Genomic DNA, 144,179 nt, shown 5'->3' on the forward strand with positions numbered 1-144,179 from the left:
TTGTTGTTGTTTCACAACTGCTCTGCTCAAATGAGGCGATGATATCCAGATGTCCTTCTGAATTCCAAATAACATTCCAAATACAAAGCAGTTCACAACTGAAGATTTTGGAGGAAATATTGAAAGACTTTGCGGTAGCCCTCGCTTGTCAAATTCTTCTCGGGAAAAAAAAAGACGTACGTCAGACATGCTAAAGTCAGAAAATTCGGATTGGAGAGTGATTGGCACCTCAACAGCTGGTTGCATGTAGAGCACAATGGAGCCAACGAGGGTGTGGAAGGAGATCTCATACTATCACTCACTTTTTGAGGAGCCATTATAAGAAGGGGGGTTGGGGTCATGAAACTGGAGGAGAACAAAGAAGTCAGCTGCTCCTGACAAGCCAGAAGAAAAAACACATGCCCTTTGCATGCATCAATTTCTTATTACCATGCATAACTTCACTTTTGTTGTTGCGGTTCCTGTTGTTAAAGATTTTTAACTGGAAGTATTTTTTTTCACCTGTTAGAGAGTCAAAGAGAACAACAATCCAGTCAGATAAAAGTAAACAACAGTGAGTCTGTTTCCATTTCAACTACTGAATGCTAATTAGTAGAGGCCATTAAAACAATATTTGTTTTGCGTAAACATAAGCACAGTGTGTGAGAAAGACATGTTGTTTTTGTGCAATTGCTTTTGCCGAGATGTTTTTCCAGAACCACATAAAATAAACATTTAAATGTTAATGAATTGAAACAAATAAATGCCATGTAATTGGAGAAAATATATTCAAATTTGGTTGCAAATTTTCTACCTTGTAACACATTGAGATCTTTTTTTTCATCATGACATGTTTTTGAATAGTGAATAAAGTAAAATACAGAACAACTCATGAATAAAATACAGACAAAGACAAAACTTTAATTGCTTTTATTTTTCTCCCTTGTAGCACAGATTTGTTGCAGATGTTTGTACAGTGTAGCACATTACATGTATATATTTTCGTAAGACCTGCTGGGTGACTACAACGAATCCATCCATTTTCATCCTGTGAAGATGAAAAATGGTGTCTAACAAAAGGTGAACCGGAGAAGTTAAACTAATGCACTTTGGGCTCACAAATGCTCTTTGTGATACTGTTCCTCAGCTGGGTGTGCTGACACATAACGCTCGTCTTTTCCTTCAGGCATTCAGGCTGTGAGTCGTGTGCTCAGCTGAATATACTCACTGATTGTATCATTGTATGTATGCCCCTTTTAAACTGCTATCAATGCCTGCTGTCTGGCTGTTTTGAGGGGTGGAGGAGGGGTTGCTTTTCTCCACATTGCTCTGTACAGTATCTCATTTAAAAAAAAAAACAGTTGGTGAATTGTCACAGATTTGATTCCCTTGACAAAGTTGTAACCCATTTGATGAATGCACGGTTCATTCAGACCTTCCGCGCAAGGTCATATTCACTCTTTCCATCAAGCGATTTGCTTTTTTGTCATAACTGAAGCTCGATGTCGTGAAACAGGAGGAAGCTGACTCACCCAACCAACCTGCTTCTGCAAAAGAAAAAAAAACTCCTCATGTAACTGTGAAAAAGTTGGAGGTAGCCCCTCCCCCACCCCCACATGGTGCCTTAAGAAGTAAAAAAAAAAAAAGAGGAAGAGGAGCAACAGCGCTTCAAAAGGTAGCTTACAACATTCTTAAATGGAGTTATTAACGCATGCTTTGGCATTTAAACACCTCGTTTAGAATTACTACAAAAACGCCACATTTGACTGCATGGGGAGGCGATTGGGGGGGGGATACTTGAGCAGATGATTAGACGCTCGTTCGCAGCTGATGAATGTCTTGACGTCGACATGGCAACGAGCACTAGGTAACAAAATTTTACGTTTCCCAAACACACAATACACTGCCTTTTACAAATCAGTTGCAGTTAGCAGTTTTACTTTCATCTCAGCTGTTAGTCGCGACCACGTGACATCACTCTTCTTCAGAGGGAGGACGCGCGTGCGCGTGAGGTGAAGTTAGGTTCGGAAAGGAGGAGGAAGAAGGGGGGTGGGGGGTCGTCGTCACGCACGCGCCTCATCTTCTTCCCAACGGCTGACTAAAATGATTGAATAATTTGTTGGGGGCGGAAGGTGAGCCGAGCCGAGCAGGACAGGCGGCATCAAAGTGAACTTTGAATAGATCACTCCAACAAAAACGGCAAAGATTTAAAAAAAAAGAGACCAAAGAAGTCGGTGTTATCATACCGGAAACGGGAGAGGAGGGTGGTTCGGTTATTGTTTCTTCCTTCTTAAAACAAAAAAACTTGTTGACGGTTAAGTCGTTGTTTGGACCCTGAACGCACCACAGACACGTTCAAAGTAAGTACACGTACTGCAAAAAAAGTTTGTCTTTCTACTCTGTGTGAGATGCATTTGATTCAGGACACATTTCAACATGGTGTACACAAGAGACAGATAATAGAAAGGTAATAGGACGTTTCTTAACAAACGTTTATTCTCGGGCCGAATAAAACGTAGCAATGAAGATTTTTTTTTGCCAGATTCCTTGTTTAGAAGGTGTCTATAAAGCAAAGATGTACGTGGCAGTAAAAGTGTTGATCACTTTGGACGTGCATTAACAATAAGAATTATTTGCTCCTACTTGGCCAGTTTTCGTGTGGAGGGAGGAGGAGTGCGGGTTATTGCGGAGCACATGCCTGTAATGTTTGAATTGTGAGGATGCCCAATAACTCTTGTCGCTTGTGAACGTTTATTGACTGACTTTTTGCCAACATTCTGTGACGTCACCGTTAATTGAAAAATTACTTTGGGCAAGTGGCACTTTGAAATAACTTCTCTTTCCCCCCAGCAGTCATCAAAGGTAGCTCACGTTCATTTTCTCTACAATGGTAGAAAAAGTACATATTCTTCTGTGTGTGTCTGTGTGTTTGTGTGTGTGTGTAAAAAAAAAAATTGAATACCGATTACATATCAGAAGCTGTGGGTGTCAGACTAGTTCTTAATTATAAGTTGCCATTTTAGGTGCTGCTTTATCTTTGATTAGCTCCTGGAAATGGAAAAACAGACAGATGCACATGTGACAATAAATACATAAATAAGTTTTATTCTAATGTGAACAGTGGGCGACTTAGTATTCTAATGTGTACAGTGTTTTCATTAGTCCATCTCTGGGCCAGTCACACTCAAGGCATCTGGCAGATTGAAATCAAATTAAGATCAATGAGTGCAGAAACCGGGTTGGGATAGTGGCCAACTGGTTAGCACATCTACCTCACAGTGCAGAAGTGCAGGGTTCGATTCCAGCCTTCCGGTGTGGAGTTTGCACATTCTCCCTGTGACTGCGTGGGTTTTCTCCGGGTATTCCGGTTTCTTCCCACAATCCAAAAACGTGTGGCAGGTTAATGGAACACTCTAAATTGTCCCTAGCTGTGAGTTGATGTTCATTCAGCCGTGTGTGTGCCCTGCAAGTGGCTGGCAAGCAGTTCAGGCTGTACCCCTCCTACTGCCCAAAGACAGCTGGGATAGGCTACAGCACGTCTGCGACCCTCGTGAAGACAAGCGGATTAGCAAATGGATGGATGAATGGATGGATGGAGTGTAGACACCTAGCAAATTTATACTGTCTGCTTTGATACAAGGCTGGCTTTTATCTGTATTTCGGGGGTCGGTGTGGTACTTGAATACAAGCAGTTTTCATATCATCACCTTGATACAAGGGTGCCTAAGTCCAGTCCCGAGGGTTCCTATCCAGCCTGTTTTAGATGCCTCTGTCTTCCAACACACCTGTCTCAAATGATCAGATCAGCAACAAGCTCAGAGAAGCTTGATAACAACCCTCAGCATTAGAATCGTGTGTTGGAGGAGGGAGACATCTAAAACAGGTAGGATGGGGGCTCTCGAGGACCGGATTTGGGCACCCTTGCCTTAAAACCCCCCCAAAAAATCTAAAGTTATATTTTGAAGAAACTTTTTTTTTTTTTTGCCTTTCATGATGCTGGCCACTTCTGCTAAAATAAGATAAGATAAAAACTTTATTTGTCTCACAATGGAAAAATGACCAATTTACAGCAGCAGAAGTAGAAGAACAAAAAGTGTATGTATGTATGTATGTATATATATATATATATATAATTAATAAATATAACCAATGGTTGTTCTGTTCATATTTTCATGTCAAATTTCACAACCATGTTTTCCAGGCAGTCTCAAACTAGAGGTTCTGTCTGACCTTGGCATCTATAAAACTTCGTTTCCTGTTTCATTAAATTTGATGGCAATTTTCCACGAATAGAATGTTTTGTGGTATGTTTTACCAAAGCCTTAGGAGACTGTGTTCTTTATGCTTGCAGATTCCCAATAATCTTCATTGCACTGTTGCTCTAACCCACAATGCCAACTCAGGCTCTGCTGACGTTTGTGGAGAGCCCGGAGGGACTCACCCAAGACAGTTTGAGTAGCAAAAGCGCCAACATCCCGGAATCTGGCTCAAGCATGACTCCTCACGCCACCTACCCCTCAAAGACTGTGGCACAGTGCGGAGCGAATGATTCGCCGTCTTGCATGTTCTGCGACGAGACGTTCAGTCACCAGGAGGAGGTGGGGCATCACGTTCTTACACAACACCCCACCACTTTCTTTGAGCCGGCCGTGCTTAGAATTGAAGCAGAATTTCGGATCCCGGGGCAGAGAACCCGGTCCAAACCAAGCAGCTCGGCGCTGGACAAAGAGGAGGTCCACACTTGTATTGTGTGTGGCCTGGTGTCGCAGAACGCCAGCGAGCTGGAGACCCATCTGAGGAAGCACAAGGACTACTTCACCTATTGCTGTAATGTGTGTGGGCGGCGGTTCAGAGAGCCCTGGTTCCTCAAGAACCACATGAAGATGCACGGTAAGTCGGGAGCCAAGAGCAAGGCCCTGCAAGACCAGGAGGGCCCCGTCACTGTCAACGGTGTGGTCCAAGAGCCCGTATCAGAGCCTGTGGTCACCGCCTACAAAATGTGCATGGTGTGTGGGTTTTTCTTCCCAGACCACAGCAGCTTGGTTCAACATAGTAAAGTGCACAATCGAGAGGTGAGCCCTGATAAAGACGGAGACTCTGAATCAAAGGGCACTGCGACTGAATCTATGACCCAACAGAGTTTTTTTCAAAGTCTCAGTCTCAAGCCTTGTCTCACAGGCAGATCTTTGCAGCCTGAAAGAACATCAAAATGGATTCCTCAACTGGATCCTTATAACACATTTCAGGCCTGGCAGTTGGCCACAAGGGGCAAGATTGCAGTCGGTCCTATTGCTATGAAAGAGATGGGCCCGGAGGCCAGCACGGACAATGAGGACTGCAGCTCTGATAAGGAGCAGATGAGCTCTTCCTGGTCTGATGGCCAAGGAGACAAGAATACCAAAGAGGTTCTCGGCAGAGAGCTCAGATCTCAGCAGCAGGCCGTGGCAGCGATCCTGGAACCGCAACTACCACAGCGGAGGTCCCTGATGCAGAAGAACAAAGAGATTGAGAGGCCTACCACTTGTAATGAATGCCAGCGAAGCTTTAAGACCTACCACCAGTTAGTACTTCACTCCAGGGTACACAAGCGGGAGGGAGGTGGAGAGGAGCGCCCCACCATGCCCGCTGAGGGAACCTTGTCTAGAGCAGCTTCAGCAGCTGACATGGAGAATGGGGCTGAAGAAGGCTTTGAAACAGGTACCAGTATGCGTTTGTGTGCAAGATTTTAAATACAAGTAAATATTGATGCATGAAGAATATGGTCATCCCAAACTTTTAGGTTCTCAAACTTTTTTAAGACCATAACTGTAAAAATATTGCTACCATATGTTTCCTGTCTCCTGCCGTGTTTCTCCCTTGTACAGTACATGTCGTTGAGCGAGGAAGGACGACCCCACCCACATCTGGCATTTTTGTGTCGTCTGTGTGGAGCTTTAAGATCTTTGAATACTGTTACTGAATATTTCTCGTCCCATGTTCTTTTGTTAAAAGGTGAGGACAGCTTCTACCACTATAAAGAGCGATCGAAACACTGCAGCTTCTGTGGCAAATCATTTCGCTCAAGCTATTACCTAACAGTGCACCTCAGAACTCACACAGGTATGTTCAGCGCACTCGTATTTTTACAGTGGAAATGTCAACGATTTTCTCATAGGAAATAAGCTGTTCCAGGGACATGTCATTATCATTACATATTTAACGGAACGGGGAACATTTTAAGTACTTGTAAAATATAAATAAACAACTTTTAATGGTAAAACATAAAAACAAAAGTCAAGTACAACTTTATTGTCAAATGTGCTGTATGTGCAACATCAGTCAACAAGAAAGATGACTGATCACTTTTGCTTGGTAAATTACTTGCGCAAGCTCCCTTTACGGTAGAATTTACAGTCAAAATGGAGTCATATCGAACTAATCATCCAGTACAGAGTTGTGCATACCACTTTCTGGGCTGGAAATAACTTGAATTTCTGGTTCTGCTGTTATCATCCCAATTTTCTTCTGTGCTATCACAAAAAGCACAAAGAAAAAGCAAAACGTGCTCCTAGGATTTTAGCCAAGTTTCACGCGACGATGTGCCATCTGTTTCCATCTCTGGATATTTGAGTTCAAGTTTCCTTCTGAATCACCTGACTTAAGAGCTTTCTCTGCATACAATTCATCTTCGTGATATTTTGCTCTGTTCGGTTCTTGTTACCCTCTCTGCGTATTAGGTGAAAAACCGTACAAGTGCGTTTATTGCGACTATGCTGCCGCCCAGAGGACATCACTGAAATATCACCTGGAACGTCGTCACAAGGACAAACCTTATGTAGAGATCCCAAGCAAACCCGACATGCCCTTGCCCTCCCCGAGTGACAGGAAAGGAAATTCATTGATGAAAAGATCCAAACTTTGGCTTCCTGTGGCCAAGGGAGAACTACAGGACAAATCGCAAAGCCGTGGCGGCGAGCTTGACAAAGCGGCTGCGCAAAACGATGGCGAGCATGAAAAAGTAATTGCTAATGGAGCTTTCAACGGAACTGAGAATGTGACCATAAAGTCCCCTGTAGCTGTTAATCTGAAGGTGGAAAAGGAGGAGATAAAAGATGAGAATTGCGAGGCTCCAATAAATCTGTCCCGAAAAGTATGTCTCTCCGTCCCTGCCAGCGCCCAACCCAGAAACGCATCAATTCCGTCTGTGTGTTCATTCTGCACGTATAAAACCATCTACCCGGAGGTTTTGATTATGCACAAAAGACTGACTCACAAAGACAAGTGTGGTGGGGCAAGAAAGAATACTTACGGCGAGCAGAGACGCCTCACTGGCTGCCCACCCGCGCTCCTTGGAAAAGACGTCATCCCGCTTCCGATGATTGACAGGCGCCAACCCCGCCGAACCAAGTCGCCACCACCGCAGCCGACAAAACCCAAAGAAATGATGCCTGCCAACCTACCTCATGCGACGAAGGCGATCCATACACCTCTTTACGTTGGTCCCCATGAGAGAAAGCGTTTCAGGCACAACGGGGAGTCACCGTTTGACCAGGAGTCTGCTCACTTAATTGGGCAGGTGAGGAAATCCAGCGTGGCCGGCATGTACCAGACTAAACAACCGACCACGTTCACCAAAGTGGCAGCGGCTGAGAGAAGTGCAGCCATGTGGCAATCTGACGCTGCACACTTGCTCCTGTCCAGCCAGTTTGGGAGCCTGCCCCAGATTGGCGAGCCATCCAGCAAGAGGTTAAAGCAAATTCTACCAATAAGGGGCGTGGACATTGGGTTCAGAGGACCACCGCCGAGCGACGGACGCATCAGGCTGCGTCTCCAAGGGAGTGGTGTTCAAGGTATGTCCGAAGGGTCGCATCCACCTGCGGACATCTTGGCTCCGTTAAAGAGTACGGCCATTGGAGGAGGTTTGGATGCGGACTGGAACATGATGAATCTCCTGCGTGCCTGTACGCCCAACAACCTGGCATCTCTTTACCATGGCGACCCGGCAAACCAAAACCACGTGGGGCTGGCTCACCCAAGAGCAGGTACGTAGGATAGCTGCTACAGGGCGGGCTTCGGGGCATTCATCTTTGGCGATTTCATACCCACAATTGTACTTTTGTAGTCTCAGTCAGTTGAGGATTTGTAAACTTGGGCCATTTCACACCTTTTGTTTCTTGTCACGAGACAAAATACATCACTACAGTCCATGTGACCTCTGTCGTTTACTCTTATATTGTACTGATTGGGTATCTGCCAGTTAGATCAAGTTCTGATTGTTTTCTCATCAGAGTTCATAAGATAACAGTTAATTAATATCCGCACAACATCTGTTTGAGTACTGTGGTCACACCTGATCAATTGAACCATGCCAAGGGGGAAACCAGTTGTGTTAGATTCACAGGCTACAGACTAAGTGAAAGCATCGTAGGCAACTGTTTGGTCACATGTCGTGGATCTAACATGGCACATGTCTTCCTCAGGGGCCAGGAGTGTGCTGTTCCAGCACTTACCCACTCTGCCCATCCGACCCAGGAGAGAGTCCCCAGCCCCTGTCTCTGAGCAACACTCGGGGACCTCTGATAATACAACGTAATATGTCAAAGCACATTGAAGGACCTGCAAAATCTTTCTTCACCTACAGCCTGACATAAATGGGTCCTTTGGAAAATGTGAAATTATTTTCACATGCTGCTACCTTATTTTTGAGACTGTTGGATGTTGTTTTGTTTCTGTTGCAGTTTTTTTTCTTTCTCACGGCTGAAAAAAAAACCCACTCAAATATTTGTTGGCCCAGAAGCTTCCATTCCAATCTGACCCACACTAATGTTTACCATATAACATTTGTGTGTCTTTCCAGCACATAAAAATCATATCCAGTAAACCTTTTCTTGTGCAAAATGTTGCTGCTATGTTCATCAGTGGAGCCCCTCTCCCGAAGCACTCACGGACTGGTGTGTTCCTGTTGTCAAACCTTTGACGCACAATGTGAAAATTTTGAGTTGGTGTAGAACTACATGGTACGCCGAGTTTCTGTTCCTGTGTTTGGGTGGTACTGTTTTTCAAATGGTCCTCAGATGTGGTGGTTAATATTAGTGCTGCACATTGTTGTTCTATGGCATATTTTCAGTCAGGTTGCTACGTTTTAAAGACTCTTTAGTTTAAAGTATTTTATTTCATACAAAAGTAGTTCATCCCGGCATGTTAACTTTAAGGGGGACTAGATTCTCAGGGCCGCACAAATAAACAATCAGCCATAACGACTAGCAGAATTGATTTGTCAATGTGAATAAAATATCTCAGGCAAAGTCAGATTTACCAACTTGTGCCACCTCGAAGATTTAAGATTAAGTTATATTTTTTTGTTTGACAATTTATGTAAAATGAAATATATTATTTGAGATTTGTATTGTACATTTAAATAAAATTTAAAAAAGAGAGCCAAAGAGGTGTATGTTAATTATTGGTCACCTTGAAGTTATTGGTCATAGTGACTAACTTGTCTAATCGGAACACCGTTTTGACAGCCACAGTACAGGTCCATTTAATCGACACCCTTTGAATCTTTAATCCTAAAAACATTTGTCTGATATTGTGAAACAATACCGTGCAGTGATTGCGTCATGTACAGACTTATCATTTAGGGTTGTATTACACTGTATTTTATTGACCTCAACAAAGGCTTCAGAAATCTGCCGCTAGAGGGCAATATTTACAAAGTACTGTTTTACTTTGCTGGGCCGGCGGGTTAACGCCATTTAGGACTCCGTTGTCGCTCGGGAGTATGGTACAAACGATTGTTTTTGTTTTGTTTGCATTAATACAAATAAATTGTTCCATATTTTAGTCTCTGCCTACAACAGGGCGTTTCAGGCGTGGGTCCTCCGAAATAGTTGTCATCACAAGTTGTCCCATCAGGTTTCAAACGCTGCCTGCGCATTGCTGTCAGACTGGAGGACGTTTCACCATAACGTCAGTCGTTCTGGGGGGTAAAAGGCGAAACGTTTGCCCGCGGCACGACCAGTGAACAAATATTTGAATTTGAATGTTATTTGACCAAGGCTGAGCGATTTAGAGACCAGGCTAAATGGCTTCAATAGTGATTTTAGCCGCCTACTGTGTGAAGTAATCCAGGGGCGGGGCTACGTGGTGGCCAGGCAGAGAGCTACCACCACATCTCGAGCAAGATTTTGACAACTGACTTTACTGCCATTTTCACACGGGTGCAATGTGCTTAGTTCCATTTATTCTCTGTCACAACACATTTACATTGATTGCATATTTTAAGAATACAATTACAATTGATCCGTATGCAAACTCGAATCAAAATCTAAAAAAAAAAATCTGTCTTGGGGTGAAGAACGTTTGACTCTTACAGTCACTGTCTTCGGTCGAAACTTGGTCAGGGTAGACCTAGACTGTCTACGACATTCATAAGTGTTCTTCAATGGACACAAAAATACTGGGGAACTTGTATTCTTTTGGAGGGTAGCCCAAACGAACTTTTTATTCACATCTGTAAGGAAACGGCTTCGTTGCACACAGTACATGTGTCCTGTGTGTGTGTGTTTTTTTCCTACGCCCTAAATAATCAGAATTTCATCATGAAAACTGCTGTAGATATGGTATGGCAGGCGATCTTACTACTGGTTTACCTTTTTTTCCCCAGGTTAGAACAAATAGGCGGGTTTGAGAGTCACAAAGGGCCATAGATGGCGTCATACAAGATGAAGATCGACGTGTTAATTTATTTTTTTTCCCAGAAGACCGAGAGCGAATAGTGATAGAATCCTTATGAGTTACCGCAAAACAAGTAAATTACCAGTATAATTACTTTACAAATAATTCAAATTGAACTCCGCTTTTCTGGGGCTGATAAGAGAAATGAACTGCTCTGCGGAAGGGACCGACACAGTTGGGTGTGCCAGCCAAAAATAAGAAAAATACCTTCTCTGCTCAGACCATTATTTTCAATCTTTCTCAAAATGAATTTGGGGAAATCTGTTCAAAGGACTTGACTGCGGGACGCCCCAGTCCTGACAGCAGCTTTGTCTGGTAAAAATGGGCGTTGAGCCTCCAAGAATCACAAGACGCCCTTCATGAAATGGCTGCAATAATAGTTGCTGCCTTGATAGGTGGACAAACGGAAAAAAAAAAAAAAAATTAATACTGCTGGAAAGCATCACACAGGTGGGTTATGTGGTGCTTGAGGGAAAATCGAACAGAATGTCATAACTATAAACTAACTCCTATGCCCCGTCTATTGATTTATATTCATTGTTTCTTATCTACATCAAAGCGAATGAGGGAGAATAAACCTACATCACAAAGATAGGAGTTGTCCTTTGGTTTCCAACCATCTTAGTTACGCACTTTCTCTGCCCATATTTTGCTTCTCTTGGCGCCACGGGGAAATCTATGGAGCTTCGCACCTCTGCCACTTAATGTGTGACATCCTACAGCCACGCCTGTGTCCAGTTTGGCGGTATTTGTTGCAAAAATGATAAAAGAGTCACGAAAAGACACTGAATTTCATGCGATGAGCTGCAAGAGGGCACCAGGAAAATCATATCACTGCTTACAGCGAATCAGCGTCTGGAGTGACGGAAAGAGCTTAAGTTGGCCAGACTCTGTATATACAGCGCTGCTACAAGTAGTATGTGGTTTCCCGCCGATGGTATGTGAAAGAATCACTGGATTAAATATTAACGCTGTGCATAATTTTACAGTGATTTAAACAACAACAAAAAAAAGTCCAATTCGTTCTTTTTAACATTTGTTGCTAAACCGAAGTAGTTTCAGCAAAACTCTTGAAGTCCAAGTAAACAAGTCAGCACACACCTGTGAGGGTGTGCCTTCGAGTGCAAATGATTGACACCTTGTCAGTCACGCATGTCTCATTTTTTTACTAATGTACTGTTATTTGATTAATACTGTTGTTTTTTTTTTTAACAATTATGACAAAATATGCTTATTTGGAAAACTACAAACTTCCCATTTTCATATTCGCTTATCCGCACAAGGGTCGTGGGCATGCTGGAGCCTGTCCCAGCTGGCACACATAGACGAACAACCATGAACGCACACAACCACACCTCGGGACAGTTTAGAGTGTTCCATTAACTAGCCACTCATGTTTTTGGAATGTCGGAGGAAACCGGAATACCTAGAGAAAACCCACGCAGGCACGGAGAGAACATGCAAACTCAACACAGGAAGGATGGGGCCCAGAATCGAATGGTGTACCTCCGCACTGTGAAGCGGACGTGCTAACCAGTCAAGTACTGTGCCACCCTCCTTTAATTATGAAAATACTAAAATATATATTTATACTTAGACTAAAAGCACAAAAAAGGACGATTGACTTGTTGCGGACAAAACGACTTATTCAATCAAGACTGAGTATCGTGTAAACAAAAAAGACAGTGGACAATCTTCAGCACAGTGAATACTTAATTGAACTTTGGGCTTTTTTTGAACCCCCCACCCCACTTCCCTTTGAGTAGACCACATCTGTTTGCTGTCTGCTCCCCTGGGCCAGCACTGTGTAATCTATTGCATTAGCTCACATTAGCGCATATTGCCCATGGGCCTCTCTAATCACAAACGCAAAATGAGCATTTCACTTAGCATCACCCTCATATTTCCCCCGCACTGCGCAAACACGCGGCGTTCGTCGCAAGTCGACAACAGCTTATGACATCGTCCGCTGACTGTCTCTGGGTCCGCCAAGGTGTGTGTGTGTGTGTGTGTGGGTTATTTTTTGAATGAAGGATGAGACTATAAGCAGGCAAAGATCTGAATGTTGCCCAAGTTGATTTGCTGGCGTATTGAAACATCAGGAAACAGATTGTGCCGTGGCAGATGTTTACCTCCATCTTAAGACCCAACATAACAACAAGATGACAGGCCCTCCTTTCACGATCATCATAATCATAAAACTTAATTACCGTATTTCTGCAAATAGTGGGTTTATATTGACTGAACTGGGGGCCTTTATTTATCCAAACGAATGTTTGAAATATTGAACAATGCTATTTCTATATCACACTGCATATCAAGTGAAAAAAGGAGACTAATAAAAATGGCTGTTATTAAAAAAAACAACAAAAAAAAAACAAGCAGCGCACTGGCAATAATCAAGGCATGCAGCTTTCTGGAACATAACATCATGTTGTGATCATGTCAGAGACAACTGGAACATCCGAAGAAATCATCTTTAATATTTTGCACGGGATTCGGTTACAACATGTGGCAAGATTCCACAATTTAATTAATCTGAGAGAGCGCTTCTGTGCTTTGGTGTGTGCTGTTGTTTTTATTAGCAGCTGAGTTCAAAGGAGCTGAGCAGTTAACTGTTTAATCTTTGTGTGTGAATGGATAAAGATCATTTACACTTTTTCCCCTGACAGAAAAAACAGGTGTCAATTTGAGGGAGGGTGCATTTTTCTTAAGTAGATGGAGCATCCAGTGACTAAGTAATTAGGTCACAGCATCAATTACAGAGACGACCGCACTTTTAAGAAACTCAACACAACAAAATTAAAAAAAACAAAATAATTCATCAACTGCAATGGCACATTCGAGCCAGCTGTGTTTTCAGAGTGAATCCAATGTCATCGCTTGGGTTGGAAGCACCTGAGGTCTTCGCAGCTCCTTCTCAAGTCTCTTTGGTCATATGGGAGTGCACCAATCCAAAGACAAATGGCGTTTCATGCTCGTGTGAGCATCCACTCGTCCATTCGGCGTGTGAGGCCTCAGCCGAGGTATGTACACGAGCTGAAGGCCGAGGAAGTGTTCTGTCTTCTTCCTCTCAACTCTTGTGATCATCAAAGCGCTGCTTTCATCACTCCTAATTGTTGCCTCCAGATTGTCAACTTGCATGAATTAGCAATTGGGCCAACAAAAGCCAGTCGAGTCGATTGTTGCACATTCTGTCAGTATATCGAGGCGGAATCTGGGCTCTGGCTGTGATAACTCATCATCGTCAGCCGGCGCCGCTCCTCTGAGGAAGAGGAGCTATGTAGTGGTTCCCACAAAAACAGCCCCTGGCCTCAGGAAAGGGATTTGGGTGTCTGGAGACAACAGAGGCCATATGGAGGGAGCTGAGATAGCAGGGCACATGTACAGAATAATGGATGATGTGTCATGTTTCATGATGCCCAGAAGCCATCAAGAGACTCGGTTTGGGGAATTCAAAAGACTCATATACAGCAAAAGTGACTGTTAGACCATTAAGCTTTTTGGGCGCTTATTTTTTGTTGTTGTCAGAGTGCTGATCTTATAGCCCAGCACAATCGCTCATGCCTTTATATTCATTTGAAAACGATTTACTGGAGCTCTTCTTGCCGTCAAATATTTTCCTACTTTTTGACATGTTTTCATCTAACACCACCATTCACCCAAATAGACTCGTTACGATAGATTTAACAGGATTTGTAGCATAACAAAATTCAACTCAAGGACAGTCTCAGTTATGTTTGAGTCTTAACATTTTTTTTTTTGCAGCATCACGGTTGTTGTAAGGTGGCCAGGATCACAACACAGTTTACACGCTGGACATGTTTGTTAGCATTTTAGCACACCGGTGGACTTTTGAATTATTATCATCTTCATCGCCGTAACGGAAATAATGCCACAAAAGGTAAATGCAAACTTGTGCTTTCAAATAGTCATTGTATGACATCAGAATGCGAAGGGACACCACAAGGTCACTCACAGCAGCATCGACTTGGCATTCGAATCTGCTGTTCTCAAACACTCGTTTGTTGTGCATATTTTGTGATTGCACTCACAGTATTTTGGCTTCTGTGTTCACGTTGTGCAGTTCCCACATGTCAATTTTCCACAGTCAGGTTGGCAGGTTTATTCTGCTTTTCCCCAAATATGACATGTCCAGCGGACAGTTAACTGTTCTTCAAATGAGAGGCAGCGTGTTCTTGCTTCAAGCTGTTTGTTATAAATATTCATTCGTAGTACTTTAACCATAGCATCACTGCCATTATCATCAACCGAGCATACGTCCGCTAGCTTGATATCACTGACAAGCTAACAGGACCATCACGACTTACTCACCGTCGGGAGAGGTGGAGCAGCCATCTTACGTTGCCACTCGCTAAACCTGCCCAATTTGAATACATTGATTTGTCCGTGACGTATGCACATTACTTTCTGTCTCGACGGCGAAAATTCCACCATGGATGGCATACGGTTCTACCAATAAGATGCGCTAGATGCACATTTCATCGGTAAGATTTCAAGTATTCTTTGATAAAGTAGACCTCTGAGTGCTTACTCAAAGATTCATTTGCCTCATGTTTTCGGAACTGTCAACAATGAAATCAAAGTAAAGCACATCGGGAAATAATTCGCTGTGAAATGTACGTAAATCTAACCTCTGTGTGTGACAATGATCTGTATGATGAATCCAAACAGTGAAGTTGGTTCTTTAAGAGGCCCTCATCACTCTATACGGGGATCCTAGCATAAAACTGATAACAGTGTTTTCAGTGAAAAAAAAAAGACAAAAGTTGGCAAGGTAAAATGTCTCGCCATCGATCTGGCTTCAGCCGCGATGGGGGTTATTGATAGTCCATTCATATCCAGGTATATGTCCGTTTCCCGACTGTGGTCATTCTAACCCTTCAAACAACTTTTGCATTAGCATAACTATGGCAGTAAAACATACAAATCAAACATCGAACAACACTAATAGGTACAGTACATCTTTTTGTTTGCTTGTTGGAAACAAGTGGAACTTCTGACATTTAGCTTTAGTTTAGATTGAAAACTCATGTCATCATCCATCAACTCTTCCTGTGTCACAGTACTTTCACCATCAGACTCAGGCCTGTCACAAATGCAGCGACACCATCAAGCGTGACTGAACTGTTGTATCGTGTGCGAGGTTGTGCAAGTAGTTTTCAAGAGTGGCGGACTGTCACTATTTTTGCTTTCACTGGAAATTTGAACTGCGGGAGAACAGCCTTACAACTTTGCAGATGGAACAGCCACTCAAAAATGTTATGTTGTATGGCATGAAAGAAAGAGAAAGGGTTTCACGTCAACACACTGATTTCCAAATCGTTCCCTGTGATACATTTGATCAATTGATCCCATGAAGCGTTTCGGTTTGTGTCTCGTGTCATGTCGGGTGTTATAGATGCATACATACTTAGGCCCCCCTCACACCAGCGCACTCCATCTACCTGCATGTGGAATAAGCATGGCAGCTCACCTCTGTTTCCTGCCCGGCATCAGAACTACACTTAAGTGCTGTTTCCGATACCCATGAGTAAGCCCCATAAAAGCCGACCCGCCGCCGCTGCAGCGTTATTGTTTCTCTCGGATGATTGATTGATGGATGAGGGTTGACACGTCAATGAAGCCATTTCCACCGGCATCTCTATCTGATGATGTGCAGCGTATATTTTCCATCCACGCCTCATTGCTCGCCTGTGTCATTCCTGGAACTTCATTTACACCGCATTCCCTGAAGGACCTTTTTTAGCCCCATCTCCCTTTTACTCTCCCTGGCTGCTCTTTTTATCTCCTCCTTTTTTCCGTGCCATAAAGTAATGCTATTTCTCATCGACTCTGGAGAGGCCTGGGATAATTTTGTCAGGGAATGATAAAACCAAAGGCATGCAGGGGTTATTTACAAGAGTCCAAAGGCTTCCAGTTTAGATGCCAAGTGAGAAGGAATGGAGCGAGACAATGATGTACACCGTACATCTTTTCACATTCTCGCACACAAACGTTCACTGCTTATCTGCGGCAGCCAAATAGCACCTTCGCGTATCCAACCAAGATGTCGTCCAAACGCGGAGAGCATGTTTGGTGTGATAGTTCAATGACAGTGTGATTGAGGTGCCTTTTTGCTCATATGGGGAGCAGATGGTAAGCGGGCGTCAATGCGGCAGGATTTCTGGGATGACAGCCATGTGATTCCCCCTAAGGTGACATCGGCTCCTCCTTTAGAAGCAAATGTTGTTTTTCCTGACTCGCTGCGCTTAACAGTTTTCATTAGGACGCTCTCACAAACGTTTCTATCCAGAGAGTTAAAATGATGATGACCAATTGAAATATCTGAACATCTCAGAGAAAGCTTTTCCAAATGCTCTTTTGAAAAAAAAAAAAAACGACGTGCCATTTAAAAAAAAAAATTAGGCCAGGTGACCTTATCTTTTGTGATTGCGATTGTTTGGGGATTTTTAAAAAATGGTTGAAGCAGTGGTAATATAATTGGGAGCAAAGGTATTCCATTCAATTGAGATTGACATTCATTCTCACTCGCTGGAAACCCCTACTGGAAAAAATAATGGAACCTTATTGCCTATTTGAGAGGCTGTTGGAATAAGCTATTGATTTTAAAGGATTCATACAGCAAGTTCTAAAGCATGAATTCTCTATCTGAGAGCAGCTTGAAGTAAACAAACTATACGAGGGTACCTAACAGAGCGTTAATGTGATGTATCCACTGTAAAGATGCAACGCAAGATGAGACCACATAAAGCAAGAGTTGTGCACGTCTGCGTTTACTGTGCATGAGGGCGAAGTTGATCAAAAAATATGATTGGCTGAGACGCATGAAGACAAACTCTCACGGTTCCCCGCACCCCTAATGGTTTCCACTCCGTTTCTTTTATGGTCGCTCAATAGGTGAGGGAATAGTGTCCCGCCACAGTGTTTGTACATTAAGCAAGGTCTCCCTGTCCACAACGAGGAGGAGAAGTAATTGAACCAGTGGGTGATATTGCTCATGCCTACATTGGTGTGTCACACATAAACCACCTTTGGGAGGAGTGTTGCTCTTGATCAAGGGCGATTGACTTGTGTGCTGATGATGTTCGGTGGATTGTGGAGGGCAGGTACGATTTGTTACCTCAGCAACACAAAGGACTTGTTCAGGTCGGTACAGTAGCCTTAGCTGGGCTTAAGTTGCTTCAAATTGTTTCTATAATTTCCTACAGCAAAGGCTTAAACCAAACGTGTATGTCGGAACACGTAGTCTAACACTGACCTACATTAAGCGCCGTAGTCGAGTCATCATTACAGTAAAGATTTATGTGAAAAAATGCTTTGAGACCGTAAATATTGGGGAAACAAATTCTTATGACATAGTCCAGGCGATGAGTGGGTGCCGTCTGACGTTCATGCCAAAGATTTCAATCTTTGTCTCATCAGACCCAGCCTGTTGCCTGGTCGACCCGAAATCAGAAACATCACAAATGGTGCGGTTTGCATGTTGGAGCTAATATGTTTCATTTGTACTCATAAATGTCAGCACGAGACAGTGAAAGATTGTTAAAGGGGAAGTCAGTCAAATAATTTCCTTGATAATACATACCTGTCAACCTCGGCTAATAGCTGCCCTTGTAAATGATTACGATTCCCCTTACAAAGCAACAAAAACCCATACAACTGCTTACCGCGCATGCGCACATCATGCTTTATCAATCCGACCGTACGCAGCGATGAAAAAAAATATACGATTGAGGATTACTTTTGCTGGTTTGCCGTGACAATAGTAGCGATCGACGACGGCATTGTCGTTGGCTACCAGCAGGCGAGAAGATCTGGATTTGAGCCAAAATGGTCTTTGTGAGATCGGTTCACAATTGTTTTTTTTTCCCCGTATAAAAGTTGTAATACGCCGTACATGATTTGAAATGATTTAAAAAAAACCGTATAAAATACAGGGAAAACGTACAAGTTGACAGGTACGATAATATGTGCTATGAGCTCCCACTAGTCTCAGCATTCCAATTAGCATTGCGTTTGTAGAATATGAATTGAGCAATAAACCACTCGTTTTTATCCATGTCAGGGGACGGCCATTATGCCACTTTTACCCCTATCCCACTGCCGTAAAATCACGGGTAAACACGCATTTTTGGGCAGTGAGAAAGGAGTGTCGATCCGTGCCGATCCGTGTCCACCAGCACGCCATCGGAGGCGGGTTGTGATCGCCTCGGATCGCCTCCGCTTGCAGTGTGAAAGCCTAACACGGGACTTCCCGGTAATTACGTGATGACATAGGGCGGTACGTGATGAGTCATAACATCGCGCGCCATCGGCCTCGTATATAGCAGTCCCCCACAACAAAGCTAGGAGATTGCCCCTTAAGCTGTTGTCTCAGTAGCAGCAAAGAGTTGATCCCTTGCTGCTTTTCAACCATTTTGAGGACGGTAAAAAACATGATAAAAGAAAGAACAGTTGCTTCCATGTTGCTTTGTTTACCACCAAGAAATCTGTCGCACTATAATCTACGCAATCACAGCGTGGCGACGTAACCAGACGCAAAGTGGTGGAAGGGGGGCCGAGGTGCAGAATCGCCTTCTGTTGGTCAATGGGAAAGGGGCAATATGCCAATTGGTTGCATGTCATGTCGCCACGGATCACTACTACCCGCTAATTTCAGTGGGAAAGGGATATTACTGTTGACTCAAAATGACAGTTAACAATCAATCGCAGCTCACCAGTTCGCAAGCTGAGCCGTGATTGGTCCTTACCTGAGCCCTGAGCAACCGTGATGACATTTGAAGCAAGCGGTAAAATGTGGCCCCCGGAGATGGATAACAACGAGGGCATTTTGCTGGTTAATTCATATTCCACAAACGCATGAATAATCAGGATACCGCGTTTAAATTAGAGGGGCCGCACAGAGCACGTTATTGGAAAGAAAAGTTTTGACTTGACTTCAAGCACTAGCCAACCAGCCTCGTTACCAAGCTAGTAGCGCCACCACATATATGCCTGCGAAAAACTGCCTTCAAAAGTGAAGAATGGAAGAGTTTAAACATGTTTCACACTGCTTGAATCCTCCACTTAAATGCTTTGCTCAAAGCCATTATCTGATTGCAGAACATTTACATTTGATCGTTTGTTCCACCCTCTGCTCCAAAGGGGGTAGGGGGGGGGGGAAAAAAGCCAATGAGCTGCTACAAGTGGAGCAAGGAAGTTACACATCCATCCCGGAGAAAGCAATACCGACTGTCTGCTAATTCATCGTGACACTGAATACTACACGGCAAGAAACAAGTAACCTGAAATTGGGTTATTCTTCTTACCTGCCAGTAATCCACTTGATAAACACTATACATGTAGATTTCAGGGGAGCCGAGCAATCAGATTACTTCCATTCGACCTGGGATTTTCCGTCTAAATTGGCTGTTGTTCCCCGGGTCCCTCATTCTATCAGGATGAATGCGGGGAAACAAATGATTTGACTTTGCACCAGATAAACCGCCCGAGGCTCACGAGCCGAGTGAACACCGAGAACAGCACGTGTGTAGAAAAGTTACAAATGCGCAAAAAGGTTTGATGTTTCATGTAATGTCTCGGAGGACTCTTAATTTAGAGTCACCGCTTTAGAAGCATTCTACCTGCTGCAGATATAAGTGCCAGTAGGCGGGAAAACAAACTTTTCAATGTTTCTTGATTGAATAACAAAGACTAACAGTCGGCGAGTGAAGGCGGAGATTAATTCCTTTCCCGAAGCCGACTGGGGCTAATGAGATTCCGGCTCCTTGGTTTAACGGGACCAGTTTATGAGCACTCGGGAGAAAAAGCAGTGAGCTGAAGGCTAGCGTCAGCATTCTTGCACCCTGATATGCCTCGGGACAGCTGCAAAACAGGATGTAGCCAGAGTCGCTCAGCCATCGCAGGCTTTCCAGGTTCGATTCCCAGCTCCACCCCTAAACGAACCCTGTAGCGGTCCGGCACCTGGCATGGTTGATTTACTGCTCAGCGCCAGGTACAGAGAGTTATCAGGAACTGGTGATTTTGCACCAAGGCATGGGTGCCTTTTCCCATCACAGGCGTTTCCTTCAAATATAATTTATATTGGTCATTTCCATATAATTTGATGCACCTTGACTTCACAGCGCAGAGGTACCGGGTTCAATTCCAGCTCCGGCCTTCCTGTGTGGAGTTTGGTTGTTTGTTTCTTTGTGCCCTGCAATTGGCTGGCAACCGGTTCAGGGTGTCCCCCGCCTACTGCCCGAAGACAGCTGGGAAGGCTCCAGCAACCCTGGTGAGGATGAAGCAGTTCGGAAAATGAATGAATGAATTTTCATCTTATTTGATTCATAATTGTAGAGGCATTTGTCTTTTTTTTTTCTCCATTTATTTTGCATTTTTTTCTAATGGCGCCTTGGTTGTATGTATAAATTTCTCTTGTACTTTAAAAAAAAGTTATTGATGATTTCGAATTTGAGGCCATAATAGTAAAGACAATCAGGAGATACATACACAAATTTCATGGCAGTCCAGTGCAAATGTAATTTGAACTACAATATTTCTTAAACTGCCATTATAAGTCACAAACAATGATCATGACTTCACAATTTCAAGTCAAGTCAAGTCAGCTTTATTGTCAAATCTGCTCTATGTACAACATACAGTACAGATGAAATGTCTTTCCTCTCAACCACAGTGCAAAAATACAGTGCATTGAAAACATACAAGGCTAAAAATAAGGGCAGCAAAACTGACATAAAAAGACAAAGACATAAATATATCAATATAAACAAATAAAACAATAAATAGCAATCAACAGACACCCAAGGGCACTTGTGATTATTGCGGGTTAAAGTTAGTGCATTGTTTAAGTGCAATAATCGGATGTCAGATGCTGAGGGAGGGTCACTGTCTATGGCAGGAGGCAGGGGGAGTAGAGTGTTTGTGTGTGTGTGTGTGGGGGGGGGGGGCAGAACAGGGAGGGAGTTGAGTCTCCTGACCGCCTGGTAGAATAAAGTGGTCTTGAGCCTACTGGTTCTAGCACAGAGACATCGTAGTCTCCTCCCCGATGGCAGAGGCTGCGAGAAGGGTGCCACTGCTTTGTTGTTGACACAATAGATCACAGTATATTATTGAAAAAACTAGAAAGATATGGCATTAGAGGTGTAGCTTATAAATGGATAAAAAGTTATTTAGAAAACAGATATCAGTACGTGCAACTCAACAATAAAAAAACTAATCAACTAAAAATCACTCACGGAGTTCCTCAGGGGTCAGTGCTTGGTCCAAAACTATTCATCTTATATATAAATGATATCTGCAAGGTCTCAAAACAATTTAAATGTGTCCTATTTGCTGATGATACAACTTTCTACTGTTCTGGAATAAATCTGAAACAGCTCCTGACAACCGTAGAAAACGAATTAAACAAATTAAAAAACTGGTTCGACAGAAATAAATTGTCACTTAACCTGAAAAAATCGAAGTTAATTGTTTTTGGCACAAGACCAATCAAACACCAAGCTAAAATTATGGTAAACTCAATTGAGATAGAAAGAGCGTATGAAACCAAGTTTCTCGGATTAGTAATAGACTCAAAACTATGTTGGAAGCCACATATCGATAACGTAAAAAGAAAAATAGCCAAAACCGTAGGGATCCTCTACAAAACCAAGGAAGTGCTAAATAAGAGATCTTTGTACACATTGTACACCTCATTATTATTACCATATATGACCTACTGTGTGGAAATATGGGGAAATGCCTGCAAAACAAACACACTCCCTATTCTCAACCTACAAAAAAAAGCAATTCGAATTATTAATAGATCAAAATATACGGAACCCACAAATCCACTATTTATCAAATTAAATACGATGAAATTTTATGACCTGGTTGACTTTAAAATCGCCCAATTAATGTACAAAGCACACAATAACCTGCTCTGCCAAAACATTCAGAAGTTTTTCGAAATTCGAGAAAGCAGCTATGATTTAAGAGGTACCAACTTATTCAAAAAACTCAAAACAAGAACAAACATCAAGCAAAGAAGTGTATCTATCAAAGGTGTTAATCTGTGGAATAATCTCGAAACGGACCTGAAAATGAGTAAATCGCTTGCTGAGTTAAAAAACAAATTCAAAAAAATAGTACAAACAACCTACATCAATCAGAGTTAAAATGATAAATTCAAAACATTAAATATAATGATAAATCAGAACTAAGTTGATAAATAGAGAAAGGTATATAAATATCCATTATGAATTTAAGAGAAAATTGACACAAGAGTGTCAGGGTGTGTAAGTATATAATCCCGATACAAACCAAAAGTTGTAAAAATATCACGGTTAAGGGTAAAGTATGAGCCTTAATGGAGACTTCTTTCTTCTTACTTTTCTGATTGATATAAAAATGATTTATTAGATACAATCACATAACGGGGTAGGACTAGATAAGTTTTTTACTTCTTCCTACTCCCTTGAACATAATAACTGTGTTGAATGAAGATTGATTTCTTTCTTTTTACTTTTTTTATCTACCTTATTTTCTGTCAAATTATTACTGTATATATGTTTTATGTTCAATAAACAAACAAACAAACAAACAAACAAACAAACAAACCCGTTGACAGAGCAAATGGTGGTGGCCCAATTAAATTCACTTCTTGCAGAACGGTAAATATACAACCTAACCTGACCCTAATAATGGGTTGTGCCACCCTTGGCAGCAATAACTGAAATCAAGCGTTTGCGATAATTGGTGATAAGACTTTCATAGTGTGGCGTTTGTTCTCCACGTGCCTGCGTGGGTTTTCTCCGGGTACTCCGGTTTCCTGCCACATTCCATGTGAGGATAAAGCGGATCAGAAAATGGATAGATGGATGGATGTATGGACTTTCACATCGCTGTGGAAGAATTTTGACCCACTCTTCTTTGCAGAATTGCTTCAACACAGAAATCAGGAAGGGGGCAAATACTTTTTCCACAGCACTGTGCATTCAGAATAATGAAAAAGACTAAATTATTATTCCAACTTCATACATACCTCAGAAATAACGCCATCTATTTTGCTGTCTGCGTCCATTGATGCCAATGAAAATACACCTCTCTGTCCGCACCTTTATCTTGATGGAGATCTAATTGCTTCTTAAAGGCCCATGCTTCTACAGTTTTGTATGTTTCTATGCAATTCAGTTATCCACCGTTTCGCTACGATGACACAGACGGTGAAAATGGTCATTAAAACGACAAAGCTAGAGGTGGACTTTTGTCAAGTGCCATAAATAATATCGAATATAAAATGTAATGCTCGTCACAGAGACTTGTTCACGTTTGCTGCTGATCCACGAAAGCCAAACACGCATGTTACACTGATTTATGTCCTCGAAGCAGCATCGTGTTGCATTGCAAGTCAGCAAGCTCCCGTCTGCTTTTTTCCTATTTCCTAACATGGCACGCAAATCCCCTGGGGAGCCAGTTGGAATTAACCAGGTGCAGCTCTAATATTCTCCCAGTACCCAAACATTTCCTTTGAAAGTAACTGGCACACGAGGGCTTATAAATTAGGACCCAACGCCGCTCAAGATGTCTGGCTTCCAATAAGACTGTACCCAGAGCAATAAACTTTGACATTGCCGTTTGAAAAATGCCTGCCCTTTTTCATTGTCAAGTGTTACAAATTGATAAAATGAGTTCATCGATGTTCCCCGGTCATTATCCCTCCAGTGGCACTTTGTTTTACAGACAGTGGGAAAAGAGAGCGTGCAGATTAGAGGCCCGGGCACAGTTTATCAAACAAAATCTAATATCATCCATAAGAGAGGGAATCTGGAAATCAATACTTCATTACTAAATTGTTAGTGGGGGATGAAGAGTGATTGTGCAAGTTCAGAGATGTGTCTCGTCGGCGGGGGCATCGGAAGTTCAATGTCACCGGGGAAGTGATAAGTAAAGGCAATGATGGGAAGAAACATTTCTATAATGGGAGGGTGCAGGAGGAGGCCCGCGGCCCAAGCACAGAACACACAATAGACACCGCTTTGCCATTGATTGGTCCACCAATAAAGATAGAATGGCTTCAGGAGGGAGTTGAGGGGAGGGGGGGGGGCGGTGTCCGAGTGAGCATTGCTGAACCTTGATCGTACCCTTGTCCTGTCACCTGTTTTTGTGCATTGCATCAAGTCTTGGAAAATGAGAGTGATCAATCAGTGACTCCTCTAAAAGGCAGCCAATGATGACAGGATGACGATGATGCCATTTTCTGGTTTGTTTTTGAGATGACTTTCTCTCTTCATCTATACTTTATTGAAAATTGTATAGTTTTAGAAAAACAGATTGAGTTAAAATAAAACAACAACAACATGAGCAATTGACCCAACTGACCGTGGTCCCGAATTGGGATTTCATTTTGATCACAGTAAGTGGGATTTTATAGTTATGTTTTTTGGGTGGGGGGGTTTTTTTTTTGTTTTTTTTCTTTGCCAGCAAGCATAAATTTGAGATACAAAAAAAAAAAAAATGGATGGTGGCAGTGAACACAACTCACTTGACAACAGACAGCCTTTTGGCAACGAAAGAACAATTCATTCAAAAAGATGTTTACTGCCACTCCCGTTCTCGGTTTACTGTAAATTAAACAAAACAAAGAGAATTACTTTTGGGGTTATAAAAACAGACTCAAAACGTCAACTTTAAGTCCACTCGCTTCATGCTATGGCATAAACCATGGACGGGCTAACGAACAGTCACATTAAGTCAAACTAATTTGCATAGTCCTTAATCACAAAAGAGTCTCAAAGGGCTTCACAAACCCACAGTTGCCAAAGATTAGCGACATTAGCGGGGTGTGGTGCATGAGTCAAAGAAGCCACTATACTCTTCCCTGAAGCGGGGTACACAGATGAACTGGTATTTAAAATGTGAGAGACCCTACACGTGACAAGGATAAAATTGGCAAGTGTGTGCTGACTGCCCTTATATTACCGGTATATGGTGTGCTACAGATCAGGGGTCCCCAACCGCCGGTCCGCGGGGCATTTGGTAACGGGCCGCACAATAAGAACTTACATTAATTCTGTTGTAATGTTTTTGGAATACTAAAGATATTTTATTTTAAAAAATTACCCGATTCTCTGTTACATCCGTCTGTGCCACTCTTGACGCACGTCAAACCACGCTTCTCCGTCACGTGACTGATTACGCTAAAAACAAAATGCCGGAGCTTGCTAAATGAGTAAAATAAACTGCTGGAGATCGCAAATGACGGCGGCCTTAAAAGTACGTTCGAGACAACAACTCTGCCGGTTTTCTGGATTCAAGTTATGGCTGAATACTCTGAGATCCCCACAATAGCACTGTTGCTATTTCCGACATGTTACCTGTGTGAGGCGGAGGTTTTGTGCAGCAACGGCGATTAAAACAAAATTACGAAGTAGACTCGACATAAAGCACACACTTCAAGTGTCATTGTCTCTTATTACCCCGAGATGGGACCGCCCGGTTGCAGAAAATCAAGCTCGGGGCTCGCACTGATTCAGCATTGTGGTGAGTTGACATTTTCACGCACTTTGAATATGCGTTGTATCGTATTTTGAAGGCATTAAACATTTCCATAGCGATCAGAGTGTTGCGGCCAGATTAGACGCTCCTCGTGTTTATTATTATCTCTTGAAAACACCACAGTGTTCATGCAGCTCTTACCATATTATTTTGTAGTATTTATCCGCCACACCTTAAATGCCGGTCCCTAAAAATATTGTCTGACATAAACCGGTCCGTGGGGCAAAAAAGTTGGGGACCCCTGCTACAGATGACCAAAAACAACACACAGCACATAACGATATAGCCATATCTCCACTGAAAATCGTGCCTTGTCTCCACAAACCGGAGGTCTGTTGTAGTACCAAAACAGACCTGTGAGTGGCAGCATGGTGCCATAGGGCATCCAAACGGCTGGAAACTACAAAAATGAAGAAATGGATTAAGATAGGATGGTTGTTTATCTGATGAGCACGTTTGTTATCTTTAAACATTTACAGTTGTCAGATTTTCAGAGCAAATCAGGGATGAAAAATCACTCTAAACATCATATAAGAGAAAAATCACTCAGTTCAATCAATTAGAGCAGTCGTTCTAAAACTTTTTTACACCAAGTACTACTATAAAAAATACTTGGCTCTGTAAGTACCACCATAATGACCAATAATAAAATACAATAGTGTGGATGGTACTGTAAATAATTTAATTTAAAATATATATTCCATAGAAGTGCATTTGATATTATTATTCTGCATTGTAAAAGTATGCACAGTTTGAACAATTCTAGAAAAATGCACTTAAATAATGATTCACTAAAATTTAATTGGGCATAAAAGTACGAACAATAGTACCTGAATAAAAGACCTAAAGGTGTAAAAGATTAAGTTCGAATTTACTTCAAACGGAATTACAAATTAAATGTTCTTGGCAAATGTACAGTACTATAAAGGATAAGAATAAAAACTTAAGCCACCATAACTTTATGCAAATATGAAGATTTAATTCAGTAATTATTTTGTGAACCACCACAGGGATCCACAAGCGGTACCACTAGCACACTTTGAGAATCACCGTTGGTGCCATCACTACTTTTGACAATGTAAATGTATCATATGCAACGTGTTGTTTGTTGGCAACAAGTCTTTTAATATTTGGATTCTCCAGTTTGAACACTCAGCAAGTTCCTGTGTCTTCTGTAAGGAGCCAACTTCCTTCCGCTGCTGGAGATAAACATTCTTTATCGCACGCCTTTGACGTGGGTGAAGCGAAGTTGACAGGCCAGTAACGGGGGCCGCTTGCTAATGATTTTTGAGCAGCCCCCGACTGAGCCCTAAATGTCTGTGATATCCATAAACAACTCCATACCGTCCAATTAGGCGGACAGAGATGTACTGGGCTGTCAAACAGATTTGCATGGCTAAGCACCTGAGATCCAGAGGATGATGTGGGGGTGGCTGAGGGGGGAGGGTTCACTGGCCGGGGAGATAGGGAACGCGCACAATGGATGACTTTCATTACAACATTACTGCCTTATGTACACACTCGTCCAATTACTGGCTGGATTAATTGATCGTTCTACCTTATTTTCCCAGCCCTTATTGATACTCTTTTTCCCCCTCCTTCTACCTGTCCTGCATCTTCATAAAATAGTCTAAGGAGACGTTTTGAGAAGGAAGGTTTCGTTTGTTAGAGAAAGGCATCATGGGCCACCACTGTGAGGACGGCCATTTGCAGCATGGCATGCATTGGGAATAATTAGAATTTATGTGCGCTCGTCAATCCCGCCTTCATCGTCCCGGCCGTCGTCTTCAGACCTCTGGGTTGGTCTGGAGGGGAGATGGGGGGGTTCCATGGGGGAGGAGGGCGCAACGATGCATGACTCATCCCAGGGCGCGCTTGATCTGAATGAATTATGCCTTTTAGATTCATTATGGCACCTTATTTCTCCTCTATGTCCTCCCCCCTTGTCTGCTCAGCTTGCAGCAATGAAACGTACAAGACAGGCTACATATTTTATAGTATGCACACTGTCACGCACACACAACCTGGAAGCCAACGCTTGTGCTTACGCTGCAAAGCCAAAAATTACACCATTTTTGTAAAAAAGACCCTTCTGAAGTTGCACAAGACAAGAAATGGAGATCAGAGGAAGAAATCGTGAGCACTAGTGGTTGACTCAAAAAGTGCATTGATTCTTTTTTTGGGGGGTGGGGGGGAAGTTATGCAACTGTAAAGATGATCATGTCATCAAAACGTCTATGTGGAGAAAAGCTTTGCAAATATGTTTGTACTTGCTGCTCCGCACAAAATGGCTGACAATAAGTAAAAAAAATCGGCCCTTCTGAAGCAGCAAACATTTGCTGCTACTTGAACTCCAATAGAAGTCTGAATCTGAATTAACGTATTTTTCAGACTCGAATTTGAATCTTTGTCATAATTTGGCTTGTCCTGTGACTTATATTCAGGTGCAACTTGTATGTATTAAAATTAGAGCGCCGACTGGCACCCAAAATACGATTTCCTTCATTGTGCTGATTTTCTTTCGGTTGGCAAATGATTTTGCTGCATTACCACCGGCAGCTGTAAGGCACCTGAAACATTTGCCACTCACCAAAAGAGAGTAGACAAAGAAATGGGAGAAGAAGAAGAAGAAGAAGAACAACAACAAGAACAACAAGGCTGAATACCAATACCCACACCTCCGCCCTTGTGCTGCTCCATTTTGTGTTCCCGTCGAGGCTGTGAGTGGGTGTCCCAAATTCTCCAAAGTGCGCTGTGGCCCCACCCCACTTTGGCTGATCCATGAACCCTCAACAGAATTAAAATGTAACTAAAAATGCTACCTAAACAGCGTATATAGGCTTTATGATGGTGATCGTTTGCCTCTAGAACTGATTTAATGACATTTCAATTGTCTCCTGTAGAAAAACCTTCAAGCTTGAGGTCAACATCTACTGCTATCTCCTTATTTGGCCCCCCGCATGCCCGGTCCAGCATGGAGGAGGCCCACTGGAAGACTCACAATAAGGCGTTATGAAACCACTTCAATTTGACAAAAAATGTAATTGATCTCCCGCTGTTTAGTGTACGTGACTATGACAAGTGCTAATGGGATCGTTTAAGATGATTTAAAACACAAACGACTCCTGACTTTGCGCTCATTAATTACTGCTAATTATACAAAACAGCTCCAGCCTTGGAAGGGGGGGGGGGGGCATTTGGCTGTCTCCGAGTCGTGAACATCAGGTTTGAACTCGCGGATGAGCACATTTCCAGTCTGGATGAGTGACTGCTGATGCGTGGGATGAGAAGAGCAGCAGCCTGCTGAGGGAATGTGACCACTTCAGAGTGACAATTGTTCTTCTTTTGATTTTCCATTTGATACCTTCGCCAAGGCTGTTTTGCTTCCGTTATTGAGATTTGTTCGTTGTACTGTTTTGAAGATGCTTAGGTGGTGCCTGTTAAATTCTCGTGGCAATTAATATATTGATGACGTTACAAAACTCACCAAACTCTGTTTTTATATTTAAATCCTTACTTTTAGTGGTTTACCTATTTCAATCTCGGTGGAGGCTCTATGGTATAGGCTCTTGACTGCTACTGTATTCTTATTTTTTTATTGTACAAGGTACACAGCTGATTTTTTTTTTCAGGATCTGGTTTCAGATCAAACGTACAGTAGCTGCTTTAAAATTCGTGATGTGGCGGACATGATGTATTCGGTTGGCATCCTCTACTTGTTCATGCTACTTTATAGACAAAAGTTCAAAAGTTTGGGGTCACTTAAAATGTCCTTATTTTTTGAAGACAATTACTGTTTGTTTGTAATACATTAACAATGTCTACAATGTCTTTCCGATTAATTATATATTTAAAAAAAAGACATTTCTAAGTCACTCCAAATTTTTGAACGGTGGTGTATATCATTTGTGCATATCATATGGACATTTGCACAAATGATGTTTTTTCAACAACAAACGATCAAAATCAAAAGAATGAAATACATCAAGCCAATTTTTAATCGCATGTGGTATTTTATTTTATTTTAAATTGAACGTGGCCATCTATTGAAACTTTGCAAATGAATAAGATACCAGGGGTTGACTAAAACTGGAAGTGGCTGGCAACCATTCCAGGGTGTACCCCGCGTCTCGCCCAAAGTCAGCAGGGATAAATTGTAACTCATCCAAAAGCCTTATGAGGAGAATTCAACGTTGCAGGCCAGTTTTTGAAAGATCTCATATTTATGGCAAGCCGATTACATTAACTAATTTTTGTACCTGTAGTTTATTTTCTTCTTTTGACTCCTTTCCTATCATAACGAAAAAGATGACTCGCTCTGATGCATGCGAGCTGCGGGATTTGGGCCGAACATCAAGTCTTTTCTCTCTCAGAAGAGTGCAAAACGATATTGTTACCTTTCGTTCTTCATTTACGCGCGCTAACATTACCTATCTGTGCACGGGAACAAAAAAACAAAAAAAGGCAGTGATCAGCAATATAATTGCACCAGCAAGTGGTCAATCTTAACGCTTGTTTTCAGCCTCCATCAGTAATCAAGGGTTAATTTCACACCTCACTGGAGCGCTTGCCTTAATCTCTAGTCAGTGTAATTAAATCTGTCCAATAAAGGGAGCTATTTTCCTTTTTTGTCCTGCTCATCTCCTCATCTTCTTTTACTTTAAATTTTGTTTTACACCCATCACATCTCCTCGCCTGAACTAAGGCCCATCCAGCCCCTCTTGACAGGCGGAGTCTAAATCATAAAATTAAAACATTCCTGAGTGAGACTGGTAGGGGGTGCGTTTCAGCGACAGAAGAAATGCAAGCTGACACATCCAGCATCCATTGTCTCCTCTCTCCCCCTCTCCCTCCACGTTGCAGTAGAGATTTGACCCTGTCAATCAAGCCCTTTGACAAGTTTAATCACGGGTTGACAAGTTTAATCACGGTGCGCCTGCTGCAAAATCGCCGCTAACTGGGAATGCAAATAATACAGAGCGCCGGCGTCTTTTAAGAATGCTAATCAAGGTGACTAATCAACTGACAGCTCACTCAGAGTCAACCTTTTGTCCAAAGTCAGCTGGGATTGGCTGCGGGGCACCTGTGATCATATGAGGTGAAGAAATTGATGGATATTGTTGAACATAATCATGTTATATTGATGCGAAAAAGAAAAAAAAAACAAACATTTCATTGATTTATTTTTATGTATTATTTTTGTTTAAATAAATGTAGGTCTTGTTATGGAATCCAATAACTTTCCATGAATGAAAGATGGCATTTCTAAATATTTATTTATTCCCATAAAGAGTTGAAATCAATAGATGATTGGATGACTATTTAACTTTTGGAACTTTGGGATGTTTCAAAAAGTATAATAAAAACTGCAAGTTTCAAATGCGGTGAGTATTTTTCCCTTCAAGTTTCTGTACGTCTCAACAATGTAAATGAATCTGTGCCATCATGTGCCGCACAAGTCAAGGGCTCCGGGAAGACTTTGAAATGTTGATTCAGTAGACACTCCCTTTGCACTTTAAAAAAAAAAAATCAACTGATCTTAGTTTTATGCAGTCTTGAAAGTTGTGAAGGTTGCCTTTCGTCCCAATTGTCAAAGGTGTCAAGGCTACACAGGAAATTCCATCTTAGCATGAGAAAAAAAATGAGGGCATGGTTTTAAAGGCCATCAATCCCGCAAGTCTGCTTGGTTGGATCCATCTCATCTAAAAATCATCCTGAAAAATGAAGGAATCACTTTGAGCGTTATCTCTTTTTAAAAAAAATATCTTTCTGAAGTGGAACCTAAATTCCAAGTCAAATACTGCATTTACTTGATGATCTTGATTCTATTATTCATTCTTTTAGGGACAGAGTGAAGTGGATTTGCTTTGCCCTGAGTACACATGAATTGAGATGGCTTGAATTGGGAATTAAAAGGAAAGCGTTACGCGGTACGACACTTTAAAGAGTCGGAATTCCCTGTTTGCTTATTTTGGTTGACAGGTTCATTCTCACAGGGAAACGTTTCAACAAGAAGAGGCAAATTCCTTCATTGATGAATAGAAAAGTCAATGTTATTCTAATTTGGAATTTTTTTTTCCCATCAAATGTAAATGTCCTTTAATTGAGCGAGTCAACATTATTATTCATCCATCCACTCCGTTGAGCGTCAGTGCACCAGTGTGTCAGTCAGTCATAGGGCACATACTGTATAGACCAGGGGTCGGCAACCCAACATGTTGAAAGAGCCATATTGGACCCCCTCAAAAAAAACAAATATGTCTGGAGCCACAAAAAATAAGAGCCCTATGTAAGCCTGATAATGAAGGCAACACATGCTGTATGCATCAAAATTAGACGACTATCAAAATTACTAAGTTGGCAACAAATACACAATGAGCCTTGATAATTCAATGTTTTTTTCCCCCCTGCAGTGCATCCTGTAGAGCAGAGGTACCCAAACTTTTTGACCGAACATCTACTTTTCATTCAACCAACTTCCCGCGATCGACCCGTTGCCTCACCCGCGCACATACGCACGCACTTACACACGCATGCCATAATGAGCAACAGCCATAATGGCCCCTAAGGTGAACAAGGCATGGGACGCACTTTTGCAGCGTGTTAACTATCGTAGCTCACGTGTACCGTTTAAAAAAATTCCAGATTCCCATTTTTTGCCAGTACCCTTGGTGAATTGTACATGAAACTTTTTTTTTTTTTTTTTTTTTTTTACAACCGCCACCTGGCTGGCATCCCGCCCTGCTACTAGAAAATTGTGTCGCAGGCTTTGACGCAAATCTTTGTTGACAGAAATAATGAAATGTAACATTTTTGAAAAAGCTCCAGGGAGCCACTGGGGCGGCGTAAAGAGCCGCATGGGGCTCTCAACCCGCGGGTTGCCGACGCCCAGTATAGACAAAAAAGCACTTTTCCACTCACATTTACACCAACGGACAATTTAGAGCAATCAATGAAACTTAGCATGCATGTTTGCGGGATGCAGGCGAGGATTGCAGTCCGATTTGGCTTTATCTTGTCAATACGAGGCTGACTGTTACCCTCTAGACAACAAGCCCGCAACTCAAGATTGTGACTTCTTTCAGTGACAATCAACAGAATTTGGGAGGGCCACGTGAAAAAGTCTCCAAACAAAGCCTAGCATATATTTTCTTCCCGGCGCAATCGACTCAAAGGCCCAACTGTAAATCAACATTCCATCCCGTATCCATGTTTATCCGCCGGGACACATAACATGCATTTGGAACAATCTTATTTCTGATAACTCGCTGGTAGCAGCTCAAACTTTACAGAACCTGCAGAGGAAGATCAAATGTCCAGACAGTGGAGCAGCCCGGACCAGACATCATTAGGCTCCTTAGTGCCTCACAACGGCCAAGCAGACTGACAAGCAGCCAATTTAGCCATGCGCCAGCATGGCTGCTCGGGTTCTACAAACTCCCTGTGGAGTAATGATGCTCTAAACCTGTCCTGGCCCTTTATTGGCACCGAACAAATCAACTCTGAAGTCAGGATAAATGTACACTATCTTAAAACCGTGTTTACCTCTTCGAGCCCCATTGCAGATGTGATGCCTTACAATTGGGGTCGCCTGTCAGGCTAGGACAAAATGAGGTAAACAAATTTCTCATCAACAAAGTTGCTGATAAACCAAACGGCGAATTCCTCACAGAGCAAACATGCGGAGCAACGATGCCTTATGTTTATAGCATCCGGCTAACACGAACCGGGACATTGGCAGGCCCATCTAATGATGCTCTACAAAGTGGGTGAGGATGTCGACGAGGTGGACATCTTCCAAATGGGGGCTAATTCCTGTTGACAAGAGGGCCAAATAGCCCAGCAGTGAGCCCGTCGTTTGGACACCCCCACACCGTTGCATGTGACACTCTTTTGGTGGACAAATGATGGTCGTTCTGCCAAGGAATGTCAATCATCAACCCACTGTCACTTTGTTCACATACAGGGCTAAGGCTGCACTTGATAAGTTGATGAATCATTATGAGATATAATAAGATAGTCTTTTGGTGTTAGAGCAGCACACTGCAGAGTCTTTACAAAATGACTACAAATAGCATCCATCCATCCATCCATCTTCTACCGCTTATCCGGGGCCGGGTCGCGGGGGCAACAGCTTTAGCAGGGAAGCCCAGACTTCCCTCTCCCTAGCTACTTCTTCCAGCTCTCCCCGGGGGATCCCGAGGCGTTCCCAGGCCAGCTGGGTGACATAGTCACTCCAGCGTGTCCTGGGTCTTCCTCGGGGTCTCCTCCCGGTGGGACATGCCCGGAACACATCACCAGGGGGGCGTTCAGGAGGCATCCGAATCAGGTGCCCAAGCCACCTCATCTGGCTCCTCTCGGTGTGTACAAATAGCAATTAATACCATAAAAATACATACTACAAAAATAGTTTTGTACAGTGGCTTACAGGAACGGTATACAACAGCCATTAAGCACATAAATATGCAACGTGTCATCCAATGAATGTGAAAACACAGACACTCCATGAATGTAAAAATTTTAAAAATGGATAAAAATGGACGTACGGCGATTATAAATAAACTGCTAAAAAATAGTGAGTTACATTGTTGTTTAAGTATATACTGTATATACAGTATATATATAGATAGATAGAGAGAGAGAGAGAGAGAGCAAGAGATGTGCGGCTCGGTAGTCGAGTGATTAGCGCGTCGACCTCACAGTGCAGAGGTACCGGATTCAGTTCCAGCTTCGGCCTTCCTGTGTGGGGTTTGCATGTTCTCCCCGTGCCTGTGTGGGTGTTCTCCTTGTACTCCGGTTTCACCCCCACATTCCAAAAACATGCATGGCAGGTTGATTGAACACTCCAAAGTGTCCCTCGGTGTGAGTGTTAGTGCGGCTGATTGTTCGTCTCTGTGTGCCCTGCGATTGGCTGCCAACCGGTTCAGGGTGTCCCCCGTCTACTGCCTGAAGATGGCTGGGGTAGGTTCCAGCATGCCCCGTGACCTTTGTAAGGTAACTTGCAGGCGTTACGCTATCAGGGGTTTTGGGGTCGATCAGCAATCAGAAAATCTGGAAAAAACAATACTCCATTACCGATTTGATGGGAAAATGGAGCAATATATCTATTTTGAACAACTTGTCTATTTCCAACAATGTGTCTTTGTTTGAAAAGTGATCTATTCTCTATGGAAATAGCTGCAATTCCCGAATAATAAACGTCATATTTGCGCGAAAGGTCTTCACTTAAAACTGTCAACACTTGACTCATATGTTGCCGTTTGATGTATTTCAAATCCATCTTGGTAGTGCTTCGAGGCAAAACTTATAGAAACTGTCCCTGTACAAATACAAACTCCATATCCATATCTGTGCAGCGATAGCACATAAACAAAAGAAGCACTCTTACAGTCAGTCATGATGAAGCCACCCACAGCTGCCACTGGGACCTCCATTAAGCGCAGTGTTCCTGAGATGCTCTGGTCTTATCTGATCCATCAACAAGACGTTGGCTGGCATGATTTATCTATGCCACTTACTTGTTTTCATTTTGCCCGGGGGCTGCTGCCAGCATCCGGGGCTTCTTTTCCCCCCCCTTCTCCTGCACCCCTCCTTATTCTTTTTTTTTTTTTTTTTTTTTTTTAACTTGACAGCTCCATCTCAAGAGCAAAGATTCCCCGTGAAGAAAACAGTGCATCATAACAAATAAGGCCCAGGCCACTTAAGTGAAGTGGCTGCGTTCGGGACCCATTTTCACCACATGTCAAGCAAATGAGGCAGCAGCACGCACAAATTTGCATCGCTTCTGTGCTCTTTATGCATTTGTCTGCTTTTATGTAGGAGAATTAAAACAGCGGGAATGTTGTTGAATTTGGTAATTATCAACATTTACAGTAGCGCCTTCTTTTCTCTTTTAAGCAGTTACCTATGGCTTCATTTATCCAATTCTTTGGTGTCAATTTGTAATTTCTTGCAGTTATGTAAGATCTTTTGTGTCTTTTCTTCAAAATTTCAAGCAGATATACTTTGGTTTGGGCTTCGAGTCTCGAGAATCCAACCCTGCGCTCCACCATGTTTTGTTCTCGTTCATTTGTACCCCAGGCGGTGACTCCTACATTTCTGATACTACGCCATGATGCTACAAAATCTACCGATGAACTATTCCAGTCATAACCTAAAAACCAAACGACCAATTTAATACAGCCATACCTTGATTTATCAGTTAAACTGTTCCAAGACCAACTCAATTTACATATCAATTAATTTCCTCAGTAAGATGAAGTGGAATAAGACCATTCCACTCATCAAAAAAAGAACAGAAACTTGCATGATTTTTCAAATTGAATATAGCGTTATTTGGAAAATAAAAAACAGAAACTAAAATATAAAGAAATAAATACACACGTCGAGTTGGCGGTTAGATCTGCTCCTTGCAAGTGTTTTCATTTTGTATGTGTGCATTTGTCCCATTCAATAAATGACTGAAAGTGCATTGTGGCTGTGGCTTTTTGTTTATATACAGTATGTGTAACTTGCTCTGTCTTCAAATTTTAGCTTGCAACAACAAAAAAAGAAAAAAGAAATAATAGGCCACTCCTTAGGTACCACGATATTTTAATTCAATCAACCTAATGAAAGTCGATAAAATTGAGTTGAGACCTCAGAGCAAAAGACATTCTGTTAGTTTCGTTAATGATCTCTCTTGTTTTTACACTTCCGCCCACCCCCTCCCTTGTTCCGCAGCCTAAATCTACAGGCGACGGGACGCTTTGTGGTACATTAAATAAGAACTGTCACCCTGGGCGAGTTGCAGCGACGAAGCGTTTATTCTGCCTCACATTTCCTGGCACTTGGAATTATTTCCTTCATGCCTGATAACCAAATTACAATATGGCAGGTCTCCCCGGAGCCACGGGATTGTTAGTGCCAGCTCACGACATACTTTCAACCGATGTGGCATTTCATGTACAGCTGCCAATCAAAGGCAGCGGAAAGGAGAGATGTAAATGAGGGCGGGCTCGACGGTGTTCAATTACGCCTCTGAGCTCGACATAATCCCCCTTCCCGCTGACGGACTGATTGACAGCTCTGCGTTTCTCCTCAACGTCAACTTTTTCCCCTAATTTTGCCGCTTGGTTGTTGCCTTGTAGATAGAAAAGGGAATGGGAAGATTTACAGTATGTCGCTTCAATTTGGAATATATAGTCCAACAAGAAAATGGATAAAAGGTTGATGTGGATTCAGGTAAATCCCATTTAAGGCCTATGCTCATCACAAACCAAAATGTTTGCAGGGGAGGGGGGACAACAAAAAACACAACCTTCTCCAGGAAATCATGTTCTGCTTTTTAAGAGAATTTGGCAGCTTTTTTGCTGTCTATGGTTTCAACTTTTTGTTCAGATGCAGAATTAACAGGATCCGCGAACAGAGTTCATGTCGTTTACTCTTTGTATCATGCTGGTGTTTCACAATTTACACCCACTGGATTTAGAGGATGGGAATTTGATGAAATATGTAATCAATGATCGGTATATAAAAGACTACTTGTTCATGTTCTAGTCAAATTGTTGCCGTTAGCATGTACTGAAAAGGCTTGTTCTTCCACGGTGGCCAAAACCAAATTATCTGCTGCAATCATCGATCTCAACGTAGCACAAAGGTAATCATGCTACCTGAGGCTGAGAGCTTAACTCTTCAAGTCGCCGCCTAAGCAGCAAAACAAAGGCATGACTCCTTCGACAATTATGAGCAAGAGTGAAAAACAAAATTTTCAAAGCGCTAACATAACCAGCCTCGGGAACCTCAGTCTATTCACTTGACTGAACACTCTGTATCGAACATGTATAAAGTAAATGCTTTTTCAGTTCTTACAGCAAGCATTATTATTATTATTATTATTATTATTATTATGTTCGTTCAAAATGGTCCAACTCAAAAAACGGTTTAGCTAGCAAACTGGTTGGCTGTTCGTTGTGGCCAAAATGAATCTCCTTGATACAAACGTTTGATTAATTCCACACAGATAAACTTTTTTTACTTTTTATAAATTAATCCATTTATCTTGCCTATTTCTAATCACCATGCAAAGCTTGAACGTCACATGGCCCATCCCGTAGCTAGCTCTGTTTAAAACCATTTGAGAAATGCAGATTGTTTTTCCTCCACAGTTGTCTGACTTCCGTCGGTCTAAAAGTGGTACTTTTGTCGCCTTGTGAGGGGTTGATAAATCAATCCATCATAAAATTCTTCGCGGTGAAACTCAATCAAGAAAGGTCATGTCGGCGGGAAAAGAACAGATTAAATTAGCATTGAATTAGACATGGAAAGTGAGCTCTGTCAAAACCATCACTGTGCTCAGCACAATTAGAATATGTTAATTATGCATTTCATTAAGGGGCCTCGGCGCTCTTTGAATGTGAGATGAAATGTCACTGGTGTAGGCAGCCGAAAAATGGAAGATTGCCAGGCACAACTTTCTTTGTGCAATGTGTGACACCTTCATTAACATCAGGGATTGCTAGTCTGATTAGACTTTTTGTATTAAACCTTCGGGCTTTCAAATGCGGTGCTTTTCTTTCTCCGCTCTGATGTGCGGCCTCAGTTCCATCTCCATTTCCGAGCTGATCTTGTCTATTATTTCGTTCTTTGTTAAAATTCTCCCAACATTTCATTGTCCTTTGTGTCAACGACGGCATTTACCGCCTCTTTGTTTCTCATAATCTCGGGTCACTTTCAAATCATGTTGGATTGAAATGGACAAATTCCCGCACTTTGAGGCTCATATCCGCGATTTTGAGAGTCCCTAAGGTGTGAATGTGAGAAGGGGTTTTGCTTTCGAACACACACACACGCACACACGCACGCACGCACACACACACACACACACACACACACACACACACACACACACACACACACACACACACACACACACACACACACAAAAAACACATGGAAACTTTACATAGGAAGCCTGTGGCCTGGTGGTCCAGTGGTTAGCACGCCGACTTCACAGATCAGATGTTGTGGGTTTGATCCCTGCTCCGGCCTTCCTTTATGGAGTTTGCATGTTCTCTCCGTGCCTGCGTGGGTTTTCTCTGGGTACTTCGGTTTCCTCCCACATTCCAAAAAACATGCATGGCACGCTGATTGAACACTCTAAATCAGGGGTGTCAAACTCATTCTTTGTCGCGGGCCACTTCGGAGTTACGGCTTCCCTTGGAGGGCCGATGCAAAATCTCAATGTTATTTATTACCCGTGACAATTTGACATTTCGGTACAGATTTCAACAAGGATCATGAAAGTTGAAAGTTGACACATGATTTGCTCCCACAGGCCACATAAAATGTTGTGGCGGGCCGGATCTGGCCCCCGGGCCTTGACTTTGACACCCCTGCTCTAAATTGTCTCGAGGTGTGAGTGTGAGCGCGGATGGTTGTTTGTCTCTGTGTGCCCTGTGATTGGCTGGCAACCGGTTCAGGGTGTCCACCGCCTACTGCCCGAAGACAGCTGGAATACACTCCAGCACGCCCACAACCCTCGTGAGGATAAAGTGGATCAGAAAATGGATGGATGGATGGATGGATGACCCGGAGCCAACATTCAAACACAGAACCACTCGACTGCAAGACCGATGTGCTCACCACAAGGGCAACCTGCTGCCCTCTTTATAACCATCTTAAATGAAATATGACTTTTTTAGGTTGGTAAATAAAATGATCAAGTTACGTAGTTTGATGAATAGATGGATATAGAGACTGAGACTATATCATATTGCATCCAGTGACATTCATACCGAAGCGCTCCACCAACTTTAAAAACTTCATTAAAACAGAATGAAAGCACTTGGCGGCACACTCCCATTAAATCCAAACGCTTTGGGACGACATGATGAAAGCTGGAGGTGGGAGCTGTCTGACAATTTCACATACTTTGATGACAGGAGATGATTCTTTTGTGGCGAATGTGAATGGTAGCAATGATTGTCTCTCGGAGAGCTCATCGCGCAGATGTAATATAGATGTCGCCAATGACTGACTACCTGCTGCTCGCTTTGTCTTTGCACCTCCCACCTCGCTAGCTACACCACAAGATTGTCTTTTTATGCTAACCGCATAGGACGGAGATGCGCCCGAAGCGAGGGATCAATTACTTTATGTCTTTACGCTTTGCGGTATAACTGTCATTCTCGTAAAATCAATCCCGAGTTGGCTGTTATAATTTGATAACAAGATTTCCTTTCAGTAATGTACCGGTAATGCACAAGCCATCCTCTTTTTCTGTGGCAACACAATATATCAGTAGGTGACTTTTTTTTATTTCCTATGCATATTTTTAATTCCTATACATTTTGTATGGTAAAAAGCCATATTTGCTCACTTAAGTCGGCTTTAAAAAATTAACTCTGCATTCCAGTCGTCAGTCTTCAAGGTAATCAGTGAGCACAAAAAAAAATCATCCTTAGTGTTGAGACAAATGTATTTGGTTGCTCAAAGACGCTCAAAGGATGATCTCCTTTAAGGACTCTAAATTGTGTTCGATGAGAAAACACATATGATAGGTTCGGTCCCACGATCGTTTTAGATTTGGGCCTCTAATATGTGCAAGTGCTCAACCGGGTGAAATTGAGTCCCTGCTCAAGTTTACCACAGGTGTTGTCATTCCCCTCTCTCGTCTCGTCGTCGAGCGTTTGTCACATTAATACCTCGGGAGCTGTGACAGCTGCGCTCCTGCGAGAAGTGGGCTAATTAAAACGTATCAATCACTTGTTTGAGAACATGATTTTTACCTCCCCGCTTGATCCGGCCGACGTGGACGGCTGTAACAAAACGAACAATGAAAAGCTCCACGTCGCAAAATAATCCACTTTCAGGTGCACCACTGCAGGGAGGAACTCGATCAACAGAGAAAAATGGAAGCGGGTGTCCAAAGCCTAAATGTATTCCATGGCCAGAGAATGAACCTGCCGCCCCAGTGACACATGATTTACACAGGAAGAGGCCTGTGACTCTCTACAATGATAGATCTCCGTCCAAGTCTGCCTGGGCTCACTCTATGACACATCATCCTTCTCTTTTAGCCCGTAAGATAGAGATGGATAACAAAATGCTGTATTGATTTCCCTGTCCAACATGCGGCTGCCTTTTTAAGACTGCACGTCTGAATTTTGACCACAGTGACAAGTGCCTCGCCCGTCACCGTCGCCGTTGCTTACATTTGCATCATTAGATCCATTTTGGTTTCTTGACGTTTGCGGCGCGCTCTGCATTCTAATGTGCTTCTTGAGGAAAAACACAACTTTAAGGATTGGGAGACATTTCTTCCTGCTACTCAATTCTCATGCCGATTGATAAGTCTAAAGGAAAACATCATGCCCCTTTGTTAACTATATAGTTGGGCAGGTGCTTGGCTAGCTTCACGGAATTTACACTGCATCGTTCATGTGATATCATTTTGACTTATTTGCTCTCAAATGACATGATTAGGAAAAAAACCCCACCAAATTTAAGAACCTAAAATCAGAATCAAAGGTGACTTTTGCTGCCGTTTTGGAAAGCATTCATATTTGCAGTTACAAAAGGCATGTAAGGCATGAAAGCAAAACGCAAAAACAACACTTCTCTCATTGGTTCCCTTAAAATATGTTGTGCGCTAGCCTGCCCAAAACAGGCCTTAAGACACTATTTGAAGTTGTATGATTAGGCTTACTTTGAAGATGCTAATCCCAATACACATGTAGAAAATTTACCCTCACATTCACACCTATGAACAATTTAGAGCACGGTTCACCTTTTTGAAAGTGAGTGCTACTTCCTGTCTACTGATTAATGCAAAGGGCTACCAGTTTGATACACACTTCAAAAATAGGAAATTTGCTGCATTTTGTTACGTTGAACTATGTTGATATTAATCATTAATGATTTCCATCTATGTGAAAACACCGGTCATGTGACTCATTTTTTTAAAATAGGGAACCTACACAGCAAATGTAAATACAGAACACTGTTTCTAGAAATTTCTGAAAGTGTTTCCATTTGTGATAATTTCGACAACATTATTAGGAATTTATAATGTCCTACCCCTGTTGCGTATTTTTATTTTTTATTTTTTTTAGAACAGTTTTTTGTGGGCTATATGAGGCCCTTGGGGTATACTTGGTGCCCCTGGGCACCACATCGGTGATACCTGATTTAGACTTCAATAAACCGACCATGGGCGGCCCGGTAGTCCAGTGGTTAGCACGTCGGCTTCACAGTGCAGAGGTACCGGGTTCGATTCCAGCTCCGGCCTCCCTGTGTGAAGTTTGCATGTTCTCCCCGGGCCTGCGTGGGTTTTCTCCGGGTGCTCCGGTTTCCTCCCACATTCCAAAAACATGCATGGCAGGCTGATTGGACGCTCTAAATTGTCCCTAGGTGTGAGTGTGGGCGTGAATGGTTGTTCGTCTCTGTGTGCCCTGCGATTGGCTGGCAACTGATTCAGGGTGTCCCCGCCTACTGCCCGAAGACGGCTGGGATAGGCTCCGGCACCCCCCGCGACCCTAGTGAGGATCAAGCGGTTCGGAAAATGGATGGATGGATAAACCGACCATACATTTTACTGGAATGTGGGAGAGCATGGAGGGGAAAACCCACAATCGAAAAAGAGGAGCAAACATACTCGGCACAAGAAGGCCAGAGTCGTACTTCACACCCAGGATCTTCTTGACTGTGAATCAGATGTACTAACCACTAGCACGTCACGCTGCCAAACTGCGTGAAGCTCAAAATAAATAGAAGATACTGCGGAAATAGTGTGCGTTTTCATACAGCAACTTAGTTGTGTCGTAATGTCAGCACATATGATTTGAAGGCCGATAAACGCTTACAAAAGACAAATTCTCAGATTCGAATGCGGTCATAAGATTCAACACACTATGTCTTTTGAGACATCAGCGTTCAAACAAAGTTGGTGTTGTCACATGGCGCTGTGATAGGTCATCAAAATATGTGATGCCACTTTGATAGGAGGCTGAATTTCGGGCGTAGCAGCTGCACATCCTGTCACATTAGCTGCCTGTCATTTCACATTATAACCTAGCTGTTTCGCAAATAACCTGCAACAGCTTACTTTGGCTCTCATGTTTCACCAAAGTAGTTTTGGGGTGGGCGGGGCAACATCAGCATGGACTTTTATATCTGTGTCTGCCCGAGGCCTGTGGACCTGTGCGTGTGTTTACATGGCTTTAAATGTGGCAGCGTCAATGCTGATTCATGTCACATTGAGTGACAGCTGACCTGACAGCCGGCAGCCAGACACACAGACGGATTACAAGGCAGCTAAATGCACACAACCTCTGGCCTACTGTGAGGCAGCATGATGACAGCGTGGGAGGGGGCAGGCGGGGGGCTGGGGCCAAGAGGTGGCGACCCCCCCACTTCCATCCATCACCCATCGCCCTCCTGGCCACAATCACGCTGGCTGGCTGGTGGAAGAGGAAAACTACAGCTCACCATTGAAAAGTGTCACTTTTGGTTGGTAAAGTGAATGAGAACATGACTAGACAAAACATGACAAAAGCATGTCAGAGCCTGAAAATGACTTTCAATGTATACTATAAAAACAGTTAAGCCAAAAAACAAAAAAATTGGGTCAAAAAGAAACCGAGCCAACTTTTTGGTTTGTTAATTTAACAACCCCCCCCCACACACACACACATTTTCCAACTTTACATCATCCGCAGGTGGCCCGGTGGTCCAGTGGTCAGCGCGTCAACCTCACAGTGCAGAGGTACCGGGTTCAATTCCAGCTCCGGCCTCCCTGTGTGGAGTTTGCATGTTCTCCCCAGGCCTGCGTGGGTTTTCTCTGGGTACTCCGGTTTCCTCCCACATTCCAAAGACATGCATGGCAGGCTGATTGGACACTCCAAATTGTCCCTAGGCGTGAGTGTGAGCGCGGATGGTTGTTTGTCTGTGTGTGCCCTGAGATTGGCTGGCAACCAGTTCAGGGTGTCCCCCGCCAACTGCCCAAAGACGGCTGGGATAGGCTCCAGCACTCCCCGCGACCCTTGTGAGGATAAAGCTGAACAGTAAATGGATGGATGGATGGATGGATGGAACATCATCCGCAAGTGGAATTCTTACAGCTCCTCATAAATGTACTTCGTGCACATTGATCTCCTGCAAGGACTCGAGTGAGTCAGTTCTGCGTTCGCCATGTAGACGGTGCGTGCACCTCTCCTGAACTGAATTTAAAGGGGATGAGAAGAGCGGCGGCGGCACAATGGTCGACTGGTTAGCACGTCCACTTCACAGTGCAGAGACACCAGCCTTCCTGTTTTAAGTTTGCATGTTCTCCCTGTGCCTGTGTCAGTTATCTCTGGGTATTCCGGTTTTCCTCCCACATTACAAAAAACATGGATGGCAGTTTGATTGAACGCTCTATATTGTCCCTGGGTGTGAGTGTGAGCGCGAATGGTTGTTCGTCTTCACCGTGCGATTGGCTGCCAACCAGTTCAGGGTGTATCCCATCTATTGCCCAAAGGCGGCAGAGATGGGTTCCAGCATGCCCGCGACCTTCGTGCATGCATATATAGTCCATATGTGTGTGTGTGTGTGTGTGTGTGTTTCTTGAGATGATGTGCACTTGTGAATTGGTGTGATATAAATACAACTGACTCAACCGGTTTTGTTTATTTTCATAATATTTAGTAATTTTATTTATTAGCGTATCTATTTCATTTGATTTATTTTATTATTATGTTGTTTACTTCATTAAGTGGCCAGGGATGAACACAAAACGGTGAGAAGGGCAATGATTCAGCCTTGCCAGTACATAACGAAAGTAATCACGTGTCCTTGTCGGCTACGACCGAGCCAACAAACCAACAAATCTCTTGACACAATCTAAGGGGTCCAAATCCAATTGCCTCCAATTCTGCTAGTTAGTTCTCCGCAAGGACGACCTTGAACAGCTCTGGCAGTCTTTCCTGAAAACTTTCATAATTGTTAGACCACACGCAGCTTTTAAAATGTTTCCAGAATCCAACGTTTAAGAAAAATGGCCTACTTAAAATGTTTATTGCTAAAACAACATCCCCCCCCCCCCCCCCCACACACACAGAATGTCCCCCATCTTGGCCGTTCTACATCAGATGTCTCACTTTATTTTGGAATCAAATTTCCCTGTGGAGCAATGCATGTCATTTGAAATGTCAGAGAGCAGCCATGACTTGCAGCTCCTTCCAAGTTCTGTTGGAGTGAATGCATTCTTCTGTGATCGGCTGACTGATGTTGCGACACTCCTTAGACCCGTTACTGTAAGGTGGATTGTTTTTATTATTATTATTATTTTTTTTTTACATTTTCTGAGGTTCTTAAGGTAGCCTAGTTTAATGGTTGAACCGTTTTTTTCTTCCTTGTCTTCTCTCTACATCAACGTTTTCTAAATGCCGAATTTGTTAGCTATATAACTCCTACTGATTTTCAAACCTAGGCCAAATGTTGAACTCAGTTCGTATTGTCCGTCACCCCTTTTATAAATCATTCTGGACATACTTGTCAGAGCAAGAGTCCCATTAATTTTGGTACTGGACTACAGGATGCTTGTGGTATCCCCAGAATGTGTGCTCTGTGGCTGAATTTACACCTCATGTTATAATGACACTGTTGTGATTTTTTTTTTTTGCAATGAAGTAGAAAAAGTCAGAAATGTGTCATGCCATAAAATGGGCTGTAAAAAAATTCATGAAATCGAAGATCTTCAGATCAGAATCAGGCCCGGCATCAAGTACAGTATCTGCAAATCTGAGTGCAGCGTAAATGCACCGAATGGATAAACACGACGACGTGCAACTGACGTCCAGTGACTCGCACGCTCACACTAGCTAACAATTAGCCAGCTAACAACCAGCTGCTACCCTGAGCTCAAAACGGTCAATTGTTAACCCTTATTCGTTCATGACACTCACCAGGCCAGGTCCCGTACTTCCTTTTAGAGCCACACACATTCATCGTCACACATTTTACACTGAAGCATGTACGGATGTCAACCCAGAGTAAACAGAAATAATACCTGCACCTCACATGCATATTTTGTTTTTGTATTGTTGTTGAATAATGTGAAATCATTTTTGGTCTGATTACTCGAATAATCAATAGCCCTCTAAGTGAGAGGTGTGTCCGTCATGAAAGGGGAAGTCAAGTCCAAAATGTTCTTTTCAATAACATGTTCTTTGCATCCCCACTAGTCTAAACACAGTATTCTGATTCATAATATTGTGCTTGTGGATTATAAATGACAAAGCAAAATCCACCCGTTTTTTTTTGCATCTCGGGGAGCAATCATTTTGCCGCTTGAAAATGACATCACAGTTGCTCAGGGCTCAGGTAACGACCAATCGCGGCTCAGCTTGTGAATGTCCCATGAGCAAACTCCAAAATCATGAAGCAGCAGCTTTGCTGCTGTGTTCAATGGTCATCCGCAGTCACAGCAGAAGAGATCATCTGTAAACATGGAATGTGGCTGTTCATCAGAGCAAGAATGCTATTGATTGCAATGCCTGCAATGCAGGGTTAAATGTCATGTCAGTATCTGTTTTTAACAGTGCCCGTAAGAAATTATTCATCTCTCGACTCTCAGAGGGCAGTGTTTTAGCTGCACAGGATCCGTATCTTCTTCAATTTTTTTCACATTCTGTTTAATGACAGCCCTATTGATTTTGACATTTGAGGCAAGATACTTGTGGTTGCTGTGGTTACGGGTCAGATGATCTAACATGATTTCTTGATATTCTTCACTACTCTATGGCCATCGTTTGCTTCAATTCCACACTTGGTTTTTGTCCTTCTACTAACATCTCTTAAAGAAATAGAAAATGATCTAATAAGTCAAACCGGAACACACTGGTGTCAAACTCAAGGCCCGGGGGCCAGATCCGGCACAACAGGTCATTTTATGTGGCCCGCGAAAGCAAATCATGTGCGTCAACTTGCTAAAATCTGTACCGAAATGTCAAATTGTCATGTGTAATAAATAACATTGAGATTTTGCAATAATTTTGTTACCCTGTTTCCACTCACTTGAATAATAATTGAACAAACTATTATAATTGACTTGACTGATTTCAAAACTAGTAATCTATTAATTTGTTGTGTACAAGTAATAATTTTGTGGTTTCACTGTCATAACGGCCCTCCGATGTTATGTCTTAACTCCAAATTGGCCCACGTCTAAAAGGAGTTTGACACCCGTGCCGTAACACCTGCTGCAAAATATGATCGGAGTTAAGATGTTTTCACACTTATTCTCAATATTCGGCTCATGCGACTGAAGAAGGTACATTATCATTCTGCCATGCAGCATATCATGGCGTAAAAAGTCTGCTTATAGGCGCTTGTCTACTGTTGTGGCGCATCCAGTCGGCAAAAAAAAAATTGATCAGCGCAGCGTCTCTCATTTTGCTGACGTGTGCAGCGGGGGTGGGGGGCACAAATGTGTGTATGAAGCCCAATATTAATAATGAAAAAAAAAAGTGTGATTTGTTGCTTTCATACTTGGAGGGTGTCAGCTCCAATTTGAGCTAGCGCGCTGCCTTGGGGGACAAACATGAAGGATGAACTCATGAAGTGTTGGCAATCAAGTATTAACTCCCTTATGTTTTTACACTACGCTAATGCTATCATTCCAATTAGAATGACACTTATCAACTAACATCAAAAGTGAAACACTGGAGTCTGCTTTATGCTTCTCTCCTCCATTTGTTTGTCAAAGCCAGAGACCTTTTGGTATTTAAGGGGACATACTATGAGAAAGTACCTTAACCTTAAACTTAATGTCCAGTGTTGTCCGCATTAGCTTGTTGTAGTAATGTTTCAAAATGTTCTGCTGTTTTAGGCATCGGGGTGGGAAATATTTGTATTTTTAATTCATAAACTGGTATATCTGCGAGTAAGAATGCTTTCATTCCCTTTAAACCAGGAGTGTCAAACTCATTTCACATGGTGGGCCACGTACGGCCTCGGGAGATGTCAAGTGGGCCGGACCATTAAAATGATACCGCACTTTGCTATAAGTAACCAAAACAATATGTCTTTGTTTTGGTATAAAGAAGCACAAGAGCATTAGGAAAATGTTGAAATTTAATGAACATATCTTTTACAAAACATTTCATGAAGCACCTTGCAATTCCTTCGACAATTTACTTTTATCGTTCACGTACATGCATTGCAACTGATTGTACAAACTTTAACAAGTAATTGGTATTGGAAAATATAGTCATGCACTTGAAGATTAATCGAGATTTATAAAGAAAGGAAGTTTTAAACCATTTACACGTGCATATAAAATCGAAATGCAATCCCTGCCTACACCTTGCAAACTAAGGAGAGTGCTATTAAATGTGTAAATGTGAGAGTGCTATTGATAACGTCTGCTGCCATGGGTCTGTCTCAGTGACGGACTGAGGCTGCTGTTGTCTTCTTCTCTGATCAAAACCGTGTCCCCTAGCGGATACTCAATGAATTGCACCTTATTAAAAATATTAATTCATTGTTTTATGCTTTTTTTCCACTTTTAAATGATCCCGCGGGCCCGATTGAACCCCCTTGCGGGCCGGTTCCGGCCCGCGGGCCGTACGTTTGACACCCCCGCTTTAAACTAAGAGAACTGGATTTAGAAGCAAGCAACCGGCAACCACAAACACTCAGTTATCGCCAAGCGAGGCGTAGGAAGATAAAATCCGGGAGGAACGTGCCATGGTGATCCAGCCCGCTGGTTGTCACTCTTAATGAAAGCTTGACTTGCCATTGGCCCAGCAGATATCAGAAAGAACCGCCACTGAAATGACCTAATATCACCATGCTAGCAAAGAACCCGTTAAAATTAATATGACTATAATTGATCTCATATTTTGACAAAGGCATGTCACAAACTGTTTGAAATAAAAAAAGAAGCACAATATGTCTCCCTTTTGATTGTTGCCATCAGTCAGGGCTGGTTTTCATTTGTGTTAATGATTTAAAAAAAAAAATCAACAACAGCTTTTTATAAAGTTCCATGCTTTTGATTGAACCGCAATTTTGTGATCAGTAACAAAACTACAGGACGAAAGCCAATCCAACGATGATGTCAACAATTAGATGAAAAGACATCATCAAATGTAATCCGACTGTTAAATGCGCGAATGCTGCATGAAACATTACCCAGACTTGCATGGATTTAATCTGTCTTTCAAGTGCTCCATCAACCTTCAGCTATTTTTTTTTCTCCCCCCCCAGACGAGACAGTAGTTTCAGCGTGTATGATTAATAAGATACAAATGTGCAACGGATACTTGATAAATGACTGAGCTTTCATATTCATGATGCCCAATGAATATGCAGCACCGGCGGCTCGGGCCTATACTTGATTGATCAAATGTATTCCATTCATCACACATTTTGTGCTTAATTAGCATATTTGAGGCAACACCATTAAGAGTGCAGCACTATAGGCTATTTGGGAGATATGATGTATGTATGCAGATGAGCACACATCCCTCTTTGTCTAGTATGGCTCTCTATCGTCACAAGGAAGAAATCATTTCTGTCAGGCTGAGGAGAAATGTAAGAATAGAAAAAACCCCCCTCCTTGCTTGTGTTTTCAAAAGGACATTGTTACCCTCCTCTATGATATTGTTTTAATTGCCTTTTGTTGTTGCTGTTGTTGTAATTTGTTTTATTACTTATGAGTAATTCCAAGGTCCTGCCTCTTATTTGCCGAGATTTTTTCCAGATTCTCAAAATCATTTGATGATATGATGGACTGCAGATGCTGAAACGCCACATTGGATGCCATTGTACGTTGTAAAACGCTGTTCCTAATCTGTGAGACTACTTGCTCACGAAGTTGTTCACAAAGCGGTGAACCTCACCCCATCCTTTCTAGTGAACAACTGAGCCTTTCGGGGATACTCTTTTTGTACCCAATCATGACACGCACCTGCTTCTAATTAACCTGTCCACCTGTTGAATGTTCCAAAGAGGTGTTTTTGAGCATTTCGCAACTTTCCCAGTCTTTTGTTGCCGCCCCTGTCCCTGCTTTTTTTTTTTCCTTCGGCATTCTATTTAAAATTACAGAATATTTGTCTAAGAAAGAAAGAAAAAAAATTCACCAGTTTGAACATTAAATTCCTGTATGTTTTGGATTCTATTAAATATAGGTTGAACATGAGTTGAGGCGACACAGTGGGCGAGTGGTGAGTACGTCAACCTCACAGTGCAGAGGTTGTGGGTTCGATGCCGGCTCTGGCCTTTCTGTGTGGAGTTGGCATGTTCTCCCTGTGCCTGTGTGGGGTTTCTTTGGGTACTCTGGTTTCTTCCTACATTCCAAAAAACCTGCATGGAACACTCTAAATGATCCGGTCCTGGAGGGCCACCGTCCTACCTGTTTTCCAGCTCTCTCGGCTGCAACACACTTAATCCAGATGATCAGCTCATCAACCAGATTTGAAGCAGCATTAGAACGATCCTGATTATTTGAAGCAAAAACATTTTGGTAAAAACATTTTTGCACTTGTGTGACAATTTTGAATGATTAATGTTACTTTAAATATTTTTATGATTTTATGAGGGCGGCAGTCTGGAACTGATTATTTCTACTCCCAATATTTCCTGTGGGAGCATTTGTTTTGAAATGAGAAAAAAATTGGAGGTCACTCCGCATCTCGGAGTGGATGGCGTTCACCCTTTAATATTCTGCCGTACATTTGTCTGTTGTGGGTTTTATTTTTCAATGAGGTAAGGGCAAAATGAAATCATCTCCAAGAAAAGGAACGATGCGAGTCTCTCGGCGGGATATTTCTCGAAAAGGGATGTAATAACCTGCACGGGGGAGGATAAATTGGAGGAAGGGGAGTCAGGATGTGGGTCATTATGGCTGCAAGTTCTAAAGGCCTTCATTAAACACATGAGCTAGTCATTACGCTGCTGCAGACTTGATGAACATTCTCCATCCTCCTCACCCCCGCCCCCTTCCTCCTCTTCCTCGGCTTCACAGGCCCGATGATGCAGAGCGTCCGTGCTTGTGTGGCGCAGGGGGAGGGGGGGACAAAGTCACACGCGCACGCACACACAGACGTGCCAAATGTGTCTTGTCTGGCCGAGCCGTAGCATTTACATTGCTGTATTACTACACACTCGTAGTCATTTCCGAACTCCTCCATGGCCTGCATGACAACAAGAGTCTGCTTTTTGACTTCTAAACTACATTAACGGCAGCGGTGTTTTGAAATTTAAAAAAAAATGACAATGGTGGCGGACAGTAGACCCCTTGCAGATTCACCGTTTTGCATTTTCCCCCTCCAATATTTATTTATTTATTTATTGTGGTTTGGGAGCCAACATCCGTTCTTTTGTAGAAAATGCTTATTGGAGGTTTATCCTCAAGACTTTGTGAGGTAAAAAAAAATAAAAATAATTACCAACAGAAAATACACTGGAAAAAAATAGTAATCCACTGTACATGCATTCTTAATTTTTTTTTTTTTTCAAGCTGCCAGTCTTTGTCATGCATGCTCTGTCATTGGCATACTTTGCAAATTTAATTGAAATCAATGATGCATTTCACAATTTTCAACCCATTTTGCAGTAAGGCGCTTCGGAGTATAAGGCGCACCTTCAATGAATGGCCTATTTTAAAACCGTTTTCATACATCGGGCACACCGCATTATAAGGCGTATCGAATAGAAGCGGCAATAGTGACTGGGGTGGCGTTATGCATCCACTAGATGGAGCTACGCTAAAGGGAATACAAAACAGCTTGATTTATATGGAGCTTTCACAACCGCTGCAGCTGTAACAAAGCAATTTACAGAACATTTAAGATACTATGTCCAAAAAAATCTGAATATTGATCCGTACATAAGGTGCATTGAATTATAACTGTCGGCTTTTAGGTGCGAAAAATACGGTAAATATTTTGTTAGCTGGCTATTTCCGAAAATATATCTGCAGGCGAATAATTAATAAATGTGCATATTAAGATGTATGTGTTCCATTCTGCATCCTCAGAGTTATAACACATACTGGCAGTGGTCTGAAAAAAAGTGGTAACAAACATCCCTAACATCCCTGTTATATGTTCAGTGTGCTATATCTTTTTATCAATTACATATTTTTGACGAAAGGACGTCAACGACTTTTTATTAAACCGCTCGGAATCTCTTTTGAATTGTAAAATAATTTGAATAACTCTATTTGAAGAGGAGACTATGGTGAAACGCCACAACCAGGAAATAAAGAAACACGTATTCCGACAAAAATAAACTTTAATGAACTGATAATAAATGCTGACCGGAATGGTGTGCCCCACAGTCAAAATGATGTGGATTTATAGACAAAAACGAATTCTTTTTTAGTGCTGACATGCATTTTCTGTGTGTTTGATGCACCTCAGCGCCACCTATAGTTAATTAAGTGCTCCTGCCTTATATTTAAAGTTTTTTTGTCTTTTGCCTCTCTATTGGAACACATTTTTTTTTGTGTGTTTTTTTCTTCCTGTTCTGTGATAACACTGCTGGTGGCAGTCTTTGATTAGTCGACAGAGAAAAATGCTGAGTCTTTGAATGTGCTCGTGGCCCATTTATGCCCTGAATAATGATCGGTTGCGACCCGTAAAAGGAAATTTAAAAACTAATAATAGAATGCATATCCAGTAGAATGAACACAATCCATTTGGTAGACTTGCGAGTTGTTCTAATGTAGAAAAATAAATATGCCTCTTACTCATATTACTGCAGCTGAGTAAATAAACACTCCGAGCCACTGTATGTGGAAATACTACAGAGTACTGTTGCAACGTTGTTTTTCTTTTTGCGTCATTTCTTGTTGCTGCTGCTGATAAAAGCTATCTCTTGGAAAAAAAAATATTCAGGCATTGTCCTGGTGTCAAAAGTGCTTCAAAAGTTAATTACTGTCTTGGTATCACGGGATTGGTGACACATTTTGACAAGATGAGATGTTTTAATTCCCCTCTCCTATTACAAAACAGACTTGCGTTTTTTGTGCGCTAGTGCAACATTTTGTGTGAGTGCTGTATATACAGCCATCTAAAAAACACATTACAGTATTTTATTGTTGTTGTTGTTTATTTTTATTTTTTTTTACGCCAACTCTATTTATGGCAGAATTTAACCATAAAAAAGGGCATCTCAAGCCGGTCAACATATACGGTAAAGACATTTCTGGATTTTTGGCGTTGTTTCCTTCCAAAAGCGCATCCTTGGAGTGCCGCTTGCTCTCCACGTAATGGCCTCGCAGACGAATCAGGAAAAAAAGGGCTTTAAATAATTGATCGCTTTAATCTGCTCACTGAGGTGTGGGCTCTTTGACAGTAATTATAAATGCGTGCAGAAATTATAGCGGAATACTTTAACTGCATTAGGAGTCATCTGATGAACGAGGTGATTGCCGGCTCATTTCCAACAATGGGGGCCACGTCGGTGTCACGCGCATTCGAACGGCCGCCGCTTTCCCTCCCAAATGTCACCCGCCTGTTATAAAATTGAGATTTGATGGGTTGAGGTAATTGGGGGACTTGATTGCTGGGAGAAAAAGAGATGAATTGCATAAAATGTTTATGAATTTAGGAGGCAATTATTTTTTAATAGCCTTGAAATAATAGAGCTGGAGGAAATATGTTTAATTGTTATGATAGCATCTTGCAGAAAAGTAATAAAGGCCGACGTGAGAAAAGATCTTGGCGGTGCATCTCAACACCATTATGTGGAGATGAGGAAGTATTGTACAATACGACCTTGTTGCTGCTTACTCTGGGATTAAAATGTGCTCCCGTTTCCACAATTGAATAAGATGCATCCTGCAGCTCCATCATTTCCTAATAATGTCCTCAGAGCAAACGCGGTACTTGAAGTCCATGCCAATATTCATCACTATTAGCTGTTGTTTACACCCTCTCTGTTTGCCATCAGGGCCCCTTTTTTTTTCCACATTTGTGGAGGAGTGAAGGCCGAGCTGGGGAGGAGTCCATTTAATTCTGGGCTGGTTCCATTTAAAAGGACCTAAAAAAATGTCCTTTGTAGAAGACAACCATAAATACTGTCGTAGGGCTTTCTAATGTGAAACAACGAGTCAGCAAATTCGAAAGAGAACACATCCGACCAAGAAGAATGACAGTAGCTCATCCATAAGATGTCGAACGATCCTTGTCATCTTCATCCTGACTGCTGTCAGGGAGCCACTGAGCAAGGCACCTAACACCTGGTGACTGCGGCAAAAAATATACAGCGGAGTGTGAGATGAATTGCCCCCCGATGGGTTGTAATCAGTGTCATAAATTAAATTTGAAATACTTGATTCAAAAATTGAAATTCAAATACAGTTTCATTCAACGTGATTACACCCTCATTTCCACAGCAGGGGTCAAGAACCCCGGTTCCTCGACAGCCATATCCTGCCTGTTTTCGATCCCTCCCAATTCCAACACACCTGATTCGATTGTTCATGATCGTTTCAGGCCTCGACAGGCTAATGAGCTGATCATTTGAATCAGGTGTGTTGGAGTAGGGAGGGATTGAAAACAGGCCGGATATGGTTCTCAAGGAACTGCAGTTCCCTACCCCTGTTCTACGGTATGTTCAAACTAATACCGATTGATTTTTGTGTAATTTCTTCCAGTGGTGGATTTGGGGATTTTTATTAGCTGTAAACTATAATCATCAACATTTTGAAAAATATAACCCTGATTTATTTTACCATGTGAATGCGTCGTGAATCTACAGTCATATTAGTATTCATAGTTTATATATTTTTAAGCTGTGAATGGATTTTCACTAAATACAAAGCAATATATAGAATATTGCAGGGCTATGTGCTTGAAACAAACAATGAAATTAAGGAACTATAATTTTATAGAAGATGGGAGGTTCTTCATAAATGGATGCTACATTTGCTTGTTTACTTACTACTGTAGCTTGTAGCAGACCGCTTCAAACAATAAAGCATATGTCGAAATGGAGTCAAAGATTTTGTTGGTTTATTAAGTTGTTTGGGTGATTGTTAATGTTTTATCTCGGGCTCTGAAAGTGCTTTGTTACAGCTGCAGTTGTGAAAATTGAGTCTTATGACGAACTTCTTTAGTGAGACATTTCAAAATAAAATGATTGTTGCTGTTGCTACGCTGATATCATTTTGGGTATGTATGTGTATGTGTGTGACTGTTTCATACATAGTGATTATTTTCATTTTATTCTTAATTTTTCGTATAATTGTGTGCAAGGATGTTATCGTCTAAATCCTCTGTTGCAAATGTGTGTAAAATGATGTTAAAATACATTTTCAATTTTAAAAAACTGTGATATGCAAAGTAGCTCAATTTTCAGGGGCTGAACAGTATTTGAAGAAATTAAGATAAATATAAAAACAGAGCTCCAGACCCCCCCCCCCATCCCCCCTTGCTGGTGGCATTTTGCCCCTAAAATTTGAGACAGTGCGACAAAATGTTTATCCAAATGTATATATGTATCTATATGCGCACGTGCGACCAATAAATTTACATATTTTTAAAAAATTATTGAGTGTTTTTTTTTTTTTTTTTTAAATTGCTTACAACAACACTCTGAGTGGCCTCTTGATTAATTTTCCCAATTTTTGGTTTGGGAGGGATTGGTTCTCAACAGAATGGGTGCAAGAGATATCATCCCAAACTGACATATTTGGATAAAGCCAAGTCAAGATCTGTCACACTGCCCGACTCCCAACCAAAATGACAGAACGCTGTCACTACAAAGGCAATTGAAATGCATTAGAGTTTTCAGCTCCGCACACATATTCAAGGAGCTCTATCCATCCATCCATTTTCAACATCGTTTATCCTCATTAGTTGTGGGTGAGAGCGAGAGCCGATTGCAACTGACCTTGGGCAGGAGGCGGATACACCCTGAAATGGTTGACAGCCACTCGCAGGGCACATATAGACAAACTCACATTTATACTCACATTCACATCCATGGAAAGTTGAAGGAGGGGTCACTGACCTTTTTGAAACCGAGACCTGCTTCTTGGCTACTGATTAATGTGAAGGGCTATCAATTTGATCCGTGGTTCTGACTTAACAAATTTGCTGAAACTTTCTTCAATTGTAGGTTATGAATAATAATATTAATCTATGTGAAGGCACTTCATGATTTTACATAGTTATTATCAATAATTAGTAACACAAGGTAAGAAAGAGATACAGTATTACCATGCAGAATTTTATTTCTATAAATCTTTGAAATGATCACTTTTACAACATTGTAAGCTATTATTTTTGTCTTTTTTCACATGTAATATCATCTAGTATTTTCAGAGGCGTGGTCACATTCTCTATTCGCTTTATATGCCCCTTAACCCTGGAGAACCCAAGAAGCTTTTTCTTCTCTGGAAAATGATGAATTATACATTAAATGACTGCTATATGTTCACTGAACACCAAACTATATCCATCCATCCATCTTCCGAACCGCTTCATCCTCACTAGGGTCGCGGGGGTGCTGGAGCCTATCCCAGCCGTCTTCGGGCAGTAGGCGGGGGACACCCTGAATCGGTTGCCAGCCAATCGCAGGGCACACAGAGACGAACAACCATGCGCACTCACACTCACACCTCGGGACAATTTAGCGTGTTCAATCAGCCTGCCATGCATGTTTTTGGAACGTGGGAGGAAACCGGAGCACCCGGAGAAAACCCACGCAGGCCCGGGGAGAACATGCAAACTCCACACAGGGAGGCCGGAGCTGGAATTGAACCCGGTACCTCTGCACTGTGAAGTCGACGTGCTAACCACTGGACTACCGGGCCGCCTCACCAAAATATATGTTTTTTCAAATATTCAATGCTTTAATCCTAATTTAGGATTAGGGCCAAATCTGACCCTTTGGGATTTAAGGGCAGCATTTGAGTAGCAGAATTTATAGGGGCCAAAATTGACCCCGTGGGTTCTCCAGGGTTAAAGTTTGCAACTTCAATGTACACATGTTGAATTTTTACAGGATATAAAAAAAAAAAAAAAAAAAATCTCCGTTATTGATTTAAACATATCAACAGACAGAGAGGTGACAGTTAATGGAGTTATTTTTAAAGTAGGAAGGAAAAACAAATATAACTAAAATAGAATAGTTCTCCGCCTTACTGTCATATCGTCGCACGTTATATTTATCTTTTGATTTAAAAAAAAAATATGTCAGACGATTAACGCGCTGCCTCTGTCTCCTGTGATAACCGCTGAAGGTATCAAAGATGCAAATTCCGCCAGTGAGACATGCCCTTGTTAAGTCTTTAATTGTTACCAAGTTGTATGCATGACTATTTTGTACATAGTCAATTATTTGCAAAGAATAAAATAACAACACGTGCTGTTGTCAAATGTTAACTCTTTATTTGAATATGTAAAAAAAAAAAAAAAAAAGGTGCAGGTATTACAGGTATCATTTGTCTTGCAGCTTGTCCTCATTGCGTGTTTCTTTTTCATTTAAAACATCATTTACATGTGAAATACTTTTGCTTTTGAAATGCTCGATCCACTTTTGAGACTTGTACAGAATCCAAATTGATGATTAAAGATTAAAGTGCTTTCCCCCGACCCTCTCTCTCTCTCTTCTTCCATGGGACATGAAACAGCTTTCCATAGAAATCGACTGCACAGCGCTGCACATGTATTCAGGCGTTCTGTATCCCAAAAGTACAATTGTTATTTTTTTCAATATGTTGATTTCCAAATACAATTGAAACTTGGCATATCATACAAATAATAAATAGTAGTCATAGCCGTGGCTACGCATGCAAACATCAGCATTTTTTGTTTTCTTCAAGCAGTAATAGACTTCATTACTGGTGATGCATTGGCGCAGGGTGCAAACGTTTGTCTTAGTGTCTCCTAACGTTTTTCTAACCAGTGTGTCTTTTGCCACCGCTCCGTCAAATGTTGTACAGTACTACACATTGCTAACTGGGAAAAACAAATGTCCGACCCGTGTGTTGAAACAAAAACCGTGTCAATAAAACTATTCTTTGTCCATCTCCACATACTGCGAATGGTTGTCAGGGGATTTGCTGTGAGTTTTACTCAAATGGAGTTTGACGGCGTGATTACTGGCGAATGTCCGACAACACAGCTTACATTTAAACTTGGAGTCAATGTCCTCTTCGGGGACCAGAGGCTCTGAGGCTCGGACGCCGAGGACCTTTGGGAGCTCCGCCTCGTCCACCTTGATCTGATGCTCCATGGGCATCTTGTTCATGTCTTTGATTTGGAAGCCCAGATGGGATTCAAGGTGGGAAATGAAGGTGGTTGGTGACCTGAACTGGGAAGCGCAGTCATTGCAGTAGAAGACCGGATGACCCGTGTCCATGTTCTTCAGGAATTTGGTGCCTCCCGTTTTCCGCAACTGGTACTTCACGTTTGCTAACCAATGGCTTATGGTGGTCATGGAGAGTCCGGTGAATTTAGAGATGTGCATCCGCTCCTGAGGGCCGAGGTCAGAGAGAAGATACTTCCCCTCAGAGGTGAGGAAGAGGCTGGAGGCGAACTGAGCTTGCAGGATGAGAAGATGGCGAGGATTCCAGTTGGACTGGCGGCCTTTGCGCTTGTGGACGGAGTAGACCTCGGGGGATAAGTCCTCAAAGCGCCTGACGTCCGATTCCAGTTTCATCGCCGGTAGCCGAGATGCTACGGGTGGCTTTGGCGTGGTGGCTTTTGGAAGAACTTTAACCATGTCGGCGATGTCTGACAGAGCGTACTTCTGTGGCATTGGGGTGGCGGGCTGCAGCAGCGAAGCCCTTGGCTTGCTGTGTTTCGATTTAGTCAGGTCTATTGGTTGGTCATCCGTTGCAAAAAGAAATGTCTTTTTCGGCTTATTCCTTGCAGTGTTACCGAGCAAGGCCTTGTCACCGCAATTGTTAGCGTTAGCGAAAATGGACTGGATATGGGACGATAGTTGGTCTGCTCGTGAGTTTTTGGGCTTATTTGCTTTGCCCAAATGATTGTTCAGAACTGACTGCAGAGCACTAAGAGGGTTTACAGCAAGGATATCCAGAGTGTCTTTGAGAGGCTCTGTGGCGCTGGCAGAGGGGCTCGGAGTCTTGCCCCTGTCAAAAAAATCGGGGCTCAGCTTCCCTTTGATCGGCTCACTGCCGTCATTCCCACAGTCGGCATCTAGCTTTGAAGAGAAAGAGGAATCATCCTGACAATCGCTGTCATCCGTCTCCATCAGATCAAGCTTCACACTTTGACTTTCTTTCCCGTCATTAATCACAACCGTCTCCTGTTTGATGTCCGTGTTTTTATGCGTCCCCTGGGGACTCTCAACGCCCGTGGCACCGTACTTCCCCTTTGGGGCGAGCGCCCTCAGCTTTTGGTTGAACGTCTGCTTCAGCTGAGCAGGGGGCGACGCAGCCGTGACAGGGCTGCTTTTGATAATGCCAGAGATCTGATAGGCGGCGTGAATGCTCGGGTAAGCACTCCAGCTTGGCGTACCTGTTTGAGCTTTATTGATGGCCGAGGCCACTGTGTTGGCTAAAGATTTAAGAATGTCGCCCCCTCCACCAGAGTCCTGCTCCAGATCCTCCTCCCGAAGATAAGGGTACTTAAATTCCCCATTTCCCGCCTTTTGATCTTCATTCGCTTCCTTGTCATCTTTGACTTCGGTTTCTTCCATTTTGTCTGATGCACCCTCTCCTTGGCCATCCCTCTCGCTGCTTACAGGAGAAACATTCTTGGGGGACAACTTTTCTCCGTCCGGTTCACTGGCAGTGGGCTCGGCTAAACCCTGGATTTTCTCCACGGCCAGGGGGTCAAGCGCTAGCTGTTTACCCTTCTTGGAAGCGGAGTTGGTAACCTTGATGAAATGCCCGGTCACCATCATGTGCGTGGTGAGTTGCTGCAAAGTGTCGTGGGAGCTTCCGCACTCCATGCATTTCAAAATCTGAGACTTGCACGTCTCAAACTGCCACGTGTAACTCGCACCATTCTGATAGCCGTAGCGATTATTGTTTGCATTCGCACCAGCGCGTTGGATGTCGCCGTAGCCGGATGCACCAGTCGTAGAGTCAGGGGAGCACGGCCTGGCGGTTTCAAAGGCGCGCTTCTTTGCCGGTGGCAGTAGTTTGGTTGTGATTACTGGTATTGGCTCCTTCAAAGGCACTTTTTGGTAATGCTTGGTTTTGATCATATGGACACTCAGATCCTGGAGTGAGTCAAAAGAATGGCCACAGAACATGCACTTCAGAACTTTCTGGGCATCCTCCTTCCCTTCCAGATCCTGCATACTGCGTTTCTTCGATTTAGAGGACGATGCGGAGGAATTACTCTGTTTGCTGAGGTTGTTGTCCTGGTAGTGGCCACTCTTGTTCATGTGGACCGTCAGCTCCACTAGGGTGTCATAAGCAGCACTGCAGTCCTTACAGCGAAAGCGGCTTGCACCTGTGAAAACTGAACCGCAGGGTTTGCTGCTTTGCCGGTACAAGTGGACAGAACTGAAGAGATTGGGTTTAGACGTCGGCTTCTGCGAGACCGTCTGCTGCAGGGTCTTAGACAGAGCATCCTGGTGCCAGTCGAAGTCACTCTTGGAGCTTCCGTTGGTGCTGTCGCAGTTGGCTTTGCTGGTGTTTTTGCCCAATTTCAATTCTGTTCCGACTCCTGTCCAGTAGGAATCTGAAAGAAAGTTTGCATAAGCTGCCTTCATTTTCTGCAAACTGTTGCCCGTCTCCTCTTTGCGTTTACAGCTCTCAACATCCGGCTGTCCCTCGTGCGGTGAAGAGTTCTTGAAGTCAGACAGTCTGTCACAAGTCTCGCTGAGGTGCGACTCCAGATCTGCCTCTTGGTTCGACAGGAGACTGGAGGGAGAGTTCTGGTTGCTGTAACCGTTGCTGCTCTTGTTGTCCAGCTCGCGGTCCTCGGACACTTTGGGGCTCGTCTTCTCTGAGAATTCCTCTTCCGTCAGGGTATCATTCTCTCCATCTTCCTCGACGATGGCGTCGTGAGGAGCGGCGTCTTCATCATCAGGCACGTATACTAAAACGACAGATGAAAGACATTGAAAAATTAATGACATTCAATTTGTTTTGGGGGGTTATTTGGTTGTGTTGCAAAATGCGGCGGGTGGTCCTAACTGTTGGCTGAAAGAAGTGAAGATATAGTCATAACAATACTTCATCATAGCAAAAAAGAAATTTGGGGGGGGGGGGTGGGAACTCTACAATGCGAAGTGTTTTTTAAGGTGCTGGGTCTGACTTTTTATGCTCATAGTCACCAACAATCAGTAAGCCTAAGTGGATTGTTTTTTTGTTTTACCTTGTACGTTTAATGTGAACAAGTTTACGAACCTCCCTTGCGATACTGCAAACATTTGTCCGCTACTTTGTTTGTCGTCGTCTTTTTGGGTTTTACTAAAATGGTAATAGTTTATGGAAAAATAGCCTTTGTATTTTAATTAACATGAAAATTGTTGATATTGTGAGTAAAATCACGCATCTCGCCGCAACTTAAATGGTGAGGTCTGAGAGCATAATGCGCAGGGGAAGCTGTCGCACAGAAGTGCAGCTTGCATAATGGTTATTGTAAATGCAGTCCGAGACTCATGACTTGTGTGCAATTACTGTCATAAAGTAGTGAATACCATTCCAAGCGCTCATTCCTAATTCAAAATACAAACGACACATTTGAGCCATTTAAGCCAACATTTGTGCCAAGTGAGCCCAGCGCTGGACACAATGTCTTTACCAACAGACTGCTGCAGTCTGTGATTCACGACGGGCCATCGACTTAGTGCTGCGTCCAAGCCTTTTCCGGCCTCAACTTGATGTGTTTACAACAGTTATTGGCGACTGAGTGACAAAAGCAAATTGATTCTTCTGAGGCCTGTTAACTGTTATTGCAAATGACCTATTCCAGAGTGATTAAGGAGGCCGTGAAGTGCAGTGAAAATGCGAGCCTTGTGCTTCTCAGCGCTATCGTCGGCTCCCCCGAAGCCAACACAAAAATCTGACGTACTAATGTCGCGACAGGCGCGAGCGACAAATTACAAGTGCGATGGGGAAGCATGACTTCAGCAGATGGTCTGCGAGTGATTCGACATCAGGAAACTGATTTTGCTGACGGCAAAACAGAATTATGTTGCAAATGCGAACGATGATGAAGAGCAATGAAACTGCACATAAATAACAACTTTCGAGAGATTACGGGCAATCTGTCAGGTCTTTATATTCCCCCCGACAGCCTCATAAACAGTAATTAGATCTTTCATTATTCACCTGTTCCTTCTCCCAACTCATACTGCACAAACATTATTGCTTTCATTAACAGATAATTAAACATCACTATTGCTAATTGGCACGTTTCCCGTCACGCAATTAGAAGAAGTCTGACTCAGCACGGAGCGTTTTCACGTGGCTGCGGGAGCGCAGGCAAATGTCGTCTTTAAATGGCCGTCGACGATATCACGACTTTGCCATAAATGAAGTTTGTCAGCACAAATCTGAAATGTTTTCCACCTCGCAGTCATGCAGGGAAAATGTGCATTTTGGGAAAAAGACTTGGCAGATGTGCTCCCGTTTAAAAAATGTATGGGACATAACAGCCGTGTCCGGGTGCACTTATGCCTTTCACGTGGTTAATATTTCCCCTCTCCACAGAGCAGCATTCGCCGCTCCCACGCCGGCCGGCTCGAGGAATGCCTTCGCCTCTTTGCTTTCTGAAAATAAAACTTTTCCTTTTTTGAATCAATATTTCACAAGTGCCTCCAGAGAAAGCCTGGAGGTGAGCTGCTTGCCTGCTAATGGACACAAGATGAAGATGGGCTTTGGACTTTAGAAACAAATATAGAGAATGCGGCATCATGAACACACAAGAGCCCTCAACGTGCCGTGACCTTGATCCGCCGCAAGAGCGACGTTTTGATTGGCCGACCGACATCCGTGATGGCCTCTAAAACACACTGGATGCTGAGGGAGCGTGGAGCGATATTTTATTTAGAGTCTTATATATAGAAGGAGAACACCGGCGGCTCTGACAAGCTCAACTGGCAAGAACAAACGTCAAAGTGGAGCTATTAGTATTTCTGAGGCTGGAGGAAACCTGAACGCCGATGCTTGTAGTCAATTCCAAAATTTACTTTAACTTCACCCCTTTTTAGGAAAATAATTGTGCATTCCACAAGGGAGTCTCGACCCTTACTGTAATATCAATTTTAATATAAAGGTCCGTTTTATCGTGCTGGGAGGAATCGTGGGAGATTAACAGCTGCCCTTCGCGCTCTTCTACGCGGTCCTATCAGATGCCCCGAGTAGCAAACTTCCAGAGGCACCAATTAACCTTCTGGCAGGCAGTGGCGGAAAGTCCCACTCTTGCCTTTCACTCGACGTTTGGAACTCAAATGTTTCCTCACGGCCTTCGATACAAATTGAGATTTGAGAGTGTTCTCTTGAAATACAATGGTGGAGAATTACAGTAATGGCAATGTTATAAACCCCAGAGTCACATTTACTCAGTGGCAGATAGCACTGCGCATGTTTAGAGGGAAAGCTTTTTTCTTCTTTTGGAAGAGCACATCTTTTTGTTATATTTATTCCTATTACAATGTACATACTGTATGAAAATGAATATATTGAATCCAACACATTTACCTTTTACCAGTGTATTGCAATAATTCACCAGTATGATTCGTAATATTGCTAACCCTAACATTGAACGTAGCTTAAAACAATGCTTCCCGTTAAAAAAAAATGTCATGGCACACCACCCAAAAGAATATCACAAAAAGTGGATACACATCTTAATCGTCACTCCTGCAGTCTTGCAGAAGAGCATTTACTTGTTCTATCTGTAACAATACATCACTTGCGTTGATACAGTAGAAGAACACCGAAATGTATGAAAAAAAAAAAAGATCAAATTCATCAAGTGAAATTTTCCCGCGGCAGACTGAAATTCTCCTCACGACACAGTGTCTGAGAATTACGGGTTTAAGACATTATTTTCAGGCTATTTAAGCATATTACGCTAGTGAAAGGCAGACTCCTTTGGTTGAAAATGAATCTGAAAACAATTTGGGCCTTTTGAAATGCATCCTGGAAACAACGAGACATGTCCTAACAAGGTTAACCCATAGACGTGGTAGGACTGAGCCTCCATTAATTGCCACAGCAAGAGCTGAAAATCCCACCACAGAAGAGGAGACCGGTCGATCCTTTGTTCATACTGTCGACAAAAATACGACCATGGAGAAGGAAGAAGGTAACCTGACTACCTAGCTTGCAAAACAAGAAGCTGGCATAGTTTACAGGAGATTTAGCATGTCATAAACCACTGTTAAAGCCTCCAATCGGTGTCAACGCAAATTTATACCTTCAGACGGAGATATGCAAAGGTCAAAAAAGCCGAGGTGTCCGTCGTAAATCAACCGGCTGGAGTGTTTAGAACCTTTTATCCGTGAAAGCAGGCTCTTGGCATAGTGAGGCCTAGATTTACAGAGGCAGCCGCCTGTTTGTCAGCAAACACGCTCTTTTCCTCACATCTACAGAAAGCAGCTAAGTGCTACGGCCATAGTAGATTACTTTTACGGCTACCTACACTCCCCAGCAGCAAGTTGTCTTGGGCGTACATGACCAAATATTTAGTGCGACATTTGCAACTGCCTTGCCTGTTCGAGAGACGACTCTCAGGATGTGTCAATCGTTTGAGGAATTTCCTGTCTCAACATGCCAGCATGTTAGAATGTTTAACCCACAAAATGGTCAACACTTCATAGTAAAAATGCTCGTTACATCAATCAAGTTTAAGGATGGGTTGTGTTTTCAGCCATGTGGCTTACATTTCCCCTGTTCCCAGAGTAACATCAAAACGAAATATATGAGAAACTACCACGTGAGGCACACTCCCACCACCTGCAGGACTGGAGTGTACCGCAACTCAAGACTTTCCAATTTACAGTTCAAATTTACAACCAAACTCTCTATCAGATTGAGTTTATACAAACATTCTTGGCTGATTCCCGCTACATTTCTGTTTCTGCTGCCTGACAAAGCGAACCCGTGTGTGCGTTAAACACAAACACCAATCTATCATCCTTATCATAACATTATATCGAGAGATAAACGTGATATAGCCTTTATGTATTTGTACAATTTCATCCAACAAAGCAGTTAAGTTAGCGCTGATGCTAGCGCCAATACACTAAGAAAGTATTGACAACATTTAAACACATGAATAGAAAACTAAAAACGTTTAAAGGTAAAATGAATAAATAAAAGTAGGCTTCTAAACTGACTCAATTACCGAATGAACTAATAATTTCACAAAATACCTATAGGAATAAATACAATATGTTAATTTTATCATCGAAATCAAATAAATGGTAAATGCAGTGCACATATGTAGCGCTTTCTAAATCAACCAATACTTTAATTAGATAAATAAATTTAAAAATCATGAATACATTTGGATTAACAAGTTTTGACAAAATTAAGAACATTTATTACAAGTTCCTTAAAAGTACATTTTTAAAGCACCCTCGGCATAGATGCGCACGTTACTGGGAATTCTAATGAATTATTATTGCTCTAAGATGCAGAAACTAACATTTTAAAATGCTAAGTTTCTTAAAACGATGCACCGTTCCCTTCTTTTTCTTCACAGCACAAAGGAAAAAAAAAACGGCTGCAAGCAAAAAAAGTCACAAATTGGAAACAGTTGCTTTTTAGTGGGCTGCAAGCGCATACCTAAACCGATGCTAGCTAGCGTGGACACAATATGAAAGGTAGCCACAGCAATGACGGAAATGTCATCGTCGTTAAATCAATCTCTATGGAGCGTCCACATGATTCCCAACCTACTGGCTTCAGAGTACAATTACTGTATTACATATTGCTGCTTTCATGTAATAAACCATCGAGAAATCGCGACAGTAACAGAAGACCATCTTCTTTCGAATTCAAAGTTATCCGTGACATATCTGCATGACTGTCCTCACACCTCCTAATACTCAGCTACTTCCCCCAACACACAAACACACACGCACGCACACACACACACACACACACACAAATGCTCTCAGGCTGTCTCAGGCTTCACTTTTGCTGCCCGCCGATCGATATTTCTTTTTATTTCTCATTGATTGCTTAGCGGCGGGTGCGACCTAAGCAGGACTGTTATGACATTTCCAGATTTCCCGCTGTCCTTGCAACAATCAATTACATGTGCACGGCAATCAAAACCTCTTTGCAAAATGAACCTGCCCCGTGACATTTTCATCTTTGAGATTTATGCCACGTAAAGCACAAGAAAAATGGCATCAGTGAACATTCTGTGGGTTGCCGCGGTAACTATCACCCTCTCCCTCACATGAAAGTACCAATTAATGGTGCGTGTCAATTTCAAAACACTTACAATATGTGTGGAGGTGTCAGCCAAAAGACAAAAAGTTGGATTCCAAACAAAGTTGAGGTGCTCTTTTTGTGTCGAGAACAAGCGAAATAAAAGTCGTGTCCTCAGCGAGCTATGATTAGAAAGCGGCGCACACCCGCCACAAGGTGTAATATTTGACATCTTGATATCTGACAACGTGTGTGAGTCACGATCAAACGCCGACGCTGTCAGACATCCCGGTGACAGACTTGATGACATGCTTGACGTCTGAAGTTAATTCTGAACACAGTCACAAAAATAAAGGCAAAAAAATGGCAAAGTGTAAATTCCGAGCCCCGCAGCCATCTGTAAATATCTGCGAATGCTTTTCCTCGTCATCGCTTCCTGTCAGGAAACAGTCTCGGTGCATGCGAGGACGCAGACAGAACAATCAAGCTTGGGCGGCCTCCGTTTGACAAAATATGTCTGGAGGTTAATTGACATCATGGGATGAAATAGTATTTGATTTGCCTTTAAACAGGAGCGTGTCATTACCTCCCTTCTGACCCATTATTTCCTTGCAAGTCTTGAGTCAAGCGGCTCTGATGATGCCCTCGGGGGACTTCAACTACTCTGACATGCTACAACTGAGCATTTCAGGGATTTAGCTCGCAGGAGTGTATGGCACGCTGCGGCGGGATGAGCACATTGGGGATGGCAATTCCAACTCATTTCCTTGATGATTAAAAAGGGGGGGGGGGGGAAGAACCAATAGTTATGAAGTTCGTTTTAGACATTCAACTCATTCAGTACAAGCCAATTCGAGACCAAGTCTGAAAAGACGTTTAAAAACGTCTTTGGGAGTGAATGAGTTAAACAATGCTTAAACAAAAGCAAGAAAAAAAGCAAAATCAGTCTGAGACTATTAATGACTGCTGTGTCACTCAGAGATTATCCAAAGCAATTATCCTGTGGTATAGGATTTGTTCAATTTGGTCGGAAAACGGTTGGTGATTATCCCACGGATTGGATTGATAGGATCTTAAAAATAAAAAAATAAAAAAATCTAATTAAAGATCGTTCATGAACCGTCCTGTTTGAACAAAGCAACTGCATTCACAGTGCCAGTAAAAACACCTTCACAATCAAACAGTTAAGAGTAAAAATGATTTTTAGGGCCGCCGTACGCCCAGTAAAGTGGCTGAAAATGTCAGTGAACCATCACAAAAAATTACAGATGGAGAGTCTTCATCGTACACACACACGCACACACACACACACACACACACACACACACACACACACACACGAAACACGACCCTGCATGGGTTTTTGAGGCTCCACATACAATGAACTGCATTGTGATAGTTTTCATTCAACCACAAAAAATAGCTACACGGTCAAGGGAAAAAGTAGATGGTCGTAAAGGAAAGGAAAAGGGTGAGAATAAGCAGACAGTGTAGATATTTTGAGAGAATCTTGGCAATACTCAATCGCCCCAGTCACTCACTGCACCTGTGCATTTTGACAACAGAAATTCTCCATGCTTTGCCTTCTCGCCACGCATATTTATTCAATTATCAATATAGTTCGGTATTATTGTAAACCACAAGCTATTGTAATATATTGCCATAATACTGCTTGGTTAACTGCTTGAAACACAAAAAGACAGACGCACGACTGGAGTGAAGGCGGCCTGCAAATGCTCACTCGGCAGCGGCCAAACATAAATCACCCGCAAGTGGAGCTCTTCTTGCAGGTCCATATAAACATACTTTGTGCACGCCAATCTCCTGTACCAACTCGAGTGAGTCTGTAATGCTTCTGTCACGTAAACCGCACGCCTCTCCTGTGCTCAATTTAAAGGGAATGAGGGGGAGCCTCTTCGATTGGCTGGGAATAAAATCGGCTGTTTTGAGTCCCACAATGGCGCAAAACGCCCATTTCTGACCCCCGAAAATGCGAAAAGAAAGAAACTCCACCCATGTGCACATTTAGATAGAAATTTAGTGCTCAACTTGTGCTGGGCATGAAATTTGGGCCTCAAGTGTTGAAAAGCAGCTGTCCTGAGGGGAGCCTACTGGCTGGCAAGGCTGTGTCTGACGCTCACCTCTCTCAGTAGTGCTTCTGGGTAAAAAAGTCTGCCAACTCTCACGAGATGACAGTTCGAGAAAAGTGGGTTTCTATAATTGTTCAGTAGGTATTTTGAATTAAAAAAAAATGACATAATAAGTTCCTATTTGCATAACAATTATTTCTTTTATGTCTGAATTAGTTTGGGATCAAGTTGAATGCAAAAGGAGCATTGGAAATATTCCCAAATGTTAGTAGTCAAAATGTCACACACTATCTTGGGGAAATAATACAGTGAAAGAAAATCTCTTGTTGTGTCTAGTGGTGTTAAAACCCAAATATTCAATTTCTCTGGACCAATAAAAGTGAAAGTGAGCAATTTTCCAAGGCTCTCTGATATTTTGGAAGAGATGCAAAACTGCATCCAGTTTATTGGTCTCTTGGAAGGTTATTACAGTTCACAAAATAAAATTGATAAAACCTTCAAATGAAAATGCTTTTACAAAAACTAGTTCAAACTATACCCAATGTTTATAAAACGAACTAAAAGTAATTATAATTAAAGAGACATGTCCTTTGTTATTGTAATGTAGTTACCACTTAATACCACATGAGCTTTCAAAGTAAATTGTAGATGTATTTGTTTTAGCATTGTTGTATGTCTGTACAAAAGAGCGAAGCGTAACCTGTCATTTTAAGTAATTTACTCTTTTACTGAGTGAGCTTCTTTTTTTTTTATCTTGACAAATGTTCTATATGAAATATATATATATAAGACTAAAACTAATACACAAACTAATTAAAAACAATATACAATGGTAGAATTAAATAAAAAGTTTAAATGAAATAAAAACCCTGGTGTGTTGACACACTTTGAATTCTCTGAAAACTCCACATGATGAACCCGAAACAAAAATTGACAAATTGATTTATCATACATATTCCCGGATAAGACCATTAAAAAGCATCTTTAAAAGAAGGGTGCTGAGTTGGTTTTGGCTCCAAAAAGCACAAATGGGGGAAAAAAAGCCCATCTTGACTTCTGTATGCATGACAGAGGCGCTACTTTAAGCACATTACGTCCTCCACTAAACACAAGTTATTCATGCAGATAAATGCTTCGTTCTTGTAGACCCTCAACCTGAATATTTGATGCCCTAATATAATCACATGAAAACTTGCGGCTCAAAGGAGGACAACAGATTGCGTGCGCAGGAAACGATGCTCAAGTGGACCCGGCGCCAGATTAATACGATGAGATGGCGGATGCGACACCATCTTCTGCCATCTGGCTCTTCATTTGGCCAAAAAGGATCACAATAATTAAGGCAATTAATCAAAAAATGTTTTCACAAGCCACATTTGGTAAAAAAAAAAAAAAAAAAAAAAAAAAACCCACTCAGCACACATCCAACTCTAATGAGCATATTCACTCAGCCTCCACCTCGCTTGTGATGTCATTGAGTGAGGTGGACACCTCGTTTGACGATAGCATATTCCGCCTCGGTCGGCCCAAAGCCTAATTGGAAGCGAGCTGTCCAAGAGCGACACAATCTGTCCACCGGAAACCACAGTCATCACTTTCAACAAGCCACGGATGACGCATCACATGAGGCCGCTGCTGCACCTTCAGATCCGGATCCAGATCATGCACTAGCATGCATGCACGCAGAAAAAAAAATAAATATATATATATATATATATATATATACAGTATATACACACACACACACACCTAATTCATAACACCATTGTCATATTTACTGTATTGTTTAATACATTTTATTGACTACATCCTGTGCTCCCCATTAACATTTGTTGCGTTAATCTTTTTGGGCTGTGAACTTTGTACTGCTATTAATTGAGGTCAGACTGTAAACTGTAAAATGTAAACCAATTAATTAAATTAGGAAATTGAATTACTTTAATGAAGTAACAGCTTCAAAATCATGATGGCCATACATTGCCTTATAATAAGGGTGAGCGCGCCCCCCCCCCCCCCCACACACACCCAGCATCAACTCCTTTAGCCGGCTGTAATAACATTGAACTAGTCTAGACACCTCTCAAGTTGCTTTAGTACGAGCTTGGAAGGCAACATTCCCATTCACAGTTGTGTACAGTGGGGGAATTACCTACCTCCCCCCACCCCCCCGCACACACACGTACACACTCTCATACACACGCGCACACACACAAATATCAACCAATGTTTACCTCAAGACATGATGGAACACTGAACACAAGACTTGTGCTGTAAATGTCTCGCATGCATGTTCCCTGTACATCGTAGTTGTATCCTTCTGGACATCCTTGAATTCTTTATGATAGAGTAGCCAAGATGCACAGCATACGCTATGTGCAATCAAGGTTGGGTAATAAAGGCAATTACTGTATGTCTTTTGAATGACATTAATATATGAGAAAAATGTCTAACTTCATCCAAAGAAATAATGCTGAATAATAAAAATGTGAACAATGAATCCAGCGCGGGATACAATTACATTTCACACCCACAGGAGGAGCCCTAGAGTAAAACAATTGTTACTTGAGCAAAGAAGGTCACAGTGTGCGCCCTCACTTTCATCTTACTTGATTTCTCGCATTTTTCCGCAAACATCATTTGACGATGGCGCGTTGGTTAGATTTACACTGTGCGGTTCAATGTGACACAACTTTGGTGTGGCACAACTCGGATATACATCATGGCCCAAAAAAAAAAAAAAAAAAAGAAAAAAGGATGGAATCATGCCTTTCCCAAATCTGGATGAAATTTTAATACATATTGAAAAGCTACCAATCCAAGCTTCATGTCATCAAAATACAAATGGTCTGCCTAAAAACCAAGGTTATTATAGGGAATGAAAACTAATTTGGTGCTGATCCAAATCATAGCTGCCTGGCCAATGGAGGAATGCAAGCAACATTCCACCATAGCATGTTCCTCTGCTAACACGCAAAGGTAAACAAAAGAAACCGCGAACGTGTAGGAAGTCTTTACAAGCGAGGATGCTCAAAGGCTCCACTTTGTATTTGCCGGATTATGAATGACCCCCCCCCCCCCCCCGCCCCGGCTGATCCAGGCACAGAAACTCGCAGTTCCAATCACAGTCGACTTAACCGGTTCGCGCTCGTGACATGGCTTTCCTGCAGCAATGTGATGAGGTCCGATGCTTCCTTTCTGCAGAACAGCAGTTTACCCCTCGTTCACCCTTATCAGAGTGGAGGGCGAGCCATCATCTCGCCATACGCCACTCAAAAAGCGCGGCGCATATTGGAGTTGACCGCTTCAGCAAACAGAGCGGCGCTAATAAAAGAGCATCCTGCTCGCCTTCAGATTTCCCTGATGGAGTGTCAGTCAGGAATGTTTGCGTGGCGGCCGCCAGGGAAGTGGGCAGCCGTTTAAAGGACCTCGCAACACATGAGGCCTTTGTTCCGCTTACGAGACACTGAGCGCCTCATTTCACTCACTGTGTGAATGCTGAGAGATGAGCTTTCACACTAACGCTATGGCACAGCCCAAAATCTGCCTTCTTTTTTTTTTTCCAATCCTTCATTCATTTGTCTTTATATTATGATAAATAGCAGCAGTATCTCCAATGAAACTTCAAATCCCAAAAACATTGTGGAGATTGCAGGATTTGGACCCAATTAGTAAATGAATTCTTCGAAGTGCAAACGCTCTTGAATGCGGGTTCAAAATGAGGCCTTTCAGGCATTGAAATCGATTTAAATCACTGCAATTTTAGGAAGTAAAATTTCTTTACTTTGCTTTTAAATGCCCTTAAATATTTTCTTTGAAAACGTGGTTAATTCTTGTCACTGTGTAGCCACTCTTGCTTTGCCCTTTTGGATGTCTTCATGTGGTCCGTATGAATTTGTGGTTAGCGCGTCTGTCTCTCTTTTGAGGAGGTTCGCGGTTCAAGTCTTGGTCCAGGCCTTCCTGTGCGGGGTTTGCATGTTCTCTTCGTGCTCGTGGAGGGTCTTCGACGGCTACTGCGGCTTCGTACTACGCTCCAAAAACATGCTTGGTAGGTTCACTGCAGACTTGAACTCATCCGTCGGTTTGAATATGAAGTGTGAGTGCTTGTTTGTCTCTATGTGCCCTGTGATTGGTCGACTCCGTTGGGACAGGCTCCAGCTTGTTCTCTTCCCTAATAAGGACAAGCGCGATAGAAAATGGTGAGATAATTTCCCCCCCCCTCTTCATCTTCAGGCAACATTCGATGGCACTTCATAATGCGGCCATTCCTCAATGGAACGCTTGTTGCTCCAGACATTTTGATCGCTTACTGCATGATCTTCAGAAAAGCGATGCAATTGTAGCCGCGTGTCACGAACGCGTGTTTCCAATCAGATTGCTCTGAAGTCACATGAGTACTCACAACTAGGGGCATTTTGCAAGATGTCAGGAGGTTGCTTTGATGTGGAGTGATGGCACGCGTCCTTTTCTGCATTAGATAATGGACAGAATTTGAAAGATGTCATGGCTGCTAGGAATTTGGAAATACCTCAGTCAAAGCTCACACGGTCTGACCTCAAAGTGTTTCTATCAACTGTCAACAAAAAAAAACACAGCTGACCATCACAAGCTAATATTTGTACAGTCCAACCTCGTTACAACGTACCTCGAGGGACATAAGGAATCTGTACGTTCTAAGGGTAGTTGGTTGTATCCATGTCCCATAAAATGGCCGCCCACTACGATATACCTGTATAATACAGGATGAACATTTATAGATATAAAAAACATGAACATGTAATACAGGATAAACATGTCAATTACAAATATGTGTATGTGAAGAAAAAGTGATTTTATAAGACATGACACACTTGTTTTATGTTTTTTGAACACATTTTCATCTGTGCTGTATGTTACACATTTGACAATAAAGTTGGATCCAATCCAACAAACAACCGTAGCGCTCCCACTTCATCTATGGGGGTGTTCATACGGCAACGTTCATACGGTGCTACGACTCCGGTGTAGCACCAGGGCTGCCCCCCCCGTAGAGCGTTCACACGTACAAAGTTATACCGGTGTAGCCCCTGAAAACGGCTTCAACCCGAGCAAATTTAACCCTGCTCAGGAGGTGGTTTAAAAATGTAATCTGGGAGTATATGCTAATTTGCGTGGCAGCACCGATATAAAATGGGACGTGTCAACGCTACAGGGGTAGACTCACTACGTGTGAGAAGAGTTGATGACATACGGGTCTTGCATTACTTGTATCCTGGGTATGTTGCACTTCTTCCCTTTCTCTCTCTTATCCTTTTACGGTGTCTGATAGACCACGGCGTTGATTTGTCTGGAGAAGTTTAAACCATGGTTTTTCGATATGTCACAAACAAGGCGGGGAAAAGGAAGTTTTATTTCCGTATTATTACTTTATTGCATATTTCCGTATTATTATCGGACTGCATGGCCGCAGAAACTGCCGTGTGAACGCAAGTGGGGCTGCGCCGGGATTAACACGCATCTCTTTAGTAAGCAGCTTGATACGTGTGAACGCTCCACAAAATTGACACCGGTGTAAGATATATCGCAACAAAATACATCGGTGCAGCACCGATGCAAATGTGTGCCGTGTGAACACCCCTTATGAAAGCATTCAGTCAGCAAATGTTATTCGCCGTAGGCAACTGCCGCCGACGTCTGGGAGACTCTCTTTCGAAAGTGAGAGACAACGTCAGCCTTGACACACAGCGAGATTTGCTTCCGTTTACCAGATGTGTTTTCAGACCATGTGCTCAGGACCGCGCTGTGCCTCCGCAAGTACAACACTGTGCGGGTCGATCAGTAGCGTTGCTCGGCAACGGAGGGGAATTCTGCGCTGTAAATTATTTTGTTCATAAGCAAGGTCGTGGCGGCAGTTAGCTTCTCACGTTTCGTTTGTAACGAATGACCATTTTGTGGGGTAAAATCCGGTCGATAAAATGAAGTTTACGTTATAAAGGTGTTCGTTGTAAGCAAAATCGGCAAATGGAAAAGAAAAGATGTGAAATAGGGACTTTGAAATGTGCACGTTATCGTGGTGAAAACGTCGTAATACGGGGTACGTTGAAACGAGGTTCAACTGTAATTATATGTGACCCGCTACATCATCAGTGACTTCGATGCACCGATATGAGAGCATTGCAAAACTCCCAATTTATTTGTTCCTTTTGACATTTGGTGTGTATCCCTCATTCTTTCCATGCAATTTCTAAGGGATATGCAACAGAATCTGAATGCTTATATTGCCATTATAGGTTGTGCCATTAGCAATACCGTGCAAGACAGATCAAGAATACAGATTTTCAATCCAGTCGTTTTCAAGTCGGCTATTAAAAAAACAATAAAAGCTTTCTAAAACCACAAATCGGTCGAAACAATGTCAAGTTCTTTACCGTTTAGCATAATAATCAGACATCGTACGCCCTCGTGACGTCACTTGTTATTTCATGAACAGTATCTCACTCATTCCCGGTGGGACCCTACGAAGACCCCCCCCCCCCCCCCCCCTGAGATCACTCTCTCCCAGCAACATCACCTTCATGTGAACCCAAAACAACGACCTGTCCTCCCCCGAAAAAAAGCACCCTCCATCAAGGTCAGGCTCTGATGAATGTGATAGTGCAGCTGTGTGTATCCTATTAAAAACAATCTGCATGTCACTAACTCCTCCCGGCTGCTCTCTTTTTTTTTTTTTTACGAGGCTGCTGGATGTGTTCCAGCCGCAGCTTTCCTCATACAAGCACTTTTAAGTTTTCAGCAAAGTTTTCATTAATAGTAGATTGCCACTTTTTCCCTTCATTAAATACAATGAGGAGGCAGCGGATGGAAGCCGCGGCTGCGAGAGTGCTCCGGCCCGTTTTTTTCTGGCGGGAGCTAAAAACGTGGCAAGACAGGGAGTGTATTGAAACCAGCTCCCAATAAAAGCTCTCCCTCCATAAAATGATCATTTTTAAGTGCGAAACTTCAATGGAGCTTTGTAATTCTGACAGCCCATTGTGACAACAAGGCAGCCCAAACAGCGACGGTGCTGGAAGAACGCGGTTGAAAGTGTCCCTCCCTCCAAAACAGACCTTCCGCTGTTTGTGGCTATTCCACAGCGTTGATATCTGCGTGTTGATTAGAAAGAAAAAAAGAAGTGCGTTGAATCTGGGCTCCCCAGAGCGGCACGCCGGCCATTGTGTCACAATGACAGTCACTCCATTGAGCCAATTATTTCTCTTTGACAAAAGCTGCTTAAAAAACTGCTGTCACTGTTGGAGTCATAAGAAGAAGAAGAACCCCGCCACCCCACCCCCCCCCGACATAATTGCTATAACATACAACCCACTAAGTATTGCTTTTACTACTTGGAAATGATTCTTTTGTCTGGTTAAAATTAACCCTGTGCAGGATTAACCCAATAATGAACCAGTTGGAACTGAGATGGTTAAAAACTCAAAATGTTTAGTTCAGCAGGCAGGGCAAAAAGAGTCAAGATAGTAAATGACAGGGAAATGACCAATGAAAACATGCTTTATTTCACTGTGTTTTTAACGGTTATTGCCATTGACCAGCAGAGCCTATCAAACATTTACGTCCGAGCTGGACCTACCTTCTCTTTGTTTGACAAAGAAAGGACACCAACAACATAATTAAGGCGAGAGCCGACCCTTAATTCTTTGTGTTTACCCACCGAGCGCTGACAACCTTGAATTATGTTTCCACTGAACCGAGTCTGATAGATTAATGCAGGTCAAAATCTGTTGGCTAAATTAACCATTAAAGTACGAATTATGCTGATGTAAAATGTCAATTCCTTGATGTTATTGTGAGCTGGTTTAACCTTGATGCACGTCACGACAAGATGAGAGGAGGTGTTAGATTAGTGTGTATCGTAATTGGGCATGCCAGACAAGGCGAGCATGAACATATACAGTATATATGTACAATACATACAGTTGTTAATTGTGTAAAGATACAGTATATTGATGTTTATGGTGCTGAAATTTGATCTTTGTAGAGGTGGTGCAAAGATAGCGGTTACTAGATGCAGTTAGCAAGCTAAATTGAAAGCGTCAATGCTTTATTAGCGGCCTGAATGAGGGATCTTTTTTATGACTATCGAATGTCTCTGTAAGGGAAAGTAAATATGTCTTGTAAATTTGACACCGCACAGAGAAAAGCACTTTGAACAACTCTGACAAATCTGTCATTGAAACTTCAAAATGATGAAAAATCAAGCAATTGTCTTCGCTTTCAAAGTCTTTGTGCCCGCTGAATGCGTGAAACTGCGGCTCGCTAAAAAATAGCTGCTACTTCATTGAGCGTATTTCTTATTCATGCACATCCTTACACTTTTGTACCGCAAAAATATATCCCACTCGATCATCCCAGGGCTACGCACCCTCCAATGAGAGGTGCTAGCCACCAGCTAACAGGCTTGGGCTTCGTTATACAGTCATACCTCGGTTTTCGACCATAATCCGTTCCAGAAGGCTGTTTGAAAATCGATTTCTTCAAAATCTGAAACTATTTCATTAGCCCATGATTAGGGGCGAATACACTTTGCAGAAATAACATTAAAAAACAGTCAGATTTGCGTAAATCACAACAAACACGTCTGCTCACAATGAACGCTACACAAAGAAGCGCCACTTCCTCGTGTAAAGAAGCCGAGTGGCATATTTTGTTTGATCAACTTTCCTGAGTCTACATTTGTAGGGTCCGATTCTGTCCGGAACGTTCGGGACACCCGATAGCAAGCAGTTTTAAACCGTCGTAATACGTGCTACCAAAGTGCTTTTTGATTCGCTAATGCATAGTGACCACGTGACCATGGTTGCAATATATGTCGGCATATTCGTGTGTAGCATTGGCCAATCAGTGTGATATCAGCACCCGTTGGTCTAAATTCATCATCATGCCGGGGAAAACGATCGCAAAGACGAATGCAATGAGGAATAGCTTATCTTTTACAATGCCCGTTTAGATGAAGAGAGAGTGGTGAAGCAGTTTGTGAAAGAGAAATTTGAAGACAAGGACCAACCTGGAAGTAATACAAGTGTTGATGTTAAAGTTTCACACATCCATTTTCAACAATCGACCGCAGAAAATCATGGGGAAAGGTTGGGCACCTTTCCATTGGGTTGGGTCCACAGATTCTCCTGCTACTCTTGTTGGTAAATGGTCCCAGAGGTTCCCAGTCACAAAAGAGTGGCAAAAAGTTGCTAATCTTACTTTCCCAAACAGCCGCTAAAGCAGGTGTGTGCTCGTGAAGCAAATGTTTTGGGGGGTTTTTTTTTGGTCAGCGTTCGTACAAACAGTTGCAAAGACATTCACCAGACATTCTCAAACAGTTCTTCTTTTGCACATGTTCAAAATTTCTTTGCGACATAAAAAACTGTTTGTGACCATTGAAATTCTGAGCCAATGTCTTTGCGACCGTTTGCGACCTATGACGAACCCTGACGAAAGAACAAAATTCACCAAGCGCGCACACGCTTGCAAACCTTCGCCGCTCAATCAGAAATGGCCAAAATAGCCCTCGTCTGTCTTTCACTAACACCGGCCCAAAAATTCACGTGTTGACTCGAAGCATCCCTGAAAGTCTCTAAATGTCGCTAATGACTGAATTTCATCAGCAGTTGGCAGAAAAGTTGATGAATACAACCTTGCTGCTCCATGAGATAGCACCTCTCAAGAACGTGTGTTGGCAAACAAATCTCTGAATTCACTTGACAGGGTCTGTCATAGATCAGTTGAGGAAGGAAGATAGACCCACGTAGCATCTGCTGCACGATGCGGCCCTACAAACACCTCCCAGCTCTTCAAATATTGCCACCGTAAAAGTCAGTGTCACAACAACATTTTCCCTGCGTGACATTTGCGAGGTAAGAGAGGAGGAGCAGGTCGCTGACTTTTCTTCTTTATTCATGGCACGAGAGAGAGAAAGAGAGAGAGAGAGGAGAGTGGTTAATTTATTGAAAAGAAGGTAGGCGGACGAAGCAGCGGCACGGAACCGATACCCAGCACGGCTGTAGGTTGTGCACCGAAAGAGGGGGTGGTGGGATGGGGGCGGTAACAGGGGGCCGGAGGGGGAAGGGAGGGGCGCGTGGACCAGTGCGACAGAGGAACGGTTAATGGAAATGAGTGACAGGCTTTCAGAATGATTTACAACGGGTGGCGCTGCGGCAGAGGCGGCGCTTGATGGATGATCCTGAAAGACGGAGACGAACCATAAATCATGTCTGGGAATCATTGACAGAGATAAAGGAGGGCGAGAAAAAGCAACGGCATTGACGTTCATTCTTCCAATAATGTACATTGACGAGTTACACTACGGAGCCTTAATTAAAAAGTGAACATGGGTTCTTCCACCCCCTCCATCACCACCGCCCCGCCGTCCCTCCACATTCCCCCTCCGGTTGTCCTCCCCCAGCCCCTCCGCATTGGCTTATCAATGGTAATTAAAGATGCAGCATTCTCGGCCTTAAGACACTTCCGCCACATGAGATAAGTGCTGTGCCAAAAGATAACGTCCATGCCACTTCCTCCCAAAACAATATCTGACCCATTTGTTGCTATGTTTTTAGATGTAGCTTCATTTTTTTCATAAGGAAACATCACACTCAGGCTGTGTGCTAATATTTTTTTCTTTTGGTGTAAAAAAAAAGCCAGATTTTATACAAATTTGCATTCGGCACTATTACGCTGCAAAGGGTTAAAAGTTTGGAGACAGTTTTGAAACAGAATGTGGGTGTTGCATTAACACCGATCAGTAGCTTGCGTCGTCTAAGGATGTAACGCTGTGAAAATGAGGTGTCACCTGGATTTGACAATGATTGATTTCTATTTGAAATTGAAAGCAAGCCCTTTGTAATGATTGCAGTTGACACGCAGTTGACTCATGTTGACAATGTTCTTCAACATCCTCCTCGCTGGTAAGATGGAGTCAAACTTCCCTAAGGTGAGCAAAACTTGAGTACGTAACAATTTTCTGAGTTGCTTCCATGTGATTTTGAATGTGTCGTGAAGACTCTGCAAGACCACTCAACATGTGAACAGCCATCAGGGGATGAGTGCATGTCCATGATGTAACATTTGGCCAACCAGGCATTTGTGAAAACGAAGGAAACTTTCACGTATAGAGAGACGTTATACCATCCAGACCGGGTGAAAGGGTCTTGTTAAATATTTCATGTCTAGTGTTTGCCACTACCTCCGGGGTTAAAAAACTACGGAACTGAATGCCAGAGTGAAATGATTGTATTTGTGGGTACTGAAAATGAATCCTCTACTTTAAGAAAAAACATTTTCATGACGATAAGGCATTTCTTTTGGCCACAAATGCTCTCACTGTGGGTTTTGATGATTACTTAAATGAATTGAGGACAATTTGCTCTTTGTTGTTGGTGTGTCTGACATGATTTTATGATGGGCAGTATTCAAGCGAAAATGATGAAAGGGCATCCACATGGTGCCCTACTGCTGTTTTGTATGAGCTGTCTGAAATTGATTCAATAAAGGAAAAGTGTATCGGATTGAAATTTCGTAATGTGTTTTATTTAAAGTCGTGGGGCATGTTTTTTTTTTTCACCCCACCGTTGAGTGTTGCAATGGACATATTACTGCACGGTTAACACTACATTTTGTTGCTGTCACACAGTATTGTGTGTTGAACATTCAACACTTTCATCATGCTCCTTGAACACTAGGTCGTGTGGACATATATTGTTATATATACACTTTGCCAGTGTTAAAAATTAACAGCCTATGGAGTTGAATTAACACCGGATTTGCAGTGTACTCATGTACCAAACAAAATTCCCAAATGTTGGCTAGCAACAGAGTTAGTGACAATGCTAAAAGTGACACAGTAGCTAACTTGTGTGACCAGAAACAGTACTTTTTTTTTCAAATGTGTCTTCTCAAAACAGGAAAAGTACAAAGTATATAACTGGGTTTAGTTGAAGTCCAGTTGGGGTTCAATCTTTTAATAATTGAGGAGTGTGGTCTTTGAACTGCTTCACATATTAAGACAACTTCTGTTGTGACTTAGCGCCATATAAAAAAAGGGGACTGAATGGATAGAAAAGTGTTTCTTTATTTCTTTGTAATTGTATTTTGACTTAAATACAGATTATGAGTACTTTGGCCACCTCTGGACATCATGCATATCAAAGTGGAGCCCATTATTTGAAAACCAAAGTGCTCCTTACTGTTGCTTAGAACAATGATCATGAATGACCACCGGTGTAAATGTGAGCGTGACCAGTTGTTTGTCGACTGTTATTTGTTAGGTATGATTGACTGGCGGGCGGCCCGGTAGTCCAGTGGTTAGCACGTCGGCTTCACAGTGCAGAGGTACCGGGTTCAATTCCAGCTCCGGCCTCCCTGTGTGGAGTTTGCATGTTCTCCCCGGGCCTGCGTGGGTTTTCTCCGGGTGCTCCGGTTTCCTCCCACATTCCAAAAACATGCATGGCAGGCTGATTGGGCGCTCTAAATTGTCCCTAGGTGTGAGTGTGGGCGTGGATGGTTGTTCGTCTCTGTGTGCCCTGCGATTGGCTGGCAACTGATTCAGGGTGTCCCCGCCTACTGCCCGAAGACGGCTGGGATAGGCTCCAGCACCCCCCGCGACCCTAGTGAGGATCAAGCGGTTCAGAAAATGGATGAATGGATGGATTGACTGGCGACCAGTGCAAAATGTACCCAGTCTCTCTCTTAGTATCAGCTGGGATAGTCTCCATCTCACCCATGAGCCTGAACAGCATAAGCAACAAAATGGGATGGGGGGATGGATGGATGGATGGACGGAGGGATAAAGAATGCCAGGCTTGCGTAACTTCAAACAAAGCAAACTGACGGGTATGCGTTATCTGAGTCTGAGTTGCATGTAAATCTATTTCTGAGCATGCCATCTGTCAGTGGTTAAATGAGTGCCCCTTTTTTCTTTCATCGTTTTTAAGCATCCACTTCTTCTATTCTTTGCGCTTTGTGCACTAGCCACAATGGTGTTCTATGAAGGGTTTACAAATTGTACAACAGCCCTGAAAGTTAGCACGTCTGATTTATTGTCTTGAAACACACGCGCGCGCACACACACACACAAAAAACAAACAAAAAAAAAACAATACACGAGTGGTGCCTCCATCTTCCCACCGTGAGCCTCTTGAAGATGGCGTCAGTGTGTCTTGAGTGCAGATGGCACTTTGATAAACAGGAGGAGCCCTGCAGGAGCCGGGATGAGTGGCATTCCACATCAGCTGAGCTCGCTTTACGTGCACACAATAGAGCAATGAGGTGAAAGTAATCCTAAACATCTGTCTGCTGGGTCCGACACGCGCACGCTGTTTGTTCAAGTTCAAGAAAAGACATTAGAAAGTGGGGGTGGGGTTGATGGAGGGCTGTTAGAGCAGATATCAGTTCATGCTCTCGCTTTCAGAGGGATTAAGCGTCTGTTGTCCCTCGTCGCAGTGTTCGCACAAAGAAAAAGTCCAATCCGTTCAAGTATGAGGCAGTAATACCGAAAACGGTACACATGCAGTATACTATCACAAATACAGTGAAGTGATAAACAGATGAAATGTGAAAAATTCAAGATACTCAAATGGATATAGATTTTATACCTGATGACACAAGGATTCACAAATATCTGACTATTCTTTCAAGTTAGGGTGTTTTTATTGAATTTCTTCGAAGATTCATGCTGGCCGCTCTTTTTTTTGACTGTGTTCAAGCTTATTGTGACACACAAAATGCCTTTTCGTTGTGAGTGAATGTCATTTATCAATCTGAAGTACATTAAGCATTCAACTTGGCGAGAATTGGCCGTTAGTAGACCATGAAATTATGTAGAATTTTTTGCACTACCCTGCAGAACAAAATTAGCTGTAAATATTTCAATGCTGTACATTGTAGATCAGTAACACAGAGTGGTCAAAAGTGAGGTCTAAGGTGATGCCATCTTCTGGCCTGTTACTTGATGGCTTTTACATGTTGACATGCTCATCATTCTCGACTACGATCATTATTTTCTTACACTTGATTTGTTTTAATTGAATGTGAAAGACATTTACTGTAGCATTGAGCCGCAGATGCCATCTAAAACACATGGAATCATATCACCATATGTAAAGAAAAACGGCACCACACAATTCACAATAAGGCATCATTAAATACATCCATGCATCCGTTCATTTTCTGATCCGCTTATCCTCACACGGGTCACGGGGGGTGCTGGAGCCTATCCCAACTGTCTTCAGGCAGTAGGCGGGGGACACCCTGAACCGGTTGCCAGCCAATCGCAGCGCACACAGAGACGAACAATACTCACACCTAGGGACAATTAAGAGTGTTCAATCAGCCTGCCATGCAAGTTATTGGAATGTGGGAGGAAAACGGAGCACCCGGAGAAAACCCACGCAGGCCTGGGGAGAACACGCAAACTTCACACAGGGAGGCCGGAACTAGAATTGAACCTGGTACCTCTGCACTGTGAGTTCGAAGTGCTAACCACTGGACCGCCTCATAAAATACACTGATATAAAAATATGTAACAGATGAATACTTGTTATAAATATAATGATGATTTTTAAAAATTAGAAAAATGTTGCAGTGCTGTATGCATTGGAAAATACTTTCATGGGCACTGTAATCCTAAGGAAAAGGCAGATGGATTGATTTAGTCGTTTCAACTGTTCTAATATGATTTTTTCATTTTATTTCACTGCTGGTAAAAATAACAATTGATAATTTGTCTTTAATTCCATCCTTGGCACAATCAAACTTAGTGTGCCCATGCGCTATGAATGGGGCGATTGTGGGGGTGGAGGTGGGGGGGGGGGGGTGGCTATGGGGGGGACTCAATCTCCCACCATCCTGCTGTGATGAGACATGTTGGCAGGCTGGAATGAAAATGAATAGACAATGGCCATCGAGCGTTGAGAAGCTGTGGCGATAGAATCAATCCTGAGTGTGTGCGCGTGCTAAAACATCATTTCCATTTGAAGGCTTGAAGTTGTTCAGATCATGTTTGATCGCATCCCTGCATCAAAACACACTTTGATAGACAAGGCAAATAATTAGGTGTCACTCAAACGTATGACTTCCGACTCCTCGCCGTTCCTGCTTTTATATATTTATTTATTTTCGGTGCTTTTTGTCTGCTCACCAAACTCAAACCAAAGTCCTCCTGTTGCACTGTTGCACTCGACAAGTCGAAAGGGCTACAAAGTAATTTACTCCTCCGACTCATTAGCAGACCGTAGCTCCTGCTGATCTTTCACGGTTTTAGAAGATGATCCATACGGTAATGAAGCTGGGTTCGTTGCTGGCTCGGAGCCCAAAAGATCAAATCCTCAAGAGATACGGGGAAGTTAACGTGGCACTTTCCTCCTTTTTGACACTTTTAAAATAAAGGGGGGGGCCTCGATTCCCAAAGGCCCAAGATAAGATTTCAGGGTGATAAACTGAAAAAAAAAATACACAACACATTTCATCAGTATGAATTTTGCTCAAATATTCGGTTTGTGAAAACATATTCCACATTTACTAATGTTGAGTGGGATATAAACAAGTGAAACTCCATTTATGTGTGTTTTCTTTGTCTTTCTAATACTTGTGCAGTGATCCCACCACTGTAGCATTCCAGAAGATGACACGATGGACAGGAAGTTTCGCTAATTTCAGTGTAGCAACGTGTCGCTAGTGGCTACTAGCTAGGCAAGCTAATGCTGTTTTATTTATACAACACATTTCATACATAAAGTAACTCTGTGCTCGATGATAAGAAACCAATGACAACAGAAGAAGACGGGAATGTACACCAGACAGTGCGCTAGGTTTAATGGGAAAAGACTCAAACGTAAATTTTATTTGTTTGGCATTTTCACATTAACATTAACTTATGTTTACATGACTTTACTGATATGACAGTTCAGAATGGGCAAACGTTGCATATATATGTCCTGTACAGTGATAAAGGTTTTATGAAGGCAACAATATGACGCTGCAATGACTTATTTTTATTTCTTATGGGCAAAATGAATCTGAACGAGTCTCGGGGGTTCAACAGCATCACAGAATCAGACTGTGCGCATTTGAGATTCAACTGTAAAAAAGAAAGTATCATTTTGATGTCTAAGTATTGTAAACCAGAGCATGTTTTTGGCGGTTAACTGTGCCTGTGCACCAGCAGGACGTCCCACAACGGCCTGCAGCATGTAATGTCCGAAAGCCCGACCCCTCCCTTCTCTTCCCCGCCGCTGCCGCTTCTGCCGGGACCACCCTGCCGTCCGGGCTGCGCCACATGACAGGATGCTGCTGTACAGAGCTCAGACCCGTCGCATTGTTTTTCTTGGAGCGCGCTGAAAGCGAATCGCAGTTAAAGGGCCACAGAGCTCGCAGTAAAAAACAAAAGCCGTGCAGTCATTCATCAAAGTCCAAAAATACCCCCAACAGCCGACAACCCACCCACTCCCCTCAAGGCCCGGTGTGCCTCCCACTCTGAGCTTTAACTAGGACTCCAAATAACTCCAGAAATGACAAATGATACTTATATCTCTGGTCTGTGCCGAATCAATAAGCATGCAGAACAACGATCCATCTTGGGACGTATCGACAGATGTGGCTCAACATCTGTGCGGATGCGCTTGGCAGTTTCATTGCGGTGGGCGGGGCCAAGTGCATCTCACCAAAATGCTTTAAACAGAAGGAGGGGGTGCATTCGTTTGCAAAGAGGAGGCCTTTCACAAAAAGCGGGATACGGATGAGTCGGGGAAGGACACCTCCGCGTTTTTCCGTGGCAATTGCATGAACCCAAACTGACCCCCTTGCTGAACCCCCACAACTGCCCTCCCAAGCACAAGAGCAGCTGACAGATCGCACTTCAGAGCAGCTTTAGCTCCAGCTCCCCTTGAGGGGCTGTGATGGATGACTCGCCGCCACCTCCATCCTTTTTCCCTTCCAATCTGACTCCTCGCAGGTAGACCTCAAACCCGCTCTCACGTTTGAGTGTTCTATTCCGACACTCACGACGGAGCGCCTTCGAAATGGCAAATTAACAACAGATTCCGACTGAGTCAACGGAAGCAATCCTGAGAATGAGATTTTCAAAAAAAACAAGCCAGACAATGTTGTTTAGGGACGAGATGTCATTGGTACAAGGGGGGTTGTTAAGACCCCTGCTGCTTTGAAGGCATTGAGGAGCAGTTAGCTTAGCCATCTGGTAGACAATTACGGCGGAACAAACGCACCGCCTCAGCAAATAAAGCTTGGCTCATCAATCACCACAATGGCCGCAAGTCGGCCTCGTATTGGCTCTGATTTAATAACCCGATGAACTGCGGCGGTGTCAGCTGGTGAACATTCCTCCAGCAGTTTGTATGTCCGAGGGCTCCAAACGTAAATAACTCAAAGAGGTTATTCGATTTATTTTATTTTATTTTATTTTTCTGGCCTTTGGCAGACAGGTTGACATACGCGTACTACTAGCGATGGCCATTGGACGATATATCCTTCATAAACGATGGGAAAATTAAGAATCAATTCATTCCTCAATATTTTATTTTTATTTAAATAGGGCAGGACCTCTCTCCAAATGTTCGGATCACCATGTCTGTTTCCGTGGCATTTTTGTATTGTTTCTCACAAATGGTGCTTGGAGTAGTTGAGCCACATCAAAAGTCTTCAGCACGCATCGCAACTCCTCACAGCTGACTTCACGTTGGGCCTCAGCAAAAGAACCGAATCGACAGCGCCTCCGCTGGTAGCAGACCGCTCGGCGCATTCCAGCTTGACTCCATTGCTCGAAGACACAATTAACCAACAATCAATCCCACACAACGGAAAGAATTGTTAACGGTCAATCAATTGATTAGTCAGTCTGTCCCTAGGTATGAGCAATAAAAAGTACACTCACTCATTCTTAACAAGCTTTGACTTCCAGTATTCACGGGCGAGGTTGTGTCAATCTATTACGTACTAATTAAACTCGCAGCGCAGAAAAAAGACGCAAAGTCGGGCATCGTTTTGCATGACAGCTAAGAAAGGTTACTTCAACGTTGTCTGAAGATTTATGAATGACATTTTGAGAATGACAATCAATGACTGTTGTATACCCGCTTTTATGTGTACTTGCGCATTTGTGCCTCTATTGACAAATGTGGGGGGGGAAAAAAATCATCTTTTGTATTTGAGTTTTTTTCCCCTTACCGTATCACAAAGGGAGCAGTTTCTCCAGTGTCCACAAAAACTAGATACAAGCAGCGATGAACACCCACAATTATGAAGCTGCAATGTCAATCAAAATCGAGCCATCAAGCTTACATTTGGTGCAATTAGAACTGTGCTGTAATCGTAGTGTAATTGGGGAACCTGGCACGTTAGGAGTCAAAATAATAGTGCTAGCATAATGTACGTATGTACTTAACAATAACAGAACAAAGACAAAACAATGTGTTGATTGTGTCTCTGTTGTAATTTGCACCGGCAAAAATTGAAATTTAAAAAAGGTGGTAGAGGTTAAATGTGACAAACGTTTAAAAGATCCCGTTTCGGGTTTCAAATAGTGTCCTTAATTAGCGTTTGCCTGATGCTTTTAATTGCAATCACACTCCCCCGTGGGACCCAGTGTGGCTCGTCTGGTAATTGCAGATGTTGATATGAGATGATGGTGTCGCAGTGTCAAGTTTAACTGAAGAACTTACAAAAAAAAAAAAAAGAGGAGGAAGAAGAGGACGACTGCTGCCGGTGTGTGAGGGGAGGAAGAGGCTGAGTTTCACCTGAATGCAGGTCAGTCTTTGTCAGGAACAAACTGAGCTGTGTTTCTGGGTTGTGGCCCGTATGGAGAGAAAAGAAGTAGGCCACCGCCGCGGTCTCCGGTTCTGCTTTGTACACGCGTCACCTGCCAACTCGTGTTGTCCCGTACAAAGCCGGACGTGAGCTGCTCTGGCAACAAGCAAATGTTTTCGTTTACCCCGGGGGCAGCTGCACTCGGTGGCAGGACCGGGAAGGGTCACCCATTTTTGGTTTGCAAAAACCGCACTATGGAACTATGTGCGAGTCAGGCTGTAGATCAACTGCTCAGGCTAGCAGATTGGTAGATGACGCCATAGGACATGTACCGAATTAATTCTTGATTTACAGTCATGTCCAGAATCTAGCTCACTGCTAGCCTAATGTGTGTGCGCGCGTGTGTGTGTGTGTGTGTGTGTGATAATTGTGGATTTTGAAACTAAAATTAAATTCAAAAACATTCGACCAAAATTTGTCGAGGATTGTTGGATGTGCCAAGAAAGAAGCGATCACATTTTCATGAGGATCTGGATAAAGTTGCAGGTACAGCAATCTAATTGTTTGGTTATTTTTTATACACACACACACATATATACACACTGTATATATATACTGTATATGGATTGGTGGAGCAAAGTCTGAAGCTCAGAGTTAAATATCTTCACATTCAAATGGACATGTCAAGTGCTAAGAAAATAAAGTCTTGAGTGGAACGTGAGCATGTCAACGTGTGAAAGCAGCCTCGTCAGCCAAGCAGACAGACCAATGTACCAAAGTCATCGATCCGCTAACGTCATCAGTCGGGGGAACATGACTCCATCCTTGACACCTGTTCTTGCCCTCCTTGCGGGAGATTTTACGATTTTCTTTTTAAAATGGTCCTGCATCTGACTTCGACTTTTTCAGTTTTGCTTTCTTTGGCAACCCGTCTAGTCAGCAAACTACCTGGGCCTTGATCGACCAGTATACCTTTTAGCTACACATGTGATTGACAGGAGCTCAATTGTTGTTGCCCACTGCTGAAATTGCTTTGACTTTGCAAGTTTTACACTCTTGTAAAAACTGTTAGGGATCAAAACTTGATTAGTCATGCTTATCCCTAGTCAGCTAACATGAAGTTGGTCTTTGAGGAGTGCCACGGTGCCAGGGTGGCGGCTAGCGGCAGCCTAGCCATTGCCAGATTTCCAATGAGGTTTTTTTTTTGGCACCTTTGCAAATACATTCAGTTTTCTGGAAGTTGCACTCAATTAGAGCAGCGGGGGTTAGTAGTGTGTTTTTCGGAGGACACGTTAAAGCTCCGCACATATTTATTTGCTGCCACCGCGGCTGAGGAACCGATGACAGCTTGTCACGAGTCGACTTCTTTGATCAGCCGTCTCAAAAAGAAAACATTGGCGGGCTGGGAGGGAGGCGGGGGTAGTAACCATTCCTGACAAGTGAAAAGAGAAACCCAAAAAGTACACAAAATGTTTATAAAGCACAATTTGAAGAACCAAGAGGCAGAAAAGAGCTGATAAAAGACGGACAAGGATATGACAAAAGCAGCGCTAATCAAATGATCAAACAAGGGCGAGCAGCCTCACAATCGAGAGCGACTTCGGAAGGACTCAGCGGGACGAATCAAAGTTTAGCTGCTCATTTCAAACCGGAAAATCGTATCTTTGAGACTATTAGCGGGGCAGCCAGTCGGCGTAGCGGACTGAGGAGTTACTCATATCCTGCCTCCGTTTAATGATTCACCGCCGAGGAGCGTCCACATGCTTCCAGGAGGATTCAAATCCCTTTTCCCACAGCCTCTTTCAGTCAGCATGATAAATGACACCCGTCATTCCACCGCTGCCAAACAGCACAGAGGGGAATTGTACTGATATATGATTCACAAGAACAGGAAATAAACCCGGCCTTTCAGTGCAGTATTCTCGCTCGCCAAGTAGGACGGACCTGGACAGCGTCAAGCTCTCAGGGAAGAGGCAATAGGAAGGGAGGGGGATGGTTCTGCCCTAGCCCAAAAAGGGAGTCGACGGCGGGTCCAAAATGCTTCTAACGACTGATGAAAGACACACAAGTCGCGGCAATAAAACAAAAGCGAGCTCGGGAGGGTCGCGCTGTTTCACGGAGGCTTGGCTAAACTGTGCAATTAACAAATGGAGGCAAAATAGCAAGAAACCAGAATATACAATCTCCCTTTGCCCCCAATTAAACCTCAGCGAGCAGAGCTAATTAGTACTTTGTTGATTTGAGAAAGAACTCGCACAGATCCGATGTGAGCTCAGGCATTTTTTTCCAAAAAAACATCCCGCTAATTTTAGACTATGTGCGCTTGAATGTCCAAATAGCCACAAAGACAGCAGGAGGGGTTGGGGGGGGGGAGTTCTGTGATGTGACCTTTAGGAGTACTAGGCCTCCAAAATCAGGATGCCAAATAGGGCATAAAAAGACAACCTGACTGAAATTGTTTTGCCAAATTAGATTCAAAGCACATTTTTAAATCGTATACTCATCTGCTTTTTTCTCTTCAGAAAACCTCAATTCAGTACAAAATGTCCTCAAAGTGATTTTATGAACCATTTCTTGTCAGCAAAATAGTGACTAAACTAAGTGAGTAAAGTCATCTTTAAAAAAAAAGTGAGCTTCAATGAGTTGAAATCTGTAGTTGTTTGTTTTTTTTAACATTGACTCCAAATCTGCTCTTGTTTGTTTGTTCTGTACCACATCAGGTTTTCATATTATGTTTATTATTATTGTGATTAATGTTGTTATATAATCTATTCAGTAACATTGACGATTTAAGCATCAATGTTTTAAAATCATTTAAAAGGCAAATGCTTTTCTATACAAAAAAATGAAAATATGTCAGAAACCTGCTATGCTGGAAAAAAAGACAACAAAGAAAAATCGGTGTCAAAAATACGCTTCGGGAATTACAAAGCCATCTTGCTGTTGACCAGTCTTATCATTTCACTTGTAAATTCAAACAAGCTCTATAACTGATAAAGAGTGTCATATTCTCACTGAGTATTTCATGTAAAAACATTTCCCAGAAGTCAAAAAAATATAGATATAGTACCTCAATCAAAATTGGTCATTGAGATCGACAGTGTAAATCCAAGTGCATGGGGAGGAGGCATTTCCAACTGCAGACCTTCAGACAACCCCCCCCCCCCCCCCAACTCCACCACCACCACCAGCGAATAACGGTGGCCTGCCTCTGGGCCTCATAGCGGCAAGATGTGCCCACGGCCGGGATCAGCAACACTCAATCACCCGGACAGCGACATCCTTTCGCCATGACTATCAGAGAGGCCCCTTTTGGAGATGGGGGGGGGGCTGCTGGGGTGGATATTTATGTGTGGAGTTCTCACACACATGCACGCGCGCGCACACACACACACACACACACACACGCGCTCACACATGCTTGATGATATACTGTGGACTGAAGCTGTGTAGTTCATCTCCTCCTCATTTCCAGCCTCTAAATACATCCCAGTTGTTTGTGACCCGCACAGCTTTCCAGGTCGGACTTGGGAAATTTAAAAGTGACTGACTGGACCTCACTATCGGAGATTGCTTTGTTGGAAAATGTGCACCATGTGATCAGAAATAGGTAGGAAGTACTTCTGGTGCTAGTCGTTACCAAAGTCGCTTAAAGTGATGAGTGGCTATAGTTTAAAGGAGAAGAGTAAGAAGACCAGGATCAAAAGTATGCTCAAACGGTATGAGAAGGCAGCATTATTGTCTCACCACAAGGGCTCGGTCCTGCTTTCAATTTGTTCATATCGTTTCAAAGTTAAAATGCTAACTCGGCAAAGTCATGGGTTGCTAAACTCTCAGATGGGCGTTGACACAATTACGTTTTGAACTGAAAATGCATACAACAACTTGGAATCGTGTCGGTTTGTTTATATATTGTCCAACAAGAGGGTGGAGCCTGAACTCAGCCTCAACGCAAGTGTGTCAACATGAGTACTTTCCGTCCGATACAACAATGGTGCTGTTGATGCGTTGGTGTTCAGAGCAAATCTCTCTCAAAGTTAGTCTACTTACTACACGGGTAGTTCGTTACATACTGCACGTCAAATCTTAAACGTGCATTGTCTGTATACCATTGAAGAGTATCCAATGAAGTGACATTGCCAACTGCTGGCCTGGCATGCACATAACAGTGATTTGTCGGCCTGTGTGCATGACAATTGTTTTGGCAACCCCAGCCATCTCAAAGAATTTGGGTAGCATCTTATTTTAAACCGGCATTCATTATTTTGACAGAGAGCAAAATACCATGACAAACGAAAAAAAACAAAACAACAAAATAAAAACCCTACTCGAAACAGAGGTGGCTCCCAAAAATGTCAGTTCTAAAAGGTTTAGTGCTCATTTTCTCTTTGTCACAGCAAGAAACCTTTTTGACGATCAAACTTACCCCTGCAAAGCAAAAGCACCATGAATTTTAAGTTAACAAGGTCCATGTTTTGCCACTTGATCACAATGAACGGGTGATGTGTGTCACCTTACTTAATCTGCAGAAATTTGACCGTCTCACCCATACGGAACATTTGACTCATCCCAGTGACGGAGGCGAAAGCCTGTGTCATTCACGGAGTTTCAATCAAAGTGGGTCCAGATGACCAGACGCAGAAGTGATCATGGCCCGCCCAGAACTCCTCCCCTCCACCTCTCCGGTTTGCTCTGTGCTCAATACTGCTTAAGCAAAATAGAAATGCATGGCAGTTAATGGCCATTATGCAGGCCAATTAAAATTTATGTTTGAATCGCTCATGTAATTCAACGTGATAACCAAAATATGAGACACCGTTCTCATCTGTCAGCCCCTAATTCAGCAAAGGAAAATATTATTTAAAAAATTGTCACCTTGACCTTGCAATGGAAGAAAACTTCCAGGGTGAAAACTTTAAAAATCATTAGCTTGTCGAACAAAGCCAAAGATGAAAGTCTGTGTTTTTGTTTCCGTTTTACCCACTTTTAGCCATTTGGAGCATTCAAAATAGTTCATTAATATTTTTCCTTTAATTAAAAAAAATGTGTGTGTCTGGGGTAGGACTAAAGGTGGATTATTTTTTACTTCTGGCCTGTCGCGTCAGCAATCTGACTGGTGGTATCAACTGCAGTTGTTTACATTTAGCTGGATGGCGTCACAGAGGAGCGCTCAAAGTTTTACTGACCGTCTTAAAAATCGGTATTTTCCTCTTAACAGCGCAATGACACATGTGCTGTACGTTATATTTAACACAATATTAGCACTGTGTGATATTTTAATTGGAGGCATGTGTTGTGTTTTATGATGCGATGGTCATTCAGATGTTTGGGGCATCTTATGGGGTTGCATACACCAATGTTATAGTTAATGAAAACCAACACAATAACTAAAACTAAAAAAAAAAAAGATTAATGGAATCAAATAAAAATGAGAGGTCTTTCAAAAAGGGTAACCGACTGAAACTAATAATATATTGACCTTCTGTGCATGTTTTTGGAATGTGGGCGGAAACCACAGTACCCGCAGAAAACCCACCCAGGCACGGGGTGATCAAGCAAACTCCACACAGGAAGTGCCCGAATGGAACCCCCGGACGACTGCACTGTGAGGCAGATGTGCTAACCAGTCGACCACCGCTCAACCCTGATGAAAACTAACTTAATTTAAAAAAAAACAAAAGTCAAAAACAAAGCAAAAATGAACAATAATGAAACATCTAAAACTATTATAACCGTAGTACAAAGCTTGATAGTGGATGTCTCCTCAAGATCATCGTGACCTATCATTCTGGTGTCTGGTATCTTTGGGATGCGACTTATGAGTGATTTCCGACCCCCTCGTTCCCCTGCTTAATAAACCAACAAATATCTTATGTATGTGTTCAACACGGAGTTGGGCCGAGCAACAGAATCAGTAACTTGGAAGTGAAATCTGCCGATTGAGAAGCGGACTTGAAGCTTAAGCCGTTGCTGGAAACAAATAGAGGAATAACTTGTTGCGTTGAGTCTTTGTATACCGATTCAATATACCGTAATAATAATGACAAGGAGAGCTTTGCACCACAAAGTGATTAGCACGTCTTACTTTATTGTGTTAGCACAGACATCGATGCGAGGAGACTCACGATTGTCGGCGGAGATGTCATTATATGCGGTGTGCTGTGTCGGTCATTTCAATGATACTACAAACCATAACAACCGACAAAATGCACCAACGAGTATTTGCTCTCTTTTGTGTGGTCTCTCACGTTTTAAAAGTCGGTTAAGATGTTAAATATCAGTCTGTGTGTAGACTCCTTTAGAAAACAGGCTCCCAACCATGGGAAGCTTCAGCCTCCACAGGCTTACTGCACAAAAGGATAATGCTGTTATCACATGTGGCCCAGATTCACAGGCCAACAATGGATACATAAGGTTCCGAGGGACGTAAATCCGCACCAGACACCTCTCAAGCCAACCGTTGGCTGTGTTCAGTTTTGCACACGACAACTATGAGCTCTGCAACTGCTAAATCAATCCAAGGGTAGCTAAAAACGTGGTGTGGATCGATTTGGACAATCGAATCGAGAAAAAAAATAGTAATCAGAAGAGTAATAATTGTAATGCCACGTAAATGAACAAAGTGAATCATCAATCATAGTCAGATGCTTGGAAACGGCCTTCGCCATGCACGCGCCCCCATTTGCATTCCAGCTCTTTACGCAGCCTAAGGTGGAGATGATCCACTCCTACGGCGGGAGCTTCCTTTTGTGTACTCATGTGTTTTTTGGTGTTGCTGTGACAACGGGGCCGAGCCTCCATGCCCTGACTGCTGCGTTGCATAGCGAGGCAGGAGCGAATCGGCTACCTGAGGTACGTCATCAAACACGACCGATAAGTAGAGATTTGAGTTTCGACCGTATGTTATTTTGATGAACATTGACTTCCCGTCTGGGCCGAAGCGTAAACAGCCACCCAGCAGTTTAATCACAGTGCAGTTATCTCCCTCTGTGATATCGCCCCGCCCTCGTGACTGGACACTGAATGCCATATTTATTTTATGGGGTGGGCTGGTGGTAGATGTCTACGAGGAGACAGCCGGCAGAAGCAGTCATGTGCACAGCACAAAGGGGCCAACTTAACTACAATAACAGTGTTTATCAACGGCTGACGCTGCCTCTTGAGGTTCTACCACCAATTGAAATGCAGGCGACCTTTCGCGGGAAATCAGATCGGCGGGGGCGGGAGCCAAGTCGGCTTTTCATCATTTCAGCCAAATCAGAGAAGGAAATGAATATGGATGTCCTCAGGCAAGAGGGGAAGACATTTGAGGGGCTGATGAGGTCCCTCTAGGAAATGACTGGACAGGACTATTAACTTCTCCGGTGTGTCATTGCCAAATTCACCCACGCACGCTCACATGTACGCACTGGAAAGACCCACCAGGCATCCGTCAGATGTGCATTACATGACCTGGCCCAACCCATATTCGGCCGATTAATGCGAAAAATACAGAATGAATACAGTCAACCCTCACGATTCGCAGGAGAAAAGGACCGGCCCAGCCTGCGGAACGTGAAAATCCACGTATAATTGACATACATTTAAATGCATGAGGCGTAAAAATAAATAAATAAATAAATATCGATGTGTTATCTTTTTCCAAGCCCGCAAAATTCTTCGAAAAAATGCTCACGTTTACATTGACTATACATTCTGGGAAAAAAGGGGGGCAGGGGGAATTTTATTGTACAATTTTTTTTTTAAAATCTATGAGTATGCATGGGTCAACTATAAAATAACTTCTTTTTTGATCCCTTAACACTATGTAAATATAGCATAATAAATATATCAGTGAGCAGACCATTTTACTGTTTTATTCCAAAAACACAGGCATGGCAGACTAATGGAACACTCAAAATGATCCCTTAGTGTGATCGTGAGCACGGAGAATTGTTGTTTGTCTATATGTCCCCTGCGATGGGCTGGCAACCAGTTCAGGGTGAAACCCCCGCCTACTGCCCGAAGACATCTGGGATAGGCTCCAGCACGCCCCGCGACCCTTGTGAGGATAAAGTGGATCAGAAAATGGATGGATGGTGTCACGGTTGATCTGTTTGGGACCAACCGTTGGCTCTGTTGGGCTCCTCCTACAGCGTCACACCTGTTGGTCATCATGTCATTAGTCGGTTCTCTGTTAAAAGGACTCCAGACTCGACCACTCATGGTCGAGTCATTATTTCTGTCACTGCTTCTGTTGGTTAGTGTGCGCGTGCCTTAATGCCATGACTAGTTGTTTGTATTGCTTTCACCTTGTTTTTGCGTCTGCCGTGGGATTTTGTTTATTACTTTGGATTCTTGTTGTTTTAAAGACTTCGTTTGTTCTGGATTTAGGTTTTCTCAGTGTTTTGTGAATACAGTTTGTCAAGTTCACCCTACTCCTCGCTCCTATGTGCTTTTTGGGGTCCCCCACCACCACGCTCATGACAGATGGATGAATGAAATCAGTGGCCCTAGTTTGTAATACTATACAGTGGGTTTTAATTAATAAAACAAAATATATTTTTAACGTTTTAAAAGGACTCCATTTACTTTACCGCTTATAAAATAAACAAAAAGGAAAGCTGTACATAGATTAGCCATATTTCATATTAACTAGCACCCAAATGCTATTAAGGTGCTTGTTCATAGAATGGCGAATCCATTGAAATTTCTACATTTGTTTTCATTTTTGCATGACTCCTAATGAAAAGTGCAGACACACACATTAGTGTGGATCTACTTTGCTGATCCAAATTAGGCATCGCTGGCCTTGGCGGAGGTTTTCTCTCCCTTGAAAATAAAAGGTAAAACAGAAAAAAAAACAGCTGTGTCAAAGCTGACTACACTCTGCCCACGCTACTTGTAAAAAAAAGCTGCTGCCAGCTGGATAAGGCCTCTGCTATTGCTCAATCCCTCTGCGTGGTGAATAGTAGCGATGACATCAGCGGCCGCCCACGGGAAGTGTGCGCGTGACGTGTCTGCACAGTTCCCACCGGCGGCCTTTGTTTGATGCCAGTCGAACAAGACGCTTCCTGTACAAAGACCTCCCTGTGTAATATAAATCGTGATGATAAAATTGTAAATCCTCCTAGCTTTAATGTCATCAAGGGGCGTGGCTTTAATCCGCTGTAAGTGCCTGAGAATGTCAAAGTCGCAAACTGAGTTTTTTTTCCCCTGCTCACAGGCTAGCCTACAGTAAAAACATCAGGGAGAGATTTGATACACTATTTTATCAAATGAGCTCAGCTTGATGGAATATGACCATACTGAAGAGAGTACAAAATTATTTTTTAAGTTTCCACTGTATTCATTTTCTCCTCTAAATGGCGCCATTCGTCATGGGCTCATTTGCGAGACAGTCAATTCCAAAGGCCTCCAATATCAAACTCAAATCACACTCGAAGCACATTCGTCATTTGTCTGACACCAGACAACTTTATTGTATGCGCGAATGTAATATTGAGATGAATAAAAGTTTTGAAAAGTTATCATAACTGCAGCTTTAGATTTATTGCGCAGCGCTGTACAATGGCTGATAATGGGTTTTAAATGTGAATTTGTATACAGTGTACTGTATTCTTGTTCAAGGTGGAATTCCAACAATCCATTTTTTAAAGTGTGTGGTCTTGTGCGAGCTGGACTGGTTTCCAGCCACCACACAACCACAGCAACAACAAATCACACTCACATTCACACCTTGGGCCCTATTTTCATGCCCAGTGCACATCTGGCACAATGTGCAGTCATACAGTGCACATGGATGTCGTTTTCTTTCCATTGGTATTTTCATATATGGACACAGTTACAAAAGGGTGTTTGCACCATTGTGGGAGTGAACAGAGCTGACTTAGGTTTTGGCCAATGAAAGTGGATCCACTTATTCCCTTTAAATTCAGCGCACACAACCTTTAAAATTGTAGAAGCAGACATATAGACTCACTGGAGTCCATGACAAAGATCACAAATTACGTTCATAAGGAATTGCAAGCAGCGGTCGACTTGCGGATCGTGCAAAGAGCGATCACAGACACACTGAAGGGGGCACTGAAGGGGGCACTTGGAGCCCGCCTACCACCCCGATCGTTTGTGTTCGTTTGTGTAGGATGTTTTAAAAACGATAATAAAAGTCACGATAATGTGTTCAATGAATGTAATACTACGAGGGGTCCGATGGTTTGATGCACACCATTGCCATACGTATTTCTGATTTAAATACAATGACATCTACCATACATATCAGCGCAGTTCAGAATCTGTCTGCTCTTTGATCGAATCGACCAAATTCGTGTTATGCCGCCTGCGCTCCAACTTAGACCTGTTTTTACCTAGTCTAATATCTAGTCTACTTTCTGTCATCAAACCGTCAGATGCGCTGGGGGCGTGTAAAAGAAAACACTCTTGGTCAGCTGGGTCTGCCAAATTCCCAAACAGGGTAAACTAGACTTGCCATGGCAGGAAAATGAAGATGCTCCAGTGTGAAATACAGTACCAGTCAAAAGTTAGGACAACACCTTCCAATTCGAATGGTCTCAAACACACGAAACAAAGGGAGGTCCTGCTGCAAAGAAATTAACTCTTGATGACGCACAGATGTGAACTGAAAATCGTTTCAGGTCACGAATATTTTTTATGTTTGCCAAAATATTCTGTTGATATTTCTACAGAATGTTGATGACTTTAGTTTTACAGTGCTTTTCAGGGTGTTTCTCAACTTGTGACTGGTACTGAAGAGAATCTTGAGACAAATCATTCGAGGATGCCAGTTGACCAGTTGGACTAATTTTACAATTGCAAAGAATATAAATGTAAGGTAGGCGGCCCGGTAGTCCAGTGGTTAGAACGTCGACTTCACAGTGCAGAGGTACCGGGTTCGAGTCCAGCTCCGGCCTCCCTGTGTGGAGTTTGCATGTTCTCCCCGGGCCTGCGTGGGTTTTCTCCGGGTGCTCCGGTTTCCTCCCACATTCCAAAAACATGCATGGCAGGCTGATTGAACACTCTAAATTGTCCTTAGGTGTGAGTGTGGGCGTGCATGGTTGTTTGTCTCTGTGTGCCCTGCGATTGGCTGGCAACCAATTCGGGGTGTCCCCCGCCTACTGCCCGAAGACAGCTGGGATAGGCTCCAGCACCCCCCGCGACCCTAATGAGGATGAAGCGGTTCGGAAGATGAATGAATGAATAAATGTAAGGTCACCTTTTAAATATCTTATTAATTCTACATTTTTACATTCTTAACTGCCTGTACAAGTGTGAAAAGTAATTATTCATCCACTATGCGCTATTTTTTTGACAACATCATGAGCCCGTGAAATTTCACTCGTTTTGAATCAAAAGTTCGACTCCCGAGGCGTTACTATATTTCAGGATGTCCCGCGGGTGCAGCGGGCCGACACACTCGTCAGCCACTGTTGTTGCTTCTCTTCATCAAGTTGTGAACACAACACAATTATTCCACATCCATCACGGACACTGAAGCTGTCACCGCTGTTTAATGAGTATCAATTAAGTCTTTTCAACCGACTCGCTCAGCACGTTGTGAAGACACAGGCGGGCAGGTGACCGCCAAACACAAAAGACCTTCAGGCACAGTGAGTTTAACGTGACAATATGTCACCATTTTAGACTCCAATCATGGCTTCATTTGGATGCTCTGCTGTCCTGTAATCAGGAGATTGCAAATACTCTGTCTATTCCTTGACGGTCTATAATGACAGTGGGCTAGCCAGGACAACTTTGCTTTTTTTTTTTTTGTCTTGGGCCCAGAGCTGGAGGGGGCCACGAGAGTTGGCGAGCGGAAATTGGACCACATCAATGACAAAAGAATAACTCTGCTTGTTTATTTTTTCATACAGTGGCGGCAGGGCGTATTCAGTGTTCAAATAAAGTTGTACCATTTAAAGTAATTATATACTGTAGAAGAGGCGGCCAAACGAAGGGATTATTCTGGTAAATTGTAATCAGAGATTGCTTCATGTGTCCTAAGAGTATTTTTGGCAATACCGATTTGACCATGTATTGTAATTCAAACCTATGACGTTTCAGATTTTTTAAAATTATTTAGCAAACCAGCTTGCATTTCAGATTTTTTTGAAAAAAACAGTAAAAAAAAAAATAAACAGATTTTTTTTTCTCAATTTTTTTGACGGTTCAGTTCACATGTTGGCCTCAGTGGAAGTCTGCACATTGCTGGGAGCCCTACTTCTTTTTAAATACATGACAAATGGCAAGTAGACCCCGGCGATATGATGATATACATCACGAAGACACGAAAGTTTGTACTATCATGCCTATCATCATTTTTCACCTACAGTCAAATACGAGTGGTGAGAACGACTGCAGATGCTTCAATTGACAGGCAAATGCTTTCACTTATCATTCTTACACAACCGAGTTGTCACCAGGTAACAACAGAGAGATGTGGATCATATTACACGGCCATCATACATGAGAGACAATATAACAGTTGATGAAGATTAATAAATAACAGGGTGGATGAATCCATCCATCCATCCATTTTCCGAACCGCTTGATCCTCACTAGGGTCGCGGGGGGTGCTGGAGCCTATCCCAGCCATCTCCGGGCAGTAGGCGGGGGACACCCTGAATCACTTGCCAGCCAATCGCAGGGCACACAGAGACGAACAACCATCCACGCCCACACTCACACCTAGGGACAATTTAGAGCGTCCAATCAGCCTGACATGCATGTTTTTGGAATGTGGGAGGAAACCGGAGCACCCGGAGAAAACCCACGCAAGCCCGGGGAGAACATGCAAACTCCACACAGGGAGGCCGGAGCTGGAATCGAACCCGGTACCTCTGCACTGTGAAGCCGCCGTGCTAACCACTGGACTACCGGGCCGCCGGGTGGATGAATCCAAATTACGAATTGTACCAAGGGAATGAATGACCAATAACAAACCCTTAATTATGATGAACCCCTTACAAAAAACAAAACAAAATCGAGGCATGCTGAGTACGACTTCAATTTGCACATGACGCGAGATAAACTGTTTCACGAACACAGATACATAATAATTTTGAACGTCCCTGCCATGATTCATTTCCTCTTTTTTTACCCCCCCCCCCAACTGCATTTAAAAGAAGCCAACAAAGGCGAGTGACCAAATCTCATCAGCGATGCACGAGACCTCTGTTTGACCCCCACAGGGAGATGGAAAACGGCGGTCCAGCAAGGTCAACGACGGCGGCCGAGCATCGACTTGATTCATCAAATTAGGTCGTGTGTAATTGCACCGCGTGACAACTCATAAAACACGGGGCACATAAAGCTGTCGGAGCGCCATCAGCCTGGCGCTAAACGAAGTTTCCAAAGGTGCAAAGTTCAGCACTTCATACAGTGCCGCAGGAACGTGGTCCGCAGCACGTCTTCCGCTCGCATGCTCTTCGTTCCCGCGGAGATGTGAGCTGAGCGTCCTTCCCAGCCCGAAGCCCAAGTACGGTATTCATGCAAGCTTTACGTTTTAGGCTAATTGGTCGTCGATGATTTATGAAAACATCTATCGCTTAATGCACCTTAACAGAATGTTGGAGAGATGCGTTTTCAATTGCACACTGATTGGCTCACAAACAACCAATCGTATCCCTGGATTAGAGGGCACGCTGACATTGTTAGTCCTCATAAAGGACTCAAAAATAACATAGAAATTCACATTTTCACACTTCAACAGCATTACAAGGCATTTTGACTTGAAGCTTTTTTTTGGTATGTTGTCAACACAGTTAACAAGATAATTCAGCAAGCAGTCAAGAAAATGGATGGGATATTTTTTACATTTTATTAACACGTTGAAAAAGCCTAAATGCAGCATTATGCGGTTCCTACAGAAACATTTTCAGCAAACACTCAAAACTAAATGATTTACTTTTTTTGTTTTTACCTTCATTTATAAGACAAGATAAGAAAAGCTTATGAAAGGAAGAAGTAGAAGAAAATATAAGAATATAATATTCAATATTCAATTTTTAAAAAATTCAATATAATAATTTAGAATTGTATTTCATGAATTTTTTTCAGTATTAGCATTATCAGTTTGTTTTTTTTAGCTAATCGGTTGGATGAAACCATGACCTCATAGTTCAATCACACCCAGTCACATCCGAACAAGAAACCAAATTTGGTTCCTTGATACGTCACGTTATCATTACATCTGTAATGTAAATGAAAGTGTGATGTGATGTTTACATTCGACATTTTGTTGATGGCTCGATTAGCGACCCATTATTGTATTTGATGCGCAGTTTTATAACAGAGGAAGGCAGTTCTGTACAACATATTTTGAATGGCTTTTTCAATTAAATCTTAATCCCAAGAAGAAAACAGAGCCAACGAATCCCTTTCACAATCACTCCGACATTGAAAACAAAGACAAAAAGTGAGCAGAATTTAAAACGATAAGTTCCATACCAAAGTTTTTTTTTTCCTGTTTATTTTCGTTTTTCGACTGCAGCCTAAACTAGTTAACTGTGCCCAATAAAAGAAGGCATTTTCGACATCACCTGAATATAAATGCCCTCACAACTGACCCACCCTGAGGTTGTGACGATGATTTTCCTTTGCAATTATCACTGATCACCCCATTAGCATTAGCCACAATGTTGTCATCGCTCCTGCAGTCACGAGCAGCCGAGGGTTAATTTACATAATTCATCTTAATTGCGGCTCATTACGAGATTGATAAGAAGCAAATCAGATAACTTAAGATGAATGTTTTCCGTTTTTTTTCCGCCCCCCCCCACCCCCTTTCATTTTTGGAGCATGAGCCTAATTCAATCAATTGTCTGCACATTGAAAAGGCTGTATTGACTCTTAGATGAGACAAATGTACTTTTTTTTTTCAATTCATGTTATTTAACAGGGGCTGCTGAATAAAAGCAGAACATCATTTGCTCTCATTCAGTGTTAGGTACACCGCTGCTCAGGTGAATCTAATCTGTTTATGATTTGTTTTTAAGGCCTCCATATGGCAGCCGTGCGCCCCCCACCCCCCTCTCCCCATCTCCTCCCGACACTACACATGTAGGTCAACAAGTACAAGATGAACGCCTAAATCCCTACGCATGGAAAAACAAAAAAAAAACCAAATGGAGATGACGTGGGGCCGCGGGCATAAATTACAAAGACGAGAACTCTGGCGGGAATGTTCATCGTAAAAGTAACACGTGAGGAAGTAAGCATTTCAGCGCAGAGAACATAAGACACACAACCTCAACAGCAGTGGGTAATCGATAGCAGGCCCAACGCCGCTACCGTATCCTCCACACGAGGACGACGCGTCGGATTAGCCATCTTGCACGAAACTCACATTCCAGTCTTCCACTCGTTGTCAGACTGAATCAAAAATCCACACCGCAACAAGAATTTTGTGCATATCAAAACCAACGTTTGCCTGGAAACTGGCACACATCTCAAGAGGGAAGTGATGTATATGAAAACACGTGTGTACATTCACATACATACACTCACTCGGTAAATTCTGTTCTGTCACCATATACATATTAAAAATCTGTCTGTGTATTCACTTAGACACGATATTAGTATCCGTGTCCACGTACAAACGCAAACAATGTGTCTGTCTACTCAGATGTGATGTGAACATCTGTTCGTGCACAGGAGACTCGCTTCCTCGTCGCGCACAAAACACAACTCCATCCACATGTGCACCCACGGCAAGAACGGCTAGCCTGCACCGCTAGCAGCACCTGCCACCAGAACACCCGATTTGATATTTCTCCTCATTTTCGAGTAAAAAGTTGCTGATGAAGAGGAAGTTTTTATGGGGAAAGCTCGACGGGGGAGAGGGTAGCCCGAAATTGCAAACGCTGCACCACAGTGCGCCGCGCTGGGGGAGACTGCATTTGATCAAAACATTTGTTGACGTCAACCTCGTCGCGCAGAAACACAGAGAGATGTAATGCCCGCTAATGACTGCATCACTTTGCAACTTCCTGAACCTCGAGCCAAAGTTTGGCCCCTCAAAACAAACTCAAGTTTCCGCACATTACCGTCAAAATAAAGTTACACAACTTTTTGACTTTTACGTTCGGTTTTTTTCCCCTCCCTTTCCCCACCTTTCTGGGGGTGAGCATTCTATGCTTAATAATCAACACTTGAGCTTTAGGTACCGTACCACTGTATTTGATCGTCCAACGGAAAGGTGCCGAAATGTGGTGCAGTGTGGAACGGATAAAAGTGGGAAAAGGTTGTGAATTCATCACTGTGTTTTATTCTTGGCATGATTACACAATTAATTAATTTCGACCAAACTTTTGGAGAGTTGGAAACTGGGCCAAATTAGAATGCATCAAATACTGAGCTGCAGACACGTTTTTACATTGTGGGCATTTTCGACATGCCCCTTCATTTGTTACTGAGTAATTGTTGAATTTCAACGCCAAACAGTGAAAAATGAGCATCTACAATGATGTGCAATAATACGGTGCCCCAATTTGGTCTTGGTGGAGCTCTGTGTTCTACTGAGTAACTTTTGTCAAAAGATTTCCCAAAATATATATTCTCAATGACAGAAAGCGTGAGCATGGCATAAAACAAATAAAGCACGACGATAGTTCAAGGGAAGGTGTCCTAAACCTCAATAACAAAAGTACACATTTCATTGGTCCCTCTTTCAAACTGGACTAGATTTTCCCACCTCAAGTAGATCAACAACATCTGCCTTGATGCTCGGATGTTTTCTGAGCATACCACTTAGGAGGAATTTGTGCAAGGCCATTCCCACAAGCTGCTGTCAGTCACGAGCTGGCGCTGCAACACTTAATGCCTTTGTCTGCTCCCCAATTCATCTTGTTAACAGCAAATTGGGTTACAGGCACAGCGCTATTGTAAAAATTAAAAACAACAACAGCGAGAGGGATCCTCCCACGGGTCGCGCAGTAACATATGGCTCCTTTCACTCAAAACATGAGCCTTGCGCTATTACGGCGCCTTTAAATGGAATAAAAGCACAACATGTGGCCGATAACCTCTCATGTTGATGAAGGTTCATTGCACTTGAGGAGCTTTCTCGAAATGCTATTAAATCCATTTTGGTTCTTCAGCGAAGACCTGTGCAGTTTTTAAACATTCATTTCATCCTGTTAAAACATTTCCCTCAGATTCTACAAATGCATTTATCTTCCTCTTTCAAACATACATTCAATGGATCGCTCAGCCGCAATTTTGAAAACGAAATTGAGCTCACCAAACCACATGATCAAATGTTGCCGATGTCAACACACTTCACATATGTTGCAGGTCTAAAAGCATGTTCCTCACACATTCAGGAAAACCGAGTGGACCCCACAAAAACTATGCGAGTACTGTAGATGGATGGATAGATAGATAGACCTTTATTCATCCCATAAAGGAATTTAGACACAAAGCTCTTCCCAGTTGACGTTTACAGTAAAACCACGTTAACTATGTTCTAGAAAAGTCTGCTAGCTTAATGCTAACACACAATGTAAACTTCTATAGATATCTGTCCTGATGAAACTAACATTGAGGGTGCGGTACTTATAAACCTTTACAAATGTGTATTTGAACACAAACGGTAGCAACACAGGCAGACAGAGCATGTCATAAGACTGATATTTGCGAAAAACAAACATTAAGCAGCTGAGTTGCTAACTTGCAACAGTTTTCTTCTGTGTTTTATCTTCCCATTTTCGTGTCGTATTTGTGCGCAATATTACCCGCTGGTGATAAAGGTGCACTCACAAAAATGAGTACCACAATGGCTATTGAATTATCATAATGCGCGTACCGTTTTAATTGTCTAGATTACATTTGATTGTTTTTGTAATATAATCACGGACAGTAATACGTTTCAAAAGACCTGCTACAAAAATAATTGTTGTTCTTTGAGTGCTACAAAGACACACACACACACACACACACACACACACACACACACACACACACACACACACACATTATTTTAAAAGTATTACTTAGTATTACTTACTTACATTTTATTTTAAATTTGTTCGGCCTTGGGGCAGGTCTGTTGTCGACTGCGTGTGATTCTAGCGTTGGGATTTGGAATACTCCTCTTGTATTGGATCTCATTAGTTTGTGCAGGTTTACCTAATGTAGTCTGCGGTGGGTGGACTTAAGATATGACATTTCCTTATGCACCTATTAATAAATGCTACAATTCCCGGAGGAGCATCCTGACTTCTCCAACAAGAAGGACATTGCATCTTTCGGGGGCCCTACATCAACAATGAACACATTTAAAAATATATTCCTTTGCATCTTGTGTGCACTTCTTTCCATCCTCCTTTCTCCTTGTTCCCGCTGCACACATCATTAAACATATTATTATAACATGACTGTCAGCCGCCGTCTCCGCTCGCTCCATTCTTGCTCTGCCAGGTAATCAATTTGTCGTCACTCTCTGTAACCTCAGTAAAGTCATCAAGTGAAATGAGTTACAGCTGCAAAGAGCCTTCAAGAAGACTAGGAGGAGGATGAGGAGGAGGGGCGCGGAAAAAGGAGAAAAATGACAACGAGGGCCAGGAATATTCCACCGCGTCACGGCACCGTCGCAGGTCTCGACGATGAAATATGAATGCACAATTTGTTTATCTGCCGGCCCGCATCTCACAAGCGCAGAGCTGTTAATTTTCAAGAAGAGGGGGTTGGGGAAGAGGGGGCTCGCAGACAAGGGATCAGTCAGTCATGAACTCTTCACAGCCATTAGCGGGCCGACATTTTGATGAAGTATTCCTAATGTAGTGGATAGGAAAGAATGAAAACACTCTGCCTGCCAACTTTTGATTGACCATTAAGCCACTGATGAATGTGCCTGTCAGCCAGGAGACAATTACCTCAACAATGAAGAAACTCTTCTGGAGGGCTTATTTGTACGCTCGCAAAGGCCCCGACACATTTAGGGAGCGTGTAAAGGGATCACTTAGGCACCGTCTGAAAAGTTCCCCCAACCCGCTTCCAAATAATAAAGGCAAGGGCCACTTTGGAGGTTGAAATGTGGGAAAATTATTCCGCGTGTTGAGCAGGGTGACCGTATTTTGCCAACCAAAAATAGGATGCCTCATGAATTTGGTGCCTGTGCATGTGCACGCGCGCATACGTACCTGGGTGCGTGTGTTTTGGGGGTGATTAAATGCATTGCCTTTTAGACAAGCCAAAAGAAATAACAATAATATCAACACCGCTACTTTTATTTGAACCTTTGTTCTTTTTCACCTAATGAAAAAGGAATAGATAGACATTCAGGTAAACTATTCGCCGAATGGTGGGGTGGGGGTGGGGGGGATAGTGTGGCCATCATGCATTGAAAAGTTGTTTGTCGACAGGACGTCATGTGTCGAAATATAGACAAAGGGTTGCGGCTGTCATGTGCTGAAAAATGATCGTCGACATCATGGGTGGGGAGGTTTTGGGGGGGGGGGGGGGGGGGGAGTGGTTGGCCTGCCGCTATGCCCTAAACTGGCCCGGAAAACAAAAACAGTCCTTTGGGAAAATTAACATACTTCCCGAAATTCCTGATGGCCACCGCAAATTTGTGTGTGTGTGTGTGTGTGTGTGTGTGTTTGTATATGTATATGTATATGTATATATATATATATATATATATATATATATATAGTATGTTTTTGTCCAAGAGGTCAAAATTATGATCAATGAGAATTTCAATTCTAAAAGTGGAGGACACCTTTTTTTTTTTTTTTTTTTACATACTTCTCTGCCTTTACAGAGCTATTCCCTCAAACTTACGTAAGTTGTATAATGATCTATAATACAATCATCTCACTAAATACCCAGCTGCAGTGACAAAAGAAGTTTGCCCAAGTGCTGTTGTCGTAACACTTCTGCTGCAGATGAAGTTACAACAGTAATGATTGACACAACACCAATCGCTGCTGCTGCTATAATGGTTGACATGACTGTCTAACCCATGACCGAGGAGTACAAATGAATAGATCACTGATTGGATCTTAGATGCATTTTGAGGAACAACCAATGTGAGATAAAGGGGAAAAAAATAACAATAGGGAAATTAATTCTGATTTTGTAGGGTGAGAAAAAAATCGTCTGGGGGGAAAAGAGGATGTTTGGTCACTCGTATGGGGGTGTGTGTATGTTTATGTGTTGTGTGCATTTGAGATCTTAGTATCTTCCTCACGTAGAAAAGCGCTTCTATTATTGGCGGAGAAACTATCGCCATCTGCTTGCAGCATCCGCAGCCATAATAAAGACTGATAACTTCACGCAGCTTCACACGCGAGAAAGAGAAAAAAACAACAACAAAAAAAGGCATCCTCCGAAAAGACAACCTAAGGGTCGCTGATTGTGGTACCCTTTAGGGAATACGATTAGCAAACCGAAAGGCTAAAAGGATTGTTAAGACAAATATACATTACAGCCAGCCACCACCAGCAAAAAATGTGTCCATGTTCGTAAGATGATGAAGAGTTCACAGAGAGTTCACAAGCAGGATACAGCCGCCCCACGCAACAACTTGCAGCCAAGGAAGGCATGACTTCTTTTTTTTTTCTACTAGTTCACATTGAGACATGCAGGACGCGTGGATCCTTGGAAGGGTACGGATTGGGATTTTTTTTTTTTTTTGCCTTAATGATATCAATAGATAGATAGATAGATAGATACTTTATTTGTCCCATAAAGGAAATTTGACACATAGCTATACCCGTTTTAAGTTTACAGTAACTACTTGAATGTGCCTGCAGAGGTGCTGTTGTTTCATTCTTAAATAATACAATTTTGGTTGACAAAGTATTTCACCTGGGTTTATCTGAGATGAATAAAATATGTATGAAATTATCCCAACAAACCCATTAATTTAACATATCTGCTGCGTAAAATGATTGCTCTTTATGAAGTCTCGTTTGACACAAGCAAGGTAATATGGAGCTAACTATTTGAGATCTATGTGCCTTTTTTTTTAATCCTACAGAAAGAATTGTACAGGGAATGACATCGTTTGTAGATTATTGTCTGCCACCTAAATTAATAATATTCACAAAATTAAGTGCATCATTCACCTTTTTTGGTCAGTCAGGGAATTATCATCACACTTCCATCCAAAACCATCTTATTAGGAACAGCTCTTCGAAAAGCTGTCAAAGACTCCAATTCCATTGAGGACATGCGCTACACAGAACATAGGCGGATGTTGGGCAGGTGTACCTAATAAAGTGGCCGACTATCTTACTTTTTAAAAACTTATTGCAGTACATTTAAAATGCTTTACTAAATGCAGTGTGCAGTATACACATATTGTACACTGCATTTAGTGTGTATAAGAAGGTCCTGCATGAAACCAAGCCAAAAAAGTTTGTTGGGAGGTAGCAACGGAGGGCTGGTGGAAGGAGGCGTAGAGGTGAAGCGGTGACCATGGCAACAAAGTCAAAACAAACCTAACAATGTGTGTAATTAAAAAAAAAAAAAAAGACAGTGAAAGAGGCGTCTTCTTACCCGCAGCCCGTCGAGGCGCCTGCTGCTTCCTGCGTGGCATGGTGACGCGGGTTGGCCGTTCGCGCGCGCGTGCCCAGGTGCAACCACAATACGGGGCCACGCTCGTGCGCGCATGAGAGTGCACGCGCGCGTGGAGTACGTGGTTTTTTGGCTCGTTTTGATTTTCTTTACGTCGCTCGTGGCTCTCAATCTGGCTGCCGGGGAGAATCCAGTTCGCTTTGTGTCGCGAAGCAGATCAAAACAAAAATGAGTAAAAAGAGAAAAAAAAAAACAAACATAAAATATCTATGTTAAAAAAATTAAAATATATATATTTGAAAACCCAAAACAAATCAGGGCTTCTTCCGTCTTCTATGCGGGACGGAGCGCCCCCCTCCTCGTGTCCATCAGATCACCGCTCGCCGCGTGTGTGCGCGCTTCCACTTCCCCCTCCGTGGACTCACAACGCGTGGTGGGGCTCAAGAAAATCAAACGGAGAAGCATTTAAAAAAAAATGGTTTTGGCACCGCTCGCGTGCACTGTTGGCTGTCGGGTGGGACGAGCAGAGCAGAGAGAGGCGATGTCGGCGCGCAGAGATCCACGCGAGAAACTGAACATTGAAAACTCCTCCCTCCCTCCCTCTCGGTTTCCCTCCTTCCACCGGGCCGGACCTGACGACGACAACGATGATGATGGCAGCGAGACATTTGTGAGAACAGATAAGCAGCAGTTTATTAAAGGAACAGAGGCTGCACGCCGCTTCCTGCCATTCCGATGTATTTCATGGAATTGTTTTTTCAAAACTGATTTTGAACCTAACTAACTTTTTTACGCACTAATATATATATATATATATATATACTGTGTGTGTATATATATATATAATTATATATATATATATAATTTTTTTTTCATTCATTCATTTTCCAAACCGCTTCATCCTCACCAGGGTCGCGGGGGGTGCTGGAGCCTATCCCAGCTGTCTTCGGGCAGTAGGCAGGGGACACCCTGAATCGGTTGCCAGCCAATTGCAGGGCTATATATATATATATATATATATATATATATGTATATGTATATATATATATACTGTATGTGTGTGTGTGTGTGTTATACTGAGTATAATCCCTCAATCAGGGCTAGACCTGCCCCCCATCCAAAAAAAAAAAAAAAAAGACCAGGCTGATGTAAATGATTTCGAATGGTCTGTCGTGGTTGCCTCCGACCGCCCCCCGTGGAGTTGAGTAGCATTCATCATCCCGTTTCTCAGAGCATGGTTCACAATGTAGCGGTCATCAGCATGGTATGTGTCCAAATGACTTCTACATCTTTATGTGATGCTTCCAGTCTCTCGGTATCGATGTTGCAACCTGCTGATGACGCACTGTGACACTCTAAGTCAGGTTCTGGAGGGCCGCTGTCCTGCACGTTTTTTAAGTCTCCCTGTTGCAACACAGCTGATTCAAATGATCAGATCATCAGCAAGCTCTGCGGAAGCCTGACATTGAACGAAGGACGACTTTTTAAACACCAGCTCTAATTGAGCCACGACATTTATTGGTCAATTCAAGGATCAAAAAACTGTTGTGAATTTTGCCATTAAGGTCCTCGATAGGGAACAGCAATTTGTGCAAAAAGTACTGAAACATTTAACGGTTGGACATATGCCTTCAAAAGATTAGAGAAGGTCACATTAAGTTCACCTGAAAAGGTTTGAATATATTTTAGGCTCATCCTGACATTTCACCCGAAAGCCAAATATCCTGAATTTTTCGTGAGTAGAGTATATAAAACACTTGTAGGGGATGATCCAACTGAACTTTATTATTCGGAACAAAATGAATCGGAGCTTTTGAGATTGCTCATGACCTCGCTGTCTCAAGTGGCAAGTGTTCAGAGAATAGCAGAAGATGCGTCTGTATGTTGTCGTTGCCCACTTTTTTCGATCATTCTCTGACCCCGCTACATTCATAAGTGAGATTTAAATCGTTTCTTGTTTTAAACTGCAACAACAGATATATTTATAGTTTACAAAAAAATATGTATATCGATATCAGTATCGGTATCAGTATCGGCCACACAAAGCAGGAAATCATTGGTTATCATTATCATTATTATAAAAGAAGTCAAGGGGCGAAAGGTCAGGTGAACGAGAGGACCACTCCAATCTCCTACGTACCCAGACTTTGTGGACACCTTTTACAGCATTAACCGCAAAAAAAAAAAAAAAAAAAAAAAGTGTGCAATGTAACAGTACATGCAAAACCGAAAGCAAAAAAATATATGCGCCGTGTTTTCACAAAGTAAGCCGAGCCCATCATTTTGAATAAAGAAAAAAAATGACTGAGGAAAGTTCCCCTTTGAGGCGTTAAAAATGGAACGAAAATCGAATTAACAGCTGCTTGATGGGTGGAAGCATCAAATGATGCCGTCTGTTTTTAAGGGTGACAAATCGGTCTACTACTGTCTTGTGACTCTCTGAATGGAGGCGACTGACATGACTTTGGCTCACACAACACGAAAAACTTCTGAAGTCGCAGAGATTACATTTTGGCGCCTATGTGAAGAAAAACATTGAAATTGAATTAGAAAAGTAATATTCAAGAAGTCTTGGAAATATCTGAGGCTGGATCATTTGTCTTCTATTTATCTCTTTGCTCTCTTCACTTTTAAATCATGACTTCCCTCAATAAAACGTTTCATATAATTCTTATATGATGCACCTGAAATGTTTCATATTTCATATCCATATTGCGTTTAATATGATTCCTTGACTTTCTGCATCAAAAATGGACATTTATTCTGTGAAATCCAGTTTGCACTCACATTTCCAGAAGATCACACTTAACTTGTTGCTCTCTCAAGCCATGTCCTGATTCACGTCGTTCAATATGGACAGAGGAGTGATGTTATTAGTCCAATCGTGTTATTTTTATTCGTCCTTTCCACTGATGACAATCATCAGTGAATGCGCTCAGCTCCTGTTTCATGGTGTGAATTAATAAACTGAGTTCATTCTTTAACCCCGTTGATCTTCGTGTAAACAGCCACGTGCTTCTCAGTGCATTTCAGACGACCGGTCATTGACAAACTTGTTAGTAATTGCATGGGACTGGCAGCAGTGAAGACTAACAGAGTACTTTTTTGTCATGGATGTTCTTTTTTCCCCCCTCTCTTTCCTACCATAGTGAACAGTGCAAGGAAAGTTACAAGAAAATTATGGACTGGATTTCTCGTATAGTAGGACATTTTCTTCTCGATTAAGTGGAACGGATGAGATAACTACGCACGATAACTTTACCTGACACTGTAAATGAAGGAAACCCAAGTTTTTAGTCGCCTCTTTATGCGACCCAGACGTTCATATTAACATGTACCACTACAAGTCGCAAATCAATCAAAATTTTAAATAAAACATCCATCCATCCATCCATCCATTTTCCGAACCGCTTGATCCTCACTAGGGTCGCGGGGGGTGCTGGAGCCTATCCCAGCCGTCTTCGGGCAGTAGGCGGGGACACCCTGAATCAGATGCCAGCCAATCGCAGGGCACACAGAGACAAACAACCATTCACGCCCACACTCACACCTAGGGACAATTTAGAGCGTCCAATCAGCCTGCCATGCATATTTTTGGAATGTGGGAGGAAACCGGAGCACCCGGAGAAAACCCACGCAGGCCCGGGGAGAACATGCAAACTCCACACAGGGAGGCCGGAGCTGGAATTGAACCCGGTACCTCTGCACTGTGAAGCCGACGTGCTAACCACTGGACTACCGGGCCGCCCTTAAATAAAACAATGACGGTAATTGTAATAGTCATTGCTTGAGATTGCTGGAGGCATGGAATGCAGCTAATGTTACTTCCATCACCTCGAAGTCCCTCCACCACCCAAATGTTGCTGAGTGAGTTACACTGCTATACTCACTCTATCCTGCAGTTTCAAAGTCCGGCATCACCAGTGGCTGCTCTGCGTCTGCCTGCTGCTGCTTCAGTTGTCCAACTTGCAGTGCTGTCACAGTTGCAGAGGCTACAGTAGCCAACTCCAGCCAACGTATGTGTGATTTCATCACATCATGCAGCACCTTAAATGTAATTCTCCTTCTTTTGATATCAATGTAAGAAGCCAAAGAAAACAACAAAAAGCAAACAAGCAAACTGTTAATCCTTCATGATAGGCCAGGCCCTAGCTAAAAGATAACACCACGAAAGACTTGAAACTATTCATTTTGAACGAAAAATCAAATGGAGTCTTCATTCGGGGTGCGCAGTACGAATTGGCGTTGCTTTGACTCAAAGTTTGAATTTCATCTACGGGAACATTTGGAAAGTGTCTGTCTCTCCTCAAAAGCTGCTCATGACTTCATTCAACGTGAAGCTGAGGTGATGGATGACTTCATTCCAGAGAGACAACGCCCCACCGAGATCCGGGCTGGGCCCACATTACAAATGGCTTCCTGATAATATTCCATCAGCCTATTTTGTGTCTGTCACTCACTCAAACCGCAACCGATACCGCAGACCTCCGCTGAACTCCGCCTGAACCCGCGCAATCAATCACGCCTCAGATCACAGCTGAGTCGTACCTGGCTGACAGCTGCGAGCACCTTGTGTTTACGCAAACGCCGCCCTCACCCCAACCCATGCTCCACACACACACACACACACACACACACACACTTTATCACTTCCAAATTTTACTGCTGGTGCCCACATCTCCACAACTCCTCGGAGATTCAGTTTTGGCAGCAGTGCAGATGGTGACAGCAGATTGATGTCCTTCTTGGATGCGTGGTAATAACAGATAACAATAGGATTCTCCAAATAAGACTTGACACGAAAGGAAATTTGCGATTGCGCTTCCACCCCGGATGAGGAAAAGTCCAACACAACTGCAGGTCAGGACAATTCCACACACAATGAATGTGAATATTTCGACATTGGTTGTACAAAACCTTCTCTGTAATCGGGATGCAACAGATCTCGCAAGGCCTTAAAAGTCTGTTGAGCAAATGTCAAAGGAGAAACTCTCTGGGCTCTATTTTCGTTGATGGCGTATGACAAAATGCTAGCCTATGACGAGTTTCATGCCGGTCGAACATTGGCTGCGCCTGTTTGCCAATTTGACAGACTTCTCTGAGACATGGTGGGCGTGCCGGCGAAATGAGTGCGTGCCCTTGGGCATGCGCACGATGCATCTGACAATTTGGTGTCTGCCTGACATCGAAGTCCGGTCTAGTTTTGGTCTCACGTGATTTTTGTCATATCCTGTTTTGTTTGCTTGTTTCCTGCGTGGGTTTTCCTTTGTGTGGCATTTCCTTGGACTTTGATCAGCAATGTTGATCAGTATTTTGTCTTTGGACAAATGGCACATAGATGCAGCGATATTGCTCTTTGCTAGTTGCCATTGCCTTGCATACCAAGTTACTATTTTGTGCGTTTCGGTGTCCTTCCAGAAGTTACTCCTGTCTCCTGAGATTTTCTGAAGGTACTACTGTGTTTTTTTTTCTTGTCTCGTTTGAAGATGTTCAAATGGATGTTGTGTGATTGATAAGCACTTCAAAAACAGATAAGATCGACGAATATAAGCTACAAAGTGCAGTCATGTTAATAACATTCATGACACTTTTTTGCTCAAAGGTTCTTTTTTGGGAGGCATTGAGCAAGCAGAGGGGTCAGAGATCCACGTTGGTACAAAAAGAGCACATTGAATTTGAGTGCAGGCGAAGTGGATTGAGTTGACGTGAGAGTCGCTGCTGTTGAAAGCAGTAAAAGCAGCTTTGTGGCTACACGCCGTGTTCTGTCCTCAGGGCTGAATGTAACGGATGACGGAGATCATCTGAACCTTTTTCTCCAACATCACTCAGAACCTGACGTTACCCCCCCCCAGACTTTTACTTTGTACTTTCTACTGTGTTTTGTGTGTGTGTATGTATATATATATATATATATATATATATATATACTGTATATAGTAATGCCTCGTTTATCGCGGTTAATGGAGCCCAAAACTACCCGCGATAAACAAAAATCCGCAAAGTAGCGACCCCACCCCCACCCCCCATATAGGTACATGGGCATGTGCATGAGTCTAAAAAATATTTAATAAGAAACCCTTTATTAGTCTCGCAATGGAGAAATTCCCAACTGGCCAAATTTAACGGTATACATGCATGTAGACGTAAATTTTGTCATAATAAACATTATTTAATGCTGTATACTAATAGATTTAAACATGTATAAGTTAGGTTAGGTTCGTGTATGAATAACAAAATACAGTCAACATATACATGTAGTACTGTATATGTTTCTCTATGTGACTCGCTGTTGTTTTGCTGACTTTTGCTGCTTCTCGTGAACCGTTTGCGGACTTTTTGCAGACTTAAATTTATTATTATTTTTTTTTATGAATATGTTTATAAAAACCTCTCCGTGAGCCGTCACCTTACCGTGGTGGAGGGGTTTGTGTGTCCCAATGATCCTAGGAGCTAAGTTGTCTGGGGCTTTATGCCCCTGGCAGGGTCACCCATGGCAAACAGGTCCTAGGTGAGGGACCAGACAAAGCACGGCTCACAAAGCCCCTTATGATAGATAAAATCGATGGCACTCAGTTTCCCTTGACCGGACGCGGGTCACCGGGGCCCCCCTCTGGAGCCAGGCCTGGAGGTGGGGCTCGTTGGCGAGCGCCTGGTGGCCGGGCCTACACCCATGGGGCCCGGCCGGGCTCAGCCCGAAGAGGCAACGTGGGTCCCCCTTCTCATGGTCTCACCACCCGTGGGAGGGGTCAAAGGGGTCGGGTGCAATGCGAGCTGGGCGGCAGCCAAAGGCGGGGACCCTGGCGGTCCGATCCTCGGCTGCAGAAGCTAGCTCTTGGGACATGGAATGTCACCTCTCTGGCAGGGAAGGAGCCCGAGCTGGTGTGTGAGGTAGAGAAGTTCCGACGGATATAGTCGGACTTGCCTCCACACACAGCCTGGGTTCTGGTACTAGTTCTCTCGAGAGGGGTTGGACTCTCTTCCACTCTGGAGTTGCTCATGGTGAGAGGCGCAGAGCAGGTGTGGGCATGCTCATTGCCCCCCGGCTCAGTGCCTGTACATTGGGGTTCACACCGGTAGACGAGAGGGTTGCTTCCCTCCGCCTTCGGGTGGGGGGACGGGTCCTGACTGTTGTTTGTGCATATGCACCAAACAGCAGCTCAGCATACCCACCCTTTTTGAAGTCCTTGGAGGGTGTGCTGGAGAGTACTCCTGCTGGGGACTCCCTTGTTCTGCTGGGGGACTTCAATGCTCACGTGGGCAATGACAGTGAGACCTGGAGGGGCGTGATTGGGAGGAACGGCCCCCCCGATCAGAACTCGAGTGGTGTTTTGTTATTGGACTTCTGTGCTCGTCACGGACTGTCCATAACGAACACCTTGTTCAAACATAAGGGTGTCCATATGTGCACTTGGCACCAGGACACCCTGGGCCGTAGTTCGATGATCGACCTTGTGGTTGTATCATCGGATTTGCGGCCGCATGTTTTGGACACTCGGGTGAAGAGAGGGGCGGAGCTGTCAACTGATCACCACCTGGTGGTGAGTAGGCTCCGATTGTGGGGGAAGATGCCGGTCCGTCCTGGCAGACCCAAACGTATTGTGAGGGTTTGTTGGGAGCGTCTGGCGGAATCCCCTGTCAGAAGGAGTTTCAACTCCCACCTCCGACAGAGCTTTTCCCATGTTCCGGGGGAGACGGGGGACATTGAGTCCGAGTGGACCATGTTCCGTGCCTCTATTGTTGAGGCGGCCAATCTGAGTTGTGGCCGTAAGGTGGTTGGTGCCTGTCGTAGCGGCAACCCTCGTACTCGCTGGTGGACACCAGCAGTAAGGGATGCCGTCAAGCTGAAGAAGGAGTCCTATCGAGCCTTTATGGCCTGTGGGACCCCAGAGGCAGCTGACGGGTATCGACTGGCCAAGCGGAACGCAGCTTCGGTGGTCGCCAAGGCAAAAACCCGAGCGTGGGAAGAGTTCGGTGAGGCCATGGAAGCCGACTTCCGGACGGCTTCGAGGAAATTCTGGTCCACCATCCGACGTCTCAGGAGGGGGAAGCAGTGCACCACTAACACTGTGTACAGTGGGGATGGGGCACTGCTGACTTCGACTCGGGACGTTGTGAACCGGTGGGCAGAGTACTTCGAAGACCTCCTCAACTCCACCAACACGTCTTCCTTGGAGGAAGCAGAGTCTGAGGACCCTGAGGTGGGCTCTCCTATCTCTGTGGTTGAAGTCACCGATGTGGTTAAAAAGCTCCTCGGTGGCAGGGCCCCAGGGGTGGATGAGATCCGCCCGGAGTTCCTCAAGGCTCTGGATGTTGTGGGGCTGTCCTGGTTGACACGCCTCTGCAACATCGCGTGGTCAACGGGGAGAGTGCCTCTGGATTGGCAGACCGGGGTGGTAGTCCCTCTTTTTAAAAAGGGGGACCGGAGGGTGTGTTCCAACTACAGAGGGATCACACTCCTCAGCCTCCCTGGTAAGGTCTATTCAGGGGTGCTGGAGAGGAGGGTCCGTCAGGGAGTCGAGCCTCAGATTGAGGAGGAGCAGTGTGGTTTTCGTCCCGGCCGTGGAACAGTGGACCAGCTCTACACCCTTAGCAGGGTCCTCGAGGGTATGTGGGAATTCGCCCAACCAGTCTACATGTGTTTTGTGGACTTGGAGAAGGCGTTTGACCATGTCCCTCGGGGAGTTCTGTGGGGGGTGCTTCGTGGTTATGGGGTACCGAACCCCCTGATACGGGCTATTCGGTCACTATACCACCGATTTCAGAGTTTGGTTCGCATTGCCGGCAGTAAGTCGGAATCGTTTCCAGTGAGGGTAGGACTCCGCCAAGGCTGCCCTTTGTCGCCGATTCTGTTCATAATCTTTATGGACAGAATTTCTAGGCGCAGCCGAAGCGTTGAGGGCGTCCGTTTTGGTGGCCTCAGTATTGCATCCCTGCTTTTTGCAGATGATGTGGTGCTGTTGGCTCCTTCAAACGGGGCTCTCCAACTCTCACTGGAGCGTTTCGCAGCCGAGTGTGAAGCGGTTGGGATGAAAATCAGCACCTCCAAATCTGAAACCATGGTCCTCAGTCGGAAAAGGGTGGAGTGCCCCCTCCGGGTCGGGGGAGAGATCTTGCCCCAAGTGGAGGAGTTTAAGTATCTTGGGGTCTTGTTCACGAGTGAGGGCAGGAGGGAGCGAGAGATCGACAGGCGGATCGGTGCGGCGTCTGCTGTGATGCGGACGTTGTATCGGTCTGTCGTGGTGAAGAAGGAGCTGAGCCAAAGGGCGAAGCTCTCAATTTACCGGTCGATCTACGTTCCAACCCTCATCTATGGTCACGAGCTATGGGTCGTGACCGAAAGAACGAGATCCCGGATACAAGCGGCCGAAATGAGTTTTCTCCGCAGGGTGTCCGGGCTCTCCCTTAGAGATAAGGTGAGAAGCTCGGTCATCCGGGAGGGGCTCAGAGTCGAGCCGCTTCTCCTCCACATCGAGAGGAGCCAGATGAGGTGGCTTGGGCATCTGATTCGGATGCCTCCTGAACGCCTCCCTGGTGAGGTGTGCCGGGCATGTCCCACCGGGAGGAGACCCCGAGGAAGACCCAGGACACGCTGGAGTGACTATGTCACCCAGCTGGCCTGGGAACGCCTCGGGATCCCCCGGGGAGAGCTGGAAGAAGTAGCTAGGGAGAGGGAAGTCTGGGCTTCCCTGCTAAAGCTGTTGCCCCCGCGACCCGGCCCCGGATAAGCGGTAGAAGATGGATGGATGGATGGATGTTTATAAAAATCCGCGATGCACTGAAGCCACGATAAACAAACGGCAAAATAGCGAGGGATCACTGTATATAATGTTTTTTAAATTTATTTTTGTGTGTGCGTAAGGCATCATGGTGATCTACTGGTTAGCGCGCGAAGTTTGCATGTTCTGCCCGTGCCTTTGTGGGTTTTCTCTGGGTACTCTGGTTTCCTCCCACATTCCAAAAACATGCATGGCGGGTAAATGGAACACTGTACAGTATATATGCTGTATATATATCTGTGTGTGTGTGCATGGCGGGCAGTGAGTTTTTGACCTGGGCCAATCGCTGACTGTGCATGTGTAAATTGGCAACTCTCATTTTTTGCAATGGTCCAATTAAAGTTGGGTTCGGCTGCATCGCGCAATGTCCGGTGGCCTTTCAAGACATCTGGTAATCATGCCTTTTTTACTTTGATCAGAAGGGGATAAAATGTTTACATTTGACTTTACTGTCTGTAAATGTGTACCTTCAGTGGTTGCATTGTATAATATGTAATTATCGAAAATTGATATTGCCAGACAACAGAAACTCTTCAACACAGGTGCAGAGAAAAAGGTCAGGGTAAATGCAGGATCTCCCGGTGACCCAGAGGTAACCCTTCTGATCATATCTGCATTTAAATCATTCACTCCCAAAGACGTTTTTAAACGTCTTTTCAGACTTGGTCCGAAAAGACGTTTTTAAACGTCTTTTCAGACTTGGTCCAGAATTGGCTGGTACTGAATGAGTTAAGCGAGTGAAGCCATCAAAGGTGTGTATTGTTAGTCTATGGTTGGCCATGGATTGAAGCCCAAAAAAATATAAAAAATAAAAAACCACGCCAGCTATCGCATTCACACTGCTGCTTGACCTATTTCCTCTCGTGTAATGTATCGTTAAAGCAGCCTTGTGAAAACGCTTAATTATTCATGCTTGATTTCAGAATGAAGAGCTTTTGAGAACATGGCTCCACGGGAGGATTGACACACGCAACACACGCAGACGCACACACGCAGATGCACACACGCGCGCACACACGGTTGTGCACAGCGCATTAAAACACGAGTGAAGATAAATGCCCTGTCAGCGCCTTTAATGATTTATTTCAAACATCCCACTGAATCCAATAAGGTTGCAAATCCATGCTAGGTAATTGTTTGTACAGCAACGAAATTGGAGGGCCTTTTGTTTTGTTTTATTGAGCACTGAACTGAGCAGAGAACGCACTCACCACAGAGGGTGTATCTAGTGTCTCAAACAAAGAGAAGCAAACATTCAGAATCAGCGCATTTCTCATGATGGCCAGCAGGTGACTTCCTGGAAGACAAGAAACAGTCTTTGCTTCCTGTTCACCTGGTTTCAAAGTTAACTCAGGAGATGAAATGTCAAAAGATGTCTTTAACATGTGGGTTAGGTTTAGGGTTAGGGCAGTTCTTCTGAAATACTGAAGTGGGCCTCCCATTGACTGCAGCAAACAAGTTTATTTATTTATTTATTTATTTGCCATATTAAAATAAAGTGTAATTGCAAATGCATTACAGTAGGTGGCAGTGGCGGTCATTGTCTGAGTGTGCAAGCTCTGCAGGAGCCTGAGAATGATCCTGATCATTTGAATCAGATGTGTTAGACAAGGAAAAAAAAATCTAAAACATGGACGATGCCGGGCCTCGAGGAGTGGAGTTTGTGACCTGTGCTTCTGGACAGATGAGACATGATTAAGATCCTCTCCCAAAATTATGAACAAAATTCTTGACTGTGCTGGGCCATTATTGCCAACCCAGGATCAAACTCAGGCAAACACTGCGTGTGGGGTTCAAGTGAATTGAGGAATACCGTGTCCGTCCAGAAGCTGTCATGCCAGCATTCTGTCAGTTGTCGCTCCGCATTGTATTTAGTACGCCCGGACTGTGGGTCCATGTTGGGTTTGTCAGCGTCTATCCCGACCCGACCTGTCTGCTTGAGCACACGGCCGCGCATGCTGATGGACGTTTCCAGCGCTCTTTCTCGGTGTCCATCACTCGGTACGGGACGTTTGCCTGACGCGTCTTCCTTTGAGCTCCTGAAATCTGTTGACAGCTGCAGAGGGTGGTCTGCACTTGTGTCAGCCCCCATTACGCCAGACGGGACGGGATCTTGACGGGAAGGATGCAGGTTGCCTGCTGTGCATAAATGCTCAATTGCGGTCGTTCGATCGCTTGCTAATAGGTTTTGAAAATTGACAACAATGCGCGGGGAAGGACGAGTAAAAGCGCCGCTGAGAGATTTTCATTTTTTTTGGCTTGTATTTAGAAAATCCAGCCCACAGGGCTAAGTGAAGGTGGGGCTTTGGGGCATGGCTTATTTATTTATTTGCCGTCAGGCTGGGTTAGAGTCACTCACAATGCTTTCATGTTTGTTGCTTTGCAGCCACTTCATCTCTTGTTTGTTCTCTTAATTTGCTGCTAGCCTCCGAAGAGAAAGACGCACTATTTAATTAGCACTCCCTCTGTTCTGCTGAAACTGTTTTATGTAGCAAAGTGTGTGTGGGTCTGATTCCAGTGACGATGGAGGCCCCCCCACGCTGCCCCCCTCCCCTCCTCCTGGAGAGGACAAGTTCAGCTTTTAATAAACACGTAATAAGAAAGAAAACAGCTGGTAGCGGCTTCACAGATGGCGTCGTTCTTGGCATCACCGAGGAAGGGACCTCACACATGCAGATGGCTCATTATGCCAACATTTGGTGATGCATATTGCACAATTTTTTTTCCCCGATTCTTAACAACGAGGATAAGCCGTACAGGTGTTACGGCGGTGTCTTCAAAGAGTTCAGACCCCTTCAATTTTCTTCACATTTGGGGTATGGGGGCGCCGTATGCTGCATGCAATCGGTACATTTTTTTTTCCTTCTGGAACTTTCACCATCTCCACACAGGATGTTTGGAAAAGCCCAGCATGCAAGCCACCATGCACAATCTACAGTGGTACCTCTACTTACGAAATTAATTGGTTGTGGAAGAAATTTCTGAACTAGAAAATTTTGTAAGTAGAGACGTGTTTTCCATGTAAATGCCCTAATTTGTTCCAAGCCCCCCCCCCCCCAAAAATTCTGACATAAGGCTACGCCATACTGTATTTTGACCTTTCGTATCTTGAAATTTCTTTCGTAACAAGAGGCCACATTTTCCTGTTCAGACGTTTCATAGCTTAAAAATTTCGTATGTATTTAGACAGCGGAACCTGATGAATTAATGCTGAAGTCACAGCGGAGGTTTTGAACTCCATCATCACATGTCCATTTTTCATTGTTTACTGCACGATACAACCTTATCAGAACATGCCGTAATCGATCACGAGCCTCTCCGATTGCTGTTGTGAAGTCATTACTACAGTAATTATTTGCATGAAAACACTACTGGGCGATAACTATGAAGCCATCCAATGAAAAACAATCAGCATGGTGGTAACTGTGCATGCCTTCGTATGCCGCTTGGCGGCGCATTCTTATGCCGCTGTGCAAGTTAGTTTATTGCTTGTCAGTTGTAACCTCCCAACAGTGTATATCAGTACGGTCTAACTCCAAACCATATGTCAGGCAGGATACTAAAGTATTTTACTGTTAGCTGTTCTTTAGTTCTTTTTTCACATGCATGGCAATGAAGAATGCTGATGTGTCGGGTGCATCGGCGATGCAGCGCACCTTTGCATTTTATTGCTTTTATGTGTCAACATGAATGCAATAAAATTGCTTTAAAACATACATGGCAGTTAGAGATGGTGCTTAAAACATTTCCTATATGGGTAAAAATTGGTTTATGATCATGGCAGTTTAAGCCCAGAAAAGATTATTTTTATTTACTTCCTGTGGGATTTTTGTTTTTTTAACAGTCCACCAGCGTCTCGAAACAGTTCATGGTGATCTGCCACTTTTGTGATAATTTATTATAATTCATCATTAAATATATCTTTTTTTTAAATTATTTTTAGTAATACACTGATTCTATCTTGGCTAAAGTTTGAAGTACACAACTTGAGCCAACCAAAATAGGTATGTGAAAACATCAAGACCCCATAGCACTCCTGTCAACTTCAAGACTTATGCTATGCATATGTAAGAGCCTTATTTATGTAGAAAAACTAAAAAAAAAATAAAATAAACACACACACACAGTGAATGAAACAAGGGAAAAGGGGTTCATTCCCACGAGAGAAATGTGCTCTTTGTTGAGTCTTTTTTAGGTTGACTGTTTTAAATTACAGATGCGCTCTAATTGGCCACGGTCAAATAAAACCCACCTAATGAGGCATCGCAGTCATTTGCTTCTTTCCTTTCAAGTCGTTTCCCTTTGGATCTCAGAGCAAAGAGTTTGCTCCTGTGCTCACTTCTCTTCTTCAAGACTTCTGGAGTTTTCTTTGTCTCGCGTTTATTTTGCCACAAATAAACCTGAAAATATTGTTTTTGTTTTTTTGCTGTAATGAAAAGTTGGGGGGAAAAAAGTTGAGCAATTGCTGTATTATTGCAACACTTTGTGCACACACAATGACTAAAAATAAAAGTTCAAAGACTATCTATCTGTCTATCTCTCTCTCTCTCTCGCTCTCTCTCTCTCTCTCTCTTCAGATTAATAATCAAATGAAAAAAAATGCAGAACTTTATCACCACCCACCTCCCTTTGTTTTGTTTTGTCTTATATTGGTGGTTTGCTTATTTGCTCTGCAACTGCCCTGGTGTCATACTTTGATTGTCCTGTAACGTGTGCTGAAGTGTATAATTTTAAAAAAAAAACATGCAAATAACCACATTTCCTCAAACAGAGGGCTCCACTCGAACAGACGCTGTGTCTCAATTAATCGTCACGGGTGTGTCGTAATTGATGTCGCCTCAAAAAGATTTTTCATGATTTGCAGATGGCGATTATCCAGTGCATTCCAGTTGCCTCTGTACTCACTGATCAGTTTTGTTTGTGTCTATTTCTATTTTACACTCCTTCAAATTTGTTCCATCATGGTGGGATTTACATTGCATGGTTGCAGGTGATGTTGTCTTTCCATGCAAGCAGGCATCTGACAGCTTCCAAGCACCTCCAGGGAGCCAAATAGCCAAAGAGCTTCTTCTAAACGTGCTCCAGAGCGCCATCATCCCTATCCAGCACATGTTCTTATTTTAACTTGGTCTTCATCTGATATTTATCCTGCTCCTCTCACTTCTTACTATGCACCACACAGCCTTTTCTTAATCTTTGCTTTTCTGTTCCGGTTCTGGAAGAGAATCGGACTCTAGAAAAGTAAACCGAGATAAAGGTAGCCAAAAAATATTTATTTACAGCAAAAAGTGGCACACAGCCGACAAAGTACAAATAATGAAGCTGGTAGACACACCAGGAGAAAATGAGAGAAACCAAAAGCTCATGCATAAGGCAAAGGGAAAAATACAAACAAAAATAGCTTGCCACCAAGATGACCCAATCGTGAAAATACCAAAACCGAGAGTAATAATAAACACAGGCAAACTACTTATGAAAAGCGGAGAACCAAGAACTGAGAACGAGCATACGAAGCAATATTGAGAACGTCGAGAAAACTGCACTTGAACAAATGGCATGAAAAAGACGAATTATCTGACAATCAGTTGTCATCCGAGATGTCCTACCTGACTCATTCTGGTCTGAAAAGAAAAAATCAAGTTCTGCAATTTTAACCTCTCTAAACATACATGCCCATCAGCATCCAGAACCTTTGGACACACTGAACGGATCTCATTAATCTTGCTACCAAGAAGCTTTTTAACCACCTTGGTGATTTCACCCTCAGAGATCCCAGACTCTGCTTCCTTATAGAAAGTTGAGTCGGTGGAATTGGGAAGGTCTTTACAGTATTCTCCCCACTGAGGTCACCAGCACCGCATCTCCACTATAGAAGGTGTTGATGGTTCATGACATCCCCTACGAAGACACCGGATGGTGGTGGTTCACTTTCCATGTCCTCACCAAACTCTGTTCAAGTCTGAGGTTTTGCATCAGTGACTGCCTTGAGTGTCCAAAACATGCGGCTGCAAGTTTGATGATAATACAACAACAGTCAGGACCCACCTCTCCACCGGAAGATGGAGGGTCCCCGGCAATAAAGTACCGGTATGTCCATACCTGGTTCCACATCCCTCGAGCCAGCTTCTGTTGCCGGGGATCAGACCGCCAAGTTTCCTGCCTTCGGCCACCGCCCAGCTCACATTGCACCAGACCTCTTTGGCTCCTCCCATGTTTGAAAAACCCATGGCAAAGGGGATCCACGTTACCTTTTATGGGCTGTGCCCAGCTGGACCACATAGGAACAAGATAATGAACTGCATGCGATACACAGTATAGTAGGAACTCATATGTACTGTACCTGCGGCCCGGTGGTCCAGTGGTTAGCGCATCGACTTCACAGTGCAGAGGTACCAGGTTCAATTCCAGCTCTGGCCTTCCTGTGTGGAGTTTGCATGTTCTCCCCGTGCCTATGTGGGTTTTCTCCGGGTACTCCGGTTTCCTCCCACATTCTAAAAACATCCATGGCAGGCTGATTGCAGACTCTAAATTGTCCCTAGGTGTGAGTGTGATCACGGATGGTTGTTCGTCTCTGTGTGCCCTGCGTTTGGCTGGCGACCGGTTCAGGGTGTCCACCGCCTACTGCCCGAAGACGGCTGGGATGGGCTCCAGCGCCCCGCGACCCTTGTGAGGATAAAGCGGATTGGAAAATGGATGGATGGATGTACTGTACCTGTATGTAGTGGAGTCCAATACCTTGCAGAACTTTACCAACTCACTGTCTACTTTGCCATTTCAGCTTTCATGTGATGATTAAGCGTGGAATAATCTCAAGTGTGATTGAAACATATCGCATTCGTGTGTTTTATTTGTGTGTGTGTGTGTGTGTGTGTGTGTGGTCGTGCGTGCATGTCCCAAATCATCTGGGGGATTTTCTTTCAGCCCTCCTCCCCCTTGACACTCGCTGTATGGCCCGAGCTGTCCTGTCCAATTTAGAGCAGCAGCCAATGTGACCTTTATCCCGGCGATGACTGTAATGGACTTGAGCACGTGTCAGTCTCCCCGCTCGTGTCATATGTTTTGTCGTGCATGTTTTACACTCACCGGGGAGCCACGTCATGTCTTCTTTGCTGCAGCCTATTTGACTTTAAATTCCACTTAGACAGGTGATAAGCTTCAAAAACACAGAGTGTTTTATTCCTCCCGAGACACTTTGCAGAGGCATATTTAATAAACTATGTCATATAGTCTTACTTCACTGATGCGGTCTAGACTTGATGACCTTCAGCCTTTATATGGGTGGAACTCCTTCCCCTCCTTCCTTTAAAACAGAAACTGTTCAGTCGTCAAATTTGTCAATTTCTAGGAAAATATGGTGAGGGTTTTTTTTTAATTATTCTTTCACATGGGTATCAGTTCGGGATGAGAATATTAATCGTTTCATTAATCATTGAACATTTTGCTGAGCATGTGGTCTTGAAAGGCAGCATGGCGTGCTAGTGGTTGGCACGTCTGCTCCACAGTTCAAATCTTTGCACAGCCCTTCTGTCAAATTTGCATCTTGTTTGACTGGCTTCCACATGACAAGAACATACATGTAAAATTTGAAATTCTTTTTTTGTTATTATTATTCTGAATTGCCCATAGGTGTGAATAGTTTGTCTATGGGTGCCCTGTGATTGGCTGGCGGCCAGATCTAGAAGCCCACAGTCAACTGGAGTAGATCCAGCTCACCCCATGACCCTAATAACGATAAGTTGCATTAAAATATGGACGTATGGATCGAGGTTTACAACACTTTTTTTTGTGAACTTACACCCAATTTTGCTAACATGCACCTACCTGCAGCATTTCAAGATTTTGGTTGAAAAAAATTGGAGCGGTTGATTCGTGTTACTGTACGTCATGAAGTGAGCACGCACACACACACACACACACACACACAAACATACAAAATCTCAAGTATAAGTGGCCTGAAAGCTAGAAAACACGTATAATTGTTTACGGATATACAATATAAAGTTATCAAGTAACTATCAATATGATGTCACCGTGCATGTATGGTAAGGTGTGTAGCTCATCTACTCCGTTAACATGTGTGTTTTCCAGAGAAGAAATACAGCAAACAAAAGAAGCAAATGGCAGTGATGTAAATCACTTCAAAGCATAGGTGGGCCGCACAAAATAACTGTCACATGTTTTTGGCTCTAATCCACCCCCCCACCCCTCCACCCCTCCATGCTGCTCTTATTGTTCATCAGCTAACTTGTCAGGTCCGCTACGTCCCTTTGATGGCATCACTGACAATTAGCAAGACGTCGCCACACAAAACCATCTGGACAGGCACGTCGCTCGCTGCTGAGCGAGACAGTTTTGCGGTGCGACAAAAATAAATCTCAAGGTCACTCGCTGTCACTTTTCCAACAGCACAGATTCCTTCAGAGGTGGATTTATTGGGATTGGAATTTATTTTGAGAAGGTTTACTCGCTAATGACAGAGTCTCTTAAACTGAGATGAGGAATTAAATCAGCACTGTGTGACTTGATGTCACATTTCACACTCGGCTATTATTCACTTATGCCTTGTGTAGCGTTTAGCTAATACACAATTACATAAATCCATTAACCGACACAGCTATTCGAAGTTGTTTTTTATGTGCTCATCCCACAATTTTAAATTGTTGTCTTTGTAAAAGGTCTTTGACATTCTTTTGTCAAAGTATAATAAGGATAAAAACCGTACAACATTTACCGTATTCTGTTTTCGGAAGCTGGCATTGGAAGGTGACGAGTGAAAACTTGGCTGAGAAAGTATCCCAAGAGATGCCTTTTGTGCTACTTTTGTGTTTGTGTGTGTGTGTGCTATGCAGTGCTGTATTTCCTTTTTGTACTGCTATAAGATGATCTTTCGACAAATCGCAGGACACGCTGTAAAACCGTCAATGTGAATCTTGCTCAGTCTCTTGCATTCAATCTTCCAAATCCACTAAGGTGTAACTTGCCATTCGGAACAAAGGTCATCTCAAATTTTGCCACAGTTTGCATCTGAGCGTCCCTCCAGAATACGCTGTCATATTGACATCATAACTAAGCAATTCTTTTCTGCGCACAATGACACATGGACTTGTCATTCTGATGGCACTGATATTTACTTTTGAGAGATGAACTAAACAGTTTGAGAAAGAGGCTGTCTTCCCGCTGGGGATCCATGACGATCCATGATTGAGGATAATTTGAGAAATGTACCAAAGCACCTGCAACTGGCAGTCTACTTTAAAGGGCGGGGACAATTTTGTTTGTATTTCATTTCATTTCGATAGGGAAAATTGATTTGAGGGAATTGAATTGCAAATTTGGTGAGGTCAAGGTTCCACTGTGTTCTTAACAACCAGGCCCACACCCCACCACCACCCATCCCTCATCCCCACATCGCCTCTACAGACCATCTCGCCAACTTCCTCGTGTCGTGTCCTCACTCCTCCCAAAAGCGAGATGCGGTCCGAGGAGAGTTTCGTTGTGAGATGGCGCAGAACATCTCATGGTCCCTGGTGATGAAAGCGATGCTAGAAGTTCAACACACGTGAGAAACATCTGTCACTCTGACAAATAATAAGAGCAGAGGGCCTCCGGGGGAGAACGAGGAGTGCAAGCTCCATTTTTTTTTTCTTTCTGTAGAGAGTGAGAATGTACTTTAGGTGTAATGCAATGCACACTCACACTGGCAATTGACATTTTAAGGGCATTACCCTTGACAAGGCGACCTGGACAAATGAAAGGAAAAGGCAAAGTGATTTATAAAGCTGCTTGGCAAATATATATTTCAATTTACATTCATCCTCTCTCGGGGGCCTTTTGATTATATACGGTATATATATATATATATATATATATATATATATATATATATACACACTTTTTTTTTTTTAAAGAACACACGCAAAGTTCACTCTACTGGCGATATTTATATTTATTTACATTTTGTCATTCTTAACTGCCAAACATGCTAACCACATAGAATACACTGAATCCAATCCATCCATCCATCTAATTGCCGATCGGCTTTATCCTCACAAGGGTCGGTGGGTGCTGGAGCCTATCCCAGGCGTCTTCGGTCGGTAGTCAGGGGGACACCTTGAACCGGTTGCCAGCCTATTGCAGGGCACACATAGACAAGCAATTGCCTCGCACACTCACACCTCGGGACAATTTAGAATGTTCCATTAATCATGCATGTTTTTGGAATGTGGGAGGAAGCCGGAGTACCCGGAGAAAAACCATGCAGCCATTGGGAGAACATGCAAACTCTACACAGGAAGGCCAGAGCCGGGATCGAACAATCGGAATTTAAATAATTAATAACATGAGTTTCATACAGGACACCATTTAAAGCTAGCACCTTCTCTGTATGGAACTCAAATGTACCGTATTTACATTTTGTTTTCTATCGTGCATATGTACGCCTTCATACTATTTTGGTTTCCAGCATTTTTTTCAGTGGTTTTGTGTGTGTGTGTGTGTGTGTGTGTGTGTGTGTGTGTCATTGCAGTGTAAAAAAATCCATTCTGTCTCCTTGCACTGCAGTTGAATTGGCAGATACAATATCTCATTCCATTTGTCAATTTTAACCCTGCATAATCCAGGCCAAAATAAGTTTTTAAGGATGCTCTCTTACTCTCTCTTACTTTGAATAGAAATGCAGTTTGTTTTTCATGTTTGTTTGTTTTTGGAAGGTTTGTGAACAAATCAGTCAAACTGTGTTTCTGTGATTGGGTTGGATTTTATTTTTTTCATGTGAAAAGAAAAGTTGATCAACTCTGCACCTGATTTGGAAGTGAAATGTAGACACAAAATGTCCCCTATTTGAGTTTTTCTGCCGTGACGACTCTCTAAACTGGTCCATATAAGAGGAAGAAAAATTTGAATTGGGCCACTGTTATATTGTAAATCTGCCTTCAGACATAGAAGGGAGGAAGCTGTCTGCAGATGGGCCTCATGACCTGGTAGTAGCTCGGACCAGGAGCCCGCTGGACCCCACCCCTTGCAAACACAAGACGATGGCACATCCGCTCTCCTCTTTCCTGCCAGGTCCGCGTAGCTTAATTGAGAATTTGAACAAAAAAATTAATCATCACAGCCCATAAAAATGACAGGATTCATGCAGTAGCATTCTTCATTCTCTCTAATTTGTTGTGTTGGCGCAATACCCCCCCACCCCCCACCCCTCCACCCCACCTTCTCTGCACCTCCTCCCTGGAGTCCCCACAGCATTTTTTGTGCTGAATCCGCTACTTTAGTCCCGTTATGAAAATTACAAATACTTGTCAAGCTTAACGAGTTAATATTCTCATTCAATATTTATTTTATGGCCGAAAGAATGCGTCTCTCTTCAGTGCGCCCCCCCAACCCCCCGCCCTCGTTCCGAGCTTGTTAATCAACCTGACAAGGACAGTGTTCTTTTGATAATCCCCTGAATTTTATTTTTATTCATCAGCTGCCTCTGATTAATTGTTATGAAGTGTTGCTCATCCATTTCCTCTGCATTTCCGGAATTTTCACGGATGCCTAACAATCTCCCAGATGACTTGAAGCCGTTTGAGCTCCGAGGCAGATAAATAGCCGAGCAAAAACACAACTCTTGCTTGGTCCCTTTGCTTACCGCATTGCTTCTTCATTCAGTAACTCTTTACTTTGTACTTTTCAGACACAGTACAGTGAAACTCCTCTACCGCAAAACCCACATGGGCGAAAATACCCTCTAGTGTGAAAACATTTTCATGTATAAAAGCCATTCCCACTTTTCTGCTCCCCCGACAATGAAAAGTCCCCGTTCCATTATACAAAATCGTTTTCTCTGCTCTTACCTCGCAACGAGATTCACTACAACGAAAACAAGCCTTCCGCAAAAGTCTAATCCAACCTCAGCATGCCACAGCGACCTCTACTGCTTCGTTTGGAAATGGAAACAGCAACCACCGCACGGGTTTACACATGCGCAGTAGTACAGGAAGTATTTGTTTCAGACACGAACGTTGCATTGCTAAAATGGTGACAAAACGGACCTTTGCACACCAAGGAGTTAAGAAAAGAAAAGCTTAAGGCTTGAAGACAGGATAAAGGTAATAAAATTGATAGATGGAGGAAGCAAAACAAAAGACATGCAAGAAATTGATGAAAGTGAAAGTAAATGCTGATCGTAAACTTTGCAATTTCTATCCCTTTATTTCTTTCTATGCTGGCTATATGAAGTGTCAAATAAGTGTATGCTCATACTTATGTACTATTGGAATAAGAATAAAAAGTACACATATACGTTTTTGTGTGTGTGTGTGTGTTCGTGTTTAAGTCTGAGATCAAATTTGCTACAGTGAAAAATCCCCTGTTGTGAAAAATTTCTTGCAGCAAACATGATTTCGTTGTAGAGGAGTTTCACTGTATTCTGTAAATGTCAAGTATGATTTTGAGAAAAGTTCCTTCATGTTTGCAACATCCACAAATTCTGCAATCAATGACAATTGACATTGACAAAATAACAGCAATGGTTTTGATGCTTACATTAAAAGCAATTACTACTTGAAAAACTAAAAGTGAGTAAATTCAACAAAAAAAGGTTTATATTAATAGTATTTTTCTTCTTCTTGCTACATGTTCAAATTAATCAAATGTTTTCACATGTGTGGTAGAGTTTGATTGTGAAGTGAAATGTCACAATAGCCAATGAGGAAGCGACCTGAAACTCGCATTGTTTTCTGAAACAAATCAAGAGTTAGCAGTTGTGTTTATGTTTATCAAGACTCTTAATTCATTCAGCACAATAAAATTTGACAAGAACAGTTTCCCAACACAATGTGGGTACCTGATAAGCTTACAGTTCGCTTTGCTTCTTCCATTTCTTCTACTATATTTTCTTCTTTATGTATTCCTGTTGGGGTATCTTGGGGCACCGTGCTGCCTCTCACAGGTCAGTGTTGGTACTAAAACTGAATTCTGTTACTGTATATCCGTGACCAGCCCAAATCCAATGTGACACGCGGAGATGGTTTTGACCGGATTTTGGTAATTTCGCAGTCAGGTACAAACCAGCGTGTTTTAAAAAAAGCACTTTTCTTCAGGCACAACTTACCTTTACCAATATTTTATTTTCTGGTCACAGACAAATTTGAACTGTCACCTGTGGTCCACGAAGTGAATACACCCATTATATTCAGTAATTGGATGCTGTAAGATTCAGCCTGAGCTATTTTTTTTTTTTTTTTTGGGTGGGGGTCCGGTGGCCAATGTGTAATTAATTGCAGAGGTGTTTTATCTATCATGATGAATAATTTAAAGGGAATTTTAATTGGTGTCGCAGACTTGGCCGAAGGACGGAGACAAAGAATTTTCATTTATTTTCTTACACATGCTCTTCATTTGTTCACTCTTCTTTCATCCGTTTATTCCACATGAAGAAATCAACACAGAATGTTGTCATGTTGCACTGAAAATACCGTACAGTCAGAACTCCTTTGATTATTAATAGATCCCTTATTTGTACACATACTATACAGATAATTGGAATCATTTCAAAATAAAAATGAATTTCAGTACAAAAATAATTTGTTTTTTTTAGGCGTTTTTTTCCCTGTATCTCATTTTCAGATACATACAAATACCAACATTCATTTTTTAGGATCATCATCATCACCAATATTATTATTATTATTATTATTATTGTTATTCAGAGTATTATCATGCACTTATTTTAATTTAAAAACAAAAGCTATTAAAAACAAAACTACAACAGATCACAAACCAACTGAGCATGAAACGTCTGTGTGTGTGTGTGTGTGCGCGGGTGCGTGTGCATGTCCATGTGCCCCAAATGACTGAGGGCTGACATCAGAAAGAAGTCGTTTCTGTCAGATGCAATCAAGTCGGATTCTAGTGCGCATCGTTCCCGATCCTTCGCCCTCAGTCGTCTCACCGCATCAATTAGCAATGGTGACGACACCTCTTTAAGGCCGCCATTCAATATTTCGAGAGGAACGGCGGCTCAGCAGGCTTCCCAAAAGCAAATCCGAGTGTTGCAGTATTAATTGTCAGACCCCTTCCCCACTCAGGACACATCTTTTCATTTTCCACAAAAGGATTCACAAATATATCAAGCATTTTTGGTACAGTCCCATCAGATGAAGATCTATGACATCAGTGAGAACAAAAGGCGCTCCTTCAATGACAAGTGCCAAGTACATCATCCGGTCCTTCTCTTCAAGTAGTAATTTCGAGCGAGGCTATTCAGGGTTTGCCCTGTGGCGAGAGAATGTGTTCTCTCGAAATAGCCCCAGCTCATCTTTCACACGCGCTCAGGTCTCCTTATCACGGGCACGGAGGTTAATTTGAATTTCTGTCTCTTCAATATGCCTGGCAATCATTGTGTCCACTTAATATTGCATTTGGAGGCCCCGCTTCGTGTTGTCATTCCCCCCGCCCCGTTCCCCTCAGGCTCTGAAGAACAAGTCATTGAATCTCCATCTCACCTTTGAATGGATGGTCACCTTAACGACATATACATTCACGGTATTGCTTCATCCACATTTAGATTATGTTGTTTTAGCAATGCTCTTATGACCACATATAGCGTACTTTGTCTCCAAAAATGAGAACACATTTCAATTTTTTAAATATTTTACTAAATTGTTTCATGCGAGGGCGGCACGGTGATCAACTGGATCAACTGGATTCGGCCTCACAGTGCAGGGGTGGAGGGTTTGACTCCGGCGACGGCCTTCCTATGTGGAGTTTGCATGTTGTCCCAATGGCTGCATGGGTTTTCTCCGGGTACTCCGACTTCCTCCCACATTCCAGAAACATGCCTGGTTATTGGAACACTGTAAATTGTCCCCAGGTGTGAGTGTGAGCGCCAATTGCTCGTCTATGTGTCCCCTGCGATTGCCTGGCAACCCGTTTTGGGTGTACCACGCCTACTATCCGAAGACGGCTCCCATCCCACCTTGGGACAATTTAGAGTGTTCCATTAACCTGCCATGCATGTTTTTGGAATGTGGGAGGAAACCGGAGTACCCGGAGAAAACCCACGCAGGCACGGGGAGAACATGCAAACTCCACACAGGAAGGCCGGAGCCGGAATCGAACCCTGCGCCTCTGCACTGTGAAGCCGTGAATACTCACACCTCTCCAAAATAAAATAACAAAATATACTATAGCTCTAACCAAAGAAATCACAATATTCTTTTGTTCCCCGCTCTCAGAATAACTATTAATTAACACGCCTTGCCAACTTTTTTACTTTGAGTAAAAAGCAAACGAAAGGTTTCTTCTTGATGACTTTGATATAAAAGACATGGCAGTCACTTCCTTCTGTGACATATTTGTTCTTGAAAAACAAATCAGTGGTTGAGAACACTTGGCACCTGCACATGGAACAATGGCGTGATGAAGCGTCGATTGTCTTCATTAGGCACATTAATATTCATAGAAAGAAGAAAAATCTGACACCAATGAGGACTCGCTCACCTTTTCTCATATGAGTTTTTTTTTTTTACTTCTTAACACAATTAAAGTCCACCAATGACTTAATTAATGCACTCCTTCTGTCAAGAGCTTTAAAGAAGTGTCGGTTAGGCCTGGGTTTGCCTGTCAGCGAGGAAGAAAGACAAGTCAAAATCACAGTGCCGGATGAAGTGGCATCTTTAGACACGTAGCAAGCAGATTCCTTTCTCTCAGATTACCTTTACTTCCGTGCTGTCTCTTCTGCTGGATGGGTGTCAAATCTAAGAGAGGATCAGAATTCACTTTTAGCTTTTCCTTTGCTGCGCTCATTTGCTGATAACGACCTGTCCTAGTTGCTGTTTCAACAAATATTTCTACTAAGCTGCGGGTAGCTACGAGTAATTGAATCAAAGACAGGAAAGGTTTATGTCGCCTCTTAAGGTCCAGGCAGGGAATGTCATGGGGGATGTGATGGTCAACCCCCGACAATTTTCACAGGGAAAGGGTTCAACAACGGCGCCTTTCCAAAGGGCTGTTATATTAAAACAAGTGGTCGATTATCACTGTTAAAATAAGCCTGACTTTTAAAACGTTCATGTTAGAAAGTTGGTGTGTGTGCTTCCTGCTCTTTTCGTGTGTGGTATAAGCAGCACAACATGTCACACACATTACAATAATCGACAATCACAAGTCTCTTCCCCCAACAGAGATGCCTCTTGGAGTGCCAAGCCTGAATTATAGTATAAGAGGCAGCACGGCACTATAACTACTGGAAAAAATAAGAGTACCGTAAGAGGCTTGTGGAAGAAAAAAAAAGTAGAAGTCGCCAAGCTAAACGCTAGCTTGTTTGGTAGATAATACAATGTGTTTGCTACAGCTATTCTTTGTCATTTTTAATTTGGTGAGCAACTTGGGGGACAGATTTTACAAACACTCAACACAACCGGTTGATTCTCGGTTTGTGTCCAACAACAGGGTGAGCTTCAGGTCGCTTCCTAAATGATATCACAATTAGGGAGACCATGTCTTGCCCATACTCGGCCAGAAGTGACGCGATTACAAGCCTCACACCACAAGATAATGCCTTAGGGTGTACTTTAACAAATTTACTATAGACCTTGATCAGAAGGCAAGAATTATTTGTTTGAATCACATCTACGCTGGATCAAAAGAAGCAACCTAAATTGCTAGCCTACACGATAAGATGCTAAAGCTCCGAGTCTTTGCCAGTGTTGTGCTTCTGAAAGAGAAGGGAAGGCTTGGAAATCGATTGAAATCGCCAGCATTCAAGGCTGCTTCAGAAAACAAAGTCAGCCTGGCAAGCTAATCATGCCGTTGTTGGAGACGGACAGACTAATTGGAATTACACTCAAACAGACAGCTCATTAAAAACTGCTTGCTTGAAAGGGTTAGCGCTAATATGACGACGCAAAGTCTTTATTTGTCACCTGAACAGTGGACACATCTTATATTTAAGGTGCTAAACAGTGATCATTTTTGACTCATGTGATAGTGATTTTCAAACAACGTCATCATCTCATGTAATCTGCTATTCACAGAACATCTGAACTGCAGTTATGTGCACTAGAACCTCGGATTTGAAAGCATTTTAATCTCCCATGGATAATGAAGTACTGTAACTGTTATTCATCTGTTACGTTGTTACACTTTGCCATTATTAACTGTATAGACTGAATTTTAAGCAATATTAAAAATTTCACATCATTCTCAGTGAAAAAAGGATGTTGATCTTTCTGACCAAAAATCTAAACAGAATAAAACACCAAAACAATTTTAAACTACTGTATTCACGTTGTCACTGATTGTGTATTGGTACACGAGGAAAAAAATAAGAACAATGAATTGCACCGAACATTTTCTAATTGATTAGGAGGAATTAAAATACAAAAAAAAAAAGGGAATTCTATTTTTGGCCCATGATGCAGTGCCAGCTATGGTTCCAAACACTTAGAAAGAGAAGAGCAGCCATTGATTTTTTGGGATATTGTAACAAAAAAAAGTTAACCATTAAATAAACAATTAACCACGCAAAAATCCCATGTTCCGGTCTCAAGTGTGATTTGCGAAACAATAGATTTGTGAACATGTCTCAACGAAAACCGTGACTCATGTTGTGTGAAAGCACAACTTGAAATCCAATATATCCACTCCAACATCCACACATAAAACCATCCCGTGTTTTATTACGCTCTGCTTGTTATGGACAATCCGACGCTCGCCTACCGGGAAAATGGCTTCCCCCCCCAAAATAACTGGAATATCCTCCTGCTTTCCAAGCGTGCTTCATTAGCATCGTCTTGCTCAAGCCGGATTCTTTGTGCCATTTTGACTGTATTCAAATCTCCTTAATGCCATCTCGTGTTTAAAGACTGGCCATAAATCCCATATCAGCTCTTAATGACCACTGCAGGCCGGCTGCTAATGTCATTGTTCTCAGGCGATCACCCAGCGGGGAATAGACCATGCCAGTCTTTGTAATTGCACACCCGGAAAGATTTATATTGCCATTATGCACACCCATAAGAAATAATTCAAAGATATCATGGAAAAAAAAAAATGCCTCCACATTGCTGATGCCCAAATCTCAACTGAGCACCTCATCTTCTCTGCTGCCACAGTTAGCGTTGCTTTTACTATAGCCTAGTAAAGATGTCCCCAACCTTCATATTCCATACGTCTATTTATTAGCACTAGCGCCTTTCCCTCTTCAAAGGCACTTTGGGAGGAGTACGCAAAGAAAATGCAAGACGTCATAAAACCTGCTGGAGCACTGCGGTGTCTAAGTGGCGGGAATATTGCGTGCGCATCAATCAGCTGATGCAGCATTCGTCCCTAAACAAACTCCCCCATGTCCAGGGGACTCTCGTGGACCTTGAGTCAAGATTGCAGTTTGCTCTTTTCTCCCTACAAGCATGTGGCTTTGTTGTGAGTGGAGGCAGGTGTCGGAGGATGACCTTGGTATCTGTGGGGGGTGGGGTCACCCGCTCGTGGGGTTACAGAAGCGTCTGCAGGGAGGAGGGACAGCAGCCAAATTGTGGAGCGAAAAGTGTTCAACTGGCAGTAATGAAATGGATACTTGGATAGAATGACTTCATGCTTGTTGTATTTGACCGGAATTGACAGGTACTTCCGATACAATCCACAAACAAGTACTGAGTTAATGCAGTGAAACCTCTATAGCTTGATTTACACTGTATTTTTCAGGTAATAAAATTCCAATTTTTATTTTATTTTTTTTTTATTTTTTGCTCAAGGGGCAAAATTGGGACATTGTGTCATTGCAATGTATCGGGAAAGAAAACTGATGAAATTGGATACAAAATTGGATCGGACTGAGGCCCCTTCCAAATGAAAATCCAATACGTATCGGACAGCTGCCAATGCGAGTGCAGTGTAAAGGCACAGATCGGGTATACCTCGTCAATGCAAGCCCGACGTTAACAAAATATGCTGATCATGTCTTGTTTACATTCACATCTGGACAAACACATTTAGAAAAACACCCGCCGTAAAGCCAAACTACAGCAAAAACAAATATGATCAAATGGGAACGAATATACAACATCAGCGGAGGGAACATTTTCAAATTTTATTTGCCAGGGTGCTGTAATTGCAAAATATTAACTTTGTACTCAAAATGTGATTTTGGTCATGCTTCTTCTGGCTTTAGCATCAATATGATTAAGATTTGAAATGAAATAAAACCAACAAACCAGTCATACTCCCAAAAAAACTTTCCTTAAATGTTCTCTCTTTTGCTGTAAGACTTGCCCCCTTTTTTGTAATCACATATTTTATGAGTTAAAAGAAAAAAAAATGCAGACATTTTTGGCTAAGCTAGCATGGATGCCCTATGAATGAAAAGTAGGCAGGTGCTACCTAACCACGACTACTATCAACATTTTAACCATTTTATGTACGTGTTTGGGAAATGCTGGGCCAGTAACTATTTTATAATGTTTTTGTGTAGTGGTGTGGTTAATTTGACCCCAAATGTAGTCAGGGATTGCACAGACACGTCTACCCGTGCACAAGAGCCAGCACTCCATTGCATGGCAGGAGCTCCAAGAGGAGAAGAAGAAGGAGGTGCATGTCAGATCAGCAAGGGGCAGAATTCTCTCAATGACAACAAAAAGTGGCAGGTAGAAATCGAAATATGTTGATGGTAAAGCGACGAAATGTTTTTATTTTTATTTGTAGTTCTGGTTTGTTTGTTAACATTGATGAATGAAAAAAAGGGGGCTCAATCAGAAAGGGGACTTTTTTTAAATCGATCCGGGGGCTCCAGCACCACTTCGGCTGCATGTGTGCACGTGCTTGAACCTGAATGTTTTCATGTTGCTTCTAACGATTTTGTTCCATACGGTCAAAAAATTGCAAATGAACAAAACTACTTGAGTACCTGTCACATCCTTTCAAATAAATTAAGCGTGATGCTTTTCTATCTGAGTCGCCAATTCATTAGCAACCGACAAGATCTTGCCTAAGACGCTTTGGCTGCAGTACGTGCTCCCAACGGTCACTCGTACCCCCCCCCCCCCCCCCACTTCCACCCTCTTGGACCATCTCATCGAACACAGAATGACATCACACTTGTTTTCTGGAAAAAGATTTGACAGGTTCTGAAATATGACAGCTGGTGCTACCATTTCAACGATGCACAGCGGGGAACAACGTGAGAATGGTAAATTGATAAACTGGATGTTCATTCATGAAGAGACAATTGAAAATGGGAGTTTGATGGGGGACGGTGGGGGTGAACGTCCACAGTGCCCCCCCCCCCCCGCCCCCTCCAGGTTAGGGGACTTAAAGTGGATCAGAATTTAGCCATTGTCAATGACCATGCTCAGACCACTCTTGGTGGCTTTCTTTTTCCTCTCCATCCATGGCTGGAGTCAGGGGGTGGATAGGTGGGGGGCAGTGGCGAACCCTCAGGGCCAGCAAGGCCTTCTCTGCTGGCCTAAACATTCCTCCAATAACATAAATTGAATTCATGTTATTTTATTTTCATAAATATGTAAACAAAATTATTCTCTTGAAAGCTAAACACTTTCAATGTTTAAATAACATTGAAAGCCACTCGACTAAGTGGAAATAATATGACGTAAAGAATACAGAGAATAATTTTGTTTACATATTTATGAAAATATGTAATAACTCGATGAACAACTTATTTATTATGGTAGAGTGTTTAACCAATCATATTTCAGATAGCTTGTGTTGCCAGGTAAATTAAACTTGCTCGGGGCCCTCAGATTAAACAGAGCAAGCCCCTGTGCGCTGTAAATGAACGGGTACAGTCAGCTAGCAATAGCCAACCAGATCACGGAGTCTGCGGACCAGGGCCAGCTAGAAGACTTTACGTCGAGACTGGACGTGCGCGTTCGGTGATTGGATGAGCACCTGCTAGAGGGAGCTATCACTGCATTTTAACCCAAAATGGCCGAAGAAGAAGACGTTGATTTGGTTGCAGAACTACTTTCCACACAAATTTCAAGACGGACCTTCCACTAAAAGCTCGATATTGTGCGAAGAGATCGCCCAACTCCTGCGCTAGCTAGCCTGTCCCAGCAAAGAAAAGGGGTTGTCCGTCGTTTTCAGACGAGCAATTATGAACGGTACCCGTGGCTCACAGCCTCTGAGAAACGCTGCTGGGAATGCCTATTGCTTGCAACGGACCGATTTGGTGTTTGGAGCCACACTGGATTTACCCATTTAAGTTGTTTTACCAAGGCAGCAAGGAAACATCGGAGCACGGCTGGGCACTTACAAACCACGGTGCGTTTAAAAACGTTTGGGGACACTCGCGTAGATGTGCAGCTCAGTGAACAGGCACTACATTGGTAAGTAAATGAGTTTTATTTTACATTTCTTCTTGTCATTTTATTTCGTTCGTATTAAGTTAATGGTAACGAAATAAAATAACAAAGATACAAAAATGTATCAAATTAATCAGCCCACCTGCAATTTATAATGGCGCATTGTCATACCTGTCAACTTTTCGGAGCGCCAACCTGTATAAACTACCAAAAAAATCCTTATAAAGAGCAAAAAATCCTTATAACCTACCAAAGCATTTTATATGTCAAAATAATGGCAGAAAACCCCCCACGAAATTTTCAATATTTATTGTAGATTTCCATAATACAATGTCTGGTTAATGTCTAATCATCATTCTACTTAGTGGCATTACTGTGTTACTCCTGCGTTACTTTTTTCACCAACTCCAAATGCTGACCCATCGGCTGGAAGTTACAGCATCCATTCATATTTACTTTGGAAATGAACGCATTCGCGTAGACTAGCACCATTCTGGGCAAAAGCAAACGGAACTACCTGTTAGGGGGAAAAAAAAACAAAAAACAGACATTTTCAGAATCCGTATGATTTGTGCGATACGGCCATATACGTAAGATTCACCACAAAATCCGTATGAACTATGGCTAAACCGTATGAGTTGACAGGTATGCATTGTAGTCACCTTCGTGCACAAAAGTTCGTTCAATCTCAGCTGCTCAACATCGTCAGTTATTTGCTGTTGTATAGCCGATTCTCAAAATGCAAATGATCTGTTTACTTTATTTTCAAAGAATAGTTTGTTTTGTTGTTGTTTGGTTGGTGTCTTATATGAAACTGCGACGTTGCGCAATTTATTGGACAGACTTGTTTAAGATCACGCAGCGTAATTTGGGTGGCATTTTATTAGTGTTTTTAAATCATCTTTTTATTTTTGACAATATCTATAAATTTTGTTTCCTGCTCTTAATTATGAATGCATACTTGATGGTTTTAAATGCTCCTGAAATTAAGTGCTGCTTGACGAGCCTATACTGTATTGTGTTAATGTATGTGACGTCACTGAAGGCCTAAGGTTGAAATGCACGGCCCGCCACTGGTGAGGGGTCTTCACTGTCCATTGCCAGTGCCAGTCAGATCATCGCCACCACGATCCAATTCATTTTTATTGGGTCTGTCTTGCAGCGTGGCACGCCAGCGCAAAAAAACATGTTTTGTTCTCTTTAACCTACTCCGCCTGGGACGCAAACCAACAGTGACACTGTCATTTGTGAGCAATGCGCTATGACTCCCCCATGGTCCAAATGTCAGATTATACTGCGCAATACTAGTTATCCTCCCCGAGTGCTCCTCTCTGCCCGAGCCTGTCACAGGAAATTCATGGCTTTTACGGCCTTTAGTGAGAGCGCACACAACTGTCACCAAGCTCAGGACGGGAATATAATTGTATGTTCATATCAGCCCTTCAGTGCTCCACCTGCCCCGAGCGCCTCACTCTGTGTGATGTGCACTTTCCTCCAGTCCTGCCAAATAAGGCAAGACTCACACTGCAAAAACCACAAAATGTTTTGGGGGCGGTGAGGGGGGGGGGGGGGGGGGCTAGAACAGTCATTTAAGATGAAACAATTATGGCAACAGGATTAGTTAGGAGAACAAAGCAAGCAAGCTGTTTGCGCCAAAACAATTTGCTGAATTGTTTTTACTTCTATTTTTAACTTTGGGGACAATACGAGGGCTAATTAAGATAAGATAAGATCAGAAAACTTTTATTAGTCTCGCAATGGAGAAATTCCCAATTCACAGCAGCAAAGTTATAAAAGGAAGAAGTAGAACAACACAATATAGGAGCTGCTGGAAAGGCAGCTCTTATTTCTTGGTTTGAGAATGCGGCAAAGCCAATTTTTGCATTAAAAAAACTTTAAATATTTTGTTGAATTTACCAATTTAAAATGTGATCTGAGTTTGTTGCCTTGAAATTTTGAGTTCGCTCAACTTTAAAAAAATTTTTTTTCCAGGACAATATGTTTTTTGGCAGAGTTTAATGATGCTAGTGCTAATGATCCATTAAGACATTAACTGGACTACTTTCATTGTCACAGTATATATACGTAGGAGGGATTTTATTTATTTATTAGTTTGTTTGTTTTCAATTATTGACTGACATACAGACAGAGGAAAAAATGTGAATCGTGATCCAGGATGCTTATGTGACCTGTTTGTTCAGATTCCTTAAAAAATATGTTGATAGGACATCATGGAAATTGAAATACAAAGTATCTTATCCCGGGTCCGTGCTCACAAAACATTATAAACCTTACGGTGATTGTTTCACATGTTATTTAACGTTCTAACATTGCAACAGTAATACAAGTGCCAAAGAAGTTAACCACTCTTAATATGAAAAGGAAATATTCAGAAATACTATGTCCTAACTTTAAAGCAGAAATATGCTGCATTTATTTCCCTTTTTAAAACATATTTCAACTTTTTCAGTAATGTCTGTGACAAGCATTTTAATTTATTTACCTTGACATCACAAAATATGTTTAAAAAAAGGAGCAAAAGAGAGAATCTCTTGTTCTCCTGGGTGTCCCAAAACATTTGCAAAAACCCTAATATACTTTTTGGTGAGTGTGTTTAATGTTTGACTTGTATAATCCTGCTTTTTAGTTCACATTTTGGGATCACCTGCCAAGTGACTTACTGTTGCCAGTGGAATGCTCATTAACACACACAGATTAAACAAACGTATGAAGCCAATCTTGTGAGACATCTTGCTGCCATCTCACATCTTTTAATTCACTTCAGAGAAATTTGAGCAAAAAACAAAAGTGTTACTTTTAAGCTTTTGTTGAGTGTGGTTTCAAGTCATCATTTGGAGTGTTAGATGTGTCACACCGCAAAAGACAGACTGGGAGCCATTGTACCTGCTACTCTTAAAAGATTTTTTTTTAAAAAAGGAAAGAAAAGTAGAGTACATAGCAGCGCCGTCTTCTCTGACATATGAAAGATCTCACCAATTGATTGGGGAATCAAGAGCTGTTTGTTTCTTTTTATCTGAATTTCCTCATGTTACCATGGAAGATGATTGTATACAACAAGCAGGTGCAGTCGCAAACAAGATCGCCGTTGCCTCATCTTCCTCCGCCTCCTCCTCCTGAGAGCCTGCTGGGCTCTTCGGTGGAGCTCGCGGGCTATTATGGATCCCAGGGTGTGGGTGGCAACAGATGTCCTGCTTGGGTGTGTGGAGCCTGGTCTCTCCGTCCTTATTGGACCTGCAGAGCAAAACTAGTTTTTTAGGTATAGTTTTTTTTTCAATATATACTTTTCTAGGGTGGCCCGGTGATCCAGTGGTGAGCGCGTCGGCCTCACAGTGCAGAGGTCGTGGGTTCAATCCCGGCTCCGGCCTTCCTGTGTGGAGTTTGCATGTTCTCCTCGTGTCTGCGTGGGTTTTCTCTGGGTACTCCCGTTTCCTCCCACATTCCAAAAACATGCATGGAATGTTAAAGTGTCCTGATGTGTAAGTGTGAGCTTGAATGGTTGTTTGTCTATGTGTGCCCTGCGATTAATTGGCAACCAGTTCAGGATGTACCCCATATACTGCCTGAAGACCCCTGGGATAGCCTCCATTACACCCGGGAAGCTTGTGAGGATAAGATTAGAAACCGAATGGAATGGATTGATGGGTCCGGTCCGTTTTGTATCCTTGTCAAGGTTGGGAATTAAAACAACGGGTCAAGCATTTTCATAAATGGCCAAACTATAGAAAAGTGTGGCAAATGTTGAACAAGATGTGATAGCTAGTTAGCTAGCTAGATATCTACAGATTTTATACTGTAGGTTACAGTGTGTAACAGATTTTTTTTTCAGCCAATGGTTCATTTCTCAACCTATTTTGGAAACTCAATCCTTACTATGACCTCCCACTGATGCTGTGTGACACAAACATTGGCAACCATGATTGTAAGGTATATGTTGTCGGTCTGTCCAGCTTTAAGCGCTGTAATTGACAGCTACATTTGACAGAGATATCGCACACGGGTGAAGAGGAACACGTGACTTTGAAGTCAAGATGGCGCCCAAGTAGGCAGCCGTCAGCAAGTGCTCTCATGAGCCTTGCTTTTTTTGTTGTTTTTGTGTTTGTTTTGTCACTTTGTGTTTGTTGTTACGTCG

General features: G+C 42.9%; 2 protein-coding genes across 2 annotated transcripts; one reads left to right on the plus strand and one right to left on the minus strand.

Moving 5' to 3' along the window:
* The first annotated feature begins 2,156 nt into the window (after nucleotides 1–2,156).
* Nucleotides 2,157–9,401, plus strand: znf217 (zinc finger protein 217). The gene is made up of 5 exons (XM_086104829.1): nucleotides 2,157–2,339; nucleotides 4,331–5,676; nucleotides 5,971–6,078; nucleotides 6,696–8,000; nucleotides 8,439–9,401. The coding sequence occupies exons 2-5, from the start codon at nucleotides 4,371–4,373 to the stop codon at nucleotides 8,549–8,551; spliced, it is 2,832 nt and encodes a 943-aa protein (XP_085960955.1). The 5' UTR covers nucleotides 2,157–2,339; nucleotides 4,331–4,370; the 3' UTR covers nucleotides 8,552–9,401.
* A 47,093-nt stretch (nucleotides 9,402–56,494) lies between these two features.
* On the minus strand, nucleotides 56,495–109,586 carry tshz2 (teashirt zinc finger homeobox 2). Its single transcript, XM_086104846.1, has 2 exons — nucleotides 108,931–109,586; nucleotides 56,495–61,259 (listed from the first exon to the last, which is right to left on the minus strand). The coding sequence occupies exons 1-2, from the start codon at nucleotides 108,968–108,970 to the stop codon at nucleotides 58,252–58,254; spliced, it is 3,048 nt and encodes a 1,015-aa protein (XP_085960972.1). The 5' UTR covers nucleotides 108,971–109,586; the 3' UTR covers nucleotides 56,495–58,251.
* Nucleotides 109,587–144,179: the final 34,593 nt, after the last annotated feature.

This window comes from Hippocampus guttulatus, chromosome 1, assembly GCF_054856545.1.
Source record: "Hippocampus guttulatus isolate MCC_2025c chromosome 1, RoL_Hgut_1.0, whole genome shotgun sequence".
Classification (NCBI taxonomy): Eukaryota; Metazoa; Chordata; class Actinopteri; order Syngnathiformes; family Syngnathidae; genus Hippocampus; species Hippocampus guttulatus.

Excerpts from the sequence above, each read along its gene's own strand:
- znf217 (XM_086104829.1), top strand. The coding sequence starts at position 4,371 with ATGCCAACTCAGGCTCTGCTGACGTTTGTGGAGAGCCCGGAGGGACTC. Across the intron at positions 5,677-5,970 it reads TGAAGAAGGCTTTGAAACAG|GTGAGGACAGCTTCTACCAC; the intron begins GTACCAGTATGC and ends TTTTGTTAAAAG. Across the intron at positions 8,001-8,438 it reads GCTGGCTCACCCAAGAGCAG|GGGCCAGGAGTGTGCTGTTC; the intron begins GTACGTAGGATA and ends TGTCTTCCTCAG.
- tshz2 (XM_086104846.1), bottom strand. The coding sequence starts at position 108,970 with ATGCCACGCAGGAAGCAGCAGGCGCCTCGACGGGCTGCGG. Across the intron at positions 61,260-108,930 it reads GGCGCCTCGACGGGCTGCGG|TATACGTGCCTGATGATGAA; the intron begins GTAAGAAGACGC and ends CTGTCGTTTTAG.